This window comes from Melitaea cinxia, chromosome 14 (assembly GCF_905220565.1).
Source record: "Melitaea cinxia chromosome 14, ilMelCinx1.1, whole genome shotgun sequence".
In the NCBI taxonomy this organism is placed as follows: domain Eukaryota; kingdom Metazoa; phylum Arthropoda; class Insecta; order Lepidoptera; family Nymphalidae; genus Melitaea; species Melitaea cinxia.
The window spans coordinates 9,296,584-9,440,762 of NC_059407.1; the positions used below are offsets into that span (position 1 = coordinate 9,296,584).

Genomic DNA, 144,179 nt, shown 5'->3' on the forward strand with positions numbered 1-144,179 from the left:
CATAAATGCGTTACGTGTCATAGAAAAAGAGACAGAATGCTATTCTGTTTTTGCTGCACAGCACACTCATCTATCGTCATGCCTCTGGCAGCCGTAAATTGATAATTGTGTTTGCAGGCAAATAAAAAAAAACCGACTTCAACTATATCGACAAGTAATACAACGTAGGTAGATGAAAAAATAGTCAAGTAAATACGCATTATCAAAGATTACTCCAAAAGTTGATCAGATCTCGATGAAATTTAAATGTGACCACATGACAAACATCGGCATAGTTATGCGGATTTTTGAGTTTCCCTCGATTTCTCTTAGGATATCTCATTTCCAACAAAAAAAGAATTATCAAAATCGGTTCATAAAAGACGAAGTTATCCCCGAACATACATAAAAAAATATACATATATACGGTCGAATTGAGTAAGCTCCTCCTTTTTGTAAATTAATTAAAAAGAAAAGCGCAATCATTAAGCCGACGTACCCCCCCCCACTACTGTTGTTGCAAGACCTATGTAGAAGACCGTGATACAAAGTAACTATTGTCAAAGTCAGTAATCTCTATGCTCCGTGTCCACAGGTCAGGTTCATGAAGTTGGCACCCAGGATTATGAATTTATAATTTATGATAATTCAGTTTAATTTATCGTCTACGCGTTAAAATTTATGAAAATAAGGATCAATAACATTTGTTTGCGCATGTCCTCGTTTTTGCGAACAATCAAAATCAAATTGGGTGCTACAACGCCAGCACCCAAAAATGAAATCCACTTTTGGCTTAAAAATGGCAGTATTTAATATTTTTATTTATACATATCGACTGCGCATGACACGCGCAGATGGCACCCGAAAGAATTAATGAGCTATAATTACTCAATAATTAATTATTAATATTTTTTTATTTTCTGTCTGGTGGGTGGTAAAATATTGTTCTAGCTGTCGTTGTCATGTTGACATTTCTCATGAAATCAGTGTTTCATGGAAAACATACGAAACCAATATCTTAAAAGTTTTATATCGTTAGAAACATGGCGAACCCAGATTGATTTTTCAATACAAAAAATCAATTTGTGTATAGAAATATCGTGCTTCAGAAGGTACAGCCCCTTCGCCCTTGCGTAACAAAATGCAGACACCCACGCTCACCTCCGCAGCTTCGGATTTGACCAGCCTCAGCCGCTCCAGTTCACCCGGATGTCTGCGTTTTGTTACAGCGGGCGGGGGCTGACTCAACTCCGCGTCTCCGGCTTAATATACTCCCGTATACTGTCAGCCGCATTTTTTGACGCAGCATTCAAATTCCAAATGAGCGTATTAAAAAGTTTTATAGTTCATTAAAAAAACGTTGTTGGAGTACTAGCAAATTTAAAAATACCTTAATTAGCGGTAATTGTAAATTGAATTTATAATATAACAGTAGTAATATAACACTAGCAGTCGCTTAAAAAACCGAATCGATTGGAGTGCTATTCCTCCCGTTTTGTATCGTGGCACACCTTTCCTTATTGTGACAAAGTTAGGAACTAGGGCTTGGTTATAGACAACAACTTATCTTGGATAGCTCATGTCAGCGAAATTAGCTGAAAAATGCACCATACCTTTCACTCTCTGAAGAGAATTATCGTATCTTCCACTTTCGTACTAAACTTAAGTTGCTCCCTATCCACCTTCGCCGTGATATGCACATCCTTTCTTTCCTTTATATCATACTCCATGATCAAAAATCTCCTCTTTACCTTCGATCCCGTTTCAAATTGCTTCCTACCCCCATTTCATTTAAAACCAAAATTTTGCTTGCGCAATCCCTTTTCTTACCCATACTCGACTATGCAGTGTGTGCTATTTAAATGCGACACAGGAGCTACTTGGTAAATTGGAGCGTCAACAAAATCTTGCTATACGCTTTTTTTTTGGTTTACGCAAATATGATCGTATCTTCCACTTTCGTACTAAACTTAAGTTGCTCCCTATCCACCTTCGCCGTGATATGCACATCCTTTCTTTCCTTTATAACATACTCCATGATCAAAAATCTCCTCTTTACCTTCGATCCCGTTTCAAATTGCTTCCTACCCCCATCCGCTCTAGGCGTTAATAATAATAATAATAATATATTCTTTATTGTACACCGAAATATAAACAAACAGTAGTAATTTAAAACAAAAAAAGATGTACAAAGGCGATCTTATCGCTGAAGAGCGACTTCTTCCAGATAACCTTTGGGCGTTCTTGCATAACAACAATGCTTGAAGTTGCTAGGCATAACACCAACTTCCGATCAAATTCATTTTCTGTTCACGCCGCTAACCTTTGGAATAATCTTCTGAAATTCATTCAAGAAAGTTCATCGCTGTCCACTTTTAAAAACAATCTTAAGAACTATCTGCTTTCCAAAATCAGTACAGATGTATGAGATGTATTTACGTATTATATTTATGTTTTATGTATATATTTATGTAGATGTATGTATGTAGATGTATCTGTGTATGCTTAGATATGTTTATGTATGTGTAGTGTATATATTTTATATGTATTTTATTATTCTTCTATTCCTGCATTACTTTACCCCGCGTTCACTATTATCTCTCACTGCCATGGGTTGACTGAAAGAGATCTCTTTTAGAGATAAGTTCGCCCTTGCTAACTTCCTATATTATAATGACTATTGTAAAATGTACTTAGTGCAATATATATATATATATATAGATAGATAGATTGCGAAAGCGATAAGCGAAAGGTCACTCATCAAATCTCCGAAACTATAACAGCTACAAACTTGAAATTTTGCAGATAGGTTCCTTATAGGGCGTAAACATCCGCTGGGAACGGATTTTACGAAACTCGACCCTTAAAGGGGATAAAACGGAGGTTGGAAGTATGTATGAAAGTCCTATGTTATTAAGGTAAGAGACTTGAAATTTAAAATGTATGCTCTAGGAAGTGTCCAAATAATATATCGTAATCTTTATATATAAAAGAGAAAGGCCGCTGACTCACTCATCACGAGAACTCAAAAACCACTGGATGGTCCATCCACCAAAGATGGACAAACATGAAATTTGGCAGGGAGGTTAGGTTATAGTTAGTAGACGTCAGCTAAGAACGGATTTTGCGATATTCCACCGCTAAGGGGGCTAATTGGCGTTGATAGTTTGTATGAAACATATACAGCAGCTATAAGTTCACCTGATAGGTTATTTATACTGCAGCCTGAAAATAAAACTAAAAATGTCGTGTATAGAGAGGTTTTATAAAAATCACAATTAAATTACACTAAAATGTGCCTTTGAAAAAGTTACTCAGAGTGATAAGCATTTCAAGTGACTGAAATAAAAAAAATGCGTTAAGCATCTTATAGTAATGCATATCTTCATAACCACGCGGACGTAGTCGCGGGCGACAGTTAGTGTATTATAAAACAAAATCCCCAAAAGCGTATGTGATCGATTCCCTCAAAATATACTGAACGGATTTTCATGCGGTTTCACCAATGGAGCGAGGGCTTCAAGAGGAAGGTTTACGGAACGGCTAAGCCGATTTTGATGAGAGTTTCACTGGAAGTTTGCCGCAGTCGCAGCCACAGCTAGTGTATATTAAAAAAAGTAAAGTAAAGGTAGAAAGAGATAATAAAGTATCATCTACGATATTACGATTCAATGATACCAAAGAGTAAATAGACTAGTAAAACAAATTCTATCTGGGTGCAGGTTTTGGTTTTTTTGCATCTTTTTCAAACTTTTTATTTTTCTTAAACAAAGACAAGACTTGAAAAAACAGGAATCGTTGATCGACAGTTCAACCCGCGAACTTTTGAATAAGACCAACGTGTTTACGTTTTGTTCATTAGTAGAACATCTTTTTTTTATACAAACATCTTTACAGGATACAGAGTACGTTGACAGGATACAGGATTTTTATTGTCATAAATAATTGTAAATAATAGTTTTTTTTTATTCAACTAGGTTGGCAAACAAGCGTACGGCTAATGTGATAAAGAAGAAGTGTGAGAAGGTGTGTCTGTAACACCTAAAGCATCGCAACCGCTTTGACGCCCCCCCCCCCCCTTCCAGTAGCTCTGGTCACCTTACTGATCTTACGTGATCTTTTGTAAGGTCCAGAAGTACTTCCCCAGTCGGGCTGCTCCAGCTTTTGAGCAGTATTATTTCCTGCTGTCCCTTTTAGTTAAGTAAAATATTTGTTTATGTAAAAAGGTCTAATGAGATATACGGAAGAATAAAATATTTGGATTAGTCCACTTATTAGATTGGATATTATTAATAAAGTCACAATATTGTCCAAAAAATATATTTTATTGTAGTAGACAACACGAGGACGCGCGCCCGGCGCCCAGCCTGCCCCGCGCGCGCTTCCCACAACAACGCTTCGCTATCTACGTCCATCTCTCTGTTTTAATAATTGGAATAATTTATTTAATAATTACAACGTTTTTTTATCTGTCCATATTTTAACATTAGATATACCTAACTTCGTCTTGTATAACTTGGTGTAAGAACAGCCTTCAGAAATTGAAAAAAAAAATGGCGCAATATGCGCCTCACAGCACTGTTTCCATTTCTACCCGCATTCGCTCCCTGAAAATATAAATATATTTAAAGCGTCTTGCATAACCAGTAGATAAACATTTAGAAATTCTTAAGAATTGTACGTCAGAGTCAGAGTCACATACAAGTACAAAGTTTAACATTTAAATCTATTTCAAAAATTAGTATTTTCCTATTTAGCCTGAATTAGTTGCATTACAAAAATATTTGTTATATCATATTACATAAAATAAACACTGAGAAAAGCAATGAAATCCGAGCAAAACGTTTCTACTTGTCGATTTAGATCGTAATATTTTCCATATTTTCTTTTCATCAAAACCAGATTTTTTTTTTTAATCATACACACAAAAAAGTATGTCATGATAGGTGAACACTGACCAAGTGTAGACCTCTATTTTAATTTAAAAAAATATAACTACAATATGCCTAGTTGAATAATAATGTAAATTTATTTCTCTTCAGCCACTACAGTGTTAAAGTGTAGGTACTAGGTAGGTATATAAAGCAGCCGTAGAGGACGGTGCGAGCGCGTACCTAGCCCGGAGGTCGGAGCACGAGAGCGGGCGGTCGAGGTCGGGCAGCAGGTCGGCGGGCGCGCGCAGCGTGCGCGGGCGCGTGGCGTCGTGCGGCCGGCCCGCCGCCAGCAGCGCCGCGGCGGATGCCAGGCGGCGCGGCGGCGGCTGCAGCCCGTGCGCCGCCAGCGCCGCCGCCAGCTGCCGCGCGCGCGCCACCGCCGCGTCGCGCTCGTGCCGCGCGCGCCATACCTGCAAGTGTTGTGTCTTATATTTTCACACTAAGCTGTGCGGTTTTACTCGCGTCAGTTAAGAAATAAACGTACTCTGATTTAATATAGCCTATAGTTATTTTTCGGACTGGACGTCTATCGGACAAAAAAACAAAGCCAGCCCTGCGGTCACCATCCCGCCTGCCCAGCGTGGTGACTATGAGCGACACACATGAGTTGACGCAATTTTTGGCGCGAACTTGTGGAGGCCTGGCCTTGTGTCCAGCAGTGGACTGCGATAGGCTGAAGATGATGATGACATATTTTTTAATTATAATAAATTAAAAATAAAAACTTTTGATTTATTGACAGTCTTTTGTTTAAAAACCCCTAAAATTAATAAAATAACCTTTCCCTTTAAAACTTTAACTATCAACATATTAAGTCCGACCGTATCCCCAATTCCCACCCAGGAGCTTTGGTGACCTTGCTCACCAACACGAACACAACACTGCTAAAAAATAGTATTATTTAGCGGTGATCTTCTGTAAGGTCGAAGTACTACCTCAGTCGGGCTGCTCCATATTTCGAACAGAAAATTTCCTGCTGTGCCCTACCTCAGTTACTGAAGAAGATTGGAGCTTAATACACTTCGCTGCTCCACGGAGGATTTGTGGATATTGTGGCATTATTGTCACGCGATCCATATTTAAACGTTTAAATATACGTAGCAATTTTGTTAACTGTTTTAATTATTTAATTTTAAGTTTATACCTGTGCAGCGCATATTGCAGAGCGACAATGTCCACGTTTACCGGGACCGAAGCCTCTCGATGCCGCTTCCACAACTGCACCATGGAATGTTAATGATTGACCTATAAGATAAAAATACAATTAACTATAGTACAGGACACTTACAATTCGATTGAAAGAAATCATAGGTATAAAAAGTAACACGATAATGCGTTGCAAATAAGAGAAAAGTTGTCACACGTGTTAAAAGTAAAATAAAATGTAAAATTATATTAACTAGTGGTCACCCAGTGGTCGAAATTCGACCAAAATTGATTTAAATTATACGTTTGTATATTAAACAAAACAGTATCTATATATACGCGTGTGTGTCAAAGACATGGTAATATATATAATGTAAACAAACAGACATACATAATATAATTGTGTTTGCAGGCAAACGAAAAAAACCTACTTTAATTATATCGACAAATAATACAACGTAGGCAGACGAAAAAATAGTCAAGTAAATATGCATTATCAAAGATTACTCCAAAAGTTGTAATCAGATTTCGATGAAATTTAAATGTGACCACGTGATAAACACCGGCTTTCGATTTAATTAAAAATCATCAAAATCTGTACACCCAGTAAAAAGTTATGCAGATTTTCGAGGGTTTCCCTCGATTTCTCTGGGATCCCATCATCAAATCATGGTTTCTTTATCATGGTACTACACTTAGGATATCTCCTTTCTAACAAAAAAAGAATTATCAAAATCAGTTTATAAACGACGGAGTTATCCCCGAACATACATTTAAAAAAAATATATACGGTCGAATTGAGTAACCTCCTACTTTTTTTGAAATCGGTTAAAAATACGTTAATACAAATGAATTGTACAAAATCCAGCAGTTTCCATCAATTTCTATTACTTAAAAGCACTCTAAAGCAATTATAAGCTATAATAAATAATCAACATTAAAAACTCAAAACAAATACAAAATACTATCTACTACAAAATACTAATAAAATCCATTCAACATTAAATCGTTTTAATCAAATTCGATATTTGCTTTTTATATTCTGCTGAAGATAAATGAAATAAACTAAAATTACCAAAATGATCATTGTATTCAATTTTTTATTGATGTATTTTAATGCATAATTAAAAAAATGTACTAACATAGCATAATTTAAAAAAAACACAAAAATATACACATTATGCACTTTTCTATATAAACTATAAGTGTGCAAAATTTCATACTCCTTCGTCCGCGCAATTTTCGTAAAAACGGGTACAAAGTTTTTTTTCACGTATTAATATATAGATGTATACCCATCGACAACGACACGAGAGCACAGCACGAGCTGGCACTGGAGGCCGCGAGGTGCTCCCTCATGTAGCGGAAGTACACGTGCTCGAGCAGCAGCAGCAGCGCCGCGAGCAAGATGCCCGCCATCAGCAGCAGGAACGCGGACAGGAACTGCTCCAGCGCCAGCGGGTCCGACGACTTGTGCTCCTGCTTGTTCGGCTTACACGTGCCCGTCATCCAGTACCTTCGATCGATTATTTCCAATATTAGGTTCCTCAGGTATTTTTTTACAAATGTATATAAATCGATGGTAAGTATACTTTATTTTTACCAGTCATTAATATTCGTGTACTGTCTAAATAAAGGCTAAGATCTAGATTAGGTAAAACCGAATTAGAAAAACCGAATTATGGGGTTTTTTTGGGTGTGGAGGGTGGAGGGTGTAGGGGAATCTATACAAGGTAACACTGTCACACCTCAAAACCCCATGGTTATGGAGATATCCATGGTTAAAGTTTTGAGGTTAGAAGAAGAATTTAAAGCTATTATAATACCTTTGAGCTCGTATTGTTTGCATTGTGTGACAAATCGACACTTTTAAACAAAATAACGCGTCAGACATAATATTCTAATAAAATTAGTAACATTGCGTGCTAGAATATAGGTTTAGAAATTCGAAAAATACCCAAAACCGAATCGGAGCACCCCACTGTCCACGTGGTCTTGGTCTGTCCTACCCCTAGAGTGTTTTTTTTGTGCCGCGGAGGCGCGGAGGGAGGGCAGCCCTCGCCCGCCGTGCGAAAGCGCGCGAACGAATGCGTAGAGGAGCGGCTGAGGCTGGTCGCCTTCGGCGACCAGCCTCCTCTGCGGAACGAAGCATGAGTGAGCGTGCTTTCGCACGCAAGGGCGGAAGGGCTGCACTTCCCGCAGCGCCGGAGCCAAGCGTTCCTCTAACTTTCGAAACTCTTCTTCTAACCTCAAAACTTTAACCATGGATATCTCCATAACCATGGGGTTCCGAGGTGTGATAGTGATACCAGGGGTAGCGTTCCCCACCCTCTCCCCCCCCCATCCCCCTACGGTCCCGAAATTCGGTTTTACCTAATCTAAAGCTTTACCTAAATAAATTTTATGCTTTTTAATTTTTTATTCTTATACGAGTCTGAATCCAGAATTTTGCAAGAAGGGATTATATTTTAAATTAACTTTAAATTAACTTAAACTACTTTTAAATATATGTAATCACACCCTTCTTGATACTTATGTGTAGGTATGATTTAATGCGATATACTACATACATGTAGCTAATTAGCAACAAGATCGTACCCTCAAGCCGCTTTTGTAATCGAAGCATGGGCTAAGAGTAACTAACAGTTTGTAATGTATTTTTAAATTGTCCCTCTTGATGTCCGTACGGTTATTTACGGATATTTAAACAATTTTATAGTATTACTAGGTGACCCCGCAAACGTTGTTTTGCCATATATGTTATTAACTCTCCTTAATCCCCCTTTTATAACTTAGGGGTATGAAAAATAGATGTTGGCCGATTCTCAGACCTCCCCGATATACACAAAATTTCATAAAAATTCGTCGAGCCGCTTCGGAGGAGTACGGTACATTGTGACACGAGATTTATATATATTAAGATTATGAACTGCTGTACTTAATTAGGTGTTTTTATTAAGCAACTGCTTTTTCTACCCTTTCACTACCTTGAGTAGAATTAGGCTAGTGACGTATCGGAGTTATTGAATAGAATTGCAGTTTAAATACGTGCTCTAAGTATATTATAGTTCAGCAATTTTCATACTCTGAAAACTAGGTATTGAGGCATGCTGCATTGCCTTACTCTAGCGTATTTATAGTTTAATGCTGTTTTACATTACACAAAACTCGATTTAACAAAAGTAAGTATTTAAATAACGTAGCTTAAAAAGTAGAAAATTGCAATAGCAAAGCAGAGAATGATAGGGCCTGGTGGTAACAACGTAATAAAAAAATAAAGTACAGTGAAATTATGAATAATATAAATATTAAAAAGCAAGTTTGAAAAGAAGTCAAGCCTACCTGCGTAACCGCTCTAGGTCACCATTGGAGCGTAAATCAAGTAACCTCTTATTAAACATGCTCAGATATTTAGAATTTCGAGTAAACGCTAATCCATAGCCAGACATCGCATACCACGAGCCTACTGTTAACAACCGGCAGTCCTCATCCTATAAGAATTTTAACATTAATGTTAGTATTGTGCAACTGGTAGAGAGATACTATTATAATATAAAGGTATCTATTTATGCGGACTTACTTGTGATACGAGGTAATCCAGTACAGTTCCGTCGTATATAAAAGCATCGAGTTCTCCGGTGAGGACCCCTGTTACCCCTGCACTAACTGTGCTACGATTGTATCTGAAAGTGATAAGAATTATTTTAAAATAAAGTTTTCAACAATGTTCCAATGTTCTGTGTTTTATATTCCAAACATGAATTTGTAATATAAATACTGACTACTTTTCACTGAAACAAAATATTTTATAATTATAACAAAATACGCTTAGATTCAAATTATTTGCGGAAGTAAGAATCTAAATGCTACTTTCAAAATGCGAATTCGTTGCAACTACTGTACTCACGGGGCCATGTACGCATGCGGCTCGGGGAAGTACTTCGAGAGTGTGGCGTCCGTGTGCGACCATGGGACGGTGCCAAACTTGAGTGCGGGCCGTTGCGACAGCGGACGCGCAATTCGAGGATCGTCCAGTCCGCTCAGCTCGTGGAACTCCTCCCGAGTGATCATGAACGCGGCCAAGTTCGCGGTATATATCGCAAGGAATACCACTGCGAACATCGCCCACATGTTCGTCATGAAGCGAGCCGTAAAGCCACGTGGGGAGTCCACGTGCACTGATGCCTGTTGTTAATTACTCATTGTAGACTTATACTTAAAAACCGTAGATACTATCGCTTACTAAATTATTAAATAAAGTTTCTAGTTTACCTGAAATAATACTGCCCATACTATCCAATACGTTCGACAGAGTGAAAATCTATTTTGTGGTATTCGTTTCGAATTTAGTCCGGTAGAGCAATCAAATCCACTCGGAGAAAGCCACTCGAAGAAGAATATTGAAAATGTGGCAGCTTGTATTGCAACGGCTCCGACTAACATCCAAGAAGCTGTATCGAATGGCTCCAGAAAAGCGGTAGGAGATATTATGCCTGTTCGTTTTGCAACTACGATAGCCACTCCCGTTTCCATAAAAGGTACGCTAAAATCTACAACAGCTTCTCGATCTGAATTTATTATTAATGATGTTAATACCTAAAAATAAAGTATAAGATGTAGTTAGTCCTAAGAAAATGATTAATCGTAGATTAATATTATTTCAAAAAACAACAGATTTGATTTATGGCTAAAACGAAATAGTTTTGTACAAAAATTGCTATTTGATTTACCATATCAGTTTTTTTGTTTACAAGCTCGGCTATAAGACCATTCCACTTTCCATGATGAAGAGTACCCCATCGGCCGTCTTCAACCCGTACCAATTCATAGGTAAATCCAAGATGTTCGGCCAACTGTTGTAAAAGATCTATACAAAATCCACTGCAACATTGATACAGTGAACTGTTTCTGTGCGCTGTACCAGCTTCTAACCTAAAATAAATAAATTACACAAAGAATATTAAAAGAAAACAAGATGCATATAATTAGTATTTAATTTTGTTTGAGATTTACCCAGCAACTTCAACATCGGGTGCAACACGACAGATTACACCACGATCTAAAGAGCAGCGACCGCTAACAGGATCAGGTGGAGCTAGGTTAATGTAAGGAGGTTCTTCAAGGAAAGTTATACGCATATGAAATTTTTCAGGAACTCCTTGTGGAGGGGTGTGAAGCACTCCCGGCCACACTATATCTTTAATTACCAAACGCTCTTTTGGGTAAGAATTCCATGTTCCGATTTCTTCCCACACAAGCTAAAACAAGCATATTTATATGTCAATAACATATTATGAAAGCTGTTTAAGAAATGTTTGACGGAAAACTATACAAGTTTTAAAGAATTACCTGATCACCTAGAGTTGGTCGTAGATTCATTATTTTAAGTTCAACTGCTCGAAGTTCTCCATCTGGAGTGAACTCTATTCCCGGCTTGCTCGATTCGCCTTCAACGCTGACGTTTCGAAGATGTCGGTAGAATCTTTCTCCGGTGGACCACCGAGCCTCACCAGTACCCGCTCCGCTACAAGATAGTCTAGTACCGAGAGGATACTGAACATTTTCTGGTTCGGAGAGGTATGATTCCACGCCATAAGCAAATACTTTAACGGCCGTCGCTATCTCAGCAAGAATTGACGAACTCGATGTATCGAAATGAACACCTGAAAGAAAAATGATTAAATGATTTGTAAGGCTGATAGTATGACCGTGACGAGTTATTGCTAGCTCCTTTGCTCGTGGTCAAAAGATACGATGATACTGCTGCATGTAAAGATACAACTTAATCTATCGCCTAGAAGTAGAGATGCAATGTGTAAACGTTTAGTGATACCTTCATAGTTCGATAACAACTAATTAAACTGTCAGCACATAAGACTGACTCGTAAAGTGTTTTAGTCATTTAGAAAAAATCTGAGCTTTTTTATATTTTACAATGCTATATATTAAGTTGTCCTCTACTAGAGCATATTTATTGAATACTACTTTTTAAACTGATTAACCACGCGACGAGTGCTTAAAGTGCCTTTACTAATTCAACCATAATAAAATTCAAAGCTCCAGAATTAGCTGATTTATAATAGTTTACACACCTAGCATGCCAACGGGAAATTTGTTTGATTGCTGCATAGGACCAAGCACGCTCTGTGTCACAATCCAAACGAAATTTTCTCCAGTGAGATGCAGATCTCCAGCGCATGATAATATATCAGCTGCTTCTTCTCGAGTAGCGTACAAGAGCATTATACGTGCTTCACTCGTTACCAGTTCATTTAGATCAGCCGGTTTTTTTACCACCACCGCATTAAGAATCGTAAATTTAAACCGATCCTGTAATATTGAAATTTTATTAGCAAGTATTGTCATATATAGGTTTACCTTAATATTTAAGTTAACAAATTTTCTAAAATAATTCATACTTGAAGTGCTGTAACCCTTTCTCTAACAGCTTGAATGAAATCATCGTGGCCAGCAATAGCTGAAGTGACGACGCTGAATTGATGCCATTTATATCTTTCCAGTATGGATAACATGGCTGCGGTCTGATGTTCAATAGTCGGCGCTAATTGAAGTCGTAAAGAAGCATGAGACGCGTGTTTTTCAAGACCGCTGTTATCTGCGTTCCATGCTATGACCTATAAAATAAACTTAATATGTACAAGGTAAATTTAAAAAATAACTACACATCAAAACATTCTACAGCCTCCCTACTAATTAGAGGAACAGCCGTAATAAATAAAATTAAGTTTCACCGGTATGCCAAGGTATCCGGCGAGTTGTAAAAAATATTGCGCTGAGGCAGTGGATCGTCCATATTTTTCATGGTTCATAAGATATAGTATTGCAGACACGTTCACGGCTAGAAATTCTTTACACAGCGAGTCCAAGATAGCTGAAACAATTTTAATTAAGTTTGGCTATAATATATAACCTTATAATATATTAAGACCGCAAAAAACAAGAAAAGTTTGATTATGAGTTTAGAAAAAATTTATATTTTCTATTTTTGTATGCTCGCTGCAATTTAATAATAATAATCTATTTGGCAGGTGGCAACCTACAACAGAATCAATGGGCTATAAATTACTTACACATAGGACTAGGTGTAAGGCCCTGCATTGAAAGCGTGTTATTTAGGCGCACATGTGAAAATAGTTTGAGTTTTCGTGGCAGTTTAGATAGAGCCGCCTTCTCAGCTCTAGTATAGTCACGTGCTCCAAAGGCTTTGTGGGGCACGACTAGGGCGGCAGTGATAACAGATGGTGCGCGAGGAGTCTGAGGGGCTGGTGAAGTTCGCGGACGTCTAAGGCCATCGCCGAGACGTACGCCACTACCACGTGCACCCTCTCGCCCGCCTGCACCTGACGCGCTGCTGCCCACTTTGATGCCACCGCCACGCTCCGCCGCCGCTCCCGTCGCCGCTAATGCGCCTAGCGCCGCAAGCGCCATGAGCGCTGTGTGCGCATGCATCTTCTCCTCTGATGCTAGAAGAAAAATTTAAAACCTTATTTAAAGAGATTATTTATGTTCGAGCCGGTTCTGAATTAAGTTAGTACTGTAAAATTTGCTAGTCTGTAATAAAGTGCTTCTTAAACATAAACTGCTTAAAAGTAACGGATATGAGTTTACCATTGTGAATCTACATACAAATATACGTTATCTGATCTTTTTTATCACATCATTATGTATTTTTCTATACATAGACTGTGTATTTTCGTCTTTTGCGTTTCGTGCAATAACGTGACTTTATTCGGTAGAAATAACATTTGTTAAATAAAGTGCTTCCTTCAAAAGAATAAAACTCATTCGTTTTTCATCAGCTGTACCTTTTTCATTATACTCTTTGCTGATGACTACATTACGAATTTTTACAGCACGAAGGTTGGTATTACTTCAACAGATATTTAGCTCAATTGAGAGCTATATAGATAAGCTAAAGCTAGCTGGAAATGGAATATAACATGTAGATGTATAAAATATTCTAGAAGGTGCTAAAATAACACTTTTCTTTTATATATTTAACTAAGTCTTCAAACAAGCGTACGGCTCGCCTGATGGTAAGCGATTACCGTAGCTTATAGACATCTGCAACACCGGAAGTATTGCAAGCGCGTTTCTAACCCTACCCCGAACATCTCCAAGAGCTCTGGTCACGTCACTCACCACAGGAACACAACATAGCTTGAAAGCAGTATTATTTAGCTGTGTATCTGTAAGGTCGAGGTACTTCCCCAGTCGGGCTGCTCCAGATTTTGAGAGCTACCCTGCTCCTCAAATACCATAATTATTTTGAAATGTAGTGTATATTATTCGATTGCCTGTATATAAATACATTCAATAACCACAGTTTCGTACCCTAACAGAAACCAGCGAGTTTTTTCATCGATGAATGGTTCGGACGGTATTCCAGTACCTTATTATTCCAACAATTATCAGTCATTTGAACTAAAAACATTCATTGCCATATTATTAATTTAATTTCATAACACACATCGACCATAGCTATCTTCATTGTCTGCTGAGTGACTTCAGTTACAAGGCTCAGAATTAGCAATCTCAACTGAGTGTCGTATTATATGCTACAAGTGCCAAATACTGTTTAAAAAGTTTTATGCACAATCTTTAGGATTTTATAGGTGTAAAACAGTATATCTACCTATTGTGCTAAAAACCTATTCACTTTTATTGAGATCAAACATCACCCCAGGAGGCACATTGAATATAGGATGAAACAGCGTTTTATAAATTTAATAATTGTGTTTGCTCGCAAACGAAAAAAAAAACCAACTTCAATTACATCGACAAGTAATACAACGTAGATCGACGAAAAAATAGTCAAGCAACTACGCGTTATCAAAGATTACTCAAAAAGTAGTTATCAGATCTCGATAAAATTTATATGTAACCACATGATAAACATCAGCTTTCGATTAAATTAAAAATTATCAAAATCGGTACACCCAGTAAAAAGTTATTGCGGATTTTCGAGAGTTTCCCTCGGTTTCTCTAGGATCCCATCATCAGATCCTGGTTTCCTTATCATGGTACCAAACTAGGGATATCCCCTTTCTAACAAAAAAATAATTCGTAATATCGGTACATCCAGTAGAAAGTTATGCGGTATAATGCAACGTAGGTTGACGAAAAAAGCGTCAAGTAAAAACGCATTATTAGATATAACTCGAAAAGTAGTTGTTAGATCGCAAATAAATTTAAATGGGACCAATTGGCACACACTACCTTTCGATTAAAATAAAATTTGTCGAAATCGGTCTACCCGGTCAAAAGTTCTGATGTAACATACATAAAAAAAATACAGTCGAATTGAGAACCTCCTCCTTTTTTGAAAGTCGGTTAAAAACTTAGCCATCTTTAAGGAGCTCTTCTGTGTGTGTGGTACATTTGGCAAAGCACTTTATAATGCATATTCTAGGTGGTAAGGACACCTTTGGTGATAGCTAATTATAAGTTTGACTCATTTTAAGCAGTCAAATTGCATTCTAATCTAGATAAATGTTTATGAAAAGTTAAAAATACTGTCTACTTTTAAATACAATTTCAACTAAGCACAAAATATATTTTATAAATATAAAGGCACACCACCTAATACAGGGGCGACCTCATTCGTTTTCCTGCTCTAGAGAGGTAGTAGAGAGGAACAATTTTATCTTATAATTGTGTTTGCTCGCAAACGAAAAAAAAAAACCGACTTCAATTACATCGACGAGTAATACAACGTAGATCGACGAAAAAATAGTCAAGTAACTACGCGTTATCAAAGATTACTCAAAAAGTAGTTATCAGATCTCGATAAAATTTATATGTGACCACATGATAAACATCAGCTTTCGATTAAATCAAAAATTATCAAAATCGGTATACCCAGTAAAAAGTTATTGCAGATTTTCGAGAGTTTCCCTCGATTTCTCTGGGATCCCATCATCAGATCCTGGTTTCCTTATCATGGTACTAAACTAGAGATATCTTCTTTCCAACAAAAAAAGAATTATCAAAATCGGTACATCTAGTAGAAGGTTATGCGGTATAATACAACGTAGGTCGACGAAAAAAGCGTCGAGTAAAAACGCATTATTAGATATAACTCGAAAAGTAGTTGTTAGATCTCAAATAAATTTAAATGGGACCAATTGGCACACAGCACCTTTCGATTAAGATAAAATTTGTCGAAATCGGTCCACCCGGTCAAAAGTTCTGATGTAACATACATAAAAAAAAAAAAAAAAAAAAAAAAAAAAAAATACAGTCGAATTGAGAACCTCCTCCTTTTTTGGAAGTCGGTTAAAAATTTAATTTAGTACCCGAATGCTGATGCATTATTTTATCCTATTCGGCCTTATCTTTAGTTTTTAGGATTTATAAATTTAATGAATTACTATTTTCTGTACTGTAACAACTGTAAGCGTTGGGCAGATCCTAAGTATGTAGGAGAAGGACTGCAGTTTTATCTGCCTCGTTGATCAACTTTGATTTGACAAACAAACATGTCAACATACATATGTTTTGATATTTTCCTTTACCACTCAGTACTTAATGAATTAAAATGACAAAATTTAAACCGAAAATATCGGCTATATTTATCGATACTGTTATGAACCCACAGCCGTTAAGTATCGATTGAAATGTTCTATTCACTGGGTCACTCTACTCACTATACACGTTCAAACACTTATGCAAGTCTTATTTTTTGTTAACTATTGAGACAGTGGCATAGCGGGGGTTTTTGCCGCCCGGGACCGTAACAAAACTTTGTTGCCTCATACCTACTCTACTTTTTTTAAATTTCTACCTGGGCTATATTTTTACTTAATGTTACAGTTTTCGGAAAAAAACAAAAAAACAAAGTTTTCGAGAGTTGAAAACAGTTGAGACCTTGAAAAGTTCTTTTATCACACATGAAATCCTTAGTGACTTTTAGCACTTTTTTATTAGCTTACCAAAATTCAGCATTGTCGAAATTTTTGTTTTTAAAAACTACTATTTATTTATTTCTACTATTTATTTCATCAATATTACGTCAATACAACTAGAACTCAGTGGCAGTGGCGAAACGAGCTTAACTCGCGGGGCATAATACCTTTTTTTGCCCCTCCTCCCCCTTTTCGAAAACCATATAATATGTCCAGAATTTTTTTTGCAAAGCATTTGGTGCCCCTTTGTGAGTAGCACCCGAGGCATGATGCCCCTTGCCCCCCCCCCCTCACTACGCCACTGCTCAGTGGCAAATTTACAAATTTTTAGCTTTTAAATTCGACAGCTTACTCAAAAAAAATCTCGTTTGGTTAACTTGTTATTAAATATGTTTTACTGCACTTATATTATATTAAAGTTTAATCCGGTTAATGATGACAATGTAATCATTTAAGCTATGAAGTTTGTATGCGAAATTTAAATCCGTAAAATCACCCATTATATCAATGACATTTCATATGAAGTGCTATATCTAAGTTTGGTTAAAGATAAAGATAGCCTTTATTATTAGAAAATACAACTTATTCTCATATTGCCAATGCTAATCTTTTAAAATATTGTCTTTTTGTCCCGAAATTAATGTGCATTCAGCGCGCAGGTCCAACTCGACAATTCCCTGGACTGACAACGAAAAACTTGTTGGCTCTTATTGATGATTGATGGCTGAAACTAGATCTTTCTCTCTGTCGCCCCCCCCCCCCCCTCCCAAGAGAAAGAAACGGCTCTTTCTCTCTCTCTAAACGCGTTAAAACAAGTAACAATTCAAAAATGATTTACGCTTTAGCCAATAATATCGCACTGCTCATAGACCTCTATCCTCACGTAGGAGAAGGGTCAGAGCTTAATCCACCACGCCGCTCCAATGCGGATTGGTGGATACATTCCCTACTATGAGCAACGATCGCTATCAGGTGTACATGATAAAAACCGGGACCGACGGTTTAACGTGCTCTCAGAAGTACAGTGGGGAGACCCACAAGGACTGCTCAAAAACCCAGACCACAGCAAATATCTGTATGGCCAATACAAATATTTGTCATGTGCGGGGATCGAACCCACAATTGCGAGCGCAACAGCCACAAACCAGTATTGTAACCGTTGCGCCATATCGCGTCAAAAGAGTATAGTAAGAGAGAGTAAGGTTATTGAATTAAAATTATAATATTGAAGCGTTGTGAGTGCTAAGTACCAGTGTACAGTACTGAAATATTGGAATTAATGTTAAATTTTCGAGTCAAATTGTTTGGATGTATATGTATAATATATATTTTTTTTTTTCTATAACACAAAAAACAAAATTATACAGTATACCAAATTTGTCGCCTCCTAAAATTTGCCGCCTCCTAAAATTTGCCACCCTTTGCTTGCTGTACTCATCCTACGGGTAAATCTGTTACCGCTAGGACTATACTTCTTGTATGTATTTTGATTTATAGCTTTGTTACTCATTTAACATTAATTAGATCGTTTGCTAGAGAGGTTAGCAAACTGAATTATTCATAAAAATTAAATAATGATTTTTTTTTAATAAAATATTGCCGATACAGTGAAAGATATTAATCTGAATCACGCTGATCGTGTTGCTGGTAACGATTGTATTAAAGTTTTTACGATTACTAATAGTGAGTACGTAGAATTACAACTGCACTTCGAAGGCACTTGACTTCATATCGCTTCGTCTCTTTTAAATAAAAAAACTAAACTAGCTTAAAAATGATATTCTTATCTCTACAAAACTGACTTCTTTCTGTTTAAAATTTTTAAGACGATTTTGTGTTTATATTTCTATCTAAGGAAAAAAACCCAAATGCAAGCGAATACAAGATGTATTTCGTGTTGCTCTTTGGTTTCATACTATCAAGTTACAATTTTTTTTTAAATAATTAAAAATATTTAGTCCCGGATTTTTTTAGGCAACCCATTTTTAATATATTATCTAATATACTAAATTTATTATAAAGTATGTTTCATTCTATTATCAGCTCGGTAAGAATCGACTTAGGTTCGGTCTTAGGCCAGTTCGATGCCGACGAAACTCGTTTGCATTAACCGTTATATCTATTTTTAGATTCACAATTTCATAGTCGCTCTTCCCGTTCCTAAAGCAGGCAAAACAGGCAAACGAACACGCAGTATGGTACAGTATCTGATGGTGAATGGGTACCGCCACCCGTGGAAATCCGGCTATTAGGGAAGGAAGGGAAGGATCCGGTTTTAGGGAAAAGATGTCTGTATACTCGACGCTTGAAAAACCCCAAATTATAGCGCTTAGGGAAACTCTCAGGAAGGTCATTTATCATAGTTTGCATCTACGTGGAAAGAATAAGCATGAAGCTCCCACCGTGAACCCAAACCAGACGTCCAAGTAGTGCAGATGATACTTAACAATTCTGCGAAGGTTTGCGATGGTAGAAACGTGATGGTAGCACCATACCGTAGAGTTGTTCAGAACACTCCCCATTATACACACAGTAATAAGCAAACATAGAGCTAATACGCCTGTCCTTACACTGAAAAGTTCTAAGTGTAAACAAAACTCTACAAATATGTACCTGATTGTATTAATTGTTTATACCTACATAACGATGATGGAATGAATGGATGAACTAACGCTCATTATTCATTTACATGAAAATCAGTAAACTGTTTGCGATTCAGTAATTAGCTATGTGGGAAAATACAGGAATAAACACAATATTAAATATACTTCTTTCTAAAATTTACACGCGATCTCTACTCTGATATCTATAAAATTAACTATTAATTGTTAATTTACTATATCTGATTTTGTTAAGTTTTCAGAAGCGTTTTATAATTTTTTTTGCATTTAAAAAGTGGCCAAGTGATATTGATTAAAGCCGCATCCGTAATGAAGTAAATTGTTCTATTATTAATTTTTGCGTTCTGTAGTATGAACTTGACCACGTAGTGATACATCAAACGGAAAGCTGTTTTTGTTCAAGTTACAGTGATATAATATATACAAAATACGATTGTTTTAATTTAAAAACATGATGAATAGTTCCTGTAATGTAGTATATCATAAGCTGCTGTGATTGTATTACAATATTTCGGTGTTCAAAGAAGACCAATATTATATATTTATAATAGAAATAACAATTTTTTATGCAGAAATCTGGATTATCTTAAATTACAATGAATTTTTTTTCATCTAAAAATCGTTCTATTGTTCGTATAGATACGGTTCCAGAATAAAAGATACCTTTTTTCCCCTCAGTATTTTGATGGTATAGTTAGAAAACATTGTTTCATTGGTTACAATGTTCTTCATATCAGGTGTCGATGTAACATAAGTGGTAAAATTTGTTAGGTATCATACAAAGGTATGGTACCTTTGTGTATTGTAATTGTTATGTCAGATTGAAATAACAATTTACTTTCTTCAACTTAACTTCATACAGAGCAAAAAAGAATTACCAGATAATATACCTATAACCTATAGGTACATATAAGTTGGTATAGCGCTTTACATGTGATATTGGTTCAATCGATTGAGACGTTAAAATTTGGCGTTTTATAGGGTTATACATTAATTGCTTGAGTATCTACATTATAAGTACTTAGTTGCATTATAAAATATTAAACTTTTAGTCAAAGTTAGGTACTAAAATTTAGTTGCAAAATTTGTAGTTATTGATTAAATGGTTAATAGCGATTAAATGCAAACTGATGTTTAATTCTATGCAAAATAAAAACATTGGCTGTTCATAGGAGAGCTGGTTTAACAATGGTTATCTTAAAGTTATAAATATAATATAGGTACCTACTTGTTAATTTTATGAGATAGACAATATATACCTATAAGCGCGGTAAGCGGCGGTGGCAATGGCAGCGGCGGCGGCGCGGCAGCGTGCTGTGAGCTATCCACATATATTTCGAAGGCGGCGGGCCGACATGGGGTCGTTCTAGGACGGACAGTGGTGTGGCCGCCGCAGCGCGTACCACGCGTGTTTACGTAAGCGCCACGCCCCGAGCCACGCTTCGGCGGTGAGGGGCGCGGCGCAAAGCGCGAAGCTTTAGCGGTCGCCGAGCGCCGACTGACGCACCTTCAACCCTTGCGCGCAGACCTCGAGCGCGCTTGCGCTACTAACTGACAACCTCCACGCCTCTAATTACATAACACATCTAACCGTCTACAAAGCCCTGTTTACTGGCCACTGAGGGCTCAATTCACAGCAAAACGCTGTGATTAGGCATGACTATTGCTTTTCATTAAGCCTTATTCATTTACGAGCAAGTAAAGCAGTCTATGCGTAATTAAATAAACTATTATATTAAATTATACTGGTAGAAAAATACATAGGTATAGTAAGGTACGTAAAAAACTGTTCTAAAAAAGTCAAAAATTTATATCATTACATAGTATAAAACAAAGTCGCTTCAATTGTCTGTGTGGTTAGATATAGAACTATGACATAGATTTTGATGCGGTTTTCTTTAGTAACTAGACTGATTTCAGAGGAAGGTTTATACGAGGGTGCGTTTTTAAGTTCGCGGAATGAGAGGATTGGAGGGGGGTGATTAGGCTCATTAGGATCGTAACGTGTTTAGTGACTCATAATTAGTATAAATACGAGATTTCATTGTTATTAGACTATTAGTCTTTGAGCGATCGCCAACCAAGCAACATAATCAGGAGTGAAAAGTGAAATATGGAAAAAATCGAATATCGTGCCGTTATAAAGTTCCCTACCAAGCAAGGAAAATCAGTTGCGACCATAATGGATGAGATGTCATCGGTTTACGGTGACTCTTGTCCAGGATAAACCATGGTGTACAAGTGGCACAGTTTGTTTAAAAAAGGAAGGGAATCCCTTGAAGACGACCCGAGGCCGGGCAGGAGCATCGAGGTGACCACGCCAGAACTTATCCAAAAAGTCGAAAAACTTGTACTCAACGATGCTCGACTAAAGAAGAAATAAATCGCAGAAATGGTTGGCGTATCGGACACAACCATTTTTAAAATCCTGCACGATCATCGTGGCATGACAAGCTCAGCGCAAGATAGGTACCGAGAATGCTCACGCCGCCGGAAAAACAACAACGCCTAGAGTGTTCACGTGCATTTTTGGACATCTGCAATGAAGACAAGGATAGTGTATTGAGTCGAATTGTTACTGAAGATGAAACTTGGGTTCATCATTATGAACCTGAGTTGAAACAAGACTCTATGCAGTGGCATAAAAAGGGCACAGCACTACCCAAGAAGTTTAAGGTGTCACAGTCAGCTGGGAAACTCATGGCAACGGTCTTTTGGGACTCACGAGAAATATTATTGATCGATTATAAAGATAAAGGTGTTTCTATAACCGGAGAATACTACGCTTCAATATTAGAGCGATTAAAAGAAGCCATTAAACAGAAAACACGGGGAAAATTGACGAAAGGTGTGCTGCTTTTGCACGACAATGCGCCCGTCCACAAGAGCCGCGTTGCGTTGGCTGCCCTGCTTAAAGTGGGCTTCGATATTTTGAACCACCCACCCTACAGCCCAGACCTGGCCCCGAGTGATTATTACCTCTTTCTAAAAATGAAAAAAGAGCTGCGGGGTAAAAAAATTACCACCGATGATGAAGTTAAGGAGGCAGTTTCAGCGTATTTTGAGGACAAGACAAAACATTTTTTTATGAGGGTATAAATAAATTAATCGAACGATCTGAAAAATGTGTCCGTCTTGCAGGTGAATATATTGAAAAGGAAAAATAATTTGGTTTTTTTATTTTAACCCCTTACCCTTCATTCCGCGAACATAAAAACGCTCCCTCGTACGTATTTTACATGTATAATAATAGTAGAGGAACACTGATAGTTTTAGAGGTTTCTAATGTAATGCCGTAAATAAACACATTTTTTGCACTTACATTGCAAATATTTATTTTATATTTATTATCAGCATTGTACCCCTGCAAAGCCGGGGCAGGTAGCTAGTAATATATATATATAAACTTCGGAACTACTGAACCAATTTTCATCAAATTTTGTAAGCATCTGTAATTTGGTCCAACTTGGAAGATAGGATAGTTTTTATCTCAATTATTGATCTCAATATGTATTATTGAATATTAAATGTTTATTATACGTCTTTAGTGTGTTTTTATCGGTTAGTTTTATAAAATCTTAATAGATGGCGGTTTTACATATCCAAGTTGCACAGATATCCGGTAGATGGCGCCGTATATCAAAAGAATTAGTAAAAATTTAATTTAATCTATAATAATTACTGAGCCACAGCAACGCGTGGCTGGGTCAGTTAGTATATATATAGTAGAAATTTTTAGATCTACTAGAAACAAATATTTCTGAAGTACCAACAATCAACATAACACACCATTACGTTGAGAAGAGCAGGTACAGGGGCGATCTTTTCTTTCCAACTGGATTTACAAATGTAAACTTTTGTTACTATAAACTTTTATTAAATAAGGAAATAAGTGTGACCTTCAGCAAAAATAAAGCTTTCTAGTAGTATCACAGTTTTTAATCGATTAAGTGGTTCCATAGGTTACTTCCTTCAAACAATTTTACAATCCTTGCCCCTTTATAATATTCGATAGATGCGAGAAGACGAACGAAACATTGGTAACTTTTTATTTGGAACCCAGCAAAGTAGGCACAGGTAAGCGAGTATTTAAATAATTTTGGAGGTTTTAATTTCTGGGTCAACAGAGAAAGAGAGACAGTTTAGAACAGAGGTTACCAACTTTACTTTTTTTCTCATTGACTACTTTCAAAAATTTTCTGATTCTGGTGGACCCCCTGTAGCTGGGCCATTGGCCACATTGGGCCATTGGCCACATTGGGCAATTTTGATTTGTCACCCCATAAATTAAGGGTCCGGCCCTATGTCCACGGTACGGCGCACAGTGGTCCCGATTTAATAAAATATGGACATTGATGCTAGAGGCACGAAAATTTTAATGATGGTTAACACTAGGATAACTAATAAGACAAAAAAATATAATTGTCCTATCACGACTCTTTCTTGATAAAAAAAAAAAAATACTTTTTTTTGTATGAAAGAAATTACATTTCTGTTAATTTCTCGAAATTCTTAAGAGTTATCGAGATGGCGATCACACATGTTAGAAAACAAGTTATTCTGAGTATTTCATGCGAAGATACTTTCTACTTATCTCTGCGTACTTTTGAGTTATTGCGGGTTCAAAAATCGTTTTTTTTTTTATTAAATATGTTCTTACTTTTGAATTACATAGTAACTGAAATGCTTACAATGTTTGAAAACTTTAAATTTAATAATAGTTTTTGAGATAAGTTTGAAGAAATACAAACTCAACGCAGTGGGGTACCTTCATTTATGAGTAGTAGTTTAGTTCACTAGTAACAAAACTCACATAATATTTGGGTCAACGTTTTCTTGAGAAATCTCTGTTCTCTCTCAATTGTTTTTGCGATCGAACAAATTTTGGTTTAATATGAGTGATGTAGGGATCTGAGCTAATTAGAAAGTTGTGGATTATGTCCTAATTAGTTTGTACCGATTGCTATACCGATTTTTCTTGTGTGGGCCAGTCTAACTTTCCGGAAATCTTTGTTTCGCGCTTCGGATGCTTCTTCGGAAAGCATGCCTATGGGAATAAATGAGAAACTTTTACAAATATTTACACCATGAAGCAACAGCTTATGGACACTTACATATATACATACATATTAATCACGCCTCTTTCCCGTAGGGGTAGGCAGACACCACTCCTTTCCACTTGCTACGATCCTTACATACTTCTTTCGCTTCCTCCACTTTCATTATTCCCTTCATACATGCTCTTCGGCTTAGGGTACTCTTGACCTGGCCTTTTTTAAAGACGTCCCTTATTTGGTCTCTACCTAGGTCTACCCCTTCCAACCCTTCCATTCACACTCACCTTATACATTTTTTACGTCAGTCGTTCTTCACTCATTCTCTCGACAAGACCAAACCATCTGAGCATATCTTTCTCAATTGTTGTCACTACATCTTCTTTCAGACCACAACATTTCCTTATCTCACTATTTCTTATCCTGTCACTCGGTTTAACTCCTATCATACTTCTTAACGCTCTCATCTCAACTGCATTTATTCTGCTTTCATGTTTTTTCTGCCATACCCAACTTTCACTTCTGTACATGAGTGTCGGAACCAACAACCCCTCATTCACAGCCAAACGAGCCTTGTTAGACACCTTCCGACTTTTCATAAAGGAGTGCAAAGCTTCATTCACCCTGTTTCCTGCATTAACTCTACTTTCAATATCACTTCCACACTTACCATCTCTTGTAAACTTTGAACCCAGATACACAAACTCATTCACCTGTTCAATTTGTTCATCTCCTCTCACATTGCCTCATCTCTTTCAAACACCATCACTTTCGTCTTCTTTACATTCATCTTCATTCCCTTTCTTACAAAAGCTCCACTCATAGCAATTACCATCTCCTGCAACTCCTCGGCCGACGACGCAAGTAATACTTGGTCATCAGCATAGAGAAGACATTTGACGAGTAACTCATTCAATCTCAACCCACTTTCACTCTCTTTTAAATCTGTCAAACAATTGTCCATGAACAGATTAAACAGCCACGGAGACGCTACACATCCCTGTCTAACACCTTTTTCGATATTAAACCATACACTGTATGCCCCGTTTATCCTCACACAAGCACTCGAATCCCTATAACGAGATTACAATGCTCGTATGAGGACACTGCTCACACCATTCACGGACAATGCTGATCATAATTCATTCCTCATCACTCTATGGACACTTTATGTTATCTTTATGGACACGTTATGTATGTAATGATGTGTATAAGTAAATATAAAGTATTGCTGTTTCTCTACAATATTCCCTAAAAAGGCTAGTATTTATGAGTTGCTCAGATGAAATAGCTTGTAAAATAGCTGCAAAGCTTTTGATTAAATCAGGGTGAATGCCAGTTATTTCAGCAGATAATTCAAAATTTGTGAAGAACCTTCGTGTTGTATTACCGTCGTTGGTGGTACCAAATTCCCGTTTAACTATATCAATTAACCAATCAGTTATTTTCCGGAATTCTTCTCGGGTCTTTTTTGCTATCCTTAAACAATTTGTCATCACTTCGAGCTGGCCACTTTTTAAAATCTAAATTGTAGGAAATATGTAAAAATACATTCCGTGCATCTTATCCACATATGAAGCGAGGACAAACCATATTTTTACATATCATCTCTGATAGATTGTTTGGACACAAAGTCCAAGTTATTCATTTTACTCGGTAGAGTACCACATATATGCTACAAACCACTGCAGAAGAAGTGTTAGAAACCACAGTGGAAATTTTTCCGACTATGATTGATAGTCGTATACAAATCATGATATATCTCAAGATTTTTTAACCGACTTTCAAAAAAGGAGGAGGTTCTCAATTCGACTGTATTTTTTTTATGTATGTTACTTCAGAACTTTTGACTAGGTGTACCGATTTCGACGAATTTTTTTGGATCGAAAAGTGGTGTGTGTCATTTGGTCCCATTTAAATTTATTCGAGATCTAACAACTACTTTTCGAGTTATACCTAATAATGCGTTTTTACTTGACGCTTTTTTCGTCGACCTACGTTATATTATACCTTATAACTTTCTACTGGATGTACCGATTTTGATAATTCTTTATTTGTTGGAAAGGGGATATCCCTAGTTTGGTACCATGATAAGGAAATAGGATCTGATCGAACTCTCGAAAATCCGCAATCACTTTTTACTGGGTGTACCGATTTTGATAATTTTTAATTTAATCGAAAGCTGATGTTTATCATGTGGTCACATATAAATTTTATCGAGATCTGATATCTAGTTTTTGAGTAATCTTTGATAACGCGTAGTTACTTGATTATTTTTTCGTCGACCTACGTTGTATTAATCGTCGATGTAATTGAAGTCGGCTTTTTTTCGTTTGCGAGCAAACACAATTATTACAATTGTCGAAAGAAGGTTGCAGATTTCCTTAAAAATAGCGTTTTTAATAAAAAAAGTAGAACATGCTCCCAGCATTTTTTATTAAATATAATATGATATACATGTTATAAATTATTATCCAGTCTATTTTTGATCTTACTTTTATTATTATTTTCATGGTTCTTATGGTTCAAGCTAATAAGTTAGGAAAAAAAAATGATTTTTGAGCCCGCAATAACTGAAAAGTACGCAGAGATCATAGATCAAGTAAAAAAAATAGATAACGCACTTAGAACAAAAAAGTGAAGCCACTTTTTTAAATATGTGTGAGTGAGTGAAGTGTTGATACTTTTTAAAAAAAGTCCCTGAAAATTTTATTAAGTGGGATTAAACACAATTAATTTAATATAGGTAAAATGGGTATGCGAAAATAAAAATCTGTTTATAGTTTTAAATATATTTACTCCTTTTTTCGCTTCAAATTGTTAAATAAATCTATTGCAGCCATGTTTTGATTTAATGAATTATATAAATCTGTGTCAATGAAAATTGTGTTTTTAAGTAATTGATGATTCCTCTGAAGGGCAAGTTCCTGTTTTAAAGACGTCTAACTCTTTGCTGCAATAATTTAATTTTTCTACATTTTTAGCCGACTTCCAAAAAAGGAGGAGGTTCTCAATTCGACTGTATTTTTTTTTCTTTTTTTTTATGTATGTTACATCAGAACTTTTGACCGGGTGGACCGATTTCGACATTTTTTTTTAATCGAAAGGTGGTGTGTGTCAATTGGTCCCATTTAAATTTATTTGAGATCTAACAACTACTTTTCGAGTTATATCTAATAATGCGTTTTTACTTGGCACTTTTTTCGTCGACCTACGTTGTATTTATACCGCATAACTTTCTATTGGATGTACCGATTTTGATAATTCTTTATTTGTTGGAAAGGGGATATCCCTAGTTTGGTACCATGATAAGGAAATAGGATCTGATCGAACTCTCGAAAATCCGCAATCACTTTTTACTGGGTGTACCGATTTTGATAATTTTTAATTTAATCAAAAGCTGATGTTTATCATGTGGTCACATATAAATTTTATCGAGATCTGATAATTACTTTTTGAGTAATCTTTGATAACGCGTAGTTACTTGACAATTTTTCGTCGATCTACATTGTATTACTCGTCGATGAAATTGAAGTCTTTTTTTTCATTTGTGAGCAAACACAATTATTTTTTAAATAAAGTTCATGTTTTTTTAAAACTTTTCTCTTAGTTTATGTTTTCTAGGTGTATCAAAGATTGAATCTTGGTTAACGACTGATTTTAGACTCATCCGGTAGGTCCTAGAACAAAAAAATACAACATTAAAATACGTAGTAGTAAGTAGTAGTATATACGTGATGGTACTCTGCGAAGTCCACGTTTTGTACCGTACATGTCAGCTTTAACAAAATGGTTTGAACAAACCACATTAGATGAGGATGGCTGTCGTTATAGTTCATTTCGGCTCTATCTATATATATCTATTCTATCTATCTCCTATTAAAATATTCGTTGGAAACCTAAAATCATGATATTTAGTAGTAAAATATGAGTAGTTAATTCACAAATTTAAACAGACACAAACGAGTTAAAAATTCATATTGACTTCAATTTAGGTAAAACATAAAAATCACACGATAAAAAAACACAATAATTATGTCCACTTTCAACTTAATTATTTTTCTATGATTGCCTACAATTTATTTACCCGCATTATGGGCTAATGGAAATAAGAATTATTGGTAACACTCCCTCGGTACGTCATTTCGGAGCATGGAAATTATAAGTTCCGAATAACCTGAATATTATTTTGGAATAACAAAAAATATAAAGTTTTGTATGTACTTACGTGTGAAGCGATATTCCTTCAGACTTTTTGTTCACTTTGGTATTGTTTTTGCACCATTTAATTACAAAAGAACAGCATTTTATAGGCAAAGTTACTGTACGAGGCCCCGTGAGATACTAACGAAAATGAGCGTAGTTTGATGCATGTGTGCGTGAGCGCGTGTGTTTACTTGAAGGAGCCGAGTTTTGTGGCTTCAGTTACAACAAAGGCCGCGCATTATCTACCTTTTTTTACTTCATCTATGCTACTGGGCATAGGCTTCTTTCCCCGTGTAGGAGAAGGATCAGAACTTAATCCACCACGCTGCTTCAATGCGGGTTGGCGGATATATTCCCTACTATGAGTAACAATCACTATCAGGTGTATAGTTTGCGTCATGTAAAAAGAACGCTGGCCTTGAAGCTGCGCAGAAGCGATTTATCGGTCTATTTGGTGGTATGGGGTAGGGGGCGGCCGCGTTTATCATGTGTTGCATGCTTGCCGGTGTGCTATTGGTTGCGCAAAATGCGCAAAGGCGATTTACAGTGTTGCCAACTCTTGAAAATACTTTTTCGTGCTGTCCATTTTTTGGAACAGTCTTATTTGGTAAACAAACCACTGTCAATCGTAATTCACGTATTTTCCGCATTTATCACTCACCTTCACAACACATTAGCATATGGACACTTGTAAAACTCCATTTACTATTTATTTCACTAAGAAATAAATATCAATTTATCATTTTAAACACATAAAAACTATTAAGATACGAATATCGAGAGTACAGATAATTAATATTTTTGAATACGACATTTCAATAACTAAAAAATTTGTTATTGCTTTTGTTTAAAAAAAATTGTAATTTTGTAAAGTGATATTATTATACTCATTTAGTCCGCATTATTCGCAATTGTATTTCTAGTATTTTTAATGTACCTACCAATAACCATTATACGAAGCCGCGAGTGAAAGCGTAATTTAAAAAAAAAACAGTAGTACTTTTGTGCGCGAGTATACCCATGCGCAAATGCACTCCCTCCAGTTTCTTTCAGCGTTCTTTTTACATGACGCGAACTATACATGATAACAACCGGGACCGACGGCTTAACATGCTCTCCGAGGCACGGTGTGGAGACCCACAAGGACTGCACAAACACCCAGACCGTGGTAAACACCTGTATGGCCAATACAAATGTTTGTCATTTGCGGGGATCGAACCCACAACTGCCAGCGCACCGGGTACAATCCATGGCTGTGACCGTTGCGCCAACGCGGCAAAACTACTTTATTAAATGTTATTAAGATTAATGAATATACAGTAGCTACCTATCGACTATTGATTGACACTATAAAATTGTACTTCAATAAACCTTCAATTATTAGTGTTAACTTAAGTTAATCAATTTCACTTATCTGTTTTACTTCAATTAGTTTCTAAAAATGTATAAAGCCTACAAATATTATCAACAGATTAGTAATTGTGTAACCAAAGAAAAATATTCTAATATGCAATAAATACCACTAAAGTAACACTCATATTTTTTTACTGTGAGAGCCATTCACAGTTGGTAGTAAAATATGCCATGTTTTTACTAAATATAAAACTTTTTACACCCTAATATTTCTGATTAAATAGTATAAATATATGTAGCTGAGTTTTTAAGCCATGACTGTAGCATACAGAAGTCTGAAAGAGTGAATTCTTATGCTGTTTATCCCCACTTTCTATAGCCATTCAATTTATCAATAATGTTAATAAATTGAGAAAAAAAGGTGAAAAAATGTGAATTACACATGTTTTTGATACAACTACAGAATATTTCAAATTAACATAAATTTATATACATGTCATTATTATCTTTTTACTCAGTCTTCTTATAAAAAATATCACAGATCAACACAGCCCCTGCAAAATAAGACCATTAGATTGGAAGTTCTTATCGTCTGTTCTTACAAAGGACAAACTCAACAACATTCCAGCCTGTAAATGTAAAAAAAAACTATTTTTTTGTTTACTTGATATAAAAATATGTACGCTATCTGTACACGTCCATTGATTTGCTGATTGATAGCACTTTTTACCATGTATCACTTTCACAAAAAACAATATCTTAAAATGTCATTCAATAGAAACATTGATATATTAAAATGTCCACAGTTAAAAACAAAAAAAATGTTCCCAATTTAAAGTTTATCACAACACTCATAAAGGCAATAAAGTTCAAAGTTCATACACAATTATTTATTAGCAATCATAAAACAATACATCGGTGGTAAAAAGACTATTATCGTCGATCTCTGTATGATCTATGTGAATCACGTTCACGACTACGACCACGCGAGCGGTCAGACGTTCGCCACAGAAACTCATCTACAGAACGTTCATATGACCTTTTATCGTACACAAGCACTGACCGAGGATAATCAGCCAAATCATAGTATCTCGGAGGTGGAGGTGGCGGAGGAGGTGGTAAGCCATCATATGTTGCAATAGCACCGCTGAATCCTGGAGGTGGCACGTACGGTAGTGGTGGCAATTGATGGTGCATTGAGCGCATGTACTCTGCTACATAGGCTTCAGCAGCAGCAGAGCCAGTATTAGAATAACTTTCACGGTTTCTTACAAACCAAGAAGGCAAACGGTCCCTCATGTAAGGTGATGGTGACCTTCTTTTAAAAGATGATCCCAAGCGGTTTCTTGGAGACATAAAGGGCTTTCGTCTGCTTCTTGATGAGGAGTTCATACGATTTCTAAAACTGTTTCCTCTAGCTGCTAAGGGTGCTCTGTAAGTTCTATAGCTGCCACCACTTTTTAGGTATCCTTTCTTGGATGCTTCTTTAGATTTTCTTAAAATAGGAGTCATTTCTATTCCCTCATCTTCAGGAAACAGTCTACACAATTCTTCAGCAACTTTAGGCTCAATTTCTTGACCATCTCTACCAATCTTAACTGGTTTTCCTTCATTCCAAGGATTATATAAGTGGAGCGTGCTACTAAAAGACAGCTCTTTTCTGCAAATCCAGTCTACTTTGAAAACTCCATCCAGAACTTTTGCCGAAAGTCCAGGTGGAAGCACCCATGATATTGGAGGGACATCTCTACGAGATTCACTAGCTAGTCTTGCAAAACCAGCAAATTTACCACTCTCTTTTACTGAAAATATTAACAGAACATTTCTTGATTCTCTATAGGCTTGATTTAAGTTTGCTTCATTTTGTGGTAATGTTGACCAAACACCTTTTGCTTTCGATAGTGTTATATTTTCTGCGTTGTTCGATTTTATAAGGAAGAACCGAGTGTCTCTAAATAAGTAATTTAGTTTAGTCATATAGTCATAAGTTTTGATCTTTGTATTACTAGAAGAAACACAACGACGTTTGGTTTGAACGGGAGAATGGCTGTCGGATTTTGTGCGTTTACGATTTGCACGTCTTGCTTTAGATTTGTTACTACTGACTGAACTAATGCTTGGAGTACTTGAATCACTCGATGAAGAACTAGACACCTCACTACGAGTATCGTAATCTTTTACTTCCTCTAATTGTTTTAGCTCTTCTCCAATCTCAGCTTCTACTTCACCAACGCCAAGATTTACAGCGTCAGTGTTATTAGAAACCTCCATTTTCAATATAAAATGTTTACAATTGAACTTCAGTAATAAGATAACATTTCTTTAAAAAAATACTTTAACGATTACCTTAGAATTCTAGATAAAAGTAAAGACTTTCAAATGTTGAAATCGTACTCCAAAATACTTAATAATATATTTGCTAAATAGAACCTACATAAAGCAATATAATCTTTACCATATAGGAAGTATAGGATAGGCACCTACTAGGTATATCGCTTAACGCTTCTTCTCATACATTTATAGATAATGTAAAAAAAATTAACGACCACAGATGACACAAACGACAGAAGGTTAATTTACAAACTTACACTATCCTTTAAAAGTAGATATTTTCCCAATTGTTTTTATAGCAAATAATTTTGTGTTACAAAATTATAATATATATAAGAACTAGGGAAATGAATTATAAATTGAAGTTTACAATTTTATGTGATTGTTAAGTATAAAATAACAAGTTACAATTGAATACTGTGATAATCGGTGTTTAAATCATGTTTTTAATAAATATATTATTGTTTTGTAAACATTTAGTTCCATAAATTATATCTATGTTATAAATAATTATATAATTAAACTAAATATACTTTAAGAAGAAGGAAATGTTGAACGAGTTTCCTTCTTGTTTTATGCTTAGAAATATCCGATTACGAAATTATTCTTTTAATCACTGTAATAACTAATGTGAATAGCACATAGGTAACAATAGTTGTTTAGAAATAAATATGTTGATTATTTTATGAAAATAATTTTAATAAAAATATATTAATCGATATGACACCGACCTTTCAAAATTTAAATGAAATTAGTTAATAAATATTTTACAATAATAAATCTTCAAAATTGTTGATGTATGTACCTATTATATATAAATTGTTTATTTATGTATATAAGTTTAAAAATAGCTATTCAATACCACTATCACCTGATTTAATTTTCTAAATGTTGGCAGCTTGTGTTTTGAATTTACAGTAGTTACGAAAATCAAAAGTTTGTAAAAACTTTTCATGGTTTTTACGTACCTACTTTTTTGTTTGTCATAGTTGAATTATATGTTTGTATTGTGAAGCAAACTTTATATATCATATTATTTTTATATTATTATCATATTTGTTACGTGATATAATGCATTATGTACAGAAATATTTGGATAAACTGCAAATCCCTAAGGCAAACAATACTCCGATAAGTAATGGATGTAAAACAAATATCCTTTTGTACTGTAATTACTACAGTTTCTATTCTCAAAAGGTAAGTAGAACATATAACATATATAACTAATGATTTCTACAATTATTTTTCGAAACAATCTTAATAATCACGTTTACTTGCAGGTTTTAATGGCTCTTTATGAAAAAAATATTGATTTTGAGCCTTTTGTGATAGATATTACTAAAGGAGAACAATACTCTTCTTGGTTCCTTGACATTAATCCTCGCGGCGAAATTCCAGTTCTTAAAGTGAATAAGTCTATTATACCAGATTCTACTCGAATTTTAGATTATTTGGAGCTCTACTTAGAACGAGGTTGCTATTTTGTTTTTCGATTTGAATTGTATTAAATATAAAAATTATCATATTTAAACTTTTTTTCTTTTAGAAACAACACCTCTAATTGAAGTCTCACAGGACAGCAAAGTTTTATTAACAATAACCAAATTTAGAGAACTCATTGAAGCATTGCCGGCTGGCTTGATTACCGTGGGATCATTTTTTCATCCTCATCTCTGTGGAACTCCTAAATTACCATTTATACTACCTGTTAGAGAAGTGCTGAAAAGTAATTAAGTATTGTTTTAAATTAAGAGACAGCTAATGCTGAACTATGTTATTATGGGTCTCCCTAACAATATTTTATTTTAGATGGAGACCTGAGCAATTCAAAAAATCTAAGACGACTAGCAGAAGAACATCCCAAGGCTAAAGATGTGTTATTATATAAAGCTGAAATACAGGATAGAAAAAATGAAATTATTGCCAATGAAGAGGAATATTTAAAAGTATTAAATGTGGTTGATGATGTTATGGAGCAAGTTGAAAAACAGCTTAAAGAGCAAAGTGAAGGTAGTTTAAGTTTTTTGGTTCTAATTTTGTCTTACTATTTTTTTTTGCTAATACAAATTTTATATAATACAGGTAATCAGCAAGGATCAAATTTTTAACAAAGCAATTTTTTTTATGTAAAAATGAAAACTGCAAAGATACAATACCTTGCCTTTGCAGTTTTAGTTTTTGTGTCTCGACTAATTTTTATATTTTGAAAATGATTGCATCTATTAATTTTTCAGATAACTGGCTTTGTTCGGAAAAATTTACCATAGCAGATATAAATTTAGCTGTTCTTCTTCAACGTCTCTGGGAATTGGGGCTTGAAGAGAGATTCTGGGCTAATGGGAAACGGCCAAACATTGAAAATTATTTTTCACGTGTAAAATTACGTGAGTCCTTTAAAAAAACCATACCTAATTTACCAGTTCACTTAAAAATGATTATAACATCGCAGCCACCTCTCTATGTGGGAGCTGCTGGTGCTGTTTCTATTGGGTTTGTTTTTACCTTGGCCTACATTTTCAAAAAACTTATTCGTTAAGAACATTATTACAATTACAAAACCAATACATAAAATTATTATAATTATTTTTATGTATATATTGTAGCTTAGAATCTGAATATAATGACAGAAATATCTATAATTATATGTATTAAAATATCAGCTTCCTATACACTTTTTCATATATACTTCATTTTTACAATTTATATGTTTTATGAGTATAAGAAAAAGCAAATATGAAGGTGAAGATTTCTGTTAAATAATTGCAAAACATTTGAAAAATAAATAAAAAAATTTGCTGTATATAATTGTATAGTAAAATAGTATAGTATTAATTACTGTGGAAATATATTTATTACTTATTTAATAGTCTTTTGTTTTACTTTCAGTATTGTTATCAGTGTTATATTGTTCTTGCAGTATAAAAATGAGTATAATATATTGTTAATTTTTGATTATAATTCTCTTATCTCTGTTAAATATTTGATAAAGTTTAGAAAAAAATATTTTGTTCTCAGACCTAATAAGCAGTTAATGTGTTAATCCAAACTTAGGAGTCTGAAGCTTGAGTTGTTTAAGTCACATCATCACAAACATTTTTGAAATATTTAGTCATAAATACAAAAATTCTTATTAAATATTACATTTCCATATGAAATTCGAACGATAATTTTCGACGTATTCATAAGCTGCGATTAGTGACGTCACACTACCGCACACTTACATAAAACTGAATTTTAATAAAACAATCTTTAAAAAAAAATCCTGAAATATCGCGATAACGAAAGTGATTTATATATGATAAAAAATTCTCAAATCAATCAGTAGGTAATGAAAAAATAACAAATATCGAAAGATTTGAAATGTAAAGCACTGCATTCGATGTGTGTTGTTCTTTGGTATTCTTAATAAAGTTACTCTTTATACTCTTTGTGTTTATAATTCCTTTCATTTCAGTTTAGCCTTTGTTTAAATTTAATTTTCAGTCAAATTATTTTAAATTAATTTAAGCAGTAATTTTATTTTAGCAAGTAAAATGCGCAGGCTGACTAGTATTTGTATGAAAAAAGGTTTTAATGGAACTTCTGCACAAGTAGGTACCGTAGAATAGTTATCATTGATTTACGTATTATAATGATGAGTACCGGGGCGACCGAGCTTAGCTCGGTATTTTTAGTAAATCGTGTTTTTTTTTTTAAACGGTTTTATTTAGCTCACCCCGTTTGTTTTATTTTTTATTATTCTTGGGTCAAATTTAGTAATCCAAATTTCAACCTCTTCCTGTCAACCGATTAATCTGAAATTTTGTATACACTTTGGATTTTGGTGACAATACAATTACGTTTATTCATTATGATTATAAATTCAAGATGGCCGCCGCTACAAAATGGCGGATAATTTATGTTTTAATAATCCCATCAATATGGGTATCAAATGAAAGGGCTCAACAAGCAGAATACAATATACTATAAAAAATTGAAATCCAAGATGGCGGCCGCTACAAAATGGCGGATAACGTAGGTTTTATCGATCCCATCAATATGGGTTTCAAATGAAAGGGCTCAACAAGCAGAATACAATATACTATAAAAAATTGAAATACAAGATGGCGGCCGCTACAAAATGGCGGATAACGTAGGTTTTATCGATCCCATCAATATGGGTATCAAATGAAAGTGCTCAACCAGTATAATCAATGTACTATATAAAATTAAAATCCAAAATGGCGGCCTCTACAAAATGGCGGATAACTTAGGTTTTATCAATCCCATCAACATGGGTATCAAATGAAAGGTCTCAACAAGTAGAATACAATTTATTAACAAAATTGAAATCTAAGCTGGCCGCCGCTACCAAATGTCTGATAACAATTTTTTATCAATCCCACCAATATGGGTATCAAATAAAAGGGCTTGACAAGAAGAATACAGTGCACTATACAACCTCAATATTTAAGATGGGCCTTGCAATAATGAAGCACTAAATGAATTAAACAGAATGCGAAATAAAAACTAAAAACTAGAAAATAAAAATAGGTAAAAAAACTTTTTAAGTTAAACGGTTTTATGTTAAACATACATTGCAATTTCCTCACCGTCTGCGGGCTAACTGCCTATTTTAACGACGAATTAAACGATTCTTCTATCGCACATTAAGTCGATAATTTGTAGACAATTGACGTGCCCCACGGTTTTATTTTAGTCTAGTCTATGCATATGTTTATAATTCCCACGACTGTATCTATTTTTTATTTTTTGGTTTTTAGTACATTTATCTTAAACATTGCAATGTATGTTTAACATAAAACCGTTTAACTTAAAAAGTTTTTTTACCTATTTTTATTTTGATTATCAATAATATGGTAAACGGGGATGAGCGGGAAACTTGAACGCGCGCGGTAATTTTTTCTTGCTTCTATTAAAATTACTTTAAATATAGTTCAGAACAGGTGTATATATTTTTTCATTTAGTTATTAGTTTTGTATTTAGTTTGTTTTTCTTCTATTTTTGGTAAGTGTATGTAAATCTTTATAGAATGAACGAACTTCCGAATCCGGGGGGCGGGAATGATTTTAATTCACAATGTATTCCGCAACCTAGCCATTTCATTACTATAGATTACGATCAAAGCTTCTTGATTACGATGAATCGAGTATTGAAACTGACCACTCTATGACTAAAAAGCCACTTATGAGATCTCGTCTTCATAAAATTTGCAAACATTGTAATAAGAAAGTTAGAAAAAACGCGGGGAACCAAAAAGTTGGTTCTCATTGTTCGGAGTCTGAGAAATCAGATGAGACTAATAAAAATGAAAATAATAAAGATTTTCCCGTTTCGGTACCACAATCACAGCTCCAACCTGATAACACTGTCTCTATAATCCCATATGCAGAAATATAATGAAAACTAGCTGTGCCCGCGGCTTCGCCCACGTTGAAATTAGTGTGTCACAAAGTTTTTCCGGCAAACTTCCAGTGAAACTCTCATCAAAATCGGCTTAGCCGTTCCATAAACTTTCCTCTTGCCAATGGTGGAGCCCTCTCTCGTATGGTGAAACCGCATGAAAATCCGTTCAGTAGATTTTGAAGGAATCGATCACATACACTTTTGGGGACTTTATTTTATAATACACTAACTATTACCCGCGACTAAGTCCGCGTAGTTATGAAGATATGCATTACTATTAAGATGTTTAACGCAAATCATTTTTTTATTTCAGTCACTTGAAATGCTTATCAAACTGAGTAACTTTTTAAAAGGCACAATTTAGTATAATTTAATAGTTATTTTTATAAAACCTTTCTAGACGCCACATTTTTAGTTTTATTTTCAGGCTATATATGTTTCATACAAACTATCAACCCCAATTAAACCCCCTTAGCGGTGGAATATCGTAAAATCCGTTCTTAGTGAACGTCTGCTAACTATAATCTACCTCCCTGCCAAATTTTATCTTTGTCCAACCTGGATGGATAGACCATGCAGCGGTTTTTGAGTTCTCGTGATGAGTGAGTTAGTGACCTTTCTCTTTTATAGATTACGATGCATTATTTGGACACCTCCTCACCATCTATAGAGCATATGTTTTAAATTTCAAGTCTCTTACTTCAAAAACAAAAGACTTTAAGAATCGAGTTTCATAAAATTCGTTCTTAACAGATGTCTACGCCCTATAAGGAACCTACCTGCAAAATTTCAAGTTCGTAGCTGTTATAGTTCCGGAGATTTCGTGATGAGTGAATCAATCTACCATCCCCCGTTTTAACAACAAAAGGGAGTTGCTTTCTAAAGATACATTATTTGGACACCTTCTCACCATCTAAAGAGCGAACATTTTAAATTTCAAGTCTCTTGCTTCAAAAACATGGGACTTTCACACAAACTTCCAACCCCCGTTTTACCCCCTTAAGGGTCGAATTTTGTAAAATCCGTTCCGTCCATGTCCACACCCTATAAGGAGCCTTCCTGTCAAATTTCAAGTTTGTAGGTGTTATAGTTTCGGAGATTTTGTGATGAGTGAGTCAACCTACCATCCCCCGTTTTAACCCCAAAAGGTAGTTTATTTCTAAAGATAAATTATTTGGACACCTTTTCATCATCTATAGAGCATACATTTTAAATTTCAAGTCTCTTACTTCAAAAACATAGGACTTTCATACAAACTTGCACCCCCCATTTTACCCCCTTAGGGGTCGAGTTTCGTAAAATCCGTTCTTAGCGGATGTCTACGTCCTATAAGGAGCCTACCTGCCAAATTTCAAGTTTGTAGGTGTTATAGTTTCGGAGATTCCGTGATGAGTGAGTGACCTTTCGCTTTTATATATATTATAGATTATAGATGACGTGTCTCCATATTTAGTTCATGTTCAAAAAATGACAAAAGGTCTCACTATAGACGGCGCCACGGTTCGATTCAACGGGTACATCGTTCCATAGCTTAATCGGCTAGAGCACACGGTCAGTCGGAGATGCAGATTCGAACCCCGCTGGAATGGTCGATTTTTGATATGATATTAAAAAATTACAAAAGGTGATAACAATGGAGTGATTTTACATCCATTCATTCGGAGATTTTCTCATGAAAAATAAGACGTCGGAGTGCAAAACCGCGTAACTAGCATTGGTCAATACCGTGTATCTGACAAATGTAGCTAATTTAAGTTTTCGCGCGCAATTAACGCAAAATCTTGATTTACTGCCACCACTTTGATGTGAGTATATTTCGACCGATAGAAAGCCAGAAATCGCCAAATAACAATACCGCGTATCTTCGGCCGGCAAGCGTCGATACCGCGTAAGTGATCTGATGACACCGGAAGCGCATTTGTGTAATTTGCGCATTTGTGTAATGTATAGATATAGATATCTATAATCTATATCTATAATATATATAAAAGCGAAAGGTCACTCACTCATCACGAAATCTCCGAAACTATAGCACCTACAAACTTGAAATTTGGCAGGTAGACTCCTTATAGGACGTAGACATCTGTTATGAACGGATTTTACGAAACTCGACCCCTAAGGGGGTAAAACGGGGGTTGCAAGTTTATATGAAAGTCCTATGTTTTTGAAGTAAGAGACTTGAAATTTAAAATGTAAGCTCTATAGATAGTGAAAAGGTGTCTAAATAATGTATCTTTAGAAATCAACTCCTTTTTGAGGTTAAAATGGGGGATCGTAGGTTGACTCACTGATCACGAAATCTCCGAAACTGTAACACCTACAAACTTGAAATTTAGCAGGTAGGCTCCTTATAGGGCGTAAACTACCGCTAATAATGGATTTTACGAAACTCGACCCCTAAGGGGGTAAAACGGGGGTTGGAAGTTTGTATGAAAGTCCTATGTTTTTGAAGTAAGAGACTTGAAATTTAAAATGTATGCTCTATAGATGCTGAGGAAGTGTTCAAATAATACATCGTAATCTATATATAGAAAAGAGAAAGGTCACTGACTCACTCATCACGAGAACTCAAAAACCGCTGGATGGTCCATCCATCCAAGATGGACAAAGATGAAATTTGGCAGGGAGGTAGATTATAGTTAGTAGACGTCCGCTAAGAAAGGATTTTGCGATATTCCACCGCTAAGGGGGATTAATTGGAGTTGATAGTTTGTATGAAACATATACAGCAGCTATAAGTTCGCCTGATAGGTTATTTATACTGGAGCCTGAAAATAAAACTAAATATGTGGTGTATAGAGAGGTTTTATAAAAATAACTATTAAATAACTAGGGGAACACCGGGCAAGATGGGGTAGTTAAGGTTTAAAGCTCCAGAAATCGTAGGGGTTCATGGTTTCATAATCATATTTATTCTTAATCAGGCTTGTAGTTATCAATCTTACATATTAAATTGAAATCAGGAACACAGCACCACAGAATTGTTAATAATATAACAAAATGTAAAATATGACATATCACCCCATCATGCCCGATAGGTCGGGTAAGATGGGGTGGGCCTAATGGGCAAGATGGGGTATAGCCATTCTCTCGACAATTCAGGAGTGCAGAACTCGCAAATGAATGTTGCTTCGGCATCATTATCATCCACTCCTGCGCAGCCATAATTTAACCATTTACCACAAGAAGAATAAGCAATCCAACCTTTCTTGGAGCCGAAATATAACCCTGTAGAATGTAGGCATGGAGTGTTTTCGGTTTCAACATCACTCTTTTCAGAAGACGACTGTCTAATACGTTTCTTTGGATTATATTTCTTTGTGGCTTTAACCTTGAAATGGTTTTGTTACTCTTCCTTTTTCTGTTTTCGCTCCTTTTTTCTCTGTCTGATTTCCTTGTTTTGCTTTTTTAACTTTTCTGTCACATTTTTTTAAAATAAATTCTTCTAACTTAACTCTTAACAACTTCTGTTTATAGGGTGAAGAGGTTATGATAGTAGTTTTACCGCGTTTTTTCGCCACTTTTAATGTCTTTTTGGTCACTAGAAGAGGCAATAGTTGCTTTGGGCTGGCTAATGCACTAAATTAGGCCAATAAGAAAATCTAGGGGAAGGACTCAAATTTAAATATGTGTTAATTTCAGTTGTACTAGTTGTCACAACTGTTGAAGTAGCAGGATCTTTAACAACAACTGCAGTGCTCGTTGCTGTTGTTGTAAGAGGTGCTGCCACAGTATCTACAGTTAAAAAAAAAAACGATTTCTATGTCTAATAAATAATCCATCAAGCCCATCCTCTTCTTCTTCTTTTTGCGAGAATACTGGTACCCAAAGGTACCTTTACATTCTTTTTTGCCTTTTTTACCTTTCATTCCAATGTAGTTTGTGGGACTAAGAAAAATTTTGCAGCTAACATATATCCCATTTCTCGCTTCAAAACAACTTCTATCGCCTTATTCAGTGCTTCCCTTGACCGTTTTCCTCTTCCTGAGTTTATTTTATAAACATATATGACTTTTTTAAAATATAAACCATCCTAAAACAATATGTAAAAAAATATAAATAATCAAAATCGTGTCAGGCAAGATGGGGCATCAGATACCCCATCTTGCCCGTTGATTCGTTTCAACATTAATATTCAAACAAAAAAAATTGAATAATGTTTCATAACAAAACAAGTTATTACCTGTTACTGCAATGTACTGTAGATATGATTAACCGAGGTGCTACTTAAAATTCACTAAATACAAGTTTCATGTACTACGAAACGTATACATAAGAAATTTTAATACGAACAAACGAAATCTACTTTTCGACGATAACTAAAACAAATGAATAGCCACCGTGTTAGTACTCGTGTGACTAAGAGCTGTCGTGGCGGATAGTAGCGAGATGGCAGAGCGAAAGAGATTGATCAATTTAAATCACCTGAAAAGCCTGATGCCCCGTCTTACCCACCACCCCGTCTTGCCCGGTGTTCCCTATAAATTGTGCCTTTGAAAAAGTTACTCAGGGTGATAAGCATTTCAAGTGACTGAAATAAAATAAAGATTGCGTTAAGCATCTTAATAGTAATGCATATATTCATAACCACGCGGACGTAGTCGCGGGCAACAGTTAGTGTATTATAAAACAAAGCCCCCAAAAGCGTATGTGATCGATTCCCTCAAAATCTACTGAACGGATTTTATGCGGTTTCACCAATGGAGAGAGGGCTTCAAAAGGAAGGTTTACGGAATCGCTAAGCCGACTTTGATGAGAGTTTCACTGGAAGTTTGCCGGGAAAACTTTGTGACAAACTGATTTCAACGCGGGCGAAGCCGCGGGCACAGCTAGTGTTTTATATGTGTTCTGTGGATGTACCTATAAAATAAAATAAAATAAAATAAATAGATAAATAATAATAGTAAATAATAGAAATAGATAAATTATAAAGAGATAAATATATATGAAAAAAAAAGAGAAAATCCCTTACCAACAGTAGATATATGGTAACTAGTAAATAAGTGTACATATATGAGAACTAGCAAATAAGTGTAAATATAGACATAGATAATAAAAATAATAATGTTCAGAAATTAGAAAGGAATTATGTGTATACTTCTCCATATAGTATTATGTATTTAGTAAGGAAAAAAAGGAAAAAAAAAACCGTCAGCGTCGGACCACGTCCTAGTTTTACTAGGCAGTCACAGGACTGTCGATCTGTAGTAATAAAGAAAAATCGCCTGTCGTATTATTATAATGCATGCATGATTAACAAAAGGCACGGGTATTTTGAGCCCGTGGATCAAAATTTTTAAATAAAAAAAACATCGAGCAGTAAATGTTCCAATGTCACTGAACTGAAACTTGAAGTCACGGATTCAAGTAGACAGGAACAATTAATTTAAGTTTACCAAATTTTAAATACAAAAGCAAAATCATCTATATGTTAAAAATATTTAAATACGTTAATGAATTTTAACAATTTCCTTGAATAAATATTGGAATATTAATTGTGCAATAAATTAACACGAGTAACAAAAAAAAACCTAAATAGATTTAAAAATATATATACCAATATTTACGTAAGCATATGGGGTTAGGGTTTTTGCTTACTTTCGCTGACAAGGGGGAGGAGGGGGTTAAAAATTACTAAAATTTTGCTTTCGTAATACTTGAATGACCCTAATAACAAAATTAAAAGAAATTGGAAATTGTTTAAAATCAGTCATATAATATGATACTGAATCTATACAAATAATGCAGATGATTTACAGTTATATCGACACTTTGAGCTGACTGAGTTGTATGAAGCTATTGGTGCTTTAAATTCGGACCTGGTTGAAGTTCAGTCGTGGGCAGACACTTTCGGCCTTATCCTCAATTCTCTTAAATCTCAGTGTATAATTTTTGGCAGCAGCAGATTGAGATGCAAAATTAACTGGAATTCAATACCACAGGTTCAGCTATCTAGTGTTGCAATCCCTTATTCTAATAAAGTGAAAAATTTGGGTCTAATAATGGATTGTAACATGACCTGGGTGGCTCATATCAACGAGGTCAGCAAAGGTATGCATCACACTTTCCACTCTCTCAAACGTCTTCAATTCTTTCTTCCTTTTTCAACCAAAATTATGCTTGCGCAATCGCTTCTTCTCCCTATACTTGACTACGCTGATGTGTGCTACTTGGATGCGACTTCGGAGTAACTGAACAAACTAGAGCGTCTTCAAAATCTCGCTATTCGCTTCATTTTTGGTATACGTAAGTATGACCACATATCAAACTTTCCAGCTCAACTTAAATGGCTTCCAATCCGCCTTCGCCGTGATATGCACACCCGGTCATTCCTTTACAGAGTACTCCATGATCCTAATTCTCCGGCATACCTACGATCTCGTTTCCAAATTCTCCCTTCTCCCTCACGTTCTAGGCGGTCTTGCATCACTACGATGCTCGACGTACCGACGAGCAACATCAAATTCCTATGGCACTCTTTTTAACCGACTTCCAAAAAAGGAGGAGGTTCTCAATTCGACTGTATTTTTTTTTTCTTTTTCTTTTTTTTAATGTATGTTACATCAGAACTTTTGACCGGGTAGACCGATTTCGACAAATTTTGTTTTAATCGAAAGGTGGTGTGTGTCAATTGGTCCCATTTAAATTTATTTGAGATCTAACAACTACTTTTCGAGTTATATCTAATAATACGTTTTTACTTGACGCTTTTTTCGTCGACCTACGTTGTATTATACCGCATAACTTTCTACTGGGTGTACCGATTTTGATAATTCTTTTTTTGTTAGAAAGGGGATATCCCTAGTTTGGTATCATGATAAGGAAACCAGGATCTGATGATGGGATCCCAGAGAAATCGAGGGAAACTCTCGAAAAGCCGCATCATATATATATCATGTGGTCACATATAAATTTTATTGAGATCTGATAACTACTTCTTGAGTAATCTTTGATAACGCGTAGTTGCTTGACTATTTATTTTCGTCGATCTACGTTGTATTACTTGTCGATGTAATTGAAGTCGGTTTTTTTTTCGTTTACGAACAAACACAATTATTCGGTATATGGTGCATCGCTCTGGACCAAACTTCCTAAATATATCCAACTTAGTCCTTCTATCTATACCTTTAAAAAAAGCTGAAACAACATCTCCTTGTTCAAAATAATCTGTAAATATGTTGTCATTAATGTTTACTTTTACTGTGTATTGTATAATATGTATCTATTTTATATAAATATATATGTAATATTTATGTGTATATTCTTATATAAGTAGTGGTGTGTATGATAGTATATTATATGTAGTATGTATATTGCATGATGTTATGAATATTATTTAATTAGGTTTTTATTTTCAAGAATCTGTATGATGTCTACATTACTGCACTCTCTTAGCCTGCTATGTAACATTAGTTCTCACTATCACAGGTTGGCTGGAAGAGATCTCTCCTAGAGATCAGTCCACCGTTGCTAACTAAATTTGTATACAAATAACTGTAATTTTTTTAAAGTGCAATAAAGAATATAATAATAAAAAAAAAAATTGGAGTATCTATCTGGTTTGATATATTAAAATAACCTCTTTTTTACTAAATGCATATCGATGTGTAGCCTACCTGGCATTTATTATCCGTTTATGTATATTATATTTATTTGTATTACACATATATAAACTTTTATTATTTAATTTATAAAATATTATTTTATATATATTTAATAAACAAGCATATCCACACGACACCCGCAGTATACGGCGTATTAGACATTAGTTATTTCTCGCAATTTTTAAACGGTTTTATTTAGCTCACCCCGTTTGTTTTATTTTTTATTTATTATTTATTCTTGGGTCAAATTTAGTAATTCAAATTTCACCCTCTTCCTGTCAACCGATTAATCTGAAATTTTGTATACACTTTGGATTTTGGTGACAATACAATTATGTTTATTCATTATCATTATAAATTCAAGATGGCCGCCGCTACAAAATGGCGGATAATTTATGTTTTATTAATCCCATCAATATGGGTATCAAATGAAAGGGCTCAACAAGCAGAATACAATATACTATAAAAAATTGAAATCCAAGATGGCGGCCGCTACAAAATGGCGGATAACGTAGGTTTTATCAATCCCATCAATATGGGTATCAAATGAAAGGGCTCAACCAGTATAATCAATGTACTATATAAAATTAAAATCCAAGATGGCGGCCTCTACAAAATGGCGGATAACTTAGGTTTTATCAATCCCATCAACATGGGTATCAAATGAAAGGTCTCAACAAGTAGAATACAATTTACTATGCAAAATTGAAATCTAAGCTGACCGCCGCTACCAAATGTCTGATAACAATTTTTTATCAATCCCACCAATATGGGTATCAAATAAAAGGGCTTGACAAGAAGAATACAGTGCACTATACAACCTCAATATTTAAGATGGGCCTTGCAATAATGAAGCAGTAAATGAATTAAACAGAATGCGAAATAAAAACTAAAAACTAGAAAATAAAAATAGGTAAAAAAACTTTTTAAGTTAAACGGTTTTATGTTAAACATACATTGCAATGTTTAAGATAAATGTACTAAAAACCAAAAAATAATAAAATAGATACAGTCGTGGGAATTATAAACATATGCATAGACTAGACTAAAATAAAACCGTGGGGCACGTCAATTGTCTACAAATTATCGACTTAATGTGCGATAGAAGAATCGTTTAATTCGTCGTTAAAATAGGCAGTTGGCCCGCAGACGGTGAGGAAATTACTTACTATTTTCTTGCTCATGGAAATTTCAATAGTTATACACTCCATGTAAATAAAAGAGATGTTTCAACTAGTTTATCGTTGGACATTCACACTGCCGGCTGGCGAGGAATCGTTTCACTGCTCGTAGTTTGTCTTTAATCGACAAAACATATGATAAAAGTACTACTCGCTCACCACTATGAAACCCTAAAACTCGCTTATAATCGAGCTTGCTAGCTTGTTTCCACATTCTAGCCCTACTTATCACACGTCCATCTTTGTCGGTTGAACAACTGCCTAATTATAGTGTAACATTACAAAACAAACATTTTAATCAACGATTGTAGACAATTGACGTGCCCCACGGTTTTATTTTAGTCTAGTCTATGCATATGTTTTTGATTCCCACGACTGTATCTATTTTATTATTTTTTGGTTTTTAGTACATTTATCTTAAACATTGCAATGTATGTTTAACATAAAACCGTTTAACTTAAAAAGTTTTTTTACCTATTTTTATTAAATTCAAATTAATTTGGCATTTCTAAAAGAACGCTCTAGAAAGATCTCAGAGCGCATGATCGAGAATTTTGTCAAGGGCTAGCGAGCAAAACGTAATTTGGTTTTTTAAAAAATAAAATTGTGAATAACGAATATATATTGTTTAAGCGCTAAACTGTAACTAAAATATATATTGTTGAATCACTAAAGACACGGCACAGATACCAAAATAACATTTTTTACAATTTTTCTGTCTGTTTGTTCCGGCTAATCTCTGATACGGCTGGACCGATTTTGACGGGACTTTTGCTGGCAGATAGCTTATGTAATAAGGAGTAACACAGGCTACTTTTATTTTAGAAATTTATTTATTTTTTAACTGCGAACGAATCAATAATTATTTTTAAATTCCACGCAAACGAAGTCACAGGCACAGCTACTACTTATTTCTACAAAGATGTGGTGCTGTACCTGTGTTAAGGAAACAATATATTTATCTTTAGTTTTATTTTTGGGCTAAGATCTAGACTAGGTAAAACCAAATTAGAAAAACCGAATTATGGAGTTTTTGGGTGTGGAGGGTGGAGGGTGTAGGGGAATCTATACAAGGTAACACTGTCACACCTCAAAACCCCATGGTTATGGAGATATCCCTGGTTAAAGTTTTGAGGTTAGAAGAAGAATTTAAAGCTATTATAATACCTTTGAGCTCGTACTGTTTGCATTGTGTGACAAATCGACACTTTTAAACAAAATAACGCGTCAGACAATATTCTAATAAAATTAGTAACATTGCGTGCTAGAATATAGGTTTAGAAATTCGAAAAATACCCAAAACCGAATCGGAGCACCCCACTGTCCACGTGGTCTTGGTCTGTCCTACCCCTAGTGTTTTTTTTGTGCCGCGGAGGCGCGGAGGGAGGGCAGCCCTCGCCCGCCGTGCGAAAGCGCGCGAACGAATGCGTAGAGGAGTGGCTGAGCCTTCGCTGCGGAACGGAGCATGAGTGAGCGTGCTTTCGCACGCAAGGGCGGAAGGGCTGCACTTCCCGCAGCGCCGGAGCCAAGCGTTCCTCTAACTTTCGAAATTCTTCTTCTAACCTCAAAACTTTAACCATGGATATCTCCATAACTATGGGGTTCTGAGGTGTGACAGTGGTACCAGGGGTAGCGTTCCCCACCCTCCCCCCCCCTTCCCCCCACGGTCCCGAAATTCGGTTTTACCTAATCTAAAGCTTTACCTATTTTTGGAATGTAGATAATTTTTTTTTTTTTTTATATAAGGATTAATTGAATAATTTTAATGAATGGTGTCTATGTATGTAAAAAATTAGACTCTTAAAGTTATATTTTATCCACTTTATTTATTTACAGAATAAACTTAACAATAAGAAAAGAGAAATAGACCAAATTTTCACCAAAGCCAAATTTGTACAACCACCAAAACAAACCTATATTACATATTATATTAAGGATATTCATTTTTGTTAGCCTGTTTAAACCCTATCTCATCCAATTATTCTTATGTTGTACACAATATAATGCTATATAAAAAGGATAATTCATTAAAAAAAATTGATACTATTTTGTGTCCTCAGAATCTTCTTGTCCTTTATTTATGGGCATTCCCATAAAGTGTTTGCCATTATTAATAAGTGATCTTCGCCTTTGTGGTATACTTGAAGAACTTGTTTTCTCTAAATTATATTTAAAAATTCCTTGTCCTGGTAAGTTTGGAAATAGATTAGGTATTGTATACCATACTCTATAAGTAACAAACCATGTAAGTATTGCTATAATGCCACTGATAAATTTCTCAACCATAATATGATAGTACAATATTGTTGAAACTAACATTACATCCCATAACAACTGGAGTAGAGCAATTCCTATTAGGAATGCTCTTACGTACGGTGTAAATTTTTCATAAGAAGTTTTTAAAATGTCTAATTCATCTGTGTTCATATTTTTCAGTGGATTAGAACTAGGAGACTTGTCGTTTAAGCTTCGAAAGTATCTCTCTTCGCGTATATAATCCTTTATTCTCTCCCATCCATTTATGGCTCTTGCTTCTTCTATTAAAACTAAACTTGAATAAATTAATATAAAACAATGTCCTGATATGTCAAATCCATTCCAAAAATGTCCATTTTTTAAACAAGCAACTTTATCGTCATAACGATTTGAATTACAGCGGCCATACTTTGTTTCTATCATATTAAATATAGTTGTCCATGTATACCAAAATATGGTAGCAATAAAAAGTCGTAATAAGTGTGCCGTAAAGATGAGCTTCCTTTTGCCGCAGCAGGTAGTATAGGACGTCAAGAAAACGTACGGCACTGTTAGAAATAAGGTCCAGAACCATCCAAGTTTTACAAAATACTGGTTAAACATATTATCACTTCTTGAGAAATATGATTTTGGAAACGTGAGGACGTCGGCTATAAGAGATAATAAAAAGAGAGCTCCTAAATAAATGGCTATTTTTAAACTCGTGTCAAAGAATAACACTTTCTTACAAATGTGCACAATCATAAGTATTAGAACTTCTACGACAGACGATGCTTCTCGAATGGGTTTGGTGCCTTTTGAATCCTGCGCTTCATTTTGATACTTAAAATTATTTCGACTACTTTTAAAATTTCCTCTGCTTGTCATGATTTTGAAGTACTTTTTACATGAAATATTACACTAATCGCCATAAGATTAGAAGATCTATTTCGTTATGACAAATCTGACAGATCACAGATGAAGTAATATACATAAAATCATAGATAAATATAGACGCAATAATTATTAATTAGATAAAAAAAAAACTTAATCTTAAAAAAAAAAGCTACAAAATCATTGTGAATATTTCTAAATTACTCCTTCTTTCGACATTTGCAATTTTGTTCTGTATTATTTTATTAACAAGATTTCAGTTAGTTGAAAATCAAATCCCACCAAAAACATTTTCATGTAAAATGTTGCCAAGACGAGATCATATGGCTCGCACTGTCAAAAAGTTATCAGATCTCATGTAGAACCAAGCTTCTAACTCTACACGCCCTAACTCTGCAAACCCTAACTTTACAAACTCTACACCTTAGTCAAAATATGTGGCTTGGCCGTTTCGCTACCGTCACGTGGGCGTAAGGTGAAAAATTTATTCACTGTTTATTACGTTTCTGTTATACAATAGTTCTATTAAAGAAAAAATAAAAAGAAGAAGAATAATTGATATACATATAATAAAAAATAATAAAAAATATACATATATATAAATGAGACAGGAAAGTCGTCATCTACAACATCGGCAGCCGGTAGTAACGAAACGGCCAAGCCACATATTTTGACTAAGGTGTAGAGTTTGTAAAGTTAGGGTTTGCAGAGTTAGGGCGTGTAGAGTTAGAAGCTTGGTTCTACATGAGATCTGATAACTTTTTGACAGTGCGAGCCATATGATCTCGTCTTGGCAACATTTTACATGAAAATGTTTTTGGTGGGATTTCACTTCTTTTTGTAAGTTGCTTATGAAAATATTATAGCTGCATTTTAGCTCCGACACATTTTATACCATAAATATCACCCAATCTTCACAATATTCGGTTTAAGCACGCTGTTTTTGATTTTATGTAGAACTGATATGCAAACGGTGACCTCCGCCAAAACTTAAATAGCAAAATTACAAAATGTAAATTTTCGACATAAACTAATAACCGATTTTTATTTTTTATATATTTTATTATTATTATTAATAACAAGGAGTCCCTATATCAATTTTCAGACCTCTATCATCAAAATTTGCGGAAGTCTCATACAAACTTCCATTTCCTAGTTTAAGGGGTTGGGGGGTAAAAGTTCCAAGTTTTAGAATTTTTTTGTTGTTTGTGTACTAATACTAGCTTACATACCAAATTTCAGCTTTCTGGGACTTCAGGAAGTACTCTATGAATTTTGATGATCATCAGTGAGTGACGAAATCGGGGTTTTTTAGGTATCAATAAAATCTAAAGTATAAGAGCTATGCAATTGAAACTTTATATGTTTAATAAGTCCGCTATTGTCATCATATCCCCAGAATTTTGTTTATCTGGTATAATCCAAACCCAAGTTATGAGGGTTCAAAAAAACGACGAAGCGCTTCGAGAAAAGATAGGTAGTGCTTTTCGTTTTTTTTTTTTTTTTTTTTGTTTCGTCTTGGCGGGGGCACTACCGTGCCCCCAGATTTTGTTGGCGTACCCAGATTTCATACGAACTTGTGAGGGTAATCCCATCACATGGTACTCCATGATGTTGTTGTCCATATCCTTTGGCCACTGTTTGAATAGAATTTATGTAAAATTAAGACAAAATGTGCACTAAATTTATTAGTTTTGTAACATATATAATGTTAATAATTTGTTATGGTTTCGTATTGCTCTTTTTTTTCTGCTAGGCGGTTGTCGTTTACTAGCGTGGTCCGCGTGACGTGGTTTGCCTCTTGCGTAAATGATTGTATAGGTGGGGATCACGAGAGTAGGATTTTGTTCACCACTATATAAGCGATCGTAGCGAGTGGTTCTTCCTTTTCCTCGTCTTCAGCCACGAAGCGGTCACGGACGGCACGGCTGCTTTTGAGTGTGACCACGTGGCGTGGCGAACGAAAAAAAAACTGACTTCAATTACATCGACAAGTAGTACAGCGTAGGTACACGGAAAAATAGTCAAGTGAATACGCATTATCAATGATTACTCCAAAAATTATCATTCTATCTCCCTCTTATAAAATAATTGAAAAATACTTCAGCGCACAAATGGGTTCGAAAATTTTTGTATGGAGCCTGGCATATCTAGCCGCCGTCATCTTGATTTTTTTTTTAAATTTTCGAGCACGATAAAAGTGGTATATTTGGATAGAGGATACTTATACAAACAAAAATTTTTACTAACATGGTATCCTAAAGTGTTACGTTTCCGAGATATTTGGAAGTAAAGATCGCCATTTTTGTCCAAAGGCGATAATTGAAAATCGAGTTATTTACGTGTGTATACCTGGGAACTAAAATTTGAAGACAATGGAATGCATAACCCAAGATAGATGTGACATTTAAAAAAAGAATCACTATAAAAAATATAATAAATGAATTTAAGTCGTTTTATCTGAACATCATCTAAGTGTTTGTAACAAACCGCTTTTGCGTCTCGATCGCCTTCTTTACGTACGCATTTACACCAAATTAAAAGATACCTACTTACTTTAGTTTGTAGAACTACCCACCTTATTTTTAATTGCCTAAATGAACTGTATTCAACCTTAACACTCCGGACAAATCTTTGTAATTTTTGGAGTGTATTACTGTACTGTAATTTTTTTTCAATGTAAAATGACTTTAAATAAAAAAAAAATGTTGAAACATTTAACATTGAGCATTATGCAGTATAATGCGCCTTAGTGCTGTAATTGGAAAACTAAGTAGTGGTTACTGGTTAGTGGGTTCTTCTTCTTACTCTGTAATAATAAAGTTGGCAGCACTGATACTAACATATTGTCTGTAGTCGTTTTAAGTTTGGCGTTCTCCCATTTGTATCTTATTTTCCCTCCATTGTAATATAATTTGTGTCGATTAAAAACTTGATTATTATTACCAAAGTGAATATTTTCCAGCATTGTTTATTTTCCAAAATTCAGAATGCGAAAGATATCTAAGAGCCGTACGGATGACGATATGGTTTCATCTACGAATGGGTCTAGATCTCTGAGTACCGAAGAACAGCAGGAAACAGAACGGTCCGAACAGGTTGAGAAAGAGCTTGATGATAAACTAAAAGACAGCGACTTTGAGAGTGAACCTGAAAAACCAAAAGAATCCAGCAAGAAAAGTAAAGCAAAAAGTAAATCAAAGAAAAAGAAAACTGAAAAAGTCGACAACAAAAAGGATGCCGAAGAAGAGTTCGAGGTATACTTTTTTATTTATTCTGTAACTAAACTTATAATATTCCTCCCTGCTTTCATTATCTTCGTTACTTTCGATGGAGGATAGATGAATGTTGTTTTATGGATAAATGCGTCTGTTCCTCTAGTACTAAAACGTTGAAAGTGATTGTAATTTTGCTAAGTGAATTAGGTTTAAAGTATTTAGATATCGAAGCCGCGTTGGCGCAACGGTCACAGCCATGGATTGTACCTGTTGCGCTGGTGGTTGCGGGTTCAATCCCCGTACTTGACAAACAATTGTATTGGCCATACAGGTGTTTGCCGTGGTCTGGGTGTTTGTGCAGTCCTTGTGGGTCTCCCCACTGTGCCTCGGAGAGCGTTACTTATAGTAGGGAGGGAATATATCCGCCAACCCACATTGGAGCAGTGTGGTGAATTAAGCTCTGGTCCTTCTCCTACATGGGGAAAGAGGCCTATGCCCAGTAGCGGGATATTACAGGCTGAAGTGTATTTAGGTACATCTAAATATATATTTAGAGATTCGCATTAATAGACTTAATTGTGAAACTAGCTGTGCTCGTGACTTCGTCCACGTGGAATTGAATCTTCTTCTTCTTTAAAGACTATGGCTCCATCAGCTTTTCACCGATGATTTTGCCAATGACAAGTACTGAAAGTGTATAAGTCCAGAAACAGTCTGTTTTTGATAGTACAATAGTGGGATAAGTCGCTTAAGTTGCAGTTAGTTGAAAATATTTGACATGATTGGAATTGAATATAAAAGTTATCGTTCAGTTCACAGAGTTGTAAAATAGGTAATTATGTGCATAGCCGGCAAGAAGTAAAAGGGCAAATATTTTCGTGTAAACCCCGTTGTTACAGAGATCGTGGTTGAAGTTTTGAGGTTAAATTTTTATATCGGAAAAAAATTAACCTACCACCTTAGACGTTAGAATAATGCTTAGCTCCGGTGCTGCGGGAAGTGCAGCCCTTCCGCCCTTGCGTGCGAAAGCACGCTCACTCATGCTCCGTTCCGCAGCGGAGCAGCCGGCGCCGCAGAGGGCTGACCTCCCTCCGCGCCTCCGGCTTAAAAAAAAACAGGCTATAATGTACAATACAGGTAGATTTTTTTATCGGATGTTAAAGTTTTGTTATTTCTGACTCTACCTTAATTCCAGTGCTGCGGTAAGTTTACTCATGCTCCGTACTGCGACTATCACGCGTTATTTTCGAACAAATGTACGTAAAAACGATCTTTACTGCAAGATCAAAATACGATACGAACTGACCTTTAATGACTGACAAATAGACACTTTTAAACAAAATAACGCGTCAGACAGAATATTCATTTATAGGGCAGACCAAGACCACGTGGTCATCAGTGGTGGTGGTCATGTGTGGTGGTGGTAGAGTCAGAAATAACAAAAATTTAACCCCCCATAAATTAGTCACCTGTGATGTACATCATAGCCGATAGCTTACTATATCCATTCTAACTTGTGGTGCAACCAGGAGGGTCCACACAATAAACTTTGGAGCAACCTTGTGAGCTATGAGCCACTACTTGCTGCTCCATGTGATAGGATTCCCAAACAACATATTTTCAAAAGGAAATACCATATACAACCATTTGAGGCTGAAAGAAACCAGTCCGGCTTACGCGAGGTTCGTATTTACACCGACGGCTCCATAATGGGGTCTGGCACCGGTGCCGGAGTGTACTCACAAGACCTTAATATCAATTTATCACTAACGCTGGGCCAACACAGCTCCATCTTCCAATGTGAGAGTGTTGCGATAACCCATGCAGCCACCGCCGTCCTGTCAAAAGGCATTAGAGATTACAACATCCGTATCCTGTCAGACAGCATGGCTGTACTCAAAGCACTAGGGAGCAATTCGACCAACTCTAGTCTTATATACGAATGTCACCAAACCCTGGAAGTATTGGCCTCACATAATGAGGTAATCCTCCAGTGGATAAAAGGCCCAACCATCCTAATGCCGCTACCATTTGGACAACTGCGCTCGTGGGTAAGGCAACGGACACGTGCAACTCACAATGCCCTTTGGGCAAACCAAACTGGCTGTAGACAGTCCAAAATGATACTAACGGAAGTATCACCACACCTAACGTGCCGACTGCTCAGTCTTAACCGCTTGGACATCCGAATAGTTGTTGGCACGATTACCGGCCACATGGCACTTAATCACCAACTATTCATTATGAAAGCAACGGACAGTCCTCTTTGCAGCGGATGTCTGGCTGCGGAAGAAACAGCCGCCCACGTAATCCTGGAATGCGAGGGAGTGGCCGCACACCGGGCTACCATCCTTAATGAAATAAGGACGCTCCGAGAAGCCTGTGAACGCCCCAGAAGGCTTCTGACCTTCTGGACTTGGATTATTAGATATGTCAAAACAATAACAGAACTTTGGATTATTAGATATATCAAAACAATAACAGAATAATAACAGTCTTCAAACTAATTTATAGTCAATGAAACAAATTATGAAAGAAAACTGAATACAACTTAGGAGTAGATATTAGAGTAGTTATTTTTTCACTTGGCACCGACTTCAATATTATAAAATATTTATTTAATCATTTCTGATTAACTAAATCAAAATACGAATTACTTTGTACTAAGCAAATTCATTTTTCACTTTTTCATTTCCTGTTTGAAGTCGGCTTTTTTTTTGTTAAAAATTATTTTATTTTGCAATTTTTAGTGATGGGTAGACCTAACAAGGATGATTTTTCTCTTGTGTCGGGGGTCCGGAAACATACACAATACACAAGCACAAACACCCAGATCATGACAAACATCTTATATGGCCAATACAAATGTCTGTCCTGCGCGGAGATTGAACCCACTAACGCCAGCGCAACAGCCAGTGCTGTGACCGCTGCGCTAACGCGTCGACATACTATGAGTAAAGTTCGCTATCAGGTGTACGTAATAACAACCGGGACTGACAGCCTAGCGTGTTCTCTGAGGCTAGGTTGGGAGAACCACAAGGATTAACAACTAGACGGAAAATAAATATTTGTATAAACATAAATATCCACTCCGAGCGGGAATTGAATCCGCGACGTCGGTGTTTAGGCGCCGCCGACACGGCGCATGCACCATTATATCAAATCGGTCGTCAAACAGCAAAAGGTAACTGCTGTAAATTGTTGAGAAATTCCCTCGAGTGTTTATGGGCTCCATCATCAAACCTGGTCCTGCGACACACATTACCACACAGCAGGTAATTGCTATAAATCGTTGAAAAGTTCCCTCGATTATCTTTCGTCTCCATCATCAGACTGTAATGGCACTTGTAACTCATATAGGTGCAAAATCCTCATCGATAGAAACGAATTAAGTTCAAACAGCAGGTAATTGCTATAAATCGTTAAAGAGTTCCCTCGAGTATCTTTTGTCTTCACCATCAGACTGTAATGGCACTTATAACTAATACAGTTGCAAAGTTCTCATCAATAGAAACGAATTAAGTTCAAAAAGCAGGTAATTGGTATAAATTGTTGAAGAGTTCCCTCGACTATCTTTCTTCTCCATCATCAGATCGACTCTAGACCTTTATTAAATAGTAGTCCTTTATAGTACTTAATGAAAACATGATTAAATTTACTAGTCACCCGTACGATTTTTGAAAGTTTCCCTCGATTTCTTTGGGATCCCATCATCAGATCCTAGTTTCCTTATCATGGAACCAAACTAGGGATATCTCCTTTCCAACAAAAAAAGAATTATCAAAATCGATTCATAAACGAAAAAGTTATATCCGAACTTACATTAAATATATATATATATATATATATATATATATATATTTTTTTTTTTTTATTTTGATTTTTTTTTTTTTCGGTAATATTTTAATTCTTTAAAAATTGATCAATCGCGACATTATTTATTTAATCTGACATATAAAAAAAAAATTAATTTAATTGTATTAATATAGATATACTAATCTGTGTTATTATTATTGAATGTTTGTTTTTATGAATTTTTTTTTTTTTTTTTTTTTTTTAGATTTGATTATATGATTAATTGGACGTAAAATTATTATTATCTTTTTATTGATTTTATTGAATTGTTTTAATTAATTGGTAAATTTAATGTTACATATTGACATTGATTTTAATTTTATTAATATAAATGTACTAATTTCTATTATTATTATGTTTGTTTTTTATGAATTTTATGAATTTTTTAAGTGTGATTATTTATTGATTATTTTATATTTATTGATTATTTATTGATTATTTCTTATTTTTTGATTATTTTGTTTTTATTGAATTGTTTTAATTGTTTGTTAAATTTAATGTTACTTGTTGTGATGAACTTAACTAACGCATTGGGTAACTGTAATGTTAGTTCTAAGTTTTGTTAATGCATAAATAAATAAATATATATATATATATATATATATATATATATATATATATATATATATATATATATATATACGGTCGAATTGAGTAACCTCCTCCTTTTTTTGAAGTCGGTTAAAAAGAAGACAAATTGCGAAGATTACTTATTATTATTGATTATTATATATAAACCAAATGCATAGCAAAGACATTCGATTGTGAAGATCTTGAGTTGCAAAGTTATGGATTGCCTGGGAATTTGTAAAGTATCAATTTCGTCCAAGCACAGTATACACAAGGAACTTATTTTTTACGTAACTATTACTTGCGCTGAAGCGATACAGCCGTGCTTCCATGAGCGCGTTTCGGCGCGGAATGGCGAACGACGATGGTTCACTTGTAAAAAATGTATGAAGAAATTTGAGAGCGTTTCTTATTTTTCTCATAAATGGAAATATTATTTATTTTTCTATAAAATATCTAGCGCTACGCATAGAGGACTTAATAAGCAACAATTTCTTAGTGTAGTTATTTTTCTTAGTGCAGTGCAGTATTTAGCTATAATGGTTCCTATTCAGTACCGTCTTTTTTTAATTTTTTGCGATTTCTGTGATGGTTAAACTGTATTTGTGTGAAAAGTTTGTATGGGGCTATAGAATTTTTATGTTGTCACTCGGAGATGAATATATTATCTTTCATTTGAAAGCAAGATATCCTCGCAGGGTGACTCCTAATTAATTAAAATGGTACGTGAAAAACACTGATATTTGTGGAAAAATGTCATAGCGTCCTTAAATGTAACTCTATTATTAATTAACAAATACTATTAATGTTTCAAAATGGCACTTTTTTGTAGGAAACTAGATTATCTTTGGAAGAAAAATAAAATAATAATTACTCTTAATCATTATCTTTGGTACAGTCAGCACAGAAAGGTACAATATGTTCCAAACAAATATATTTGTTGCAACTCTCGCAGGTGTAATTTGTTTTACGGTCTTTCTTGACTGGACACACTTGACACCTTTTGCGAACTGCTGCTACAAGCATTTCGTCAATTGTTAGACAATCATTTCGTATGTAGGTTTTCTTACAGTTTTCTACTAAAGCTTCAAAAAGTTCTCTAATTGCAGCTAAATTATCTAATTGAATTCTTTGCTGACATGTAGAAATATCATCAAAGGTCAAAGAACTTTGAATAAAATAAAATCTCTGTAAAGACATTACAAGCCGAAAAATATCGACACCTGTCCCATCAGTAGCCCATAAATCGCTCAAATTTTGTCTGCCTGATCGGTAAAGACCAGCAAAATAAAGAAGGCCTATAAAAGCTTTCAATTCAACCATAGTGCATTTTTAACATGGGTGTACTTAGATAAATTAGTACACGAAGCTATTTTAGGTTCAATGCGTGTATTAGTATGCATAAGTATGATTTGTAGCATATCCTCAGTAATAAAAAGATTCCAGCATTCCACTTCAAACATCGCCGATTTTGCTTCTGGCACTACATCTGGCAACTGATGAATTATATTTTCCGTTCTGGTTCTGACATTTTGTCGAAAAGGCGTCTTATACCAAATCGTACTATCTTTGCCACGATAAAAGCTCGAAGTCGATCCAAATGTAGAATGTTCCTCCAACTGTGGCGAACGATTTCTATGCGACAGCGTAGATAGCGTAATGTCATCATCGTCAGACTCTGAGATTTCTTGCTCTGTATCACTGGGATGACTACGCTCACTCAAATGATCTTCCTCAACACACTCCTGATCTGACAACGCAGACTCAGAGTCAGACTCTTGTAAAATCGACAGTATACGCTGTCTTTCTTTCTCTTCTCGGTCCATTTTTTACTAATTACCTACAAAAAACACAAATAACATACATTAAACTATATATTAGCAACTTAAATTATAAACAATAAAAAAAAAAAACGGAAATAACAGCATTAATCTACGGTAAAAAAATTAAAATGATACGTATACAAAATTGCGCGAAATTGTTACACTAACTGCGGGGATGGGTCTTACATACCTTTTTTAAATTTGTGCACGTTTAACTCCCGCTGCGGCTGTCGCACGACTAATTTGTTACCTGCGACGCAAAGAACCACTCAACAGATCCAGCTACTGAGAAGAGCGGCAACGTCGCACTGATACTAACTTAACTACAAATAATACAAAATGTGACGGGTCTCACAGACCCAGCCTCATGACGCCTGGTTAACTTCAAACGGCTCAACCGTTTTTTTTTTTTATATTTTTCATTTATTTTTGCTATTTCATTTGGTACTTGGATAAATTTACCGACATTCGGATTTTCATCCTCATTTTCTCCCCACCACATATATTTGCACATATTGGGTATTTTCCCCACTTTTACCCCCAGAGTTTTGTCAGGGCTCAACCGATTTTCATTGAAAACATTATTTTGTAATGTGCATGTGATGCGCTTTCATTTGAGACCCCACTAAATTATATTTGCAGACATTCAGTTATTCTTTCCCACTTTCACCCCCCACGACTTTTAAACGGCTCAACCGATTTTCATCAAACATATCTAAAAACAATCGCCCGTAACTCACCGTTCATACACAAAAAGAAAACTAAATTGAAATCGCTTCATCCGTTCGCGAACTACGGAGCCACAGACAGACAGACGGACGGACGGACGGACGGACGGACGTACGGACGGACAGACAGACAGACTGACAGACACGTCAAACTTATAACACCCCTCTTTTTGCGTCGAGGGTTAAAAAGGTCTGAATTAACACAATTAAAAAATTAGAATTCTATACTAAATATGAATAAAACAAAAGTTGTAGTTACTAATTTCATGTTGTCCCTTTATAAATGTTAATGATTTCTCATTAATTTTTTAGTATTATTTCACAGGTAGAAAAAATAGTTGATTCTAAGAGAATCAGAGGAAAATTGCATTATTTAATTCGCTGGAAGGGGTACTCTGCAGATAGCGACACTTGGGAGCCTTCCAACACTTTGTCATGCCCTGATTTGATTCAAAAATTCAATGAGGAGGTTGGTATATTTTTTATCTTATTTTGTTACTCATTAAAAAGTGTGAAAATATATTCACTTAAGTTCAATCGTGTTCACTTCAAAGTTTTCTTGCTTCAAAATATTCTTATTCTTATTCTTGAAATGGCTCCCTTGCGGATTTGCCAATATCAAAGTATTTAAACTTTGCTTTATTTGGAGTTACAGTGGGAGTTCAAGTTCGGTTCCAATTCCCGCAAAAGTTTGCCTGAAAGAAAAGTTAACTTGCCTAAGACAAAAAACACACAAAGATATATAAAAATACAATAGTAAATATATACTTGGAATAGTTACCTTTTGTTAGATATCTCCATCCCGTTATAGTTTTATATTGTAAGTCTCAATGAAAGTGCATAAAGAAGTAATAAACGGGGAGAAAACACACATTAATAAGGATTTTAGTTCAGTAGGATGTGGAATCTCAGGGGAAGAACATCATACAAAGAGAATCGTAATTTAGGACAAGAAAAAAATATATGTTCTGGGGTGCTTTCGTCTAAACCACATTTAGAAATAGAGAAGTCTTTAATTTAATTTTAGAGGAGTTTTACAAAAATAATAATTTATTTTTAAAGTTTTAATTTGTAAAATGACGATTCGAAAGTGCTCTTGGATCCTATTTGAGTAAAGCTATTTTTTATTTTGATTTTGATTTCATTCGTATTTTAGTCATAAATACAGGTATACACGAGTGGCTCAACCTTAGGCGACATATAGTTGAGGTAACGGCTTTGCTTGCATCGCGATATTTAAAAAACCACGGCTTGACTAATACTGATTCTTGGATGCTAGCATAGTACTTCCCTTTAATAAGGCTACTACGGGACCAATGTTCACCCAAGTCTGAGAGCATGCGGGTTTTGGAAAGGGTCATGAGATAGAAGTAATTAGAAGAAGAAGTAAGTTCAGATAGGATTAATAATTTTGGAATAAGAGGATATGAAGAATACTCATATCCTTTGAAAACAAAACGGTCAGAAAGGTATTGTCTCCGAAACTGAAGAGGAGACTCCCCACATTCAGTCACACCAATAATTATTTGTAGCGACTTTGACTGAATCCTATCAAATAATTTTAAGCTAGTTTTAGATAGATAGATAGATAGATAGATAGATACTCTTTATTGTACACAACAACAATCAACACAATAACATATTACAAATAAAAAAATAAAAATAAAACAGTGTACAAAGGCGGTCTTATCGCTAGAGTAGCGATCTCTTCCAGACAACCTTTGGGCATATAGGACACAGCGTAGTGAAAAAGCGGTAGGGAAGTGTATACAGAGAAGTGACAATTAGTGTCACCTAGAATAATATCAACTATTGAGTACAAATACACATACATATACAGCACAATACATACATACATACATAGATACATACATACAAACATATATATGTATATATATACATATATATATACACACATATACATATATACACAGACATACATACACATATATATACATACGCATAAAAATACTATACCTACATATAAACGAAATACATATAATATGAATAATAGCATAGAATACAAAATACAAGTGAAGCGATACTCCTACAATATGTTATGCAGAGATAAAAACAATTATGACGTACTAAGTGACAAATAGTGCGCCTTGAGGTATTTTTTAAAGCAAGACAGGGATTGGGCTTGTTTTATAGGAAGAGGTAGAGCGTTCCAAAGTTGAACAGCTTTAACTGAAAAGGAATTGGAGTAAAAAGAAGTAGTGTGAGCTGGGGTTTCGAGCATCAAAGTAGACTCAGATCTAAGGGTGCGTTCGTGTGTATTACAAAGATACTTGAAACGCTCCTTAAGGTACAGAGGTGTATCAGAATGAAAAAGTATACAATATAGTAGCGAGAGTATGTGAGTATTCCTGCGAAAGCGAATCGGAAGCCACTTGAGACAACTGCGAAATTCGGAAACGTGGTCATATTTGCGAAGACCAAATATGAACCGTATGCAAAGATTTTGAAGGCGCTCAAGCTTATTTAATTGCTAGTTTTATTACTGTTTTGAAGTAAAAACGATCCATAGTCCAAGTGGCTGCGAACCAGGGCGTTGTACACCAGTTTTTGGGTGTATGGATGTGAACCCCACCAGACACCAGAGAGCGAACGCATAATATTAATTTTTTTTTCACATTTTTTAACCTTCATATTAATGTGAGTTGATCCTGACATTTTCGAATCTAGTACAACTCCCAAAAATTTTACACAATCCTTAACCGGGACAACTTGTCCGTTAAAAGTGACACTTATATTTGGAGTAGTTCTACAATGGGAGAACACCACAACACTACTTTTCTCAATAGAAATTGACATGCCGTGGTTATCAAGCCAATCTGTTAAGTAAAATACAGCTCTGTTTATTCGTTCAACAGAGTCCTAGAGACTCTCAGAGGAAATATATAAAGCCAGATCATCCGCGTACTGAAGAATATTACAGAAACTAAGAACAGAGAGATCTAAATCGTGTGTGTATACACTATACAGAAGAGGACTGAGGACGGAGCCTTGAGGGAGTCCTCTTCATATCAATCTAGAAGATACATCCAGATACGCGTAGAAATAAGAAGGGAGCGACAAGAAAGATAATTGAAAATGTAATTTACTATCCTCACTGGAATACTCAGATTGAGCATTTTTTGCATAAGTATCGGAAGTAGTACATTATCGTACGCGGAAGCGAATGTCCAAGAATATTCCTATGAGGGTCTCACGTCTCAAGGCAATCTGCATATCTAATAATAACTAGTCTTAAAATTTCTATTTTGGAAATATGCACTACAAAGGGTCCAACATCCTCTGTAGAATATTTATTTTTCTCCTTGTCAAATTCAGGATTTGTGAAACTAAGTTGGACGGAAGGTGTGACATTATGTGGGTTTATTACAGTTTTTTTTTGGATTTTGTGATGTTAAGTAAAATACAGCTCTGTTAAGGTGTCAGAATTTGGGCGTTTGTGCCTATTTTCTGTATCCACCTCCATGTTGGGTGTAGATGTTATTGGTAGAACATAACCTCCACCAGGATCTGGAGGTTCGTCATCCATTATTATAAATAAAACTACAAAATACTTACGTTAAAACAACACATACAAAACCTTCACCAGGACAAAAATACAAATAGGCAATTTAACCGATAGCAAGATAACTAAAATTGAAAAAAAAAACGCAATTGAGTTAGAGCACTTGTATACAACACTCAACCCAAAGCAAAGTTCTGCTTCAAAATAAGAGATAAAGGTTATTTAGTTGTCATTGCAGAAATTTTGTTTATTTAAATTTTAGTTGCAAATTTTTGTTTGAATGAAAAAAAAAAGTAAAATTTGTTGTATGATTAAGTATTAATAAAAATATTTTTTAATATTATTATGTCGTGTTTATAATGTCTGCCTATTGCTTTCCTATTTTTTTTTTTACAAAATTTATCAATTTCAATTTTAATTACTGACCTTTTTTTCTTTATACAGAAAGAAAACTCAAAAAATTCTTCCAAAAGCAGCAAAAAAAGAAAAGGTACGAAAAAAGAGAGCAAGTCACCCCCTAAAAAAACCAAAACAGAATGGGATGGTAAAAATGCAGATGAAAATGCAGAGTATGAGGCAAGTTTTGCAACATTTAAAAGTAATACATAATATGTAGATGATTTTACATGCATACATACATAATATAATCACGCCTCTTTCCCGTAGGGGTAGGCAGAGACCGCTTCTTTCCACTTGCTACGATCCTTACATACTCCTTTCGCTTCCTCCACTTTCATTATTCCCTTCATACATGTTCTTCGGCTTAGGGTACTCTTGACCTGGCCTTTTTTAAAGACGTCCCTTATTTGGTCTCGGAACGCCCGCCTAGGTCTTCCCCTTCCAACCCTTCCATTCACACTCGCCTTATACATTTTTTTCGTCAGTCGTTCTTCACTCATTCTCTCGACAAGACCAAACCATCTGAGCATATCTTTCTCAATTTTTGTCACTACATCTTCTTTCAGACCACAACATTTCCTTATCTCACTATTTCTTATCCTGTCACTCTGTTTAACTCCTATCATACTTCTTAACACTCTCATCTCAACTGCATTTATTCTGCTTTCATGTTTTTTCTGCCATACCCAACTTTCACTTCTGTACATGAGTGTTGGAACCAACACCCCTCATTCACAGCCAAACGAGCCTTGTTAGACACCTTCCGACTTTTCATAAAGGAGTGCAAATATTCATTCACCCTGTTTCCTGCATTAACTCTACTTTCAATATCACTCTCACATTTACCATCTCTTGTAAACTTTGAACCCAGATACACAAACTCATTCATCTGTTAATTTGTTTATCTCCAATCACGATATTGCAGTCTGTCACTGCCTCATCTCTTTCAAACACCATCACTTTTGTCTTCTTTACATTCATCTTCATTCCCTTTCTTACAAAAGCTCCACTCATAGCAGTTACAACTCCTCGTTTGCCGAGTCAGCTAGTTATTTGATATAAAAAGAGTAGTTATCATCATTTACAGGTGGAGCGTATTCTTGAAGTCCATCACAAAAAGAATGGTGCCCGGGAATTTCTTATTCATTGGAAAGGATGGGCCAGTCAGTTTGATTCCTGGGAACCAGAAAGTAATTTGAATTGCCCTGAATTGATAAAGAAATTCATGGACAAGGTAATTATAAATTAATTCACTATCTTAAAATGTATTAATCTAAATATTTACTTGATTTTAACTATAGCACAAACAATAGCTCTTTTAAATCTAATACATCCTAATTAATAGGTGGAAGTGGCGCGATCAACGGAATCAAGAAATTTAAGAGTAGCTCCAGAAACAACAAATCGGTTTACTTTACAAGATCCTTCATCAGGTCGCCGACTTAGCAAACGTAGGGGGCAACGTCAACGGTAATAATTTTATTGATATTTTTAAAAGCAGTTGTAATACTGCTGGACTGTATTTTAAACTGAAAGTATAGTTTAAAAAGTAACCAACTACTTATTAAAGTTCTTCTACATTGTCACCAATTCACACAAGTTCTTTAAACCATTAACCATTTTAATCACAACTAAATTCTCAACAAATAATTATAAACATACATACACTATTTTATAAATAGAGTACTAGCTGTGTCCGCGACTTCGCCCGCGTCGAATTTAACAAAAAAGTTGTTGTTCGGTTCGCAGAGTTATAAAATAAATAAATTTCTAAAATAAAAGTAGCCTAAGTTACTCCTATGTTGTTGTTCACGGGCTCTTTTCTGCAACTCGACGTCTTGGTGCGCCTTTTTTGCGTGATCGATAAGTTACTCCTATTACATCAGCTATCGGCCAGCCGAAGTCCCGTCAAAATCGGTCCAGCCGTTTCACAGATTAGCCGGAACAAACAGACAGACAGACAGTTATTTTGGTATATGTACCGTGTATAGTTGTATACATCCATATGCATTTAGTAGAAAGCAGTTACTTTAATATTGCAAAAAGACACTCCAATTTTATTTATTTATATATATACAAACACAATATGAAACTGTCTGCTTGTATATACACAGTTTCATTTTTGTTTTATTTTATTACTAGCTGCCTGGACAGACTTCGCTGTCAAAATTTAATACTAATTTTTCATAACTTTTGCTCGACTTATCAAAGTGAACGTGAGTCGGGTGAATTAATGCGGCATTATTATCGGGTCGAACTCCTGGAAACTGTCTGAAATTGTTTGTATTATGTATATATATAATTAATAAACGGAGTTATGGTGATTCAATTTTTCTTTTCATAGTGGTTTCGTTATTGCAATATGTTACGTTATCGCAAATTTAAATTTTGATTACATCTGTTATTATTTTCTGTCTGTCTGTCAGTCTGTTTTACTTTAAAAGTACTAAAATTTTTCATTATATGATTAATTACTAAAATAATTTTTATTGGTATTGGTGGAGAATATGTTATGATAACTGCCAATCCTAATGATATACCTACCGTAGTTATGAGGATGTAAATATTCAATAAGTAGACAGACTGCCCGGATAGACTTCGTTCTATCAAAAATTAATAGTAATTTTTTTTTCTGTATAAAACCTTCCGTGGGCCTTAAGGAATATAAAAAAAAAAAAAAATTGGTCAAGCCATTCTCTAGTTATGCGCTTAGCAACATTCATTTTTATTTATATAGATTAATTATCCTCTTTAACTTTATTACACTCTCGACTATCATAATGATGGTTTTTCTTTTGTTTCAGCGTGCGGTATGACAATGCGGAGTAATAAAATAAATATTAATGTAAAATGTTTCTTACTTACTTTAAAAACTTTTACAATGCACAGTACAAATTTTGTGCATAATTTTTTATCAGTTTAAAAATATTGATTATCCCTAAGCAGAGCGTTATTGCAAAAATTAGTAGTGAGGTCATTTATATTTCTCTAAAGGACTGTTTGAATAAGTTCGATGTTTATTTAATTGACATTTTTAATTTTTAGTTTTCTTTTATAACAATGGTGTTAAATAAGAAATAATAATAAATATTTTTAACATACATGTTGACATTAAAACATATTTTTATCTTTCCAAATGTCGCTTTATACTAAATATCATTAAAAAAATCTGTAACACAGGTACAAAAAAAAAAAAGCGTAACGAAAATTTTAACACAAAGAAACTGCATACTTTATAAGTACTATATATGTGTAGTATAATGTTTTGTGTGTATAAAAAATGGGATATTTACATAAAGTACACTGAATTTTTTAAATTTTATTAACAATAATAGTCCCAAAGTAATTATGAAAAATTGTAATAAGTAATGCTGAATTTTCCTATGAGATATTCTATAATCTATATGAACACTCAAATTACTCAATAAAACTGCTAGTAGTTTATATATGTTTTCTATGACATTTTTAAAAGTTTCACTTAGGTGGGAAAATTCTCTTTTTTGTTCTGAAATTGGTACATTATTGTATAATTTTCTGTAATCAGATTTAAGTTGTAAACTATGCGAATATATTGATATTTTTTTTTATTTAAAATGATTTCATAATTTTGGCAAAACATTCAAATTTTGTCTATTTCTAGCTGTATTATTTGTCTATATGATACCTGTGTGAAGTATATGATGAATATATGTTATAATATGGCTATTTCATATTATGACGTAAATTTTTTATTTTATTTGTTTGTAAGTATGCTTTAAGTTCCAAGATGTTTTTTATAATACTGTCTGTTTTATCTGCTGTCGAATGAGGGTTATGTTAGGTAAATTCACTTCAGCCTATCGCAGGCCACTGCTGGACATAGGCCTCCACAAGTTCACGCCAAAAATGGCGTTAACACATGTGTTGCCCATAGTCGCTGCTACCCGTCTTCGGCCTTTGTATTTCAAAGACAGCATTTGGCTGATTATCCCGCCATCGTCGTTCGGCTTTATAAGTTCCAAGGTAGTAGTGGAACTGTGTTATTCCATAATTGCCTCTTACGACACCCAAGGGAAGAGAGGGGGTAGCTATATTTTTTACTGCCGTAGCCACACAGCTATCTATATGTTAGGTGAATGGTTTAATTAATTTGAATAACTTACAAAAGAATATTAGAGTTTTTGTTTGTAGCGCATGTAGCATATTATCTTTTAGACAAATATAAAACTTCTCAAAGACGAGATAGAATTGATATATAATAAGTTTTTTTAAATATAAAAGTTGCATGTGTTAGCATTTTTTATAAAGAGTTTGTATAACTAAACGCATATATATTTTTTTGTAGTTGAAATTATAAGTTTTACTTAGTTAAGCGTTTTGTTATTATTAGGTAACTGTTCCATTTGCGAACCTGTTCATTCATAATATTCGATAGTTTCAATTAGATTTGTACGATTATAAAAGAGAATATATCAACAATAGAACTGCCAGTCAATGAGACTAAAACTATGTGTTTATTTTATTTATTATTGATATATGAATCATCATTTTCAGATAGATAGATGTTCTACGGTAAAATGACTTGTTCTCAATTGTCTATGATTTCAAGTCTTGTGTTGTTCCGTGCTACATGACCTTACAGAAAAACTATATTATCGATTTTACATATTTGTTTTAATAAAAGTTGTCATTCCTTAAAGAAACCCTAAAGTTTCCGTTCTTAGTCTTTACAAACTACTAAATATACATAGTTTATGTACAAGGGTGTAAGAAAACTGCTTTACATTAAGTCCATGTACCGAATTTTTCTTCAGAAACTGCACGCTTTTGCATATTAAGTACTATACAAATCTTTAATTAATCAATTGATTTGTTAAAAACATCTTAAGAAGTTGGTAATCTCATCTGAAATGTGCAAAAGAATATCATTCTTCATAGAATTGAATACTTTAATATGTAAGTAATTGTGAAACGGAAGTAATATGGTATTTAAATTAATTGTAATAGTAGGCACTAAGTGTTATAAATATGCTAACATTAGTTACATGTGTTAATGATTTAGCTGTCGCAATAAAATTATTATTGATAAATATAGATGTTTCCAGTAGTATTGGCACGCGGTGTTATGTATGCTTGTATAAATACTGTGTGCATATCAAGAGTTCAAAATTTTGTTTTATGAAAATTGTGCGTTTTCGTGGCTTACATCGATAGCATCTGGGTTTTTTGATTACATGTTATTTTGAGGACAAAATATAATTAATATATTAACATTTGTATAAATGAAATAACAGTAACATGTGTATCAATACATAAATTTAACTTTTCAAGTATAATGAATTCCAAATACCTTTAGTCTTTATTTGACAGTCTATTCGTTGAGTTTTAATATGGCTATTTAAAAAAAAAGTATATAGTTACGACGGCAGTCACATTAAAGAAAAGTAGGCTATGTAAGTTGTGTGGATGTAAAGTAGCAAATCTTACTATGAAAAAAAAAAAATATTTTTTTTAGGATTACGTGTGTTTATTATATTTTAAATATTTTTTGTATTAGATTTATTAAAGGTCTTACTTCTTTCAAAGCTTTATAATTTATAATTATCCTCTATCTCACCGTCAAAAAAATATGAAAAGCATATTTCGAAAAAAAAAAACTATTAATGGCGTTTTTATTTTATTTATTTATTTATTTTTTTGTTGTCAGACCCTTACTAGTAGGTAAAATAATTAAAATATGTTATCTTCGAAATGGTTTACGTTATATATATATTTCGCATCGCGCGGTTTGCGCATATGCCACTAACAAAAGAACTGGTTTACTTAAGTAATAAGAACATGCATACTTGCTTATTTATTTTTCAACACAATGTTACAAACATTTGAGAATCTATACATATAATAATATGGTAGGAAAGTCAAAACTGTACATTGAATATTTTTTTAAAAGAATACTTGGGTGTAATCTACAATCGATACCGAAGCCAAAAATATGCTTTTTAGAATTTTTGTCTGTTTGTCTGTATGTATGTCCGGGATAAACTCAAAAAGTACTGCATAGATTTACTTCAAATTTGGCACGAATATTATTAAGAAGTCGGGTCAACATATAGGCTACAAATTATCACGCTATCACTTACGGGGAACGAGCAGTGGACCTTTATTTCTTCAACGCATTCTGTAACAACGCGTAATCTAACGACGCATATTTGAATGTTATGCTATAAACTAGCTTCTCATTATAAATAAAGACATTCTGTAGTATATTTAGTATCAGCATTGCACCCGTGCGAAGCCGGGGCGGGTCGCTAGTGTAAAATAAGTTCAATCGAATTAAGCGATAACATCTCATCATGTTGAAAATATTAGCACACTTGAAAGAGAGACACGCAGTGGTCACAGTAACTGGCTAATACGATAGCGTAGGTTTCATCTGCTAATGTTTGTATCGGCTATGTAGATCGTTGGTATTGAGAAAGGTCATTGTAGGTGTTTTAGTGCGTAAAAATCACTATTCATTTATAGGAACCAGGACTTTCGCGATATTTTATGTGTCTATGCAGCAATTAACCCCGGAGAACCATTATTAAAAATTGTATGTTAATGTTCTATACAAAAAAATAATATATAATCGTCTTGGCAAACGCAGCGTGGGACATCCTCGGCCCGCTGAACCGACGATCTATGTAAGATTGCCGGCGGAGGCTTTTTTTTGTATAACTTGGTCGGCACACAAGCGCACGGTTCACCTGATGGTAAGCGATTACCAAAAATAAGCATCGCAAGCGCGTTGCAGGCCCTATATCCCCAATTTCTCCCAGGAGCTCTGGTTACCTTACTTATCAACAGGAACACAACACTGCTTGAAAACAGTATTATTTAGCTGTCATCTTCTGTAAGGTCGAAGTACTACTTCAGTCGGGCTGCTCTATATTTTGAGCAGAAAATTTCCTACTGTACCCTACCTCAGTTGGATGAGGATTGTGGGAAATCGGAATGTCTGGCGCGAACTTGGGAAGGCCTATGTCCAACAGTGAACTGCAATAGGCTGAAATGACTCACTGACTGACAAAAATTTATATTTGGTATATTTAAGTTAATCAATTTGGCATTTTAGGACTGGGGCCTTCCTCTTTACGTTGGTTAAGATACATAGTGCAAATGATTCATAAGGTTTTCTTATAAAACTATATATACACTTTCTTGATTTTTAACACTGTCTTTAGAAGTATAGTCGTTCGGCTATGATATGATCAATGGTATATACGGGTAACGGAATCGGGAAAGAAAAAGGTAATAAAACAGCGGAGTCAGTAACATATTATAATATTTCAATAAATACGTATGTATGATACAAAACGTAAAATGATAATCACACGACGCCCTCCAAATCGGGTCTAGGCGGTGCCACCAGCTGCAGGCCGTAGTCCTGGGGCGTGGAGGGCCGGCGCGGCAGCGGGGCCAGCGACAGCGCGGCGGCGGGCGCGCGGCGGCCGCACGCGCACGTGTCCTCCGGCGCGCAGGCGGGGTGGGAGGCGCGCGCGCAGTGCGCCGTGCGCGCGCCGCCGCCGGCCAGCGCGCCGCCGCAGCGCCGGCACGCGCCGCGCACGGCCAGGCCGCGCCGCGCCGCCGCCAGCGCGCGCGCCAGCGCCTCGTGCGTCTCCCGGCGCAGCACGCGCGCGGCGCACTGCCACACGTCGCGCCGCGCCGCGCCCCCCGCCAAGACGGCGAGAGCGACGCGCGTGGACTCGCACGTCTTCACCACGAGCTCCTCGATGGGCAGGAAGGCGATGGCCTCGAACAGCAGCGCGGGCGGCACGGCGCCGACGCTCCGCAGCAGCCGCGACCACATGTCGGCCGCGGCGCGCGGCGGCACGCTGGGCGCGACCCGCAGGCACAGCGCGCTCGCCTCGCCGATCAGCTCAGTTTTGGCCTCCTCGTCTTCCGTCGACGTGATCAGTCGGAGGAGAGCTTCGAGGGCGCCCGCGTAGTCGCCGGTCGCTTCCAGGCAGACCGGCTCTGCGTTCTGAAGTTTTAGCTCTCTTACGATGCTCAGAGCGTCCTCCGGTCTAATGATTCCTGGATTTTTCACTAAAAAGTCCTTGACGTCTTTGGGTCGAACGACACCCAAATTTCGCAAATATGTAGCTGCAGCGTCGCCACGAAGGCGACCCATTTCTAGAAGACATTCGCTGAATTCTATTTTACTATTGGTGCTTAAACTATCTAAAATATATGTATCGATCGAATAATCATCATTTAATAATGCCGCCGCTAGTCGTGGTCGTATTTCGACCAGTGCTGGAAAATATGGTCGTATTCGGTTCCTAGCATCTTCATCGCTCTCTACTCTCGATCTGAGGTATTCAAAGAATTCGTCAATGTCTTGATCGGATGGATGTTGAATATCAAAGAACTCCTTGAGAGCTTCGTCGTGTCGCTCGAGCATGGTGTCTATTCGCCACAGTATGCGCGGCCGTAGTATAGCACCTCTGTACTGAAGCAGCATTTGGTCTCGTTGGTTTCGTATTCGAGTGAGTACCGCTAACCAGGCGCGGTCTGCGCGCTCGCTGTCTGTGGTCGACACTAATTCTTGTAGTTTTTTAATAACCTCCTGATCGACCGGTAGCGCTCCTGCATGCAATTGTCCGGCGATAAATTCTATAATCTCAATACGCCTTTCGGGCTCCTAAAAACGAAAAAAAAAATTGAGAATCATTTTTAGAATGTAACCTAAATGGAAAAATAGAAGATATTTTAAACATAACATTAATTAACAACAAATTTGATGGAAAAAAAATTAACTGGAGAAACACTACTGTAACACTAGTTGAATACAAAATTTTGTTAAAAATATATTATTATTATTCCATTTATTTATCCTTAATATACAATGAATCATTTTTTTAGTAAACCATCAAATTTAATTATTAATAGATATACAAGGATAAAAATATTTATATATATTTATCTTTATAAATGATATTATATGATATGGAGATAAAAACAATTAATAATTCCAACTTCAAACTTCTTTAACACGACACAAACCACTAATAAAGAATTAAAATGAGATTTGATCGTCATTAATTACAAAAAATATGAAAGTTATTATATACTTCTTCAAATAATAACTTAAATTTTAAGATTAGTCAAGTCTTAATGACTAAGAGCCATTTTACAATTTTTCGCTCTGCAAGTTTAGGTAAATTTGGTAGCATCGCGCGAGTGGTACGAGCCACGCGATCTTTGTGCTAGGTAGTATAGTGTGATAACCATAATTGTATTTGCTCGCAAACGAAAAAAAACCGACTTCAACGAGAAGTACATCGACGAGTAATACAACGTAGATCGACGAAAAAATAGTCAAGTAACTACGCGTGACCATATGATAAACATTAGCTTTCGATTAAATTAAAAATTATCAAAATCGGTACACCCAGTAAAAAGTTATTGCGGATTTTCAAGAAGTTCCCTCGATTTCTCTGGGATCCCATTATCAGATCCTGGTTTCCTTATCATGGTACTAAACTAAGGATATCTTCTTTCCAACAAAAAAAGAATTATCAAAATCGGTACACCCAGTAAAAAGTTATTGCGGATTTTCAAGAATTTATATCAATTTCTCTGGGATCCCATCATCAGAATCTGGTTTCCTTATCATGATACCAAACTAGGGATATCTCCTTTTCAACAAAAAAAGAATTATCAAAATCGGTACATCCAGTAGAAAGTTATGCGGTATAATACAACGTAGGTCGACGAAAAAAGCGTCAAGTAAAAACGCATTATTAGATATAGCTCGAAAAGTAGTTGTTAGATCTCAAATAAATTTAAATGGGACCAATTGGCACACACCACCTTTCGATTAAAACAAAATTTGTCGAAATAGCTCCTCCACCCAGTCAAAAGTTCTGATGTAACATACATTAAAAAAAAATACAGTCGAATTGAGAACCTCCTCCTTTTCTGGAAGTCGGTTAAAATACCATCTTGATCATTTTCTAATGTATAATAAAAATTAATAACTATGGTATAAAATATTGTTACGTGTTAGGGTTCGAAGGATTTGGAGAGAAAGACCTGCTGACTCTTTTGGAGACTTTATTCACTAGCACTAGGTCTAACAAAAAGCACTAGGTTCAAACACTAAGCACTAACGATGTCCTAAGTCGTAGTCAATGTCGTAGGTTTCGCTGGTACCACTCTTGATCACTAGTTTTCACTTTGAAGTCGCCTCGAAGATCGCTCAAATTGAACTCGCTCGCCTTCGTAACAATATTTTTTACATAATTAATTTGTTAAAAATTTCAGGTATGTTATAGAATAACATACAATAAATTTAAAATAAAAATAAAAAATCAATTTTATGAACCATTTTTTTTTTAATTGATTTAGTTTTTTGAATTTACGAATGAATCTAATATTTACGATATGAATAAAATAGTATTTTGTTTTGCCCCTGAAAATCTGTGAATGTGAGTTGCATAGTTTTGGATGAAAGTAGACCATTAAATTTTGCCATTTTAAATTCTTTTATAAACTCAGTGGCACCGACAAACATATTAATTAACAAATAACAAGACAAACAGATTGAAATGCCTATTTGTATTGATAATGTGACAAAAAAAAAAAAAATTAAATCATACATTTGTTTACAGAAATTATCATATTATTTACAGTCACTTTCGTAATATGTTTTAATTTTTATGAAAGTATCAAATGCGGTTTATCACACTATAACAACAGGCGCCAGGCGCGTGTGAGCGAAAGAGACGGCTACCTCTAAGAGCGCCGGCGTTCGACTGATTTACTGGGCTTGATGCGTGGTAATATATACTATCTTTTTATTATTTAATACAAAATGTATTAAATTCATTACATATTTTAATTTTTTTTTGTATTCCTCAATGATGTAAGTTTACTTTGATGAAGATAGTTCTTTAAAATTTCTTAGCTTTCTAAGAAAAATATCGGAAACGGCGGCTCGTGCGCCGGGCGCCAGGCGACACCACAGAGCACTATGGGCAGGGCGACACTGACCGGCAAGTCGGCGGCGCAGGCGAGCAGCGCGCGCGCCACGCGCAGGCGGTTCTGCTTGCCGAGCGGGCCCGCGAACGGCGGCTCCGCGCCAGGCGCCAGGCGACACCACAGAGCACTATGGGCAGGGCGACACTGACCGGCAAGTCGGCGGCGCAGGCGAGCAGCGCGCGCGCCACGCGCAGGCGGTTCTGCTTGCCGAGCGGGCCCGCGAACGGCGGCTCCGCGCCAGGCGCCAGGCGACACCACAGAGCACTATGGGCAGGGCGACACTGACCGGCAAGTCGGCGGCGCAGGCGAGCAGCGCGCGCGCCACGCGCAGGCGGTTCTGCTTGCCGAGCGGGCCCGCGAACGGCGGCTCGCGCGCGCACTGCTCCAGCAGGCGCACGGCCGCGCTCGCGTCGTGCTGCACCAGCGCGCGCAGCGGCGACCGCCCGTCGCTCTGCAAGCACGCACGGTTTTGTTTTGTTTTGTTGTGGGCTCGGTTTTCCGCATTTAGACACAAAGGTGGTCCGACATATGCGTGAAAAGAGTGCTGACTAATTCAACCAGCCCAGCTCCTTCCAGAAGCTCAGAAGCCTCCTGAGGCGTTCACATGCTTCTCGGAGCGGATATCTTAGATATACATTTCGTATATCTAAGACATAGTGCAGGCTTATTGCTAAAGAAGTTTAACTTCAGTCGTGTGGTCTAAAACTAGAGGCGGCTCGTGACATTTTTTGATTCACAAAAAATAAACGAAAAACTAGAGCTTATCATTTATTTATTTTTATTGAAAATCCATTCCGTTCATGCAAATTCACCACCACTGCAGGCGCCATCTCCAAACACCAGACACAGCATAGAAAATCATTTATTACTTTCTTTACTTCTACACAACCAAGAGGTTTTGAAATATTGTTAAATTTAAAAACACGCGTAAAAGATTTAGTTTTCATTATACATTTTTAGTAAGTAGTGAGTACAACTTCAGTTGGAGGCACATTTTGAGTCTTTTCACACTTTTTAATAAAAGATATACTGTATTGCTCCATTTTTAAAGAAAATGTCGCGCACAACTTATTTTTATTATATATTCTTTATTGCACTTTAAAAAAAACATAATTACAAGTCATTTTTACAAAGCATGTTATATGAACTATGAACTTATCTCTATAAGATCTCTACCAGTCTACCCATGGTGGTGAGAAATGATGTTACCGCGGGACTCATAAGCGCAATTGTGATAAAGTGAAAAAAAACTAAATAAAAAGGTTAAAAATAATAAAAAAAAAGCCATATACTTATTTTGCAATACATACATTCAAAATTAGTGATATAAAATACATATGTAAAGAAAACACAACATTCATTTTATATTTTGTTACTTTTTTTTAATTAGAACCTTTTTGTTTATTTTATTGTCAGGACAGAAAAATAAAACTTTGTTGTGATGACAGAATTATTTTTACATTAAGATTGTAAGGAAATTAGTTTAAATAAAGGCTTTAAATGTTGTTTTTCTTGTTTTAGGTAAGTGAATATTGTAATTATAATGTAGTTTAAATGCTAAGAATTGTAAATATAGAAAATATGTGGTTATATAAATAAATTTCTTGTTTTAGAGAAACGCAAATATAGTCTTTATTTTGGGATTTCTATTAAAAGGAACAGAAAAAGTATAATTATTATTATACATATATACTTAACTACATACACAGTTACATGCACATATATATACATACAAATAGTCAGACATAAATTCAAATAAACAAACAAACAAACAAAAACACACACACACACACACACACACGCGCGCGCGCGCGCGCACGCACACACGCGCGCACGCACACACGCACGCACACACACACACACAAATACATACATTGAGAGTACAACAATAGGGTATTCCACTATGTTTAAAAAATTACTTCAAAATGTTGATTTTCCAATAAAAAGCCACAAAAAAATATATTTCGGCAAAATAAAGACGCTTTCATGCCATAAAATTAAATTACAATTTAAACCTTTTTTATTTCCGCGAAAACGCTATCAGCCATTTTGGTGACGTAATATGGTTAAAAACAAAAGTCGTGTATGACGAATGTAAGAACGAATTCGTTGAAATTTGAAAACGTCAACGTCAATAGTTCAATACCTTATATACTCTTTGTAGTTCAACGTTAACAGCTACAAATATTTGGTGTTTTTGATAAAAATAATGAATTACAATAGCTATCGTTGGTATGTTGTGTATAGTAGTTATAAATACTAGCATTAAAAAAAATATTAAGTCATAATTTGGCAGTAACACAAGGAATAAAACATAACCTAACACTTTCTAACATTATTTTTCAAATTAGGTATACCTGGCACTTACGTAAAAAAAACAGTATAATATAATAAGTAATACTTATAAAGATGTTTTAATATTCCGGAATTCGGCAGAACAGAAGTCTAGGTTACATGCAAAAAAACTTTGCAACCATCATTGAATCAATTATTGGCAGATTCGTTCTATCTGCTTTTATAAAACCGGTTTGCATTTAAATAAATAAATAGGTACAAATGAAATGCACCAACGAAAGAGCACAACTACTAATCCTTGAAGTTAAAGTTGATGGATATTGGGTTTGGGTTAATGATAGGCGTTTGTATTATTACTTCTCTATACTTTATTCTGTACACGCGGACTTTACAAAAGCACAATACACAGCAGAGCAATTAACACATCTTTAGTCGCCATCGATGACAAGAGGAAAAAAAATGATACCATATACAAAAACATAAATTAGAGTGGATGAGCACAGATAAACAATGTTTTTATTGTATATCCAACACCCTTCCTCAATAAAAACAGATATGCTCATCGACTCTATTTCTATTCTATACTTCTATTTAAAAATACATACAAAAATTATTCTTTTATCTTTACAAACCAAAATAAAACTTATTCTATTAACAAATTCAAATCAATACAAAACTTCTTAAACTTTTCTCTATTTAAACACTTAGTAAACATATCTGCAATCTGTCTATTAGTACATATATATCTCAATAATACTATTTGTTTTATAACCTTATCCCTTACAAAATGATACTTTAAATCTATGTGTTTAAGTTTTCTATGTTGTTCTGGATTTTTTGATACATATATAGCTGATTGATTATCTACAAAAATAATAAAACTATTACATTTTAATCCTATTTCTTTTAATAAATTTCTAACCCAACATCCTTCTGCAATGCCTCTACCTAACGCTATGTATTCAGATTCTGTCGAAGATAATGCTATACATTGTTGTTTTGAACTACACCATGATACAGTACACCCATAAACCTTCATCACATAGCCCGAAGTAGATTTTCTACAAATTTTGTCTCCAGCCCAGTCTGCATCTGTATATCCTAATAATGGAGTATCTTGACCAGCTTCATAATTTAATTTATACTCTAATGTCCCCTTTATGTAGCGTAATATACGTTTTAATGCTTTCCATAACTCTAAACTTGCATAAACTTGAAATCTACTCAAATAGCTTAAAGCAAAACATATATCAGGTCTTGTTCCTAACATAGTGTACATTAATCTTCCTACAAGTTCTCTACACTTCTTTTCTAACTCTTTATTTTCACATAGTTTTCTTGGTAATTCTAATCCTTTTTCTATAGGTGTAGCAACTGTATTACAATTCTCCATTTTATATAACTTTAATATATCTTTTAAATACTGTTTTTGATCTAATGTAATTTTATTATCTGATTTTGTTATATTAATACCTAGGTATTTAAATTTGTTATTATTTCCCAAGTTTGTCATATCAAATTCTTTCTGTAATATAAATTTTAGTCTTTCTATATCTTCTTTCTTCTCACACAAAATTATAAGATCATCTACATATAACAATAAGTAAAACTTTAAATTCTTTTTATAATAAAGACAATAATCTGCCTTGCTTCTTTCAAAACCCTGTTTAATCATAAAATTATTAAATCTGTCATTCCAATTCTTTGGAGACTTCTTTAGTCCATATAGACTTTTTTGCAATTTTAATACTTTATTGTTATCCGCCACTTCGATACCCTTTGGCAATTTTAAATAAACCTCTTCTTCTATCTCTCCATTAAGAAAAGCGCTCTTGACATCCATCTGTGATATATTTAAATTGTATTTACAAGCGATAGCCAATAAAATTCTTAGTGTTGGTAATTTTGCCACTGGAGCATAAATTTCACTATGATCTAATCTGTCTTGTTGTTGAAATCCTCTCACTACAAGTCTGGCTTTATACTTATTTTGTCCATTTTCTTTTTTTATTTTAAAAACCCATTTGGTTTCTATTGCTTTCTTACCGTCTGGTAAATATGTCTCTATCCATGTTTCATTCTTTTGTAATGCCTGTAACTCTGTCTGTATAGCTTCTTTCCATTTCTCCGAATATTCACCATTAATCGCCTCTTCATAACTTAACTCACTGTTATTTACTGCTGTAAATCCTGTATAGTAATCTTTTAAATGACTTGGTTTTTTTATAATACGTGACCTAGTTGTCTTTGTCCTGTCTTCTGTTATTTCCTCATCATCACTGTTATCATCATCTGTACCTATATGTGACTGATCCTCTATATCAAGGCATTCTTCTTGATCACTCTGACTTAAGTATTCTTCTGTATCACATGATTTATCTATGTGTGATTGTCCGCTGTTACAACTTTCTTCTGTTTCATGGCTGCTATGTTGATCCCTTACTTCTGTACTACATTCTTGAATATTTGTCTCCCTTCCTGTGTCATATTCGTGGTTTCCGTCTTCTTGAAAAGACTCTTCTGTGTTTCTGGGTTCTGTGATATTTTGAATATAGTATTTCTTTTCAGTTCTGTCTTCTTTTTCAATTTCTTCTGTCCTTTTCAGTGTATTTTGTTCATTTTTCTTCTGTGTTATAAATATTACATCCCTGTAAGTACCTATAACCTTGTTGTTTATTAGCCATATCCTATATCCTTTCGTATTAATCCCATATCCAACAAATATTCCTTTCATGCTTTTACTATCCCACTTTAATCGATTTTGAGTTGGTATATGTACATACACTTCTGTTCCAAATGTTTTTAATAAAGTAATATCATACTTCTGTTTGTTGTAAAATAATTCAAATGGTGTTTTGCCAGCTTCTTTTGTCTTACCAGTCCTATTTATTACGTAAGTTGCAGTACTTACCGCCTCAGCCCAAAATTCCTTTCCAAGACTCTTTGCCTGTAACATTGTTCTCGCTGCTTCGACAATAGTCCTCATCTCTCGTTCAGCTCTGCCATTCTGTTCTGGTGTGTAGGGTACTGTAGTTTCATGAATGATCCCCCTATTTTTACATAAATTTTTGAATTTAGTATTTATAAACTCAGTACCATTATCAGATCGAAACCTTTTGATTGTAGACCTAGACTCATTACTGAAAGTTAATATGAAATCTTCTATCAAGTCAGCTGTTTCAGATTTATTTTTTAGAAAATATACAAATCTATAAGAACTATAATCATCTTTAAAAAGTAAAAAATATTTAGAACCTCCTAACGATTCTTTCTCCATAGGACCACATAAATCCATATGAATTAATTCACCTACAGAACTTGCTCTATAATCACTTTTACTAAATGTTAATCTATGCTGCTTTCCTTCTATACACGGTATACATTGTTCTATATTTCCATCATATTTAATATTATAACTATTTAATGTTTCTTTTACCAAATTATAATTTTGATGTGCAAAACGTTCATGCCATTCTGTCAAAGATGCCAATGCTACAGAGTTATTAAATTTAAAATTCATAATGAATAAGTTATCAACCCGAGTAGCTGTACAAGTAACCTCACCGTCCTTAACAAAATGACAACCAATTTTTGTTGATTTCATAACATAACCTTTATCCATAGCACAAACAACAGAAAATAAATTTACTGTTAGGTCTGGAACATAGAGCACTTCAAGTAAGACTGACTCTTCAAAACTGTTACCATTAAATGCAAAAAATTTAATTTTACCTTTACCTTCTACTTTTAACTTGTTTCCGTTTCCTACTGTTACATATTTATTACACTGAAGCTCTCTATATTCTGTAAACAACTGCATATTTTTACACATATGTTCGCTTGCACCTGTATCTAGTATCCAACAATTATCATCAAAATTTAAATTTACAATATATGCTTTTGAGACACTGTTATTACTCTTATTACATTCTTTAACTTTATTTAATCGAAATTTACAGTCATTATACAGATGTCCTATCTTACCACAATAATTACACGACCGTGAGTTACACTGATTCTTGAAATGTCCATATTTACCGCAGTGATAACACTTAATACCACTGTTATTCACATTACTTGAAAGAAACTTTTTCTTTGTTAAATCTCTTCTGTATCTGTTATTAGATTTATTTACCACAAATGCTTCTGTAGTCTGTCCTCTGATACCATTAATTTGCAGTCTCTCTTCTTCAACCAATAGTCGCGCTGTTAAATTCTTTATAGTTTGCTCCGAACTCTGAACACTTTCCCACGCTGAGATGAAATGTTTATATTCTTGTGGTAGACATAATAATATTTTAGTAATAATCATATTTTCTGATATCTCTTCCCCATGTGTTTTTAACTGATGCAATAACTCTTCTATCTGTGCCATAAATTTAGCCATAGGCCCTTCATATTTTAAATTGTAAAATTTTTGTTGTAATAAATGGATTCCTACCTTGGATTTCGCTTCGTAGATAGTAGTCAATTTCTCCCACATGTCATAGGCTGTTGCACAACTTGTCAGCAGTGTAAGAATATTCTCTTCCACTCTCGTTACAATTAACTCTTGAGCTTTCTGATCTATTTCGCTTTCTTCTTTGGTACACTTCGCGGTGACCATGTTGAATAAACCTCGCGACTTTAAAACAATGGATATCTGGAACCGCCATGTTGTCCAGTTTTGTTCATTTAATATAATTGCCCGTTCCATTTTTCTTTACTATTTTGTTTTCTTTATAAATATTCCTTTTCGTATCTATATTTCTTCTGTATTGCAAAATTTTGTTGCAACTTTATCTTCTATCGTGCCTCTTTATACTTGCAAGCACGCTATCAAAACCAAGATGAATTCCTTATAAAAAGAATCGTTAATTATCTGGTTTTATTATTCTTCTTTTTTGCTTTTGTGTCTGGGCCCATAACCTATTGGGTTTGGGTTAATGATAGGCGTTTGTATTATTACTTCTCTATACTTTATTCTGTACACGCGGACTTTACAAAAGCACAATACACAGCAGAGCAATTAACACATCTTTAGTCGCCATCGATGACAAGAGAAAAAAAAATGATACCATATACAAAAACATAAATTAGAGTGGATGAGCACAGATAAACAATGTTTTTATTGTATATCCAACAATGGATATGTATAACTAGTTGTTTACAGCACTGACAGAACTTTGTTATTGCCCTTATGACGTCATACAATGGCGGGTCGTGTCTTAGGTCACGTAATATACAGATTAAAATATACGACTTTTAATTTCAATATAATAAAACAATAATGTGCTTTTATGATACTAAATCAGAATATTAAGTGTATTTCTACATAAATTTTAATTTTTATCAAATTTTATAATTCATTTTTCACTACCGATAGTACCCTATTATGAGAGGTTCATCGCTTCGGAGAGAAAATGATTCCTCAGCTTGTCCTTGAAAGCATAAATTGAAGTGCTTTCTTAGATCACTCTTGGTAAATGATTCCAAAGTGTTACAGCGCGTATTGTGAATGAATTGAGTAGGAAGTTGGTGTTATGTCTGGGAACTTTGAGCATCGATGTTATGTAAGACCTCTTAGAACGTGTTGGGGTAGGAGGGAGAATTTTGGCCATGGAGTATGTTATAGAGAAAAGAAAGGATGTACATATCACGGCGAAGTTGGATTGGGAGCCACTTAAATTGAGTACGAAATTGGGTGATGTGATCGTATTTACGTAAACCAAAGATGAAGCGTATCGCAAGATATTGTAGACGCTCTAATTTATTAAGTAGCTCTTTTGTCACATCTAAATAGCACACATCTGCATAGTCGAGGATAGGTAAAAGAAGGGATTGTGCAAGCAGAATTTTGTTTTGAAATGGAAGAAAGTATTGAAGACGCTAAGATCGTGAAAGGTGTAGTGCATCCTTCGGCTGACTTCGCTGACATGAGCTATCCAAGACAAGTTTTATTACTCATTTAAAAGAAAAACTGCTAAATAACTGACGAAGCCTGTATGTATACATAAGAACGGCACCAGCGCATAGTTTTAGGCAAATTATCCCCGCGGCGCTTGGCACACCCCGCACACCGCATGTCACATGGCCAACCTGCGGTACGTGAGGTATACCATCGTCGCGCGTGCCCAGTGCTAAAGATTAGACTAATTTCTCATATGAAGTCTTCACTTCACGCGTCAGCCTGTCTCTTTCGCAGTCATTGAATACAGTGCTAGGAATCGTACATTGGAAGCTTCGTTTCATTGAAGCGCAATCACTGGCACTCCATTCGTATAACGTAATGTCGAATGTACGTAATATAATAATAGACTATTGTATAGGCATAGTAGAATAGAAATAATTTAGTGTATAATAGTTAATATTATCTAATAAATAAAATTCTCGTGTCGCGGTGTTTGTAGTTGAACTCCGAAACGGCTTGACCGATTTTCATGTAATTTTGTGTGCATATTAGGTAGGTCTGAGAATCGAACAACATCTATTTTTCATCCCCCTAAATGTTATGGGTACCCCTCTAATTTTTTTTTTAATTTTCAGATAAATTATTTATTTTTTATTTTATTATGATTTGGCTTTGAAAAATACATACAACTCTAAATTTTCATATAGTGGCAAGAAAACGTTTGCCAAGTCAGCTAGTAAATAATATAGTACTGTATTCCATATAGAAGAAGAAGAAGAAATATACTTTATTGTGCATATTATATAACATACATCTTTAAAAATAAAATTTGCAAAACTATATTATGCACAAAGGCGGTCTTATCGCTAGGTAAGCGATTTCTTCCAGACAACCTTGGGGTAGAGGAGATTTTAAAATAAAAAGAGTAGGGTTATCAAAAGGCAAAACAGAAAATTAAAAACAAACTAGATCCTACAATCTAATAATACAATAATATATATATAGATAGTATATTATAAACATATAAAGAATTAAATACACAAATAAATACATACCCATTACATTATATATATAATATATAAATAAATAGTATATATTATAAATATATAAACAGTTAAATACACAAATAAATACATACCTATTACATTAATTATGAAGTAGATAATAGTTAATCATAAATATAATATTGAATAATTATCGACAGCACATTTACGAATAACTACGAGTAAACTTACTAACACAGACCAGCTTTTCACTAACAATTTAGGTAAAAATCTTTTAGTAGCTTCTTAAATGATGTAAGAGTTTTAGCCTCCCTAATAGTTTTAGGCAAAGCATTCCACAGAACTATTGACTGCACTGTAAAAGAGCAATTGTAGAAAGCAGTATGATGGATAGGTATATACAGCGTAGTTGTATCATTCGAGCGCAGTGCCTTGTCAGATTCACGCACTACAAACTTTTCTCTTAGATACTCAGCGGCCCGGGGACTTTTAAGCACATAGTAAAGCAGCGCCAGCATTCTAGTATTCCGGCGAAAGCGGATTGGCAACCACTTGAGCTTTTTACGAAAATCGGATATGTGATCGTATTTTCGCAAAGAAAATATAATATAATGAAATATAGGAATTCAATGGACAAGTGGGGAGCACCTCCTCGGCCAGCAGCGCGTGCAGCGCGTCGTGGCGCGCGGAGGGGCGCGCGTGCGCGGGCAGCGCGCGGCCGCCGGCGCCGCGGCCCGCCAGCGCGTCCGCCGCCGCCAGCAGCAGCGCCCCGCCCGCGCAGCCGCAGCGCGCGCCCTCGCGCGCGCAGCCCGGCCGCACGTGCGCCACCAGCTCGCGCATCGCGCCCGCGCACCCGTCTGCGCCAGCGCCGAGAAAGAAGATTACATATTTATAGCGTTTATACAGAAATTGCGCACTCGCAGCGCGAACCCTCGCCTCAGTCCCCGCTTTACGCTCCGGCTTCACGTGCGCCACGATCCGCGCGTCGTGGCGTACGTACGTTGGCGTAGCGGTCACAGGATTCGATCCCCGCTCACGACAGACATTTGTATTGGCCATAGACTTGTTTGTTATGGTCTGGATACACTGCAATAGTTTCATTACCTTTCGTTGCACAAAATGCTGTGAATAAAATCTTCCATTACATTTTCGCTTTTCATTAGAGAGCAAAATTGTATATTAATTTCAGAAGTTAATTATTCTTTAATAACTCTACTACTAGCTTGTAAAATTATAGATAGTATGAACAAAAATTAAATCACCGTAACGCCGAAGCGTAATCTAAAGCAAGTGATGATATAGCACAACTTAGATATTTGGGTTGTCTGGGTTGCTTGTAACGTATTTGTAGTGTACAATAAAATATAATAAAATAAAATATTTGACGACACGTTAGCGCACCGGTCAAAGCACTGGCCTATGACTGTTGCGCTGGCGTTTGCAGGTTCGATCTCCGCACTCGGCACATAGATTTTTGCCGTGGTCTAGGTGCTCGTGCTTGTTTTCGGACCCCCGACACAGGGAGTGAATACTAGTAGGAGCCGTTGAGTGTGAGGCGTTCACTATGAATACAGTGGCGGTCATGTACGGACCCAGCGCGGCGGCGATGGCGCCCGCGCCGCGCCACAGGCCGCGCTGGCGCGTGAACACGCTGGCGCGGTGCGGGTCGAGCGCCGTGAGCGGCAGCGACGCCACCACGCGCTCCACCAGCTCCGGCTCGAACTCCGCCAGACGCTCGATGAGCTCCTGGTGCAAAAGCATCAGGATATGAAAAATGTTAAGTGACTTATTTAGTTTTTCAGGTCAAAGATATTTATTATATACTTCATTGCACTAAAAATAATGTACAGAAAAATTATACATAAAGTTGATGGCAAAGGTGGACTTATCTCTAGAAGAGATCTCTTCCAGTCAACCAATGGTCATGAGAGAGAGTGTCATATAGTGGGGAACACAGTGCAAGACATAATAACGTAATAGCTAAAGAACTGTAATATATTACATACTTACAGGTATTATATAGGTATAAATACATACACTTAGATAGATAGATACATATAGATATCATACATGCATACATGCATACATACATACATACATACATACATATACTATAAACTTGTTTTTGCACTTTGTTTACATATATATATATAATATACTATAAATCTAATATTGACTTAATGCAAAGATACTGATATCAAAATGTATCAAAGAACACTGCCGTATTACAGTTTAGTAACACGGCAGTAAAAGTAAAAATTATATTAATTGTATCTTTTATATTTAATACCTGTGTAAAATCTGGCGATGGTGGATTGTTAGAAAGTTCTCCTCGTACTGCAGCATCTCCCAATGCTTCGACAAATGCCTGTTCCCCTGAGCAGTTCTCCCAAAGACAATTCCACAATTCATCACTAAAAATTATTAACATAAATATATCTCTTTTTTTAATACACGCTGTTACTTTTTGGAAAGACTTAACATATCATAGCTTTTGAACATCTTCTTAAAATTATATAATTACTAGCTGGCCCCGGGGTTTCACTCGCGTTAATTTGAGAAAAAAGCTTATAAAAATGTTTTTAAACCATTACTGTGCATTTCGGGCGACTTATACAACGGCGCTCGGTAAGACGCGGCTTCGTTTCATTTGATTTTACATTATCTCATAAATAATGCGTCCAAATTAAATGCAATAAAATGATCTAACTAATAAAATTGGAGTGTCTGTTTGTAATATTATATTAACCGCTTTTTACTAAATGCATGTGGATGTATACACGGTACATATACCAATATAACATTTTTTTTTTTACAATTTTTGTCTGTCTGTTTATTCCGACTAATATCTAATATCTAATCTCTGAAACGGCTGTACCGATTTTTAAGGGACTTTCAGTGGCGAATAGTTGATATAATAAGGAGTAACTTAGGCTACATTTATTTTAGAAATTTATTATAAATTTGCAAAAAAAAAAAAAATTAAATTCCATGCGGACGAAGTCGCGGGCACAGCTAGTAAAATATAAAATTGCATAGTTGATGACGGTCGCGGGTTCGATCCCCGCTCACGACAGATATTTGTATTGGCCATATAGATGTTTGTCGTGGTCTGGGCGTTTGTGCATGTGTATAGTGTGTTTCCGGACCCCGACACAGAAGAAAATCCTACTGGGGGCCGTTGAGTGTGAAACGTTTATTTTTGATGGCAATCACTTTCGCTATACATAAAATTTTTAGGTAGCTTTAACCGTTTTTCACAGCGCACGCAATTTCTTATTAATACACTCAGTTCCTATTGGTCATAACGGGATGTGATATAGCCTATAACCTTCCTCAGTAAATGGACTATACAACACATAATTGTGCTAGCAAAGCAAACAAAAAAACTGACTTCAAAATTACATCCACAAGTAATACAACGTAAGTAAACAAAATTAATTAACAAACGCACTAGACGTCACTACGATTTAGAGGGTACCCCTCGATTTCTGTGGGATTCCATCCTCAGATCCTGATTTCTTTATAATGGTACCCTTGGGATATCTCCTTTCCAACAAAAAAAAAAAAAAAAAAAGAATTATCAAAATCGTTTCACAAACCATCCTCATCCACATCCCCGAAAATACATATATATAAGTACGGTCGAATAGAGTAACCTCACTCTTTTTTGAAGTCGTTTAAAAAAAAATTCCATTTTAGCCAGTAGTTCTTGAGCTAAGCGCATTTAGCAAACAAATTTTATAATATTTAACAAACAACGCTTTATAATATTAACATAACTATAATAAGCATTTAGGAATATTTGTCTAGTACAGCACAATTGACATTATATGTTATGTCTTACCTCATATCATATTTAAGACATAGCTTGACAACATGAACCGCAATATTTTTATTGCTCAATATATGTGGCCTATCTGCCAAATTTACAACAAATTCGATAGCTAATTTTTTGGTTTCTGAATTTTGTGACGAGCAGAGCAACCTCAAAGCTTGTGTGTAGCGTCCAGATGTTATAAATGCTTGTGCCCTGGCCAATAGATCTCTTGGCTTCACACGGACAACACCGCGACGGCCTAACAAGGCCAATGTGCCCTCTGATATACAAGCACCTCCTAAAGCACTTTCTCCCGCTTTGCACATAGCTCGCGATACTCGACCATCTGTCCAATGTCCCTTAAATTTTTTATGAATTATGGAGATTATTTCTTACAAAAAATTTATATGATACAAATGTGTAGATATAAAAGCAATTTTTACCTTGAAAAAAGCAGATGAGTATACAGGTTCTATTTGTGATAAATCTAGTGGTTTCTCATAGTCATCACCCCACAGTCGAAGGTTTTCATCAGCATCGAAGATGGCGAGACTGCCGCCAAGCCATCCCAGCCATATTGGCGATGATTTTAATTCTACACGTTGAACAGGGCGAATGTTAATTGATGAACCGTTAAGTGTTACCGCAAGCCATTGCATAACGGTAGAACGTGCACATACAAGCATTCTAGCATCTGTTTCACACCACTCAAGTACTGGCAGCACATCAAGAGGGCCATCCATTCTCACCCCTGAAGCTCGGCCTCCTGCTACTATAATGACTCTTGATAGAGTTGCTAGAGCTAGAATACGTGCATCACGAGCGCTCATGGCAACTACTTCACCTCTAGCTCCCGAAAACAAACAGGATACTCTAGCAGAACGCACTCCTAATGGTCTTGAAAATTTTATAAGCCAAACAGATCCTCCAGTATCAAGCGCCAGACCACACGTCCCAGCCCACGTAACTCTTAATGTACCCCATGTTTCTCCACCAAGTACGACTCGCCTAAGAATTACCCCACGTATACTTTCGTACTGATGAATTAAGCCTCGTGCAAAACCTGCCAAAAGGCGAGTGCCATCGTGATTATAAGATAGACATGTAACTGCACCATTGTCTCCATTTGCATCGCAAACCCATCGCAAAGTTTGATCATGAAAGGACAATAGATGACCATGTGCTGTGCCTACGGTCAGTCTTCCATTGGTTCCTATACTTAATGTTGTAGCAGCACCAGCTGATGATCGTTCCTACAAATTGTAAATAAAAGTAGTGATGTAGCAATAGATTCATCTTGTAATTCATGATGATTCATGTTATGTGGTGTATGATGCAAAAGCACACCCGATCTTAGGGGGCACCGAGAGCAGCATACAAAACTACTAAGTATCGATATAGAATTAGTTTTTCTTGTCTTCTTTTTTTGTCTTATTTGCACCCAGGCTCTACATGGGGTAGAGATGCCCCTAGCTGTAATATAACTATGTATATCTATACAAATAAATAAAATTTTAGTGTCTCTTTGTAATATTGAAATAACTGCTTTTACTAAATACATATGGATGTATACACGGTACATATATCAAAATAACATTTTTTACAATTTTTGTTTGTCCGTTGTCTGTTTATTTCCAGCTAATCTCTGAAAAAGCTGGACCAATTTTGACAAGACTTTCCCTGGCCGATAGCTGATGTAATAAGGAGTAACTTAGGCTACTTTTATTTTAGAAATTTATTTATTTTATAACTCTGCAAACTGAACAACAAGTTTTTTGTTAAATTCCACACAGTCACAGGCACAGCTAGTATTAAAATAAGTCAAACACAGTCAAATAACAAATTTTGCTTTAAAGTAAATGATTTAAAAAAAAATTGTCATTCAAATCTGTTTTAACAACTCTTATACTTTTCATCATTATGTTATCATACAACGTCAAACTATATATTATACAGGAAAGACATACTGTTATATGTAATTTGTTTGTATATTGATGCATTATTTTAAGTGTTTAAAAATTTAGAAACCATTATTCAAACAAATTTTATTAAATAAAGAGGACAAGTTATTCGAATGAGCTCAGTTCAAGGCTATCCCTTACAATTTAAAAAATTCTTTAGTAATCATGATGATTGATGCAAATTACAATGAAACATAATATAATTCAGTGAGAATAATTGGGGAGACAGTCCAGCAGTGGACTGCAAAAGGCTGAACTAATTCAGGAAGAAGAATAATTACCAAACAAGGTGTCCACAACACTTTAAAATAACATAAGACTTGTAATAGAATATATCATATTTAAAAACAAATTAACCGGTAGAAATAAATTGAATAAAAAATGCTAAAGTACTTTTAATCATTGTTTTAATACTAATCATAGCAATTTTTTTATTATTAACTTACTTGAGCTTGAGTTAATTGCTGTGAGATAGCCTGTAAGAAATCAACTTGTAAAGCAGTGCAAGTAGTTGACTCCTCAAAATTCTTAATTTGTGGTTTATTTTCATTTTCTAATTCCTCTGACGACAAAACTTCAGCTAATGTTGGAGCTACGCTTGCAGGTAGAGCATATTCAATTTCATCAAGCTGAAATTTAATGATAAAAGGTAAAAAAATGCAAAACGCGACATTGAAAATTAATAAAACATATATAGCATTTATTGAAATGCAAAGAGCTAGGCGTAAAATAATTTTCTAATTAAATTTACGAAGTATAGGTAATGTAGAAGTGTAACGTTTCGCTGTAAAAAATATTAATAATTCCCTATTACTCACTTCTTCAAAATCCACATACTGAAGACTTTCAACCGATTCTAGATCAGAATCTAATAAAGATTGAGTTGAAGGTGTTTTTAATAAATCCATTTTGAGTTACAATTTATTAGATCATAATAAAATAGAAAGAAAATCTATTAATTTATTATAATTGAGAACATAGTGTTAAAATATATTCAATTAAAAGGCAATAAAGCGATAAGAACTTGTAAAAATATTTATACGATCAAGAAATATGACATGAAGTTTTCGTAGAATATCTGATTCTGATTTAATTCTGATTAGGACTGTTGATAAAATATCGAAATATCGAGATATCGATATTATTATTTAGAAATATCGTATTTATTACGATTATTATAATATTTTTTTTGACGATATATCGATAGTTCGATATTAAAATTCAAAAAATTATGTGGTGTCATGGGACACCAGATTTGAAAAAAAAATGTTGAATTTTATATATATTTTCTAGTTCTTGATTTTTTTTTTTTTTACTTTTGTTGATTGGTTTTTAATTAAGTACATAAAAGTATTTAGGAAATTTAGTATTTTAGAAAATAACAAGTACCGTAAAATAAAATAAATCAAAGAAAATAATAATAATAATAATAATTCAAACTATTAAGTGAAATAAAAAAACATAAGGGCTTTATTTATTTTTGTCGACAGTATAAAATTACATAAATAATTTAAAAAAAGTTTACTAGTAATATTTTAGTTTTACAAACGTCATATTATACAGTCGTGTGACTGATATTACGTCACTTCCGTTATATATTTTTCTTACGGTTTTAGTATCACATTTTTCTCAGTTCGGTCACCCAGCTAAATGTCAAACTTACCGTAAGGAACTTCGTTCCAATATCGACACTCGATATTTTGAAGTAAAATTTCTTTACACAAGCTTGTCTTGGGGAGTAAACTCGGAAATACGTGATAAGAGTGTTACGAAAAGTGTGATCGGGCGAGGTGAACGGAAGTTGAGAGGGACACATAAGTTATTGAAAGTAGAAAGAGAGAGACTTATGTTTCGTCACGCTTCAGTCATGTAGTCTAAAGCTTACCCGTTTTTCTAACCGACTTCCAAAAAAGGAGGAGGTTCTCAATTTGACTGTATTTTTCATGTATGTTACTTCAGGACTTTTGACTGAGTGGAACGATTTTGACAAAAAAATTTAATCGAAAGGTGGTGTGTGTCATTTGGTCCCACTTAAATTTATTTGAGATCTAACAACTACTTTTCGAGCTAACACGTTTTTACTTGACTATTTCTTCGTCAACCTACGTTGTATTATACTGCATAACTTTCTACTGCGTGTACCGAATTTGATGATTTATAATTTAATCGAAAGCTGATGTTTATTATGTGCTCACATTTAAATTTCATTGAGGTCTGATAACAACTTTTTGAGTAATCTTTGATAACGCGTATTTACTTGACTATTTTTTCATCTACCTAAGTTGTATTACTTGTCAATGTAATTGAAGTCGGTTTTTTATGTAACTTTTTTTCTTTTTTTTTCTCGTTAATTATCTAAACTAGAACATCATAAACTTAATCTACTGAACTTAACACTACATTATTACCCGACTGCCAAGGAAGGGTTATGTTTTTCGCGCGTATCTTGTATGAATGTATGTATGTTTGTATGTAATATTCTTTACTAAATCATATTTCCAGAACCACTGAACGGATTTACATAATTGATGTATCGTTAGGTTCGTCTTAGCTGCCCAAGTGTTCTTAGATAGGTGACATTAAAAAAAAATCAAACATGGCGGCTGCGCGAAGCCATTGTAGTTAATGAAAAAAAAATCCTCCTTTAGTTTATTTATTTACATACTAGTTTTTACCCGCGGCTTCGCTCAAACTAAAGCCATTAAATAAGCAGAGAGATTTTATCTTTCGTAAAATATACTTTTTTTTAATTAAAAAGTATCCTATATACCTCCAAGAATATAATTATATACAAAGTTTCATTACGATAAGTAGTTTTCGCGTAAAAGCGTAACAAACAAACACATTCACATTTATATTATTAGTAGTAATTATCCTAAAACGAAATGTAATTTTCGTAGGCACTTCTCCACGCAGAGAAAAGGAAAATACTTCATCATTATGGGACAGACATGAAGATATGCTCTTTAAAAATTTGTCTAATGCCAATAAATTTTTTGTCACAATTTTTGTTACAATGTCTGCTGAATTAAAGTAGTATTTAGATCAACCGAATATGTCAACATCATTAAATACACAAAAATTTTGGATTGATAGTAAAAATTTCACTCTTGTGCTATCAGAAATAGCTGTTAAATATTTAATTTCTTCCTCCACATCTATAGTATCTGAACGAATTGCTTCTATAATCAATCTTTTAGTACCTAATAATCGTAATAGTCAAGCAATTGAACATATAAAACAACGAGTATTTTTTAAACTCTTACTGAATATTTCTACTTATTATTGTTTTATTAAAATTGAATAATAATTACGTAAAATCTTACGTTTTAATACACTTATAATTTAACTTGTTTAACAAATATACTGAATTATAAACTGTGTAAATTATTTTTGAGCCGACTCACGATTGTTTTTTTTTTTTTTTTAAAACAAAGCCGATGAAATCAAATCGAAAAAATATCGATATATCGAAATATCGATATTTTTTTTCGATACATCAAACTCCGATATTGAATTATTGATATATTTCAAAATATCGATATATCGAGAATCCGATATTTTAAAAAATATCAACAGCCCAAGATCGTACGTGATTTGTATTTTGTACGATAATTCTGTCTGTCCTATCGAAATACTAAAGTCTAAAATGCAACGATTTCTCCACAAATAATAAATTTGAAGCAACGACCTTTTTTTTGGTCGTCTGTTTGAAAACAGTTGTTCAGTATTTGTACCAATTTACGATAATTTGAAGCAACAAGGACCTTTTTTTTGGGCTGAATGAAATTTGAACGGTTGTCCCTCAGGTTGTCCAATGTAATTTACTTACTCGTAAAAAGTTGAATTTCAAATTTTTTGTTGTGTCTACGATAATTGTTTCGAAAAACACGATAATTTTCACGGCTCTGTGTCGATCAGACGAGCAAAATTTTCTGGTAACACTGTGATCAAAATCGAAAACTTGGGAGTTGCTCAATGTTTTTGCCTCTTGCTTGAAGCAGTTGAACTGATTCACTTTCCTGTTGCGTATCGTTCAGTTGTAATACAAGATCTATCATATGATTTTAAAGCATTGTGATTGCGTTATATTGTAAATTTTGTGCCCTAATTATTTGGAGTAAAGTTAATAAAGTGTAAAGACAGGTAATTTATATTCATAGAACCACTAATAATTGGCTGTGGCTAGCCGCCATTTTAAGTTTTATTTTTGGATCATCTACAAAATCGACTAGGATACTTTCTATTACTAAATCATTTTTGTTATTAAATATATCCACCATGACTGAAAATTCTTCAAAAGAACCACCGTTACAAACCATGAGTGGCATGCCACCAAACCACAATCCATGGATGTACAATTTATATCACCATTACAATGGGTATCACGGTGGCATGTTCCCGCAGTTTTATAATCATCAATACTTCAATCAAATGGGGAATAACGGAGGATTTCATAACGACGGTCATCATTTTCAACAAAATAAGGACTCTAAAGTCGATTTTGTTCATCCTCAGTTTTCCAAACCCCCACCTTCTTTGTTAGGAATGTCTCCACTTGATACAAGTCGTCCGTTTAATAACCAATCCCCTATCAGGTTTAATCTTTCTGGCAATAGAAAGTCGGTTCCACTCCCTCCTAATGAAAATCCTCTTTTGGCAAATACCAATGCTAAGAAAAAGCGAAAGAAGGGGAATAAGACAGGCAACGGAGCAAATGAAATTTTACCACCTCTGCCTGATCACCCGCCGCCGCTCCCGCCTTGTCCTCCCCCAGACCTCCCTAAACCTCCTCCTCCGCCACTGGATGTCCCGCTACCACCTCCTATTGCAACTGAAGATATTCCTGAACCGCTGGAAGAACCCAAAGGTAACAGTAACGAAGATAAACAATTGGAGAATGTTGCCCCAAGTGACAACTCTTCAAATTTCTTAAAGTCATCTCCGATACAGAAATCTGCAGGAACTTGGCCTGAAAGCTTAGAAAGGTACATTAAGAGATGTTACGAGAAGTGTAAAACTGCATTTGATCGTGATCAAATTGATATATGTTTAAAGGGACGTATTACAGCTGCAGCTAACAAAGACGAAATATGGACCAGAAACTGGGATGAGGAACCAATTCCCAGTGTTCATAGTGAAAGGAATAATTTATCAGTAAAACCAGTTTGTGGTACATTAGCACTTTATCAGAAACCAGAAGTTGTTTCAGAGCTCAATAAAGAGAAATCTTCAGGCTCCAGAAATTTCAATGTACACAAGAGCCCTTCTCAAAGGAGACGTAAAACTCATTCTAGGAGTCACTCTAAGTCTAAAAGTCCTCCAAGAAAAAGACACAGGTAAAAAATATTATGTTATATTTTTGGTGTATCATGGATATATTTTATTTAAATATGTCAATGATAAATGTAGATTGAGATATTCATAGAATAATTTATACTTTCAAAATTTTCACACATTTAACTGGTAATTATATAATCATCGGATTAATTTAATAGAATTTGATTAAGTAATTTTTTTTTAAACTTTAACTTTTGTTCTATCTGTCTCATTAAAATTTTATTTTCTACTTATTTATAAAGTTGATTTTATATCTTTCTGTATAAAGATAAATTATAAATTTTATTTTCAAACAATTAATTTTCAATATTTCTCCAACAGCATATCATCTGGTTCAAGTGATGAAATTGAAGATAAAAAGAATAAGAACAAAACTCGTCAGAAAGTCAAAGACAGACTATCGTTGGATCAAAAGAAACCTGAAAAATATCAAAAAAATATCAAAAAGAAGGCCTATAATCAATTTAATATTGAGGATGTTCCTGGTAATGCTGAAAAACTGCAGAAAAGGGCACAAAGATTTGGAAACCAAAGTGTTCCATCCATAGCCAGTTCTGTGCAAGTCAACAGCAAGAGGCAACAACCCTCTCCAAGAAGGCCCATTTTGCAAGACACAGAAGGAGATTATGAACTCAATAACATGCATATTGTAGGCACATGTACTGATATTGAAAAATCCTTTCTTAGATTAACCAAAGCTCCTGAAGCTTGTGAAGTGCGGCCTGTGGCCATATTAAGAAACTCACTTAGAAATGTGAAAGACCGTTGGATTGATAAACAAGATTACAGATATGCCTGTGACCAATTAAAATCAATTAGGCAAGACTTAACTGTAAGTCTCAGACATCTTTATTATTTAACTAAAGCTAATTTTTGTGATTTGACACCTCTTGAAAAACATACAATACAATATAAATATACTTTATTGTACCACCAGAAACAATACATACATGTATTGTTTCTGGTACACAAAGAAAAAGAAACAAGCAAGGATATATTAATATATATAAATCTCGTGTCACAATGTTTGTCCTCAATGGACTCCTAAACTACTTAACCGATTTTAGGCAAATTTGCACACCGTGTGCAGTTTGATCCAACTTAAAAGATAGGCTATATTTTATTTTGATATATTATGTAATTATTATATTTCAGAAAAAAATAAGGTGATACGAAGTTCGCCAGGTCAGCTAGTTTATTATATAAAAGCATAATTATTAACATTTTTGAATATCATATCAAAAATTGACCGCTCCAGCGGGGTTCGAACCCACGTCTCCGACTGACTGTGTCAGCGCTCTAGCCAATTAAGCTATGGAACGATATACCCGCTGGATCGAAATTTTTTGATATGATGATTTTTATATTCGGTTTAAGCGAACCATGGCGCCGTCAATTTTTGATATGATATTCAAAAATGTTTAGAATTCCTAATGTGGGGGGTAACACAAAAATAAAATCGTAGATAGCATAATTATTGTTTTAGGAAAAGGTTGTTTTCATTGGTTGTTTTATTTGGTATGAACACTACTGATGGTCATTTTAGAATCTACAACACACCCAATTAGCTTGTTTTTGTTTAGAGACTTAATTTGAAATTGTTGTTTTAGGTTCAAGGAATACGAGACAATTTTACTGTAGAAGTTTATGAAACACATGCCAGAATTGCTTTAGAAAAAGGAGATCATGAGGAATTCAATCAATGTCAAACACAACTTAAAATGCTATACTCAGAATTACCAACTGCAAGGGCTAATGAAGCTGAGTTTAAGGCATATAGGATATTATATTATATATTTACCAATAATACTTTAGGTATGTTTTTATTTTATTTTTCGACAAAATATGAGGTACTGTTAATCAAAAATTTATCTTTTTAACCCTATTTTGTTTTGTTGCAGATTTGACAACAATATTTCAGTATTTGTCCAAAGAGGACAGAGAAAATGAGTGTATAAAGCATGCATTAAATACTCGATGTGCTTGGGCAACTGGAAATTTACACAAATTTTTTGTGCTCTATAAAACAGCCCCCATGATGGCAGGATATCTTATAGATTGGATTGTTGACAGAGAAAGGAAAAATTATCTCAAATACATCATAAAGTCGTATGTCTTTTTAAAAATTTTATTGAGTAATTTAAAGAAATCTTTTGAATTTTTTATTTAAGAGCGTTAGAATTTCTTAAATATTACATAAAATATCATAGTCACATCATTTATTACACCTTCATATTTTTTGTACTGTTTATGAAATCAAGGTAAATTTTTCTTTTCTTTACCTAGCATAAATGTGTATATAATTATTCTATATACTAGCTGCCCAGACAAAGTTCTGTCAAAATTTATAGTAAAAACATATATTTTTTAAATTTTTTAAAATTAAAACCTTCCATGGGCCTTAAAGAATATACAAAAAAAATAAAAATAAAAATAAGCCAAATTAGTCGAGCCATTTTCGAGTTTTGCGCTTAGCAACATTAATTTTTATTTATATAGGTTTCTAACATGTTATTTTGCTATTGCAGTTTTTTTGCCTTTACAAGCTTGTTTCAAACAAATTTTTATTAACCTAAATTAAATACCAACCGATGGTTGGTCTGTTTTATTTAATATTTTATTATATGTGCAGCTACAGACAAACTGTTCCCGTGGACTTCATCGTTCGAGAGTTGGCGTTTGAGTCGAAATCTAAGGCTTTTGAGTTCTTGAATCAGTTTCCTCTAACCTACACTGGCAGCGATCAGAGTCATATTGATTGCAAAGCTAGCCTACAAGTCGTTAACCAAAATATCTAACATAACATATGTACATTTGTGCAGAGCCGTCCTGTCAAAATAAATTTTTTCGTATGTGTGATAATGTAAAGGCTCTATAGCCTCAGGGTCCAAAACTTCGGCACAGTTACAATGGCCCACAACATTATCCACCTTCGTTTTATTAGGATCAGACGGCAACACAATATTGCATCACTACAGCTTTTGCTGGTTTTTAAAGTTCTGTTGGACAAATTTGTAGCAGTTTCGGCGGTAATCCTCGGATCTTTGTGAAGACTTGGTAAATCGCAACAGATCAGCTAAGTGGAAGAAGTTAAAGTGCAAGGACAATTTAGCAGTGCTTAGACTTTTATGAAGATATAATGCATGTGCTAACAAAGGATATTTGAAATGATTATTCATTCATCTTTTACTGTAAATAGATAATTTTATTCATCTGTATATACTGTGATTATTGTTATTATTAATGACTTAAATGCAACAATCTTGTATCAAAGCAGTAGTAAGTCTAAACATTAAAATTAGATTTTTTATATGTTGTTTTTATTTATTACAAAGGTAGAACAACCACTCAATTCTTCTTTTTTGCTGAAGACTGGTTATGTATGACATCATAAGAGAAATTCCTTTAATAGAATAATCGTTCATACTTTCAAGTTGAATTATTGTAAAAAGGGAATAAAAAGAAAACTCGTGTATAAAACAGTCCAGTCAATCTAGACATTCAAAGGTATATAAATTCACATCAAGCTGAAAGTAAGTAAAATTGTTCAAAACATAATTAAAACCTTTTTAAAATTCCCCATCACTCTGGTACATGGAAAAAATTGACTCGAGGTCAAAGGTAAAAAGCGTTTTTCGAGTCAATCGACATGTAGTGTAATAGTGTTCTAGGCAATGAAGTGGAGAGATTGGGAGTAACTTTCTGTTGCTTCCAGGGGCGGGATCGACTGGTGGTTTGCCCGGGGCTCGTCCTGCTGTTAAAGGGTAGCACAGAAAAAACGAGCGTTAAAAAAACCAAAGATCGATACGCTTGCGCAAAAATACGGGGACGACTCTACCTGCCGTCTGGTGCAATTGCACAATAAAGCGATAGTGCTATTCGAGTGGGGGGAGAAGTCTTTGCCTTTGCGCAGGCCAGCTCGTGGCTACAACAGCTGGGTGAATCCTCCGGGGGTGTCCCTGGAAGAATCAGCGTGGACTCAATGAGAGTCGGTTACGATAGAGGTGGCGTATCCGACAGATACGGCTGCCTATTAGAAGTTAAGACACCACCAAATCATAGCCTATGAGGACAGGGGGGAGGATCTAGGGTATTTAAAGCCCAGATCACAACCTCTTTCACCCCCTGTATGGCCAACTCTCGAAGAGACTGCTCCCAGTGGCTCGGAGCGACTGCAACAAAAGGCTGAGGCAAAAAAGAAAATGCAGGGACGACGCGACCCTGAAGATAACACTCAAAAGGCGAAGCCCCGACTGATGGCGATAGCAAAGTTCTTCCAGCCTACCATTTCCCGCAAAAGAGGTAAACGACTGTCCCATCTTTCCCTAAAATTGGCGGAAACGAGTAAGCTGCAAATGAAAGCAATAAGCAGATTTACTAAGGATGAAAGTCCGAGGTACTCTCAAGCACCATCAGCCACTCGAACGAGGGCCGACACGGGGCAAGTAACACCACCCAGACTTCAACCAGCATCCACACCACTACAGCATGCAGAAAATGCGCTGATCGAGTTCCTGGCCATAACAAAGGCTAACCGCGAGGTAAGCCTGGCCATATGCAAGAAAATCATGCAGACCTACCAGTACAACCATGAAAAGTTGCTGGAGGTGGAACTCGAAGAAGCCGAAGCAGCCATTTATAATAACGACACCCGGCAAGTCCTCAAGGGCAACATGTCGGGAAGGTATATGGCTGCATACAACATCACGTCAGGCTTCGTGGACGCAGTCGAGGACGAGGGACAGAACGACGAGATTCAGACCTTTCACACACCGAAAGGGGACCCGTTGGTGGTAGTGGCCAAGTGCACGAGAGTGATGCTGGGTGATACGGTGCTCGGGATGGCTAAAACCATCATGAGTGACCCGGACGCCGAAGGCGCTTTCGGGGCTTGGAGGCTACCGCAACTGAGATGGACAAACGGGGTACCCGGATGCGGCAAGACAACTCACATAGTCAGGAATTTCGATGAGGACGGCGAAGTCGTAGCCACGACCACGATCGAGGCAGCGAAAGACCTTAAAGAGAAGCTGGCGCACCGCTAGGCGTGGCTATGGCGTCCATACTGGCAATTGGTTTTCGTGAGGGCGTTAAGATAAGCCGACTAACGGTGGACGAAGTCCTTATGAACCATTTCGGAGTCATAGTCATGGCTGCCCGGCTATCGGCAGCAGAAGAGGTGGTCCTCATCGGAGACGTAAACCAGCTGCCGTACATCGACAGGGAAAACCTGTTCGCGATGCGGTACAGCAGACCTTTTTTTTTTACAAGTGATATACATCCACGGGCTTATGAACCCATGTCCTTTTTTATTCCAAAAACATGCAATTTTTATTTTTATTTTTTTTTTTATTTCAAGGTAGGCGTTACTCAACATCGCTGTTCAAGTTAGACTATGTTTTTAATGTCTCCAAAAGAGACGTGAGTCTACCGACCGGTTCTTATTCTAATGTATGGTACAATTTCTGTTTTTTTTTTTTTTTTTTATTAATATTTCCTTATAATACTATACTTATATCTAGCTTATAGTCCGGTCAATTTAGACATTTGAAGTTACCTAAATTCCCACCAAGCTGAAAATCGGTAAGATTGTTTAAAATATCATTAAAAACAAAATTCCCCATCTTTCCCCTGTAAGGAAATTTTTTTATTCAAGGTCAAAGGTAAAAAAAATGAGTTTTTCGCGATTTTCAGCAAAACAGTAAATTTTGTCATAAAAATATTTCAAACAAAAATTGTAGATCATAAAATTATCTACAAAAAATTAATTAATACTTTTTTTTCTACGAGCCACCGTTTTTGAGATATAAAGATTCAAAAAGTTGTAAAAGTTGTAATCGTCATAATATGCATGAGTACGCCACGTATATATACATCTCTATAGTTGTAATATATGTTAAGATATTTTTCTATCGGTTATTGTAACTTACACTACTAATATAAAATATACATAAGTTATAACTATAAGAATATTATGAATCGCCATCTTGAGACTATGCTCGAGGATGTCATTTTCTGTAGCCTCCGCCGCCCTCCTGACGAAACGACATCGCGTCATCTCTGTAGTCGTACAGCAGACTTTACCTGTCAGTAGGTATCTCATGCGAGTTGTCTTGCACGCACAGAACATATATACCCTAAACTTGCTTGCACGCATCGAAACCCAAAAGACGTTGCTATCGCCATCAGTGAGGTGTACGACAGGATCTACAGCTCCAGCCCGATCATCCACTCGTTGCGCATGGAAGGATTCACCGACACATGAACACCAGCAGAACAGGACCGGACCCTGTACCTGACTTTCATGCAAGAGAAGTAGGCGTGGCTAAGATCTAGACTAGGAAAAACCGAATTAGAAAAACCGAATTATGGGGTTTTGGGGTGTGGAGGGCGGAGGGTGTAGGGAAATCTATACAAGGTAACACTGTCACACCTCAAAACCCCATGGTTATAGAGATATCCATGGTTAAAGTTTTGAGGTTAGAAGAACAAATCGACACTTTGAAACAAAATAACGCGTCAGACATAATATTCTAATAAAATTAGTAACATTGCGTGCTAGAATATAGGTTTAGAAATTCGAAAAATACCCTAAACCGAATCGGAGCACCCCACTGTCCACGTGGTCTTGGTCTGTCCTACCCCTAGAGTGTTTTTTTTATGCCGCGGAGGCTGGTCGCCCTCTGCGGAACGGAGCATGAGTGAGCGTGCTTTCGCACGCAAGGGCGGAAGGGCTGCACTTCCCGCAGCGCCGGAGCCAAGCGTTCCTCTAACTTTAAAGGTGGTAGATTAATTTGAAAAAACGCGTGTGAAATGTGAAAATAACGTGTGAAAGCTACGAAATTCTTCTTCTAACCTCAAAACTTTAACCATGGATATCTCCATAACCATGGGGTTCTGAGGTGTGACAGTGGTACCAGGGGTAGCGTATCAGTTTTGCGCGCTCTCCAAAATTTGATCGTGAGTGTAGAACCATCGCTCCAGAGTTTTAACTGACGACGCGCCACGTAAATCCATCCCGGCGCGTCGCGCCGAACTAGGACTTGATAAAATATCGATATTTATTACTAATACTTTTTTGCACGATATATCGATAGTTCGATATTGAAATTTAAATATCGACACTCGATATTTTGAAATAAACTTCTTTACGCACGCTTAATTTGCGAAGTAAGCTGGTAAATACGTGCTGAAAGTGTTACGAAAAGTGTGATCAGGCAAGGCAAACGGAAGTTGAGAGGGACACATAAGTTAGTGAAAGAAGAAAGAGAGACAGACTGTTTCGTAACGCTTCGATTTTTTTAAAGTAAATTTTTATTATTTTATTTTTTCTCGTCAATTATTTAAACTTGAACATTGAACTTGAATTTAATCTACTTAACTTTATTTACACCACATTATTTTTTTAACCGACTTCCAAAAAAGCAGGAGGTTCTCAATTTGACTATTTTTTATATGTATGTTGTTACTTTGATTTCGACAATTTTTTTTAATCGAAAGGCGTTGCATGTCATTTGATCCCACTAAAATTTATTTGATATAATAATGCGTTTTTACTTGACTACTATTTTGTCGACCTATGTTGTATGTATGTATACCTCATAATTTTTTACTGCGTGTACCGATTTTGATGATTTTTAATTTAATCAAAAGCAGATGTTTATCACGTGGTTATATTTAAATTTAGTCGAGATCTGATTACAACTTTTGGAGTTATCTTTGATCACACGTATTTACTTGACAATTTTTTTGTCTACCTACGTTGTATTACTTGTCGGTGTAATCGAAGTCGCTTGTTTTTTCATTTGCGAGCAAATACAATTATCTTCTTTTAGTTAAGTTATTTACACACACACACATATATATATATATATATATATATATATATATATATATATTTAATATAAAGTATTCTATGTTGCTCTGATACCTCCAAGAATATAATTATGTACAAAGTTTCATGATGATCAGTTAAGTAGTTTTCGCGTGAAAGCGTAACAAACAAACACATTTTCATTTATAATATTAGTAGTAATTATCCTAAAACGAAATGTAATTTTCGTAGTCGCTTCTCCACGCAGAGAAAAAGAACAACTTCATCCTTATGTGACAGACATGAAATTAGGGTTGCCAACTTTTTTTGACAAAAAAACGTATAAAATGGTTTGGATAGGAAAAAATAAAGTATTTGGAAGAAAAAAAAAAAGTATTTTTCAAATTTTATGTTTTTATTGCTTTAAAAACGTATTTTTGTGTGCCTTTAGTACATGCTAACAATTTTTTGTTATGTTTAAATGTTTCAAACTTGTTTAACAATCAATATTTAAATTTATATAAATAAAAATTCGTTTCTAATTAATTTAAAAAAATCATTGAGTAAAAGTATTGAATGCAAAGTATCGGTATCGAATGGTAATGTACTCGATACCACAAAGTATCGATACTTTTTTCGTGTCTCTTCCCTACTTATAGACTGTGCTTTCTGACTTATGTCCACCTACTCTGTCATAGAGCAACACGGAGGGGAGTAGCCATTGCGTTTGTTACCGATACAAAACTGTCTGTCATTTTTTGCGGGGGAAATTACACACATGCACACTTTATCTAATTCCCACACAAAAATAATCGTCTGTCACTACGAAACTCACACATACTAAATTAAAATCACACTTACATTTTTCACACACACATAGATACATTCTGTGTCATTACAGTATAATGATACGCCGCAATTACACTGACAAGTTGCTTACAGCCGTGGTTGTAACAACTGTCGATATGCATTATCGATAAATTCAAGTACTCGGTTAGGGAAATAAGTTTTTAAAGTGATACAAAGGTATGATGTTATTATAAAAATAGACTTAATTTATTATATACTACAAATCAAACATCTTCATGTAAAATAAACGATTATAAAGAGTAAAGATTTGATTGTTTGTTTTTAGCATTGAATAGGCTCCGAAACTACTGGACCGGTTCAAAAAATTATTTCACCGTTGATAAAATTACACTATCCTTGAGCGACATAGGTTAATACTATATTTTCAAAAATATTAGGGATCCTTACTAAAACTCCAATAATGTAACCCAAGGGATAAAAAAATAACCTAAAAAATTCCTTACATTGCGTGCGCTGCAAAAACTAATGATAATAGAAATATATAATGTAGCAAGACTGTAGAACACATCATTATCTACAATAATTGTATTTGCTCGCAAACGAAAAAAAAACCGACTTCAATTCAATCGACAAGTAATACAATATACTTAATATATACGCGTTATCAAAGGTTACTCAAAAAGTTGTTATCAGATCTCGATGAAATTTGAACGCAACCACATGATAAACATCAGCTTTCTATTAAATTTAAAATCATCAAAATCGGTCCACCCAGTCAAAAGTTCTGAAGTAACATACATAAAAAAATACAGTCAAATTGAGAACCTCCTCCCTTTTTGGAAGTCAGTTAAAAAGTGTCGCGACAGCATATGTCTAACTATTATAATTATGTCACAATACGTTTGGTGCAACGTTGGCACAAGCCAAACAATGCCAGTCTACAATAAACGATTTAAAGTTAACATACATTTTGAGGAGTTGATGATGTACAACGAATCGGGAATAGGGAGCGTAGCACTAATGGTAGCAATAATGATAAAAATCATAAGCTTGTCATCTGCTAGATTGAATGATTTGTTAATGACTCTGAAAGGATGGACATTGTTAATTTTTAAAGTTGATAAATCTAAGCTTCATTTCACTACTATGACTAAGGTGAACCATATCTTGATTACCTTGTACATGAGACAAAAAAAAAACTTACGGGACAAAAACAGTGTGGCGTTAGTGTTGGTTTGGTGCCCTCGACTAATTTCCTTCTATTGTTCGCCAACACTTGAAAGTTAGTGGTATTGATATGATCTGAACAAATTACACTATTTTTTATGGGCGTCCAGGTTAATCTGTTATTACAATTTTTTTCCATGTAAACCCTTAAATTTGGATTTTTAGAAAACCTGCCAAGTTTTTATATAAAACATTATGGTCGAAGTTCACATTAAGTAATTCTAGTAAAATGTATTAATACTCGTAATACGTGTATTATATTTAATTTAATGCAATTTTATTATATAACTATGTTTATTAAAAAAAGCTAGCAATATAATATTTTAAATAAATCAAAATCTCAAAAATGTCTGTCACCTCTTTTGCCTTTGCCGTTTTTATCGATAACTATCTACAAACAAACCGGTAACAACACTATCGCTCGGCGACAGTGACTTCTCGGAATTAGACTCCGATCAGTCGCTCGACTGATCCGCATGTTGTATGAGGGCGAGCGGCCGGTGTTGGTAAACAAATCAAGTCAACACGACCGATAATATTTGTAATTTTTAAGATTAAAAAAGGTTTAAAAGAAGTATACAAGTAATAATGTGATTAAAAAATACTTACGTATGAAAGGTAACGCCATGTTTTAGTAAATTTGACATGGCAGATCTTTTTTTGAAGCAAAAAACAGAACAATTTAGCATTTTTTGAAGGACGTTGATTCAATCGCGCAACTAGATTTAGTCTAGTGATCAGTGCGGCTGCAACTAGTTTTATTGTTTGCATATGGCCATTTGGCCTTATACCTTGACAGAGGGGAACGCCTGTACATGGCTACTCCCCTCCGTGTTGCTCTTTGTACTCTGTCTATATAAGTGTATATTTGTATAATCTATGCTTATGTCCTTTGACCTTTGTTTAAGTCGTAGACCCTAGTGGACGTTTCTGTCATACTCGCGAATGTTTATTTGAATACAGTGTAAGCAATGGCAACAAATCAGAAACAATATTAAGGTTTTATGTGATTCGAAATCTGTCTATACAATCCAACAGAAATGGATAAACTCACTGTTATATCCGGAACTTTGTTCATGGCTGCAGATGTTTTTGCAATTGTCAGTCTTGCAATGCCAGACTGGATAATTACAGATGTAGGAGGTAAATTTACTTTGATATAATATGTTTATTAGTTAGTTTATAACTTTGTGCAAAGTAATAATGTTGTATATAAAGGAATTATCATTTTGTCTTTCAATTAGTTTTTATAAAATGAAGTATTATGAATCTCTAAAATAGTAAACAATTTGGTGGTTTACTACATACAGTATTGTTAAAATAACTTTATGTTTATGAATTTCATGAACACAGCAGGTTTAGGTAAAATAGATACTTAACTTTTTTTTAGTTCACACTTGTCATCTTTTCTGCAGGTGATACTCGCCTTGGCTTAATGTGGTCTTGTATTACATTGTACAACCGGCCTCAAGTTTGCTTCACCCCAGATTTACAGCCAGAATGGTTACTAGCTCTGATTTGTATATTCATAGGATGCATCTGCATCACAACTACTGTTATTTTATTAGCGTCAAGTCATTTTGATCGCAATGTAATACCCTATGCACGTTGGGTAGGATTTGCAGCAAGTAAGTATTGTAAACTTTACACCATCTGGTTCTCTTAGAAGATTAATCAAGTGTTGCCAAGGACAAAAACATTCCTTTTATTAAAAATACTTTTTGTATCCCCAATTTTAGATATTTTCTTAACTCTTTTCTAAATTGACCTGACGGTCGCGTTCCACTAAGCGTCCGCAACGCCCGGAATGCCCATTTTATCATTCCACCTAAGGCCTGTGGTCGTCATGAGCCATCGCTCCATGTCATAGTTGACGTCACTGTTCCGAACTATATATATATATATATATACATAGTATAGTTGGGTCAAAGTTGGCTTTCATCGAACATGGCGGGAATTTAAAAAAAAAAAACAACTGTCAATGCCAAATTGTGAATGTTATCTCTCATTCCAGGGAATCCATGTTGAATTAAGTTTTACTCCAGTCCTCGTGCAATATTCACTTAAGTTGCCATATTGCGATCACACCGCTGACACCTGACAGTGCCCAAATATGCGTTCCATCTACCAAAATTCATCTACAAGTACAACACCCGCGGCGTTGTTTACCTTGTGGAAGGGCAATTTCAGCTGTCGTGATCGATGGTGTTGTTGGCCTTAGGTGGAATGCGGCCGATACAAATTATAATTTTTTTAATAGTATAATGCAGTCATATTACTAAGATTTTAGTAAACACTTTTATTCTGAATTATAAATCCATTTTAAATGATACTTGAAGAAAATTTTAATCTCACAATCATGTGCAATTTGAAAATTAATAATTTCAGTGGTTGTATTCTGCCTTGCTGCTGTCATATTCCCTATGGGCTTCCATGTAGATGAAATTGGTGGTCAACCTTACCAGCTACCCAACAGTCATCAAGTTGGAATATCATACATATTGTTTGTTTTGTCATTATGGATTACTGTGATATCTGAATTATTTGCCGGCAAAGTCTGTTTGCCTCATTTTTAAAAATATTTGTATGAAATATTATGACATAAAAAGTAATTTGTTATAGTTATTTAAGGGCTTAGGCCACTATATAGCGGTCGAATAAATAGGCTTTTAATTATTTTTTTTTGGATAATGGCAAAATAAATCAAGATTACAAAAATGGTTGTTGGTGTAGGCATTATCCCACATAGTTTTCTTTGTACCTGCTGATGCAAAGAGTTAGAAGAATTTATAAGTCTAGATACATACATACATAATAAACAGATAGCTTGTCTATAATGCTTTCCAGTCAATGTGCGCCTTCCATTGAAATTTTTTGCTCTTTTTCAATAGTACATTCAGGTCCCTATTCACTTTTGCATTTAATCTATACATATATTTTTTTACTACTGTACAGTCATCTCACATTTTAGAATTTGTAATGGCTTTCAAAGTCATACAGTCATATTCACCAGTAAAATGAGTATATTTGACCTGATACAAAGCTTTAGATCGCCGAAATATCTTAACAACAGCACCAACTACCATTTTTGCTGTAAATCCGACGTGATGTCTTCAGTATCTTTTGTTATTGACTTACAAGTATTGACTTACACGCCTTAAACTATTTTGATTTCACTATATAATCAACAATTTTTCCACAGTATTATTGCCAATTGGAGCCACTTACCCATACAAAAACAAATCCACGTTTTTGCGGCCTCATACTTATTTTTTTTTTTCATTGCCATTGCCATTGCCATTGAAAAAAGGGAAAAACTACTTTTCGTTAATTTTAGAGTGGCTTAATCCCTTATTTCGTTTGAAATATATTATTTGTAAAACGATGCGAATGTATCTTTATAAGTTAATGTTATATTTGAAATATATATATATAGTTTGTAAATATAGTAGTTAAGAAGATGCGCAAATTAAGAATCTCAAAATATTATAATGGTACGTAAATTATTAATATAATGTGAAATAGATGTTTAAGCAATAATGACTTTGGTATCAATCCTATCCATCTTCCCAATCGTTTAAGAGACGTGAGAGTGAGAATATAAACAAACATTGCTCTTTAAACAAAGTAGTTAAATTTTTGCAACAGAAAATTTCGTCTAATTGTAAAACAAAAACAGTTAAACAAAAAAAGTTTTTACCTTGTTTACTATATATTCCGATACGAGCAAATATTCCGAGTCAAGAAATATGGCAAAATCATTACTGGCAAAAATTAAGTCGATTACATTCATTTGCTCTCTGCTTATTTGGTTTGAAATTTTAAGCAAAATAAATGTAGTTAGCAAGGCTCTTCAAAAGTCAGACGCTGTATTGTCAGAAGCGGTGAAAATGATTGACAATACAAAAATATGTTTGTCTGAATTCCGTAATGAGTCCGCTTTTGAGGAGCTTCTTAACAGCGCGAAAACTGTAGCGGAAGAATTCGAGGCAATAACAGAATTTCCCACACCTGCACGCCCTTGCGCTCGTAAAAGGTTTTTTAATTATGAGGTGGAGGATGAACCGATAACAGACGCGATTATACATTTTAAAGTAAATTTTTACTATTATTTATTAGACACCGCAATTACTAAGTTCGACAAACGGTTCGAACTTTTGAATCAAAATTATGTAAATTTTTCATTTCTTCAAAAATTGAAACACCGGAAGAATTTGGACTCGGATACAAAAAAAGCACATTGTTCTAATTTACAAAATAAATTTTGCAATGCTGGCTCTTCAGATGTGGAAAAGTTCGAGCTCTTTAATGAAATCGAATTATTACCGATGTTTATTGATGATTCCACTATGCCGTTTGATATTTTAAATTACTTGTTTACGAATAAATTAATTACAGTATTACCAAATCTGTCCACATCACTAAGGATTTACCTGACACTTCCAGTCACTGTAGCACACAGCGAAAGATCATTTTCTAAACTAAAATAATTAAAAATTATCTTAGATCAACATTGTCGCAAAGTACATTGACAAATTTATCGTTAATAAGTATTGAACACTTTTTTTTTTTTTGCCATTTGCCAAGCCATTGCCAAGAATTTAGCCACCCCCTCTCTTCCCGTGGGTGTCGTAAGAGGCGACTAAGGGATAACAAGGTTCCATTACCACCTTGGAACTTAAGAAGCCGACCGATGGCGGGATAACCATCCAACTGCTGGCTTTGAAATACACAGGCCGAAGACGGGCAGCAGCGTCTTCGGTGCGACAAGGCCAGTACTGCGGTCACCAACCCGCCTGCCCAGCGTGGTGACTATGGGCAAAACACACGAGTTCACGTTATTTTTGGCGTAAACTTGTGGAGGCCTATGTCCAGCAGTGGACTGTATAGGCTGTAATGATGAAGTATTGAACATGAAAATGAAATTGAAGTCGAAAGAAGAAGAATGAAAATGAAATGAAAATGAAATTGAATGAAAGTGACATTGTTAAAGATTTCGCTAATGCAAAAGCACGAAAAGTAACTTTTTTTAAATACATTTGGGTGTGTGTGTATGTGTGTATGTATGTATATTTGTGTGCGCGAGCGTCCTGTAATATATAAGTAAATATTTTTACAAGAACTGCAAAGTTGTGATTTTTTATTGTTGTAAACTCCCTCCTTCCTAAAAAAAACACTCTTTGCTTCCCGACATCATTTAAAATTTCACTCTTTGCACCCGAATTTCCGTTTGAAAATATAACTAAGTATTCCATTTTGACCCCGCGCCTACTAGAGGGCGCTAGGGTTTGCACACGGGCGCCACAAGGGCTAGAGCCGCCTCTGGGTAAATGTAAGGATTTATGAAAATGAGACATTTCTTTCCAGCTTTTACTATTAGAATTTAGTACATGCTAGGTTTTACCACTGACACCTAGTAAAAGTTGGTTTATTATTTATTTCAGTCAAAAATTTAAATTATTTTCATTTGGAATTTATATCTTTTTTAGGTACTAGTCATTTTAAATTATTCCCTAAATAGTAAAAATTGAAACAAGTAAAATATCTTCTCACAAACATAACCGAATCAGTATTTTTTATTATTTGGTTTATTATTGGCATTTATGAAGAGGTAGTAAAATATACTAATTACAAACAAATTAGTTTGTAGCTTAACAAATAAACTGAAATAAAAAACAAAAAAAGAATTATTATTAACTAATAGCTAGGTTAAAAAAAACATTTTACTTGTTACAGCACGGAGTGCTATTGTGGCAGTTAGAATTACAAAGTAATCCTGATGACTTGCAAGTGTATTTCTTCGACGAGCATTTTTTTAAGACAGTTACATTTTTTGAATCCTTGTCCTCCAGTCAACGACAATTTCCCAACAACTTCTTAAAGACTCACTTCTTCTTCTTTATCTTTAACAACTTCTTCTATTTTTATAAAATCTTCAGAGCACGAGGTAAACTGATTCCGTGTGTAAAGCTGCTATAATATTCCAATTTTGGTACCCAATTGGTAAAACTCACTTTCTTTACATCTATCACAACTACAATAACGCTTTTAGGGTCAGTTTTAGCTCTGTTAATGTCTGGTATTTTCAGTCTTAGGGTAATAGAGGGTAACGGGGGTCACTTAAGCGAGAATTCAAATAAAATTTTAATTAAAAAATAAATTTTTATTGCAACCGCCCTTAAACATAATTTATTTATTGACCTATCATTAGAGATCAATTTCAGTCACTTTGGCAATCAACTTTGGAAATTATAAAAGTAAAAAAAAGATTTGACTCCCATTACACCGACATTGGGGTTATGGTGATCACCCTGGGAATCGGAGTCAAAGCAAGTATAGCACATATCGCAGACATAACCTTCAGCTGAGTTCCATCCAGTGCACTCCGCGTGAGCCCATAGTTTTAAAAATTCGGACCGAGTTACACGTTGACTATTATCGAAGTACAGGTCGCGGTTTGGCACAGGATGACCCGCTATCCCCCTTCCTTTTTAACATTGTTACGTTAAGTATCTGCAAAAATATCAAAAATGTTTTTATTTCGCAATATGCCGATGACTTTGTAATGTACACAGTTTGTAATAACATTGATGAAGGAAAAAATGATTTACAAATAGCCTTAAACAACTTTGAAAAGTTAATTGCCAATATCGGTTTGGAAATTTCACTTATAAAAAGTAAAGTTTGTATTTTTAAAAGGGGTTTTATTAGAAATGTCAATTGTGATTTAGTAGTGGGTGATTCCGCGTTACAAATTGGTTATCGAGTGAAATACTTAGGGGTACGGGTTGACAGATCATTGCGCTGGGTTAAACACATTAATGAAATAAAAGATAAATGCTTAAAATTTATTATCATTTTTAAGGTTTTGGCCGGAATGAGCTGGGGTGTTCATCCTATAATTTTGAGACGTATTTATATTTCTATGATTCGCAGTAAGCTTGATTACGCTAGCATGTTATATGGAGATAGTTGTACAACACACCACGCAAAGTTAGATAAGATTCAGAATCACTGTATGCGCATCAACGGTGGATTCATAAAAAGTACAACGATACATGTCGGAACTACATCTACAACCGGTACACATTCATACGTACTTTCTTGCGGGTAAATACTGGGTAAAATGTAAATCTTTTTCTGATCTATATTACTCGAGGTATTAAAAACGTTTCGATCGCACATTTATTGGAGACGACGTAACCACCCCTTACTGCTTTTGGTTCATGATTATCTTTTATTCAAGACATTCCTATTCACTCGAGTGATATACTGGAGATATTCTCTTTGTGTCCATGGGTTAGCTATGTGGATCTTTCTTCGACATTGTATCTTGACATTAATTGCATAAATAAAGCCAAACATCAATATAACACTTTGAAGTTGAGACAACTTTATGAAAATCATGTAAATAAATATTATGGTGGCTTTTATCAGGTGTATACGGATGGTTCAAAAGATAAAGACATGAATAGCGGTGTTGCATTGTTTGATCCACAAACAAATGGCTATGTTCAACTAAGTATTAGTCAGAATGTGTCTATCATGTCTGCCGAGCTTGTAGCTATTGCAGAGGCTATCGCTTACATTAAATCATTACGGTCAGGTAAATACGTAATTATGAGAGATTTTAAAAGTGCTCTTTATCATTTAGCTCGGTGCACCTCGACTTTTCGATGTAGCCTAGTAGCATATGATATAATAAAGGACCTTTATAAACTAAGTAACAGTGATAAAATTATAAAAATTCAATGGATGCCATCTCAGATTGGCATATTTGGAAATGAGGAAGCTGATAGACTTGCAAAGAGTGCAATAAACGACGGCGAACCTTTTACTTTGCTACCTCTGTATTCTGATTGTTTGCACATTGTTAAAAGCAAATGTTCAGACATGTGGAATGTATACTTTGATGAGAGATCTTTGACTAAGGGTATCTGGTATAAGACCAGAAGACCATTCAACCTTACATAGCTAAGTCCACATTATCCACATTATCCAGATCAGACATTGTAATCGCCCTACGTCTTCGATCCGGACACATCTCTCTAAACGGATTTTTGTATCTAATTGGTATAATAAATTCGCCAAATTGCACCGAATGTAATTTAAAAGAAGACGTATATCACGTTATGGTAGAATGTGTTCGGAACGAAGTTGAAAGATCAGTTTTGCAAGTGGATTTGTATGAGTTTGGCAAGTGTAACTGTATTCTGGCTTACCCGCTATCTGAGGAAGCCAGAATGTTGTATAAAATTGTGAAAGTAGCTCTTAAGCGTAGAAAGTATTAAATAGTTTGTAAGACCTATGAGGGTGGCATCGTCAGACTGACGAAACCCTCCATAAATAAAAAAGATTAAAAAAAAAACACTTCAGAATATATGCAGCAAGCGTCATTATTGTCTTTTAAATGATTAATTAATTTTCTCTACAAAAAAAAAAAATGTAAGAAAAAATAAACTACTCTAAAATACCCAGTTGCGAACGCAGAGTTTGAACTATACAATTCGAAACACGCGGTTTCTCAATAACCAACACGGCGCGCGGAGCTGAACCCCCATCAGCTGCCGGAATGTCTCGATTAGCTTTTATAATCTTGGTCGCTTCTATGGCTGAGCGTAAGACTTTTTTGTCGTACTCATTTGAAAAATTTATTCACATCTAGGAATTGTCTAAAACCGCAAAATTTGTTTGACGATTTGCAGGTATTATTGAAATTATAAATAAATAAATATCTTATAACATACACACACGGTCGTCTGTTCTTATGGTAAGCAACTTAATGCTTGTGTTACAGGTAACAGCCGACTTTTATAACTATATTTTTTTTATAAATATACATAGAAATAATTCATATATAAATATATAAATACAAATACTACACCCAGACTCAGGCGGGAATCGAACCCGCAACCCGCGGCACAGAAAGCAGAACCACACAAACTGCGCCAACGGGCGATGAAATGATTAAAATTTCAGATTGCCTTAGGTATATTTTTTAGAATTTTAATAAAATATTTTTGAAGAAGTCTGGTTATACTTTATAACCTAAAAAAACTCGGCGATTTTTTTTCATATTCTATTATTATTAAATTAAAAGATAACAAAAATAAAACTTGCCAAAAAATATTTTCTTGCACTTTTTTTGTAAATGTTATATTCTACGCAGTAGCGAAATAATCACAAACACTCTACCAGACTGGCAGGACTCGATTCGTCAATTGACGAAATTATATTTTATCACACTTTCAGCTTGCCAAAAGAACCTTCCTGAAATTTGTCGCGAGCTCTCCTACCATCAAGGGATTGAACGATTCATCCTGAAGTGTTAGAAATTAAATAAATTGCTTAACACGTCTACTACAAACAATGCGGCTGCCCTATTTCAAAACACAGTAAGGGACAAATTTTTCGAAATCGATCTTTTAGCATTTAAAAAAAAATTGTTAATAACAAGAAGAAATGTTCGAAAAAAGAAATAATAAATAATCATTTCATTTCATGTTAATCATATTTATTTCATTTCATGTTATTGTATATTATGATTATACAATGTAAGTAAGTATATAAACCATCAGATATTCCGTTAGCATAGCCGTTTCGTGCTTAAATTTCTCCGTTGAAGTAATTTATACATTATTTCTCATTTTGAGCTTAAACTAAATAAAGAAATTATTAATAAGTTATAAATATTAAGTATCATTGTCATTTCTCTTTTTTTTGTTTTTTTTTCTTTCATTTCAATATTAACAAAGTAACTAAGATCGCAGTCCGTTGTATTCGCTATGGTCGTCGTCAGTGGTCAGTTACGCAGAAGCAGCTGGAGCGGAAGAATTGGCCGTACTGTTGGTTCCTGTCGAAGTATTGTCATCCGGCTCGTTGATTTGGAGCCATGGCATACGTCTTTGCAGTTCTTGCCTAGACATTCCAAACAAGTATTTTTTCACTAAAACTATTATACATCACGTAGAAATAAAAAAAAATCATATTTTGTGACTAATCTTTACTGGATGTATTTTATTGATTTTTTGTATGTAGGCTTGGAATGTCATTACATATACGATGTCCAATTTATCGTTGTTTTATAGTCCCAACCCTGTATATTAACTCGAGGATAATAAGTTAATTTCGAAACTATAAGTATGTTAAGTATTTTTTTTTTTTATAATTTGAACAAAGCTGTAAACTATTACATAGATGAACTCAATAGTGCCAACCTGTACTTTGGATGGCTGATGGCATACACCCAAGGGTCGATACACGCTACAGTCTTGCAGGCCACCGCAGGGATCATCGTTACCTGTTAGGAAAAATATCAAAATATAATGACAATGCTTAATAATTTAAAGAGAATATGAAATAACTTTTTTTTTTATATTTGTCGTTGAACTTACAGACGGTGTCCTGTCAAACGCAGTTGAAATAATCGTGTAATTTTCTGAAATTTTCCAATTTTTTGTGCATGAATCTAAGCGAAACGAACGGAACGAAATTATGCCGATAAACAGTCTAATTTTGACCTTAGATATATGGGATTTCTTTTTTTTTTTGTAAATTGTGCATATTTGTGCACATTGTATTGCGAATCCTATGGTGGAGTAAGGGAGACCATCCTCTCCCCTACCAGACCCTCTCGCCAAAATTCGTGCCAAACGATTCTAAATCCAACACCATTTTTTAAATTCTCATTCCATATGAATCCTTTATAAAGTATTAGAACTAAAAAAATTCGGTTTGAAATGGTCCAGCCGTTCTTCAGTTTTGTGATTTTAGCGATTCTTATTTATGAATATAAAAGAACTATAGATGATAAAAGAACTATACTTACTCCCGGAGTCAATAATCGTTGATCGCCAAAGGCACCTATCATCGCCATCACACCGTAAGGCGTCCAAGAAGCGACAAAAAGGAAACAGACAGTGAGCGCTGCCTTTGCGATTCGGACTTCAGCCGATTCAGCGGAAGCGTTTTGATTCGACCGCAGTGATTCGACGTTCATCTTTTTCGCTTGCTCTCTTCACAAAAAAAAAAGAAAACAAGTTATACTATTTCGTCCACAAACAACTAGTATATTTTTCTAATTTTGTAGTTGTATTTGTATGGTTTTATTAAAAGCGTATCTATTTGGTTAACTGGTTGTAGTAAATGAGAACTATTTATTATGCGTATATACGATTAAACGTAGGTACATATTTTATTGCTAAATTAAAAGTCTTTTTTGTTTTTAATAAAAGGTTAACTTATGTTTTATAATTCTCGTATTATTTTCAAATATTTCTGATATTATACTTAAGAAAGTTACCTTAGGGCAGCTTCGTGGGCAAATACTTGTTTGACGATGCCGCTGTAGAAGTAAATTATAAAGCTCATAGGGAAAACGTAGCTGCATACAAAAATGCAAGCTACAAATAGTTTCGTGTCGAACGTATTCGTAAGATAGTCGAATGTACAAGATGTTAAATAACCCTCTGAAAAAAATACATGTTTTATTTACACTCGTAGCTATTTACTACAAGAGAAAATATTTTTTTTAATAACATGAACATTATTTACACAATTAATATTAATTGTACAATAAGGTAAAAAAGAAAAATAGTTTTAAAAAATTCCTCATTACCTGGCACGAATCGCCCCCATACACCAAACAATGGCATCAGTGACCAGGGAGTAGCATATATCCATATGATAGCTATCATCAATAAAGCTTTCCCACGCGATAACCGCCCGTCGAGAGGGCGAGTTATTGTTGAATGTCTGAAACGAAAAATTTAAACGTTAGAGATCCCTTTTTTATCTTAGTAAATATCGTAGAATATTATGAAGAATATTTGACTTTTCGTAGAACAAATATTTTTGTGTTATGGAAAATATTTATTTTCCTGGCGAAATAAAATCTATGAAGAATATTTGACTTTTCGTAGAACAAATATTTTTGTGTTATGGAAAATATTTATTTTAATATAGATTAGACTTTATTATTGTGATAAGATATTATCACAATAATAAAGCGCGTTTCATTCGGTGTCACGATGAATTTTCTTCGTTTCGTGGCTTGAATGGATATTAAAACAAATTAATGTTAAAGAAAATTAAAAACATTGGGAGTAACTTCGTAATGTAGGACATGATTTAACTTATCACTGTCAGTTGTTAAATATTTTATAAGATTTTGAAATTTTCTTAGTAAGACATAGTTTTGTCAGACAGAAAGTTTACTTGCCTATCATATGCGATACAAGCATTGGTCATAGCCGCGCCGATTCCGGTATATGCACCCATGACGGAGAAGATCTGACAGCCTATAGATCCGGCGGCGTAGCCTCGCATCGCACTGTTGTAGATGAAGATTGGCGCTTTTGCCATCATTATAAAGTCCATGATTGCCAAATTTAGAATCAGCAAATTGCTGGATGTTCGTAAGCTTTTTGTCCTGTTAAATAAATAATTATTATATAAAAAAAAAATATTGTTGCTAAATTACTTAAATAATACTGTTTTATATATATATATATATATATATATATATATATATATATATATATATATATATATATATATATAGTATATCAAGTATAAGTACATTTTAAATTCAGAATAAATAAGTTTTGATTGCAGTTTTATATTGACAATAATTATTAAGTTAATTTAATTTATTTTTAAAACACATCAAAGTATGGTTGAGTATGGATTTAAGCGTGGATTTTCAACTTTCAATTAATAATAATTAATAATTAACGTTTCACACTCAACGGAGCCCCTATTAGGATTTTCTCCTATGTTGGGGTCCGGAAACACACACAATACACAAACACAACGCTCAGACCACGACTAACATCTATCTGCTCGATATAAATGTCTGTGGTGAGCGGGAATCGAACCCGCGACCGCCAGCGCAACAGCCAGTGCAATTACCGCTGCGCCACGCCAATTAATGGAATAAGTGTAACTTAAATACTGACGTGGCAAATATGAAAATAACTAGTCCATTTCCAACCAGTGAAGCCGCCGTAAAAAAGGTATAAAGAAGCGCGAGCGCCGTGTGTGCGCTTGCTGGTGGCGCGGCGTATGTGTACCAGTGCTCCGGGACCGACGCTAACTCTTCGCCTTCTAGGCCGTCGATCAACATCTTAACGCCATCGCTAGACCTATTGTAAAAAAAAGACAATAATGTTATGAATGAAATTTATGATTTTGATTAGAAATTACTATATATAAGATTTTAGATTAACATGGTTACTTCTCTTACGAAAATTATTCGAAAACGGGATATATGAGTCTCGTGATCAAGACATTCGAAGTCAATGTCGAAATATCGAGCTCCGCAAAGCGAAAATAATAAACATGGTAAATATCCTGTTTTCGAATAATTACTATGTACTTATTTATTACAACTATAAGCAATACGGATATTAAAAATATACCTGAGTGGCGCGAAATAAGCACCATAGATATTATAGTCATCTGTTTTGTTGTCCATGGTGAGTACGGGGATCATTCTGTGAGCAGTCCTCGGTAGTGTGTGTGGCCCATACCACTGACTGACTGCTGGCTCTGTGAAACCATCCCTTTATTTTATATCAGCCATCCACTAACGAGATTTCAAGGATTATCTATATCCATGGCCGACTTAGGATTAGTCGTGATTTTACTGACATAGATTTGTGGTGATTTGCGCAGCATTAGCTAAGATGGTTACATTTTACAGGCGTAAGAATGATTGGAAACCATACAAATAATAAATAGGTTTCATATGACGTAAACATAACATTTTATATATTTTTTTGCTATTAAATAGTAACATAAGAAAGGTAAAACTGTATGTATTTTTATTAATATTTTTCATGGATTCGTAAATGATTATTATAATAATATTTTGTTTAAATTGAAATTATAATAATTATAATTGTGTTTGCTCGCAAACGAAAAAAAACCGACTTCAATTACATCGACGAGTAATGCAACGTAGATCGACGTAAAAATAGTCAAGTAACTACGCGCTATCAAAGATTAATCAAAAAGTAGTTATTAGATCTCGATAAAATTGATATGTGAGCATATGATAAACATCAGCTTTCGATTAAATTAAAAATTATCAAAATCAGTACACCCAGTAAAAAGTTATTGTGGATTTTCGAGAGTTTCCCTCGATTTCTCTGGGATCCTATCATCAGATCCTGGTTTCCTTATCATCGTACCAAACTAGGGATATCCCCTTTCCAACAAAAAAAGAATGATTAAAATCGGTACATCCAGTAGAAAGTTATGCGGTATAATACAACGTAGGTCGACGAAAAAAGCGTCAAGTAAAAACGCATTATTAGATATAACTCAAAAAGTGGTTGTTAGATTTCAAATAAATTTAAATGGGACCAATTGACACACACCACCTTTCGATTAAAAAAAAATTGTCGAAATCGGTCCACCCGGTCAAAAGTTCTGATGTAACATACATAAAAAAATACAGTCGAATTGAGAACCTCCTCATTTTTTGGAAGTCGGTTAAAAAAAGATTGTATGACCTTTTTATGTAAATCTTGTCTTTTTTAATATCTACCTATGCTTGTTGCACGGTTATCTTAATATATATAAATCTCGTGTCACAATGTTTGTCCGCGATGAACTCTTAAACTACTTAACCGATTTTAATCAAATTTGCACACCGTGTGCAGTTTGATCCAACTTGAAAGATAGGGTATATTTTGTTTTGATATATGTAATTATTATATTTAAGAAAAAAAAAATAAGGCGATACGAAGTTTGCCAGGTCAGCTAGTTGTACTATAAATATTATACAAACACTGACATATTTGAATTGACAATAAATTGGTTTATTTTTATTTTATTTTTCAAGTGAAAAAGTATAATGTAAAGTTAATTCAGTCGACTCTCGTTATTCAAACCTGCGATAATTCGAACTTCTCTATAATTCAAAGTCATCACGAGTTCCCTACAAAATCTCTTTATATTTCGAATTAAATCTATACATTTTTATACAACTTGGTAATTCGAACGTAAACGGTCGAATTGAGTAACCTCAGCCTTTTTTGAAGTTGGTTAAAAATAAGAAGGACAAGTAAAAATAATTTATAATCTTTACTAAACGCTTTCTATAGAATATTTAGTTGAAAAAAAAATGAAGTAGCTAGATTAGAAGCTATCTCGTTTTCCCGTTGCTTAGTTATAAAATGAGAAGTTAGATCACGTGATCAAGAAAGAAATCTGTGGCTAGACTTATTATTTACCGAAGTAAAAGGCGTGAACATCATCAACAACTTTAATAGACATCACAACAACCATTTGGATTATCTACACAATGGTACATTTGAAGTTTTTAAATTTAGAAACAGTATAACTATTATAAAACATTTAGGAATACATTTACATAACGAAATAGCGGTTCAGTCTGACAAACGCCATATCTTAAAATCAAATATCAAAGTATTAAACATATTAAAATTAAGTAATATTAATTTAAAGTGATAATATGTACTAATTTTCTTACGTTAGACACTTTCAAAAACATCTAAATTAAGTAGTAATTTTTTAGTATAGAATAGGCCATGTTTGTTGACAGTTTCGAAGTAACGATTTACAGTTTTTACAAGTACATTTAGTAGCAATTACATAGAATTTTAAATTCCTACATTTACCTTAGTTATTGAGCATGTAATGAATACCCAAGGTTTTTTTTTTTTTTACAATAAACTACATATATGTTCTCATTTTTTCCTACGTCCTTTAATCAATACATATTATATGTAATTTATCATGACTTGTGGAAGGAGGTTTGCAATAAATCTTAAGGCTCGCAAGACTATTCTCCCGAGGTACCTATAAAACCCCTTTTTTAGAGGAGTTTTGCACGTAGATTGTATATTTCGTTGGGTCTTTAAGATTTGACATTGATTAATAATTAACTGATCTGGCAAACTTCGTACCACCAAATTTTTGTTCGTGAATATATCGATTTTTTACGTTTTTCTAAACAAACGTAAGTCCTCACAGTAACGAACGGGTAACGTTTTGATTAACAAAAAAAGATTTATTCAATTTTGTAGAGTCGTCTGGTAGTTATACGCGTAGCTTGTGTATACATACATTTCGGAAATTCATTTTTGTATATTTGGATTATTAATTACACTACGGAATAAGTTTTGCGTGCGTTAGTAGTTAGTGCGTAATTTTGTAATTTTGTTAATGTTTTTCTGTGGTGATATATTTTATTCATTATCTTGGCTTCATTCATTCTAAATTGGTACGATTTTGACATAAATTTTAAATTCTGCTGTATGATAGGTAAATCATTCATTAACCATGATTAAAGTACCTATAAATCCACAAACATTTGTTACAATATTACACTTGTTAGAAGAGTACATAATAAAATTTATCAACTTTATCTGTCCCAATTTACAATCACTCACAATTTTCATCAAAGTAGCTGAATTAAAATTATGTTTTTAATTTTTATTTTAATTATATAATCTTTTATGATTAGTGGATGATGAAGACCGTGAATAACCATGGCAAACTGGAGTTCCGTAAAAAGCGCTACCTCTATCTGATATATTATCGCTTGTTCAAAATTTTGACAACAAAGTTGTATCGTTATTGTTGAATTGTAAAACTTAATTAATGCGTAATGAAAATAATTTTAATGATAGTTTTTATTCATATATAGTCAAACCGTGTCTACCAATCATTTATTGCTGTTTTATGCTATTTATAGTAAAGCGACAAGGTACTGTAATATTTTTACGATTTCCTTATACCATTACTTAAGTAAGATATACATACTTAAATTAAAAAAAAAGAACTCTTAAAAATCATTCTGAATACTATCGTGGTAGTGATTGTATAAACTTTTAGAATATATTTTACCGTTTAGCCTTTCCAAAATTTTTCCTTATCAGTTATCCTATTGTCTATGTTATTTTAATCTTATTTATATTATGATACAGATACGTCACTAAACTAATAACTATAAGACTTTAGTTTCATGAAATTTTGTGGACAAGTTTCGCTATCCATTTGACCGAAAAGTATATATTATGTAGAAGTACAATAAAAATAATTGTGATAATTTAGTCATTTATATTCATTACCTCTTCCCATACTTTAATATACCCATTCTGTCCCATAAAATTACGCCTATCTCACATTCCATTATCAGTATTAATAATAGTCTTTATTGTTTATTTTATCATAGAAATATCTGGTTTAATTCTTTACAAAATTCGCTTTTATCAGTCTTTTATCTTAAGAATTGTAAAGTTCTAAGAGAAAGTGTTAATGGTTGAATCTACTTATTCTGACTTTGCATTAAAATACTGAATTTATATTTTATGTTCGGACGTGCCTTGTAAATTACATATGAACGACATCCACAATAATTTTTATATAATTTTATAGAAAACAATAGTAATAATTTCAGTAACAATAAACAATACCAATTTGTTATAAAATATACACAAATACAATTTACAAAGATTATTATAAATTGTTGTAAAATGTTTACAAAGGTTTTTTTGACGTCAATTGTTCAGTCTCAATATTTTGAGACTCAATTGTTATTGTTCATTGGTCAGGCGGCGGTGGCTGTTCCAAAGTACTATTTTCTGATTTCTCTATGAGAATGGTAGTTTCTTTTTGTGGCTTCGAAGGTGAAAGTGGTGGAGACACAATAATTTGCGGCGACGGCGGCGATGACGGCTGGGAGGCGGGCGGGGCACTTCGCGCACGCGCTTCTTGTTCAATGGTCAAATGAACCATTTCTACAGTTTCGCTGGTCTGCTCTTCGTTGTTTCTGCAATTAAGTTTGTTAATAATTTAATACATTACTTTGTATATAAATAAATAATTGTTTTAAAAATTATAAAATCTAATTACGGAGGTGGAACTTCTTCTATGTTGCATACTGTGGTACTGACGCCTTCGCCTGGTGCTGTTGAGAAGATATAACGTAAGTTGAAATGTAAGAAATATATAAAAGTAGTTATAAAAAGCAATTATATACAAAAAAGTTAAGAATTAAAAAGTTAAGTATTGTAAAAATATTTAGTAATATTTATTTTACTGAGTTGCATGTAAATAGTAGTATGTAATAGACTATCATGGTCTACCATATATATTATGACCGACGGCTTAACGTGCTCTCCGAGGCACGATGGGGAGACCCACAAGGACTGCACAACATGATTAATACATTTTAAATTGTGGAAATTTCAAAACCCACAATTATATTTATCATGACTATGGCTAAAAGGATTGGCGTTAGAAGTGATCAAATATAGAATAACTAGATGAGATTTAGATTAGAGAGCAAACTCACGGTGTAGATCTTCTATGAGCCTCTGTTGTCGTGCGAGCGGACGTCGGCGCGTGTTGTCGCGCACCCGCAGTGTGACGCCGGCGCAGGCGCCGCTCGCGTGCAAGTCCAGCGCGAGAGACGACTGTGAACCACACTCAGACTCGGCCGCACTTGCACTGGTGCAATGTAATTGTTTGTATAGTTTCATAATTTTAAAACATACGATAGTATATTGTATTAAAATAACATAACAACAATAGAAAATGTTAAGTTAGAAAATAAAGTAAAATAATCAATAAAATAAATCCTCCCGTGACCATGGTTGTTGTAAAGTATCCGAAACGTCGACGAGTGATACAACTAGGGTTGCCAGATGGTCGGGATTCGTCGGGATTATCCCGACATTTCGTATGATGTCCAGAGTCCCGAAAAAATACTAAATGTCCCGACAAACAACAGCAAAACAAAAATCTAAAACTATCGCGATAGTAAATGTAATGCGAAGTACATGTGGCAGTAATTTATCAAAAAGGAGTTCAAATTACTAATAATTATAATACTTATTAGAATAAGTGATTGTGATAATTAATGATCTCAGAATCTGCCAAAAAATGTTATTTTTTTTTTGTTTATTGTTTTTGTGATTTTTATTTTTATAATAAAAAGTAATTTTGTTTATTGTTTTTGTGATTTAAATTTTTATAATAAAAAGTGATTTTTTATATTTCTTAATATTTATTTGTCCCGTTGGTCCCGACCCTAATCCCAAAATCCCGACTTTTTGAAAATTTGCCCAGATATTTTAGTCTACCCATCTGGTAATCCTAGATACAACGTAGATCGACGAAAAAATAGTCAAGTAACTACGCGTTATCAAAAATTACTTAAAAAGTAGTTATCAGATCACGATAAAATTTAAATGTGACCACATGATAAACATCAGATTTCGATTAAATTAAAAATTATCAAAATCGGTACATCCAGTAAAAAGTTATTGCGAATTTTCGAGAGTTTCCCTCGATTTCTCTAGGATCCCATCATCAGATCCTGGTTTCCTTATCACGGTACTAAATTAGAGATATCTCCTTTCTAACAAAAAAAGAATTATCAAAATCGGTACATCCAGTAGAAAGTTATGCGGTATAATACAACGTAGGTCGACGAACAAAGCGTCAAGTAAAAACGCATTATTAGATATAGCTCAAAAAGTAGTTGTTAGATCTCAAATAAATTTAAATGGGATCAATTGACATACACCACCTTTCGATTAAAAAAAATGTCGAAATGGGTCCACCCGGTCAAAAGTTCTGATGTAACATACATAAAAAAAACAGTCGAATTGAGAATCTCCTCTTTTTTTGGAAGTCGGTTAAAAATTTCATACTATTCCGTCCACGCAATTTTCGTAAAAAGGGCTACACATATAGATAAAGCTTGTCTGATCAGATCTGTTCATGCCTGGCCAGGTCTGGTCAGACCCGGTCATTTTTCATATCTGATTAGACCTGAAGACTCATGCCTGTTCATGTCTGATCAGATCTGTTATATGTTATATATTACAGATATATCTAAACTACGAAAAAGCAAGCGGGGCCAACGCACTAATGTTATGAGCTACGAATACCTGACTGCTGAGTGGGGAGGCTCGTCGACAGAAAGCGCGTAGCGTCGTAGAGGGCGTCGTAGCGCCGTGACGGGTAGCGCGGCGCGCACGCTACCGACCCGCAAGTCCGGCGCGGAGCCGAACCGAGCGCGTTCCTTAGATTTCTCTCCGCCAACTCTGTACATACACTCACTGCCCTATCTCTCCACGCCTGCTATCACGTGCCGGGTTAAAGGCAATACGATGTGCATCGTGATGAATGATACGCGTTGTACAAGCTATTTTCTAATGGGGATACAGTATTCGAGATGGCGAAACTACAAAGTGGATTAAATTTTTATTTTTAGTTTTTTACTAAAGTACTACGGTGATACTACAGTTGATGGAAACATAGAGGCGGTATCAATTAATTGGAAAGCAATATTTTTAATCTAAATATGCTGTTATAAAACTGTTCATCGGCAGTTTTTGTTTAATACTGCAAAATATCTCGACCAATACAAATCAGATTTTGTTGAGCAAAAAAAAAATTATATCCAGCTTAGTATGTGCATGTATTTGTAAGCAGCAACGTAAGAGAGGATTTTGATTTTTAATGTCAATAATTTGTTTATATAAAAATCAGTATACGCATTTAAAACATTGCATTGCAGAGGCCTGGAGAATCTTACAATACAAACACAATACTGTGCGGTTTGTACCTGTACCTGTGGCAAGTATGCGGCGCTCTAATGCGGTGTGGGGGTGCGAGTGGCAAGGCGTGTGGTAAAGGCAGGACGTGTGGTAAGCGGTAGACGCCGAGCTGGTCGAGGCGTGCGGGCGCAGCGCAGGGACCTCTTCGAGGAAGTGGTCGAGGTAGCGTCTGTGGACGAGCCGGTGTCACCTTTGCGGCGCTGTCGCGGGCTTCAAACGTCATCACGCACGCTGCTACAACGATGAATCCTGTGGAATTACTTATGAAATTTATTGCGTATCTGCATGTAATCAAATATTATAAACGTGATTAAGCTTGTGAGGATAGATAGATGCTTTGATGTTTATTTTTTTTATTTTGACACCTCTTAAACGATATAATAGTTAGTTGATAAAAATATGATCATGGAAAATCTACTGTAAAAAAAACTGTTCCGGTACAAAATGTATAAAAAGAAAGAAAACTGTATGTTTTTGTCTGGACATGTTATAGGATGTAATTAAATTAAAACGTTTTAATATTTTTTTTTTAATAAATGATTATAGCTGAAACAATAGGCGTAAAACCACTGTAGGAAAAAAGTGAAAGTTTTAAAGGTGAATAAATAAAACTAAAAAACCAGTTTGCTTTAGACCACACGACCGAAGTAAAACTTTTGCACAATAGGCCTACACTTCGTCTTAGATATACGAAAAGTAACTGGCTATGTGGGAAAGAGAGACAGAAAATGTGTGCTCGCACCTCTCTTTCTTGCTCCGTTCGCCTCACCCGATCGCACTTTTCGTAACGCTATCGTCACCTTAGTCCCCAAGTCAAGCGTGTGTAAGGAAGTTTTACTCCAAAAAGTAAAAGTAAAATAAAGGTAAATAATTACAAATTAGGAATAGGTATGGAAAAAATTATAATATACGTCACTCCATTTGCATCACTTGTTCCATAAAAAATAAACAAAAACATAAAAAAGTAAATTTCACAAACGTAACTATGTATTTCTATATATAAGTATATTTTTATAGACAGAAATAATTGGAACAGGACAAGTTACTCGGCGTAATAAAATCAATTAAATTAATAATCTGTGAATCGTTATCGGTCTTTACTCATTAGTAAGCCGCTACTACGTAATTTACATATACTACTATGCAGTTTATATATGTAAGTTTTATTTACAAATTATACAGATTATTGCGTTGCTGCACATACCTTTTTAATACTTGTTTTCCTATTTCTAAAGGTTGTCTGGAAGAGTTCGCTACTAAGCGATAAGACCGCCTTTATACATTACTATCTGTATGTGTAAATAAGTGTTTTATGTAATTCATTTCTGAGTGGTGTGCAATAAAGTATATTCTATCTATCTATCTATATAGTATTTTGACATATGTGGATCTAGTTGTATTAAAAAAAGTAATAATACGGAGCAAATATAAAAATACCGTGAAGTGATGATGATGATGATAAAAATACCATTTAACTGAGGTAGGGCACAGCAGGAATTTCCTGCTCAAAATATGGAGCAGCCCGACTGGGGTAGTACCTCGACCTTACAGAAGATCACAGCAAAATAATACTGTTTTCAAGCAGTATTGTGTTCCTGTTGGTGAGTAAGGTGACCAGAGCTCCTGGAGGGATTGGGGATTGGGTCGGTAACGCGCTTGCGATGCTTCTGGTGTTGCAGGCGTCTATAAGCTACGGTAATCGCTTACCATCAGGTGAGCCGTACGCTTGTTTGCCGACCTAGTGACAAAAAAAAAAAAAAAAAAAAAAAAAAAAAAAATACCTCCGAAACCCATAACGATGGGACCAGCGTAGGATAAGTTATTGAGATGAAAGCCTCGTGCCTCGTCTTTGACCGATATCGTGGAATTTCCCCGTATTTCCTCTGCCACTGAGAGTGTATCTGCGTAGTAACCTACAATCATTCACCAAGCTCAAACTTTATTTGAACGTACGTAGATTTCAACATTGCTATTATTTCGTATAAACTATTAAAAACAATAACGTGCACATCGAACCTTGGAAAGAGACAATCAGTTAATTTCAAGTCGATCATTTTTAAAGACAAGTCAAAAAATAAAGTTGTAATTTCTTGTTTATCCAATAAAAGTTTTTTTTTATATTAAGCCATAAAATATCACGTCATGACTCATGGTAAGGGGGATGTGATCGCGACTGAATCTTAATGCCTTGTTTTGAGAGAAGAGGAAGCAGTTTATCAGTTCAAGTTCGTTCGGTCTCATGAATGCAATGTAAAAGTAAAAAAAAAAAAACGGTTCAAAAGTGAAATAACAATTATAAAAATAAATGAAAGGAAACACTTTTTCTTCTTTTGAGCTTTTGTTTTGAAGTTTTGCCAGGTTAGTTTCGCTGTGTTTTTAGTATGATGATTTCTAAATGTGCCTTTCACCGTAAATACTCTCATTAGGACAACAACAATTTTAAACCGTTCCCATAAACCCAAAATAATAATAATAGGATTTGATCCGATCCAATGCCGATCTGGGTCTGATAATGTCATTTTCAAATAAAAATAAATCGTACTTTTTGCGTACAATTAGTACTACACTACACAGCTAAAACAGAACATTTTAACGTTATATGTAGTTAAATTAAAATTCACTAGAGTTGCTGGATTTATTTTATTTAATTAAAAAGTTGTTTTTTCTCAGTAAAAAAAAAATTAAATTTTCCGACTGAAAACTTATTATCATGGAATGAAACATTTCTCCCACGACACGCAGGAATAATGCAGCTTTCTACTGGTAATTTTATGTTCGAATTTTTAAAATTTGTTCAGTAGCTTAATTGATTAGTCCTTGCAAACCTACAAAAAAAAGTCACAAATTTTATAACTACATATATAAGAGTACTTAGACTAAGGTGCGTACAGTAAATAATTATCTTTTCGTTTTTATAATAATAATAAATTTTTTTAATTGCGTATATATTTTACACGGCGCAGATGGTAGCGAAAGAATATAGATAATAACGACATATTATACTAAATTAATGTTATTAAATCATCTTAGTTATCGGGCAATTTCATTAAGATATAAAATACATAAGTTGAAAATACAAGTAAGGCTAGTTACTCGGCATTATAAATAGTTTTCATTTCATGAATGTTTTGCACCAGATGTTTTGTTTGAATCGTGTAAAGAGAACGTCAAATTGACAACGTAATAAGGTTTGCGTTCACGCAAGGGTTTCTATCAACTGCTGCGGAAGCTGAAACCGGACATGTCACACTGGTACATAACACAGGAAATATCTTTGCGTCAGCTCTTTACACGTTGCGAACAAAAGTTGACCTTCAAAGTATTTGAGTTTGCCGAGTCTGTTTTAAAAATATGGCTATCAATTTCACACGTCGTGATATTAAATTAACTTAAAATAATTTACCTTACATTTATCGAAAGTAGAAAATAATGTACGATTTTTTTAATGTCAGACAATAGTGTTTAATGTTTATTTTTTTACTAAGAGATTAGATGATAATAAGGAACATTTAAGGTATTGAACATAGAATCAACAATCTGAATTAATTATTAATCTAGCAAAGTGGTTATAAATTAACTGTCTATTGTCTGGTATTTTAATTACCTAGAAAATTTTAATGAAATAAGTAGGTACGTGTGAATATTATTTACCTTCTCATATTGTATGTACAGCGGGTATGTACAGCGGATTCGTGGTCAAGCTATAAATCTACGTTTATTTTTTATGGAAATTACTTCCTCTACATGAGCCATGGTGTGATTTACTATGTTCATAATTCATTACCTTTGTACTGGTACAAACAGATTCTCTAAATAAAAAAATAAATAAAAAACAAATTGGATCACAAACAAAATTTTTACCTGTATTGTAAGACGCTATTGAAGAAATCATCAAGAGAATCAATTCATCACTTCAGCCTATCGCAGTCCACTGCTGGACGTAGGCTTTCGCAAGTTCGTGCCAAAAATGGCGTGAACTCACGTGTTTTTCCCATAGTCACCACGCGGAGCAAGCGGGTTAGTGATCGCCGGGCTGGCTTTGTCGCATCGAGGACGCTGCTGCCCGTCTTCGGCCTGTGTATTTCAAAGCCAGCAGTTGGATGGTTATCCCGCCATCGGTCGGCTTTTTAAGTTCCGAATGTGGCAGAGGAAATGTGTTATCCCTTAGTCGCCTGTTACGACACCCACGGGAATAGAGGGGGTGGCTATATTCTTTACTGCTGTAACCACACAGCAGAGAGTATCAATTGTAATGTAAACATTAATTAAAATTGTTTATTACATTTTTTTCGTCAGCTTCTTTCAGTACTAAGGCTTTAAATAGTTATTTTCTTAGAAATAGGTACTTAAGTAAAGAGCTGTGATACAAAATCCGGCCGCCGGAATAGCCGATGTGTTAGAACTTAGAACACATAAGTCGACATCAAAGGTTCAGAGGTTTCATTAAGCTTTAAGAGTTGGATTAAGCTCTAACGCTTCTTTTTATTAGAACAGGAATCTACCGTTCAATGTAGGGCTTACAAGCTTTTAAATATATTTTGATTACTGATACATAAAAATATTTGGGGTTTTAAAATTATATCCATTAATAATCTAATTTTGCTCCGATGCGTTCAGATTCGTGTAATCTTTTATGAGATAAAATATAAAATATAATTTTGTAGTATCTTTTAAATAAATAGATCATTTATTGTAAATTTAATTTAATAAACAAACAAAGTAAAATACCTATGACTGCCATCGCGGCACCGAGAAGCATTAGCAAGAGGCCAGCGCTGAGAGCACGACACGCATGCCATAAACACTGTGAACTCATTTTACCTCGCACCACCTGTAAATTTACATACGTTTGATTTCATTTTATGAATGAGAAATGAATGTACATAATATTTAGGTGTATGATTCAATCGTAAATATGACATAATGACGTGTATATTTTCACTTGAGTTTTATTCCATAGTTTCAAGTGTTTTACCACGTCGAATATTGCCTTTTTTTTCTTACAATGGCAGGTAAAATGGTTTCAAAAACAATTTTTAATATCATATCAAAAATCGATCGTTCCAGCGGGGATCGAACCTGCATCTCCGACTTACCGTGTCGGTGCTTTAGCCAATTAAGCTATGGAACGATGTAACCGCTAGATCGAAATTTTTGATATGATGATTTTATATTCGGTCTAAGCGACCGTGGTGACCGAGTAAAAAATCATCAAATTCGGTTGCCACGGTCGCTTAGACCGAATATAAAATCTAATATACATTTTAATGGTGTACAATAAAGAGTATTATTATTATTATTTTCTCTTGTGTTTTGTAATTAATACATAAAAATACCAAGATTATAATGTAGAATAAACTGTTCCCTTTGGACAACTTAGAAACTATAGGTTTCTATTTATACTGTCTTTTACACTTTGTCAAAATGAACACAACATTGATATTTTAAGCATCTTCTTTTCATTATAATAAGAGATTTATATTATGTCACATTATATTTTTAGAAAAACATACCAAGTGTAAAGTGTCCTAGACTTTGAAGATAGCTTAGTGCATAAAGTAGACAAAAAGTCAATACTAAAAAAATTTAAATTTCCCCGTTTTTAAAACTACAGAATACTGGAAAATAAAAAACTGGAAAATATCCATCTATAAAGTAATAAAAGTAGCACTAGGTAGTAGTACCACTTGCACAAGAGAGAGAAGCTATATGTATCAATATTTACCCTGATAATTTTACCTCGGGATTGAATATTTAATTAGAAACTGTTATTCTACATTTTTTACTTATTTGTGTAATCTATACATATAATAAAATGGTAGGAAAGTCAAAACTGTACATTGAATATTTTTTTAAAAGAATACTTGGGGTTGTGGTCTATAATCGATACCGAAGCCAAAAATATAGTTTTTAGAATTTTTATCTGTTTGTCTGTTTGTCTGTATGTATGTCCGGGATAAACTCAAAAAGTACCGCATGGATTTATTTCAAATTTGACACGAATATTATTAAGAAGTCGGGTCAACATATAGGCTACATATTATCATGCTATCATCTACCGGGAACGAGCAGTGAACCTTTATTTCCTCAAAGCATTCTGTAACAACGTGTAATCTAACGACGCATATTTGAATGTTGTTGTTATTATGTTAATAACCATGCTATATAAGCTAGCTTCACACTATAAAAATCACGCAATATAAATATATATAACTAAGCCGATAAACATAATTAAATGAATATATTGTATTGTAATATATTGTAACTAAGCTGATAAACATAATTAAATGAATATAAGTAGACAAGACAATTTTAAAGCAGCGCCATCTATGAGATTTTTCTGTAGATATGAAATGTAAAGAAGAAACGGGTAAATGAATGTTATTTTAAAAGGTATAATCGTAGGTATTTTTGGTGCTGTATAGCGTTCACGCAGACGACGTCGCGGGCAGCAGCTAGTCACTTATAAAAATATACCTACAAAATATTTAGTAATATTAAGAAAAGTTACTTTTCTCTCGTAAGCATATACTTTGGTCATTTATCTGGTTGTATTTATACAATTAGAAGTATCAGAGTACTATCATGATTACCGTTTCTCATTTCAAACACATGCAATTTTTGCAAGGATGAAATTTTCAAAGATTGTGTTTATTTATTGGTTATCAAAAACCCAAAAGTAAACGTTAATGCTCTTAGAAAAAAAAATATTACTAAGTTTCATCATCTTTAAATAATTACTAAGTTTCATCGTCTATGTTTCTATATACAGGTACTCGTATATTATTAAGAGACGGATTCGAAATATTAAAAAAAATATCATCTTTAAAGAAGCAAAAGTTATTTAGTACTTGTCTGGTGTATTGTAAATCTTATATATATAAAATTCTCGTGTCACAATGTTAGTTAAAATTCTGCTCTGAAACGGCTGAAACGATTTTTATGAAATTTTGTATGTATATCGGGTAGGTCTAAGAATCGACCAAAATCTATTTTTCATATCCCTAAGCTACAGGGGGGGGGGGATTAAGGCCGTTAATATATGGCAAAACAACGTTTGCGGGGTCAGCTAGTTATATTATATTAATGAATTAAAATGTATAATGTACCTAAATAATATAATAATTCATTAAGGGGAACTTTAGAGAAAGAAAACAAACCTAAATAACTAAAGACTATTTTAAGCATTTGTAGACTACCTCTAGAAGACTTAAATGTTCCTTCATATTTATCTTCATATGCTTCTTTACAATGATTCTGTCTAATGCATTTTAAATAGCAACTTTTATGCTTCTTCTTTAGAGACAACATGCCGACAGTGACGCGACGTAAATATAAAAAATTCAGAATGCATCCACTTGGCGTTTCAAAGAGGTCTATTGTCCGTTAGTTTGTTCACGTAAAGCGTTTTGTACGAGACAGCACTCATGTTTAGTGCTTGCTTCTTGTGTTGTGCAAATTGACTACAGCCTATTTCACACTTAGGCGCTACATGAATGCTTTTCCATTCCATTTGAATGACAAATCAGTTACCTGTCTACAAATTCTGTAAACTTACGAATAAAGTTTCAATTCTGCGAATATTTATTTATTTATTTTTTATTTTATAATTTATTGTACACCACAAATATATTACAAACAAAGCATAAAGATAGAGACAGTGAAGTACAATGGGCGGACCCTTGGAAATGGACCCATGGAATTACTATACCACCCTAGTGTAAACAGCCTCGCCTCAGATTTTTTATATGTCACTAATGTGATATAACAATCATTTTAATGTATTCATGCGTGCGCAACAAGTCTATAGACAACTGTTGAATCTCCTGTGTCCACGGATCACATTCACGATATTATGATTTGTTATTAAACAAATATAGCCTTATCATAGAACGTAGTATAACGGCTTAGGAAGTAAGTCATGAATGAAAAGTCAGGGTAAAGTGTGCGCAAACGATTTTAGGTAGGCGTTATTTAGAAATGTGATGATGTACCTGGACATTCCAGGTCGCCCCCGACGCCGGGTGGGCGCGCCGCAAGGGCCCTGTGACACTCCGCGCGCGCCTCATACCGACTGCCGCGCTCGTTTACTGTCTGCACGGGATTCAAGTGCGCACGCATCCAGCCTCCTTGCTCCAGCCGGTCCAATTTAACAAACAAAATCGAACTCGGTCGTACAAACGTTAAACCTTGGCTAGGACACGTTACTAGACTGGTTTGAGTTTTGTAACTTCATAAGGTTCGACGACAGGAATAAGGAAAATGTTACAGTTTCTTCTCTGTATCTGTATTAATTCGTTACGAGAGTACAACAGAAACAAAACATGGATCTCAAATTGTATGTTTCTTTTGTAATTTTATACGCAGAATCCTTAATAATTACTATACTCTGGGTTACTACGTATTTAGGAAATATATATTAAAAGGTATGTAATCTTTGACGGCCATTGCGAGACATTTTTCTGTCTTTGCGCCATACTAAGCCGTGCGTAATTCGCGAAGACATCATCTCGTCTAGGTACGTACAAAAAATATTGAAAGTATAATTTACCGAAAACACCGCAATGGTACCTATTGCATAGTTTAGAGACAAAAGATTAGGTCACAATAATTACAGGATTTTACGGCATCTTGTTGTAAAAATTTAATTCCAATAGAAGTGATGTTGATGTTACATATTCGTCGTCATTGATATTTCAACACTATTTTTTTTTAAAGTTAACTGAAAAAAATGTAATTGAAATATATTTTATCATTACATATGATACAGATGTACCTATAAGGTGATAGAGATTTTCTAAAACCCGACGAATAGGTTTTTTAACCGACTTCCAAAAAAGGAGGATGTTCTCAATTCGACTGTATTTTTTTTAATGTATGTTACATCAGAACTTTTGACTGGGTGGAGCGATTTCGACAAATTTTCTTTTAACCGAAAAGTGGTATGTGCCAATTGGTCCCATTTAAATTTATTTGAGATCTAACAACTACTTTTCGAGCTATATCTAATAATGCGTTTTTACTTGACGCTTTTTTCGTCGACCTACGTTGTATTATACCGCATAACTTTCTACTAGATGTACCGATTTTGATAATTCTTTTTTTGTTGGAAAGGAGATATCCCAAGTTTAGTACCATGATAAGGAAACCAGGATCTGATGATGGGATCCTAGAGAAATCGAGGGAAACTCTTGAAAATCCGCAATAACTTTTTACTAGGTGTACCGATTTTGATAATTCTTTTTTTGTTGGAAAGAAGATATCCCTAGTTTGGTACCATGATAAGGAAACCAGGATCTGATGATGGGATCCCAGAGAAATCGAGGGAACTTCTTGAAAATCCGCAATAACTTTTTATTAGGTGTACCGATTTTAATGATTTTTAATTTAATCGAAAGCCGATGTTTATCATGTGGTTACATTTAAATTTCATCGAGATCTGATTACAACTTCTAGAGTAATCTTTGATAATGCGTTGTTACTTGACTATTTTTTCGTCGATCTACGTTGTATTACTCGTCGATGTAATTGAAGTCGGTTTTTTTTTTCGTTTGCGAGCAAACACAATTATTTTCAAATACCTATTGTTAATTTGGCCGTAACGACTTAAGAAATGGTAACGATCAATGTTGTCTTCGTATGTTATATTGTCGTAAGCATTTTCTTATGACTTGATTTGCATTTGGAACATAAGTCGATGGTTTACAAACTGACTATTTAATGTATGAGACGTTTGTAATTTTTAAACTTGATCCAAATTTTATCACAAGTGACAATCTAGCTGAGGTAAGGCAAGTTTCGGCGCCACGTTGTTGCTATTCTGTGAGTTTTCAATGTGTCCTCTAACAAAGTTTTTAACCCCCGACGCAAAAAGAGGAGTGTTATAAGTTTGACGTGTCTGTCTGTCTGTCTGTGGCACCGTAGCTCGCGAACAGATGAAGCGATTTCAATTTGTGTTGTGTGAGTGTGAGTGTTTTTAGATATGTTTGATGAAAATCGGTTTAGTCGTTTAAAAGTTGTGGGGGGTGAAAATGGGGAAGAATAACCGAATGTCTGCAAATATAAATCTAGTGGGGTCTCAAATGAAAGCGCAATACGTGCACATTACAAAATAATGTGTTCAATAAAAATCGGTTGAGCCCTGAAAAAACTCTGGGGGTAAATGTGGGGAAAATACCAAATATCTGCAAATATATGTGGTGGGGAGAAACAAAATCTACATTATAATAAGTGTACCTATAAAAAGTATAAACTAAAAATTAAATTAAAAATTTAAAAAAATCCCCGACACAACCTGAGTTGCCTTTAAAAAGTAAAATGTGGTGTCATGGACATCAGGTAGGAACGACCGTTTGAGCCGTTCCTTCGGATAGTATAAAAGCAACACAATTTGAAAAAAAAATATTGTTTAATTTTATATATATTTTCTAGTTATACGTTTTCAATTTGATAAACATAAATATAGTTTTAATTATCTAACAAAATGCAGTTTGGGTCAATGTTTTCACAGTGATATCTTCATAATTGTAATAAGTTTTCGTCTTTAATTACGAGCCAATGCTTAAGATTTTGTAATTCTGAATTCAATGACAGATGTTGATGTTAACCGTAAGCATTAAAACCAGTACAAATTGTCATAAAAATATTAAAATGTTAACGTTTATTACATGATCGTTTTAATATTTTTACGACTATTTGTATAATAAATTAAATTGTATAATAAAAGTTAAAACGTTTGATATAGTTCTAAAATATTGATAAATAATCAGGCCGTTACCGTTAAGGGTTGGCCGTTTCAAGCTGTTACCTTAAGAGTAACTCAAGGCTCTTGTCTCGAACCCTTATTGTCAAATATTTTAATTGATCACATGGTATACTTACATTACGTCATTTTCATTCTTTGTTTTAAATTTCATAGCACTGTATTGTTAATTTCGAGGAAAAGTGTATAAGATATACTTACAATAAAAACTTTATATATGTATAGCCTTCTAAAATAAAAAATAATAATTTAATGTGACAATATAACTTTCTAATTTGGTACTTAATTTTTTTTAATAAGAAAATTCTTAATACACATAATTACATTTAAAATAGTGTACGAGTTGTTATCGAATGTTACCCGTGTTCAATCCTCCCGTGACAATGGTTGGACGTAAACATCGGGCATCTAAAAAACTTAATAAACTGCGATAAAATCCGAAAAAGTTGTTTCATTATAATAGTGTACCTGTCAAAATGATAGCGTAATTTTAGATCAAATATGTTTTTTTTACATGTAAGACGATGATAATTTTTTTTAAATATTATTAAACATAAGTTGGCGAAATAGACAATCATCACCATCTTATATTAAAAAAGTAGTCCAAAAATAAGTACCTATTCTTTAAGACCCAAACTCATTAAATTTTGCTTTGAAATAGTTCTAACATCTTATTTTGCGATTCGCAATATATATCTATTCATCACATACGAACCCAAATGCTTCTTATTGTATGGTATATAATATAGATAGATACATGAAGTAAAGATTACTTCTGTGTAGCTAATTGTTTCGGCCCTCGATTTTGATTTGGGTCTTCGTAAATAAAGCCTGTCAACAGGACTTGAAAGAACGCGCTTGAAAATTATATTATATTTTTCGGATTCAGAATATGCATTCGGTACTCATTATAGAACGAGATGTAGAATACTAGTACCACGACTAATAAAAATAAATTAAAAAAGTATTAAGGTTAGAATTAATTCTCAAATAAAGAATATACCTATTCAGGTTTAAAAAAATAATGAAATTAACTTACATAAAACAATTAATTTAAAAAATAGGCTGATAAACCTATTCTTATTCGATTTCATTAAGATTAGTAATAAACGCACGCGTACCGTCAACACAGTCTATATTAGAAAAGTTTGAATTATTTCTACGACTTACTTTGCTTTTAGACTTCATTGCAAAAGTTTTGAGGAAGTTTTAACTTGACAATATTTACAACTGAAGATGTATCATAATAAAACAAAATATACAAATTCTAAGATATGCCAAAGAATAAGTAATTCGAGGTTTCGAGATGGCTCAGGGGATGAGCTAGGATATTAAGTCAAGATGTTGTTTTTGTGGAATTTCTCATCACTCGCAACGACGGTAGATAAAAATTTTGGTTTGAAAACCTACGAGTATTGAAGAAAATATGATAAAATATCAAATATAAATTAGTTATAATATGTTATAATTAGTTTCAAATAAAATCGTTTAAGAAGAAGGAGCTTCTCAATTGGTTGTATTTTTTAACCGACTTCCGAAAAAAAGGAGGTTCTCAATTCGACTGTATTCTTTTTAATGTATGTTACTTCAGAATTTTTGACTGGGTGTACTGATTTCGACGAATTTTTTTGGATCGAAAGGTGGTCTATATCTAATAATGCGGCTTGTATTATACCGCACAACTTTTTACTCGATGTACCGATATTGATAATTCTTTTTTTGTTGGAAAGGAGATATCCCAAGTTTAGTACCAGGATAAGAAAACCAGGATCTGATGATGGGATCCCAGAGAAATCGAGGGAAACTCTTGAAAATCCGCAATAACTTTTTACTGGGTGTACCGATTTTGATAATTCTTTTTTTGTTGGAAAGAAGATATTCCTAGTTTAGTACCATGATAAGGAAACCAGGATCTGATGATGGGAGCCCAGAGAAATCGAGGGAAACTCTCGAAAATCCGTATAACTTTTTACTGGGTGTACCGATTTTGATAATTTTTAATTTAATCGAAAGCTGATATTTATCATGTGGTCATATTTAAATTTTATCGAGATCTGATAACTACTTTTTGAGTGATCTTTGATAACGCGTAGTTACTTGACTATTTTTACGTCGATCTACGTTGTATTACTTGTCGATGTAACTGAAGTCGGTTTTTTTTTTCGTTTGCGAGCAAATACAATTATTATTTATGTTATGTCAGAACTTTTGATTGGGTATGGTGGTGCATTTCATGTGGTCCTATTTAAATTTAACTGAGATCTAACAACTACTTTTCGAGTTATATCTAATAATGAGTATTTACTTGACTATTTTTTCGTCGACATATATGTTGTATTGTACTTGTCGATGTAATTGAGGTCGGTTTTTTTTGTGTACGAGCAAACGTTTGTATGGTTTGTTATTTCAATTTAAAGGACTGAAAAAATATTCCAAATACTTTTTTCTATTTGTTACAACCACGTTTTCGTTTTGCATTTAAGTACAGGATTAAACCGGATTCAGTTCTATTATAAGTATAGATCGTTAAGAGGTTTTATATTCTAATTTCGATCTAATATGGACAATCAGGTTACGGTGTTGACACTGCTAGATTTTAGTAATGCGTTCAGAACCGTGGACTTTGATTTGTTAATCGATACACTGCGTACCTTTAACATATCTCCTAAAGCTACTGACTGGTTTACTATTTGCAAGGTCGTCGGCAGCGAGTTAGAGCTAATGACTCCTTTTCCAATTGGGCCGAAATCAGTGCTGGTGTACCTCAAGGTGGCATATTGTCTCCTGTATTATTCTCTATCTTTATTAACTCGGTCACTAACGTTATATCTTCAAATTATCATCTCTATGCTGATGATCTGCAAATTTACACCCACTGTACCATTACAGAATTACCAGAGGCTGTTTCTCGTATTCACGAAGACCTACTAGCCATATCTAAATGGAGTAAATTTTTTGGCTTAACAATGAATCCAAGAAAAATACAAGCTATCATTATTAGAAGCTCTAAACTTATTCCTCGCTTAAATAAGACACAATTATCTCCTGTAATTTTTAACGGTGATGAAATTCCATATAGCGAAAAAGTGACAAATTTGGGAATCATATTTGATCAAAACGTCTCTTGGTGTCCACAGGTTTGTGAGATAAGTCGAAAAGTTTTTTCCGCTATGGGATCCCTTCGCATGCTGCAAAATTTCCTTCCTACGTCCACCAAAATTGCGCTCGCAAATAGTCTTCTCTTACCTATCTATGACTATGCTGACACTTGCTATTTGATTCATATTTGGTCTCCGCAAATATGATCACATTTCCGATTTTCGCAAAAAACTCAAGTGGCTCCCAATTCGCCTTCGCAGGAATACTCACATTCTCAGGCTATTATATTGCATTATGTTTAATCCGACAACTCCGTCTTACCTAAAAGAGCGGTTTAAATATTTAAATGATTTGCATGAATGTAGTTTACGGTCGAACAACAATCTACTTCTTGAAATTCCTTCTCATTCCTCTACTTTCTACACCAAATCCTTCACCGTACACGCTACTCGACTTTGAATTTCTTCTTTGCCCTTGTGGATTAGACGTTCTCAATCTCGTCCTATTTTTAAGAAATCCGTTAAACTACACTTTCATAAAATGAATGGGATTTAATCCTTTGCTTTAGGTTCCCAGTCTTATGATTATCTTCTTCTGTCACTATTAATCTTGTATAAAAACTTCTTAGTTATCTAGTATGAACTTTTGTGTGTCTGTGTGTGTTTGTATGTATGTAAACAATCTATGTAATCTATTACATGTATATTATCATTGTATATCTATTACATCTTATAGTATTACATTTTTCTAAGTAGGAGCATTTTATGCACCAAATGCATTGTCTCTAATTTAAGTATATCATCTTTTCATATTTACCTGTACGAAAATGCTTTTATTGATTTGTCCGCCATTGCACATTTGTTTTTAATAGTGTAAAATGTATAGCTGTAATATGTGCTTAAAGAATTAAATAAATAAATGAAAATTAAAGAAATAGATAATTATATTCTTTGTTATAAAAGTTTGAAGATTTTACGCAGTTGTCACAGCAATTGTCTGTTGTGGTAACAGTCGCGGGTTCGAACCCTGTTCATGACAAATATTTGATTAGATCAGTTTTGGCATTCTTTCTCAATTTTCCTTAAGTTCGGAAGAAAAGTGTTTATAGAACAAGGAGTTTATTACATTGCAAAAATAGAGTTATATTGAGAACTAGCAGCGGTGCCGCGATTTCGTCCGCGTGGAATTTAAAAATAATTATTGTTCAGTTCGCAGAGTTACAAAATAACTAAATTTCTAAAATAAAAGTAGCCTATGTTACTCCTTATTACATCAGCTTTAAAATATAGCAGTAAAAGTCCCGTCCAAATCGGCCCAGCCGTTTCAAAGATTAGCCGGAGCAAACAGACAGACAGACAGAAAAAAATTGTAAAAAAAAATATTTTGGTATATGTGCCGTGTATATATCCATATTATGCATTTAGTAAAAAGCGGTTATATTAATATTACAAACGGACAATCCAATTTTATTTATTCGTATTGATATCAATGCTATTTTTATATGAAAAATCTAAATAAAATACGTGATGCACAGTTCGCCAGTTCAGCTGTCAAATAAATTTATAACGATTGACAGATCGTTCAGATTAAATTAATGGAAATATGATAATATATGTTATAGTCTGCTTTTTTTTTAACAAACGAGTACTGATTATGTCCCTCGCACATTTCCGATATTGACAGAACGAGGTAGGTCATTTTTAGGGGTGGGGCCAACGCTTTTTTTTTTTTTTTGAAATTTTTAAAGGCCCGTGCATATTGAATACTTCTAAGAGTTCTTACACACGAGTGGCATATTGTCAAAGGCAAAGGTAACTGCAGCTGTCGATGTGTCGATGGATGCCGTCGACCTATAGCGACACTTTCAGTCGCAGTGTGCCGCGTCCGCCATTTGTCTGTCGATATTTCAAGAGTGCGCAACGCATCGTGTATTTGTAAAATGAGTTTCAGTGACGAAATATATATTAAATTACTAGTTGTGGCAGTAAAGAAAAGTTCTTGTAGTTGGTATTATAAATTGAAAAAATACAGTAATAAAACAATAAAAAACAGAGCATAGATTGTGGTATGTGAAGAAGTTGTAAGTCAAAGCAGTAGTGTGCAAATACTACTGTGTTTAGGTTTGAAGGGCACTGTATCAAGACAAATTACTGGGCAAACGAGATGTAACAACTAATATCTCATCGGGATTGTGGTGGTAGGTTTAATCCCAAAATCAAGTTAAGCTGCTGGCAGGCCGCTAATGTTAAAATAAAATGACTTACCTCAATGTCATAGCGAACCTTTGCTCAGCGAAAAGGCTTTTCCGCATTATGGTATCCTGGGGAGATGAACTTATTTAAAATAGACGTCAGCTCATGAAAAAGAAGCAATGGACATTCGAAAATAATTGAAAAACTTTTGCTCGTTTCCTTGTAAAATTGGATAGAGAAGAAGAAATATACTTTATTGTGCATATTACAAGCTAACATAACATACATCTTTAAAAATAAAACTTGCAAAACAATATTATGCACAAAGGCGGTCTTATCGCTAGGTTAGCGATTTCTTCCAGACAACCTTGGGGTAGAGGAGAGTGTAAAAAAATGCTCATATTGATCTCTATTGATTAATATTTCTAGACTCACAATGAACGCGTTTGTATTTTTCGTTTTTGTCGGCGTCGACGAAGTAAAAACAATAACAGTATTTCTTTTGCAACTGGCTCCTGTACTATAAGAGCTGGCACTGATCTCCGAATTTAGAATTAGGGTTGGCGATTCTTTCCAAAAAAGATCGATTCGAATCGTAACCTGATGAATCGATTCATAAAAAAATCGAGCTCCAAAAGATCGATTAAAAAAAATCGATTTTTTTCAAGTTTGTATTTACAACGTAAATATAAATGTATTTTATGAAAAATAAAAAAGGTACCTTAGTAAACAATTTCTGGGATCTCATCAGTAAAATCAGGGTTTTTTTAGTTTAGGGAATTCGATATTAAAATTATTTTTATTGCCATATCAAAGTATCAGATCAGGTATAAAAGTAGACATTTATTTTCTAAATTTATTTGTTACATTAAAAAGTTAAGAAAATATTGTCTGGCTAATGAAAGTATAGGGTAAAAGAGGGTAATGGGGGTCACTTAAGCGAGAATTCAAATAAAATTGTAATTAAAAAATAAGTGTTTATTGAAACCGCCCTTAAACATAATTTACTTATTGAACTATCATTAGAGATCAATTTCAGTCACCTTGGCAATCAGCTTTGGAAATTATAAAAGAAAGAAGAAAAATAAAGATTTGACTCCCATTACACCGACATAGGGGTAATGGTGATCACGCTGGGGGGAATCGGAGTCAAAACAAATCTAGCACATATCGCATACATAACCTTCAGCTGAGTTCCATCCAGTGGACTTTACGTGAGCCCATAGCCCACACGAGGTACATCTGGACCACATCTCGTTTTTCTTCCAGATTCATCGCATACTAGGCATCTGTTTCCAGCATCTACTGTTTCGTCATCCTCATCATCCTGGCATAAGTTGTCAGTGTCAACATCTGGTACAGAAGTTTCGTTCGATTCTTGTAATACTTGGCGCTTTGCCTTTTCAGCACCCTTCTTCTGTATCTTTAGTCTTTTTTCCCCGTCCTTTGCCTTTCCATCTCTTTTCTTTTCCTTTGTCACCTTTTTTCTTTAATTTATTATTTTCTTTCTCTGACAGAGTTTCTTTTATTGCTGTTGAAGTTAAAATTGTAGCGTGTTGCTTCTTTCGGCCATGTCTTGTATTAATAACAGGTATTTTCTCTGGCAACTTGATTAAATCATGCAATGCATTACTGATTTGGTTTGGTGTGCCAGGAACTGGTGGTGCAAAATCTGGTTCAAAATCAAGTGAGAATACTAATTGATTAGACATCCTAAGAGCTCAGATTGGAGAATGTCTGCAGCAAGGATATTGTCTCCAGTGAATACTTCAGGATTTAGTGGAAATATTCCAGTTGATCTAAACCCCGATTCTCCTTTACTAATAGACGCAACATTATTAAATGATTTCCTAATATATCAATATATCATAAGGGGTTATCTTTTCTACAAGACGACTTTTTAAAAAGTAGTCACATTCTTTTTTGTAAGTCATTTTGAGCGGACCAAAAAAGAAACATCCAGGGGCTGCATTTTTTGAGACGTATGTGGTGGCAGAGACAACATATGAATGTGGTTGGACTTGCAATATTCGTAGACGGAAAGAGAAATGTGACTAGCGTGGTAATCTAGTATTAAAAAGGATAGCTTCATCTGCAAACGGCTTAACGTGCTGTTTAAAACGTATCAACCATTCAACAAAGAGATGCTCTTGATCCAACCGTTGTCTGAGCATTGAAAAAGGGATTAATATTATTTTTGCAGTTTTTCTAATAGAAGAACCTCCATCAATAAGCTGTATCTGTAATCTTTTTCCAGGCTATAAGAAGACCAGGAACCTTGTTCAGTTGTCCTGACTCGTACTTTCGGCATCTAAAAATAAATAATAATAACGTACACCAAACATGCAAAGATGCGGCCAA

At 34.6% G+C, this 144,179-nt stretch overlaps 11 protein-coding genes and 1 long non-coding RNA gene across 12 annotated transcripts; 5 read left to right on the forward strand and 7 right to left on the reverse strand.

The window, feature by feature from the left end:
• Nucleotides 1–771: 771 nt before the first annotated feature.
• On the reverse strand, nt 772–1,241 carry LOC123659969. The gene is made up of 2 exons (XR_006744110.1): nt 1,185–1,241; nt 772–1,140 (listed from the first exon to the last, which is right to left on the reverse strand). It is a non-coding gene; the product is annotated as an uncharacterized LOC123659969 (long non-coding RNA).
• Nucleotides 1,242–4,283: 3,042 nt separating this feature from the next.
• On the reverse strand, nt 4,284–13,529 carry LOC123659588 (glutamate receptor ionotropic, NMDA 2B). The gene is made up of 15 exons (XM_045594794.1): nt 13,151–13,529; nt 12,812–12,951; nt 12,479–12,694; nt 12,152–12,389; nt 11,409–11,722; nt 11,073–11,317; nt 10,790–10,991; nt 10,332–10,655; nt 9,967–10,244; nt 9,640–9,742; nt 9,402–9,550; nt 7,355–7,575; nt 6,058–6,158; nt 5,094–5,323; nt 4,284–4,586 (listed from the first exon to the last, which is right to left on the reverse strand). Exons 1-15 carry the CDS (start codon nt 13,527–13,529, stop codon nt 4,550–4,552), a joined length of 3,177 nt encoding a protein of 1,058 aa, XP_045450750.1. The 3' UTR covers nt 4,284–4,549.
• Nucleotides 13,530–22,086: 8,557 nt separating this feature from the next.
• Nucleotides 22,087–22,707, forward strand: LOC123659376 (histone-lysine N-methyltransferase SETMAR-like). The gene has a single exon (XM_045594592.1). It carries the CDS (start codon nt 22,087–22,089, stop codon nt 22,705–22,707), a length of 621 nt encoding a protein of 206 aa, XP_045450548.1.
• Nucleotides 22,708–31,096: 8,389 nt separating this feature from the next.
• Nucleotides 31,097–32,507, reverse strand: LOC123659371 (YTH domain-containing protein 1). Its single transcript, XM_045594587.1, has one exon. It carries the CDS (start codon nt 32,490–32,492, stop codon nt 31,155–31,157), a length of 1,338 nt encoding a protein of 445 aa, XP_045450543.1. The 5' UTR covers nt 32,493–32,507; the 3' UTR covers nt 31,097–31,154.
• Nucleotides 32,508–33,451: 944 nt separating this feature from the next.
• LOC123659580 (ganglioside-induced differentiation-associated protein 1) lies at nt 33,452–35,975 on the forward strand. Its single transcript, XM_045594788.1, has 5 exons — nt 33,452–33,749; nt 33,833–34,025; nt 34,099–34,278; nt 34,362–34,562; nt 34,787–35,975. The coding sequence occupies exons 1-5, from the start codon at nt 33,624–33,626 to the stop codon at nt 35,086–35,088; spliced, it is 1,002 nt and encodes a 333-aa protein (XP_045450744.1). The 5' UTR covers nt 33,452–33,623; the 3' UTR covers nt 35,089–35,975.
• Nucleotides 35,976–48,550: 12,575 nt separating this feature from the next.
• Nucleotides 48,551–49,940, reverse strand: LOC123659952 (acyl-coenzyme A diphosphatase FITM2). The gene has a single exon (XM_045595109.1). The coding sequence runs from the start codon at nt 49,865–49,867 to the stop codon at nt 48,788–48,790; it is 1,080 nt and encodes a 359-aa protein (XP_045451065.1). The 5' UTR covers nt 49,868–49,940; the 3' UTR covers nt 48,551–48,787.
• A 2,746-nt stretch (nt 49,941–52,686) lies between these two features.
• On the forward strand, nt 52,687–67,713 carry LOC123659604 (chromobox protein homolog 1-like). Its single transcript, XM_045594809.1, has 6 exons — nt 52,687–53,130; nt 60,393–60,536; nt 64,035–64,166; nt 65,077–65,223; nt 65,335–65,459; nt 66,794–67,713. The coding sequence occupies exons 1-6, from the start codon at nt 52,864–52,866 to the stop codon at nt 66,816–66,818; spliced, it is 840 nt and encodes a 279-aa protein (XP_045450765.1). The 5' UTR covers nt 52,687–52,863; the 3' UTR covers nt 66,819–67,713.
• Nucleotides 67,714–71,278: 3,565 nt separating this feature from the next.
• LOC123659983 (vacuolar protein sorting-associated protein 8 homolog) lies at nt 71,279–91,070 on the reverse strand. Its single transcript, XM_045595135.1, has 9 exons — nt 90,788–91,070; nt 90,416–90,598; nt 88,452–89,261; nt 88,036–88,367; nt 86,479–86,602; nt 85,781–85,934; nt 84,837–85,045; nt 75,286–75,450; nt 71,279–72,657 (listed from the first exon to the last, which is right to left on the reverse strand). Exons 1-9 carry the CDS (start codon nt 90,875–90,877, stop codon nt 71,341–71,343), a joined length of 3,384 nt encoding a protein of 1,127 aa, XP_045451091.1. The 5' UTR covers nt 90,878–91,070; the 3' UTR covers nt 71,279–71,340.
• A 3,079-nt stretch (nt 91,071–94,149) lies between these two features.
• Nucleotides 94,150–98,619, forward strand: LOC123659477 (leukocyte receptor cluster member 8). The gene is made up of 5 exons (XM_045594688.1): nt 94,150–95,308; nt 95,631–96,141; nt 96,920–97,124; nt 97,211–97,418; nt 97,942–98,619. The coding sequence occupies exons 1-5, from the start codon at nt 94,251–94,253 to the stop codon at nt 98,105–98,107; spliced, it is 2,148 nt and encodes a 715-aa protein (XP_045450644.1). The 5' UTR covers nt 94,150–94,250; the 3' UTR covers nt 98,108–98,619.
• Nucleotides 98,620–106,054: 7,435 nt separating this feature from the next.
• LOC123659662 (uncharacterized protein C16orf52 homolog A) lies at nt 106,055–108,699 on the forward strand. The gene is made up of 3 exons (XM_045594859.1): nt 106,055–106,302; nt 106,575–106,787; nt 107,548–108,699. The coding sequence occupies exons 1-3, from the start codon at nt 106,200–106,202 to the stop codon at nt 107,733–107,735; spliced, it is 504 nt and encodes a 167-aa protein (XP_045450815.1). The 5' UTR covers nt 106,055–106,199; the 3' UTR covers nt 107,736–108,699.
• Nucleotides 108,700–114,651: 5,952 nt separating this feature from the next.
• LOC123659587 (opsin-2) lies at nt 114,652–118,669 on the reverse strand. Its single transcript, XM_045594793.1, has 8 exons — nt 118,581–118,669; nt 118,119–118,304; nt 117,380–117,589; nt 116,777–116,913; nt 116,462–116,627; nt 115,988–116,174; nt 115,377–115,459; nt 114,652–115,077 (listed from the first exon to the last, which is right to left on the reverse strand). Exons 1-8 carry the CDS (start codon nt 118,652–118,654, stop codon nt 114,966–114,968), a joined length of 1,155 nt encoding a protein of 384 aa, XP_045450749.1. The 5' UTR covers nt 118,655–118,669; the 3' UTR covers nt 114,652–114,965.
• A 4,067-nt stretch (nt 118,670–122,736) lies between these two features.
• LOC123659378 lies at nt 122,737–133,834 on the reverse strand. The gene is made up of 8 exons (XM_045594593.1): nt 133,760–133,834; nt 130,494–130,596; nt 127,547–127,678; nt 125,774–126,014; nt 125,094–125,249; nt 123,491–123,645; nt 123,049–123,103; nt 122,737–122,965 (listed from the first exon to the last, which is right to left on the reverse strand). Exons 1-8 carry the CDS (start codon nt 133,832–133,834, stop codon nt 122,737–122,739), a joined length of 1,146 nt encoding a protein of 381 aa, XP_045450549.1.
• Nucleotides 133,835–144,179: the final 10,345 nt, after the last annotated feature.

Bases quoted from the DNA above. Each gene is read 5' to 3' on its own strand.
- LOC123659588 (XM_045594794.1), bottom strand. From the start codon at position 13,529: ATGCATGCGCACACAGCGCTCATGGCGCTTGCGGCGCTAGGCGCATTA. The intron at 12,952-13,150 runs GTAAGTAATTTA...AAATTGTTTCAG, and splicing joins CCTTACACCTAGTCCTATGT to CTATCTTGGACTCGCTGTGT. The intron at 10,656-10,789 runs GTAAATCAAATA...CTTTATTTTTAG, and splicing joins TAAACAAAAAAACTGATATG to GTATTAACATCATTAATAAT.
- LOC123659376 (XM_045594592.1), top strand. From the start codon at position 22,087: ATGCTCACGCCGCCGGAAAAACAACAACGCCTAGAGTGTTCACGTGCA.
- LOC123659371 (XM_045594587.1), bottom strand. From the start codon at position 32,492: ATGGAGGTTTCTAATAACACTGACGCTGTAAATCTTGGCGTTGGTGAA.
- LOC123659580 (XM_045594788.1), top strand. From the start codon at position 33,624: ATGCATTATGTACAGAAATATTTGGATAAACTGCAAATCCCTAAGGCA. The intron at 34,026-34,098 runs GTTGCTATTTTG...TTTTTCTTTTAG, and splicing joins GGAGCTCTACTTAGAACGAG to AAACAACACCTCTAATTGAA. The intron at 34,279-34,361 runs GTAATTAAGTAT...ATTTTATTTTAG, and splicing joins TGTTAGAGAAGTGCTGAAAA to ATGGAGACCTGAGCAATTCA.
- LOC123659952 (XM_045595109.1), bottom strand. From the start codon at position 49,867: ATGACAAGCAGAGGAAATTTTAAAAGTAGTCGAAATAATTTTAAGTAT.
- LOC123659604 (XM_045594809.1), top strand. From the start codon at position 52,864: ATGCGAAAGATATCTAAGAGCCGTACGGATGACGATATGGTTTCATCT. The intron at 53,131-60,392 runs GTATACTTTTTT...ATTATTTCACAG, and splicing joins ATGCCGAAGAAGAGTTCGAG to GTAGAAAAAATAGTTGATTC. The intron at 60,537-64,034 runs GTTGGTATATTT...TTCTTTATACAG, and splicing joins TTCAAAAATTCAATGAGGAG to AAAGAAAACTCAAAAAATTC.
- LOC123659983 (XM_045595135.1), bottom strand. From the start codon at position 90,877: ATGGATTTATTAAAAACACCTTCAACTCAATCTTTATTAGATTCTGAT. The intron at 86,603-88,035 runs GTAAGACATAAC...AATAATTTTTAG, and splicing joins TGTCTTAAATATGATATGAG to TGATGAATTGTGGAATTGTC. The intron at 85,935-86,478 runs GTATTAAATATA...CTTTTGCACCAG, and splicing joins CATCGCCAGATTTTACACAG to GAGCTCATCGAGCGTCTGGC.
- LOC123659477 (XM_045594688.1), top strand. From the start codon at position 94,251: ATGACTGAAAATTCTTCAAAAGAACCACCGTTACAAACCATGAGTGGC. The intron at 95,309-95,630 runs GTAAAAAATATT...TTTCTCCAACAG, and splicing joins CCTCCAAGAAAAAGACACAG to CATATCATCTGGTTCAAGTG. The intron at 97,125-97,210 runs GTATGTTTTTAT...GTTTTGTTGCAG, and splicing joins ATTTACCAATAATACTTTAG to ATTTGACAACAATATTTCAG.
- LOC123659662 (XM_045594859.1), top strand. From the start codon at position 106,200: ATGGATAAACTCACTGTTATATCCGGAACTTTGTTCATGGCTGCAGAT. The intron at 106,303-106,574 runs GTAAATTTACTT...TCTTTTCTGCAG, and splicing joins GATAATTACAGATGTAGGAG to GTGATACTCGCCTTGGCTTA. The intron at 106,788-107,547 runs GTAAGTATTGTA...TAATAATTTCAG, and splicing joins TTGGGTAGGATTTGCAGCAA to TGGTTGTATTCTGCCTTGCT.
- LOC123659587 (XM_045594793.1), bottom strand. From the start codon at position 118,654: ATGATCCCCGTACTCACCATGGACAACAAAACAGATGACTATAATATC. The intron at 116,914-117,379 runs GCAAGTAAACTT...TTTTCGTTTCAG, and splicing joins GCTTGTATCGCATATGATAG to ACATTCAACAATAACTCGCC. The intron at 116,175-116,461 runs GTAACTTTCTTA...TTTTTTGTGAAG, and splicing joins GCCCACGAAGCTGCCCTAAG to AGAGCAAGCGAAAAAGATGA.
- LOC123659378 (XM_045594593.1), bottom strand. From the start codon at position 133,834: ATGAGGCGCGCGCGGAGTGTCACAGGGCCCTTGCGGCGCGCCCACCCG. The intron at 127,679-130,493 runs GTATTTTACTTT...GAATGATTGTAG, and splicing joins TGCCGCGATGGCAGTCATAG to GTTACTACGCAGATACACTC. The intron at 123,646-125,093 runs GTATTCGTAGCT...ACATTGCACCAG, and splicing joins CCTCCCCACTCAGCAGTCAG to TGCAAGTGCGGCCGAGTCTG.